Genomic DNA, 127,571 nt, shown 5'->3' on the forward strand with positions numbered 1-127,571 from the left:
GCCAGTCAGAAGCAGAGTATGAGGGCGTGGCCTGACAGTACCTAGGTAAAGACTACTAGCCAGTCAGAAGCAGAGTACGAGGGCGTGTCCTGACAGTACCTAGGTAAGGACTACTAGCCAGTCAGAAGCAGAGTACGAGGGCGTGTCCTGACAGTACCTAGGTAAGGACTACTAGCCAGTCAGAAGCAGAGTATGAGGGCGTGGCCTGACAGTACCTAGGTAAGGACTACTAGCCAGTCAGAAGCAGAGTATGAGGGCGTGGCCTGACAGTACCTAGGTAAGGACTACTAGCCAGTCAGAAGCAGAGTATGAGGGCGTGGCCCTGACAGTACCTAGGTAAGGACTACTAGCCAGTCAGAAGCAGAATATGAGGGCGTGCCCTGACATTACCTAGGTAAGGACTACTAGCCAGTCAGAAGCAGAGTATGAGGGCGTGGCCCTGACAGTACCTAGGTAAGGACTACTAGCCAGTCAGAAGCAGAGTACGAGGGCGTGTCCTGACAGTACCTAGGTAAGGTCTACTAGCCAGTCAGAAGCAGAGTATGAGGGTGTGCCCTGACAGTAGCTAGGTAAGGACTACTAGCCAGTCAGAAGCAGTATGAAGGCGTGCCCTGACAGTAGCTAGGTAAGGACTACTAGCCAGTCAGAAGCAGAGTATGAGGGCGTGCCCTGACAGTAGCTACGTAAGGACTACTAGCCAGTCAGAAGCAGTATGAGGGCGTGCCCTGACAGTAGCTAGGTAAGGACTACTAGCCAGTCAGAAGCAGTATGAGGGCGTGCCCTGACAGTACCTAGGTAAGGACTACTAGCCAGTCAGAAGCAGAGTATGAGGGTGTGCCCTGACAGTACCTAGGTAAGGACTACTAGCCAGTCAGAAGCAGTATGGGGGCGTGCCCTGACAGTACCTAGGTAAGGACTACTAGCCAGTCAGAAGCAGAGTATGAGGGTGTACCATGCTAGCAGCTAGGTGAGCATTATAACGTGTGTTACAAAGTGACCACGTTGGTCTCTGAAGTAAAGGCTGGACTACAATAGAGCTGTTTGGAGCAGTTGGTGAACAGTGTTTTCTGTTGGAGATGGTAAGTCCCTTTGGGGGGGGACTTTGGGCTTTTTCACTTTGTAAACCTACAACGTGAACAAAAAAGATATATAACACAATAAAGGAAAGGGGAAAAGCCAAAAAGCATAATATGAGCACTTTGAGAGAACATAATGTAACAGGTGTAATTTATTTTTTAAATAAAACATAGTACAATCTTTTAAAAATAGCTTAAAATTGAATATTCTAACTTCTCCAAGACATACTGTATGTAAGGCCGCAGCTGAGCTTCATCGCTTTTCAAAAAAGGAAACAATACAAGAACCTGCAGGATTAACGTCCACCATGCCAATAAATCCTTAAATAGTTCTACACATAGTATATCATGAAAGTTTATTAAAATTAGTAAATATGGCTTTGATTTTCCAGGGATCTTATTTGCCCTAACACGAAGACAACAACCGGCCTTTAACAATTCATCCAAACAAGTCACTTTGTGACAAAAACCTTTCCTTCCTTCCATTAGCCACGGTCATTCTACAGTATACAGTAGCACCTTGAATCAGTAAAGGGTTGTCCAGGTGATATCCTACAACACTGTTTTAGTACAACCTACATTCAGGCAGAAAGTTGGCAATTTAAACTGGCGCAAATGTCACCTATAGCAGTAACAGCGCCATCTCTAGCTAGCTTTTGGCAAGTGCAAAGATCGATTGCTCAAACACAAATATGGTCCTGCTGTTAACGACCTCTCTCCATGCATTTTGGATTGAAAAAAAACATACAAAAATGTATGTGGTTAGTTATGTCATTAGATTGTTTGATAGGAGACGCAATTTACTTTCGGCTGAACCGCTCTTAAGAGGCACACTCACAGGATACTTGTTCAAGACTTGCAGCATGGTGGAGTTTATCCAATCCAAACAACATCAATAATTCACAGCTGTCTGAAAGATTAGTGCCAATAACAACAACTGCAATGTTCAGTTGCAAACCAATAAGTCCCTCAACATAATATCCCAACCCAAAAAGCCTGCACGCAATCAGTGGGGGGGGCGACACATGAGGCCGGCAAGCACACGTCGGCGGTGGTCGTCAGCGTGTTGGGTCTGGTTATTAGTCTGGACGTCCTCCGCCCACGGAGCTCCCTCCACAACTACGCCATCAGGAGACAATTCAATCCTCTCAGGTCTCACTGTGGAGCTGTCTTCTGCCAGTTGCTCGTTCGGTCCCGGTCGCCTCTATAGAGGGGGGCCGTCAACATTTGACGTCAAGCGGCCGTCTCCGGCTGTGATCAAGGTGTTTCCGACAGGTTCGTTTTGGATCTGGGAACGAGAACCGGGACAAAGTCAGACCTCGCAGGGAAAAGTTTGACGTTTACAAACCACAGAGAAGGGAAGTTAATACAGAACCTGTTGTGGGCCATGTGGCTCTTGACGAGGTGTCCAGCAGCTAAGGCGGCCATCAGGGAGAGCTCCCCCGCCAGCACCGTGGCACAAACCACACGGGCCAGCTGACGGGCGTTATCGCCTGGCTGGTCGGAACTGGTACCGTGGACACCGAGCATCTACAGACATAGAGGGATACAGCTATTGGGTGAAAGTTATACATCAGCACAGCACCAAAGAACTGAGCAGTGTTTCCCATACATAGGTTCTACTTGGGCGCACCCCCCAGGTAGACTGAGACCCACCCAGGGAGATAAAATCTAAATTTAATTTCTTTCCCAAACAACGGCGTTTTTTTTTTTTTTTTTTTTACAGCGCACACAGACCAGCGGCTTTCAGCCCCTCCCCTCGTGAAGTCCTGCGCCGCGTCATGGCGTCAAAAACTAGAGCCCGACTGCTAAAGGATTTTTAAGGCCGATATCGATACAAATATTTGGTGATTTAAAAATCCGATATTCCGATATATCGGCCAATACACATTTTAAAAAGAAATCAAGAAACGCGTAAAAAAAACAGATTAGTTAGTAGTAGCTATTTATGAGTCCTCACTAAAATAATATGATAATGCAGTTTAAAAATAAACTTGTTTTATTGTCACAACACAACAGAGGAACATCAAAATATATTAAAATTCGGATAAATAAAATGTATAAAAATACAGACTTAGAATATGAATATTAAAGTCCTTTGAACAAAAACACAATAACAAAAAAAAAAAAAAAAAAAAATAGTGTTGCCAGTAGGGACGTTGTAGAGCGCCCTCTGGTGGACAAACTATGCAACGCCAACACTCATAACATAACCGTTGAAGGGTGCTTCGTCAATTTTTATTTTATTTTTTAAATATTCATTTATCGGCCATTAGAAATGCCGATACCTATAGTTTGGAAAATGCCTAATATCGGCAGGCCGATATATCGGTCGGGCTCTATCAACAACGTTGCGCTTCAGGCTCAGAGGCTCTGGTCAGTTTTAATTCATTCATTGAACAAAGGGACTTGAACACAACGATGCACAGACAGCTTACAGCTTCACTGAGACAAACCTTCAAACTGAAACTACCATGAAATGACATTTTTAGCATTTTAACTATCTTGTTCAGTTGTTAAGTATGGGTTGCATTACCTGCAGACAGGCCTGCTGTGGAGCCAGGTTGGTGCCCCCTCCCACAGTGCCCAGCTCTATGGAGGGCATAGTGCAGCTGATGTACAGGTCTTCCCCCTCTGGACCAGCAGGCTCCATCAAAGTGATACAGTTGGAGCTGCCGACTGTCTGAGCCGGGTCCTGCAGAAATATCACCCAGTCAGCGTGGTGATGCACTGATAAAACACTTGGAGCTACGTTGATGACCACTAACATTTCACAATAACCTTTCAGCATATTGTACTTAAAATGGTCTGAGAGAAAACTAGACTTCTGCATCTCCGCTGGGCTCTGTTTTCAGGCTTTAGAAAATCCAGCTTGTGACGGAGACTTTGGCCAATCACAGCTCATTTGAGAGAGAGCATTCCAATTGGGCGTTCTGCGCATGCGTTGCCCACGCAACAGAGGTGAGAGGGAGAGCTGCAGGAAAAGGTCTTACTCGTTTTCAAATTCTGGCGTATTTAATCGCTTATCAAAATAGTTAGCAATTAATTTCAGTTGACAACTAATCGATTATTCTTTGCAGCTCATACAGTATCTCACAAAAGTGAGTACACTCCTCACATTTTAGTAAATATTTCATTATATCTTTTAATGGGACAACACTGAAGAAATTACACTTTGCTACAATGTAAACTATTAAGTGTACAGCTTGTATAACAGTGTAAATGTACTGTCCCCTCAAAATAACTCAACACAGCCATTAATGTCTAAACCACTGGCAACAAAAGTCAGTACACCCCTATGTTAAATTCCCATAGAGGCAGGCAGATTTTTATTTTTAAAAGGCCAGTTATTTCATGGATCCAGGATACTATGCATCCTGATAAAGTTCCCTTGGCCTTTGGAATTAAAATAGCCCCCCCACATCATCACATACCCTTCACCATACCTAGAGAATGGCATGGTTTTATGTCAGTTAGCCTAATAGCTGGTTTGATTTGCACTGAGAGATGATTTTATGGAAAGTACCCCATGCCAATCTCTAGGTATGGTGAAGGGTATGTGATGATGTGGGGGGGGCTATTTTAATTCCAAAGGCCAAGAGAACTTTATCAGGATGCATAGTATCCTGGATCCATTAAATAACTGGCCTTTAAAAATAAAAATCTGCCTGCCTCTATGGGAATTTAACATAGGGGTGGACTGACTTTTGTTGCCAGCGGTTTAGACATTAATGGCTGTGTGTTGAGTTATTTTGAGGGGACAGCACATTTACACTGTTATACAAGCTGTACACTTAATATTGTTTTAGAACTCCAAGTCACTATGGAGTCACACCAGGAATACGTGCCATTTCACCATTTAAACAATTATCTTCATCTTGATTCTGAACCATCTGGATTTTACCACATTGTATGTGAGATGCAGAAATGAAAGGCTTAAACATGTTGAGTGATCCATTACCTGTCCACAGGCGATGTAGATGGCTGCTACAATGTTGGCGGCATGAGCATTAAAACCCCCGATACTGCCAGCCATGGCCGAGCCCACCAAGTTCTTGTTGATGTTCAGATCCACCAGAGAAGCTGCGCTGCTTTTCAACACCTACAGACACGTGAAGGGGTTGTTTTAGTAAGAAATGTATGACTTTACAAAAGGAAACAACCATCAGCACTTAACAAAAACTGTGAATTTAACTATTGAAACAATAAATAAACTGTGATTTGATTCATGTCAAGTCTGTGACGCAATTCCAGTTCCAACCTTCAACTGGGAGGTGAATTTATCACAGCATTTTAGTTTTGGGTTTTAGTGAGCAAGCAGGTCAATTCCAATTTATAATATAAAAAGAGTTTTGTTTTTAAGTTGTCTTTACCTCTCGGACCACGTTGGCAGGGATGGTGGCCTCACACACTGCAGACTTCCCCCGACCCAGGATCCAGTTTATGGCGGCAGACTTCTTGTCGGTGCAATAGTTGCCACTGACCGACAGCACCTCCACGTCTGGATACTGCTGCCGGAGTCTGTGCAGAGCCTGCTCGGTCCCCTGGGAAAACATAGCGCACGCGCACACACTTTTCAGTATTTAGAGCACTGGAGATACAAAAAAATAAAAAATAATAATAAAAAAAATTAGGGATCGACCGATAAAAATCTTTGGTCGTACCTTAGAGAGCATGTTCATGCCCATGGCGTCTCCTGTCTGAGACTGGAAGCGAATGTACAAGTTCCTCCCCGCTAAGCCCACTGTCAGCTTCTCCAGTCGAGCAAACCTAACCAGGAGCAGATATTCATGTATGATCTGTATGTCCTTCAATAACATGTTATATAGGTGGGACCAAAGGAAATGGAGAAACCTACAATCATTCTACGATTGTTTCCACTGACCTGCTGGTCTGGTCAAAAACCTCTTTGATCACGCTGAATCCATCAGAGGTCTCGAGCCAGACTTTGACCTCGGCGGCCCGGCACGCTGAGGGCAGCCTCACCACAGGACCCCTGGTCATGCTGTCCGCTAGGATCCTGCTGCGGCAACCCCCGCTCAGCTGGACAGGAAAAGACTAAAAGAGTGAGCACAGCACCTACGCACACAGTCAACAACAGCCAGCGCTAGTTATCCCTCACTTACAGAGAGAGCCCTGCATCCTCTGTTAGTGCTGGCTACCAGGCAGCCCTCTGTGGTCGCCATGGGAATGTAAAACCGCTTCTCATCCAACAGGAGGGGACCAGCCACTCCAACTGGCACCGGCATGTAGCCAATCACATTCTCACAGCAAGTGCCCATCACCTAAAACCAAAATGCAAAGTAATACTTAAACGTATGTTGAAAAATGTAAGAAAATAAATCTGCTTGTAGATTAGACAGCATAGACACCATCGAAAGTGAAAGATATGCATGTTGCCGATACCTTGGAATAGTCGTAGTCTTTATAAGGCAGAGAAGCCAAAGCAGAGAGAACAGGCAGTTTGGGTGAAAGCATTTCCCTCCTGATGGCCACGCCCCTCTCTGGAGTCTCCAGGACGGCTTCCAGTTGGTAGCTCGGGATGTTACGTGAGGTAACCAGGTTCATCACCTCTTTATTGCTGAGAAAACAGGCCCCCCTCTGAAAAAAAAGCAACAAGGGCAGACCAGTCATTTCTTAGCCATTCAAGACAAATACAGAACTAAAAGAGGTCTTCTGCAAGGATTTCCATCTCCTCTGGAAGCTTACCTGAGGATCTGAGAGGATGGCCATACATTCCTCCAGCGGCCGGGTCTGGGAATTACAGCTACTATGAGGAACGCGTGTTGTCGGAGCAAAAGAGTCCCCTAAACCTGAAACACAGAGGCCGTTCTCCCCGGATGTTGCTGGAGGCGGAGTCACCTCTGTTGTTGATGAATCACAAGAGACAAAAGTCACGCAAAGCCACAAAGCAGTGTTTTCATCTGCGAGTACACCTGAGGAAGGTATGAGACCGAAACATTGGATTTTCTAAATCAATTATTGCTTGCGTAGTAATGGTCAGTGTGCGGGACATTTTCTAAGCTTCTGATCTGCTACTTTTGATCACATCCTACGCACCACAAAAGAGGTGTGCAAAACAAACTTTCCTACATCTGTGAGTCCAGACATTATAAAGCTAGCAGAACCAATTATAAGTCTCACCCGTCTCTCCGCACGCCATGCCAGCCTCAGGGGGAAGTTTAGAGCCCGAGACAGCTGGCGAGGTAGGGTTGGTTGCTAAGGTACCGTTCATGGTCGCCTGGGGTTTCGGGGCTGGATAGCCCCTCCTGCAGCAGTCCTCTGCCAACGTGGGCTTCTGGCTCGGGGGAGAGCTGATAATGGGACTCATAAGGGACAGGGAAGACTCTGTCTCCGTTTGCTCAAAGAAGACGTACTTCACAGCCAGGAGCAGGGCAAGACCAAGAGTTATCACCTGCTCCAGGTCCATACTGGTCAGAGGAGAACAGAGACAAAGTCGTGCATCAGTAAGTTACTGCACGGGAATCAATAGCAGTCAAATGTATTCATGGAATGAGGAATCTTCCTTGTTTAATATGCTTTCAACCTGGTGAGCTTCAGAGGCCACATGGCACCACCGGAGTCCAGTCTCTTAGCTATTGGTCCCTCCATCGAGCGGTTGTGACCTGGATGCTCAGCTGCTAGTCGAGTGTGAGCGTGAACCAAGGCCAGGCTCAGAGACTGAGGAGGATATCATCAAATAGATAGGTCGGTCCTTCAGACTGATGTTTCACAACGGTGTACACAGTTGACTAATAACCTTGGTACCACGTTTTCAAATGTTATGTTGACAGAGCTGAATACAGTTTCTCACCATGATGACTTTAACTCTCTGGGTCACAGGGTTGGGCTTGTTGTCCTCTTCTTCAGCCAGCACGTGGGCAAAGTGGCTCAGTTGCCAGATTGGACGGCCCTCCCGACTTTCCCTGGACAGCTGTACACGCACATATTTGTTGTGAGAGGAAAGCAACTCATTTCAGACTATAATTCTCCCAGATGTCACATATCATCCTCACCTCCAGGACCAGGGAGACACACGCAGGGAAGAAGGTCATGAAGACAACATAATTGGCCAGGACAGACATACAGCCAAAAGAACACATGATCTCCAACTGAGGCACACCTGGAAAACAATATACATAGGATTAGTTCAATTTCCCACTCAATTCATCATCATCAGGGTGTTCAAATGAGAACATAGCTGGAAGCATTTTGGAGGAAAATAAATAAGTATTCCTCACCTGACATGGTGCCAATCCCAATGACCAGACACTCAACCAGAGCATCCAGGGTGAAGGTGGGGCCCAGGATGGCCATGCCCTGGGAGATGTTCTCCCTCACCTCCTCCTATAAACAAGACACCGGGCCATTGCACAAGTCAATAACAACTCAACGTAATACATCCTATGAATCAGGGCTGCGGCATTAATCAAATTTTGATCCTGATTTTGGCTCCTAACGATCAAACCGCCCAACTATGAATTAAGAAAATCTTTTTATAGTTGCAGTTCACACATATACCAAAACATGGGGTGGGACATTACCTGAGAGTTTGAGCTGAGGGCGAACTTGGCCAACGCACAGGCTTTGGACAGGTCAGTGAGCAGGAGGAAGAACGGCAGGGCTTCACTGCAGGGAAAAGAGACAAATGTCAATCAGGGAATGCATTGTACTATTGCACTGCAGCACTTTTCTACATTGTTAAAAAGTCAAAACGTTCCACAACTGACTAGGACTGGGCAATATGACGACACACACACACACACACACACACACACACACACACACACACACACACACACACACACACACACACACACACACACACACACACACACACACACACACACACACACACACACACACACACACACACACACACACACACACACACACAAAACTGTCTGCAGTTTTGTTGAAGTCACAGAGAGTCACGGTTGGTTTCAAGTGTGGTTACAGTTTTTCATAACTTCACGCAGACAGCGTTTGCTGCGATATGATATTAATGGCGAGCCAAAAGCGGTCGCGGTGCGGTTGACGTTACACTTCCTCTTAGACAAGCAGGCACAACGGTGGTTTCTCTGCCCTGATGACTGACTGACACTTTTAATAATGTTACTCTGAGTGAGCAGTTCTACTAGAATTTTTTAATTTTGATAACTGTTTTGATTCACAATTAAAGTGGAAAATAAAAGCTTTGTGTTTAATGTATTTTTGTTGATGTTGAAATGGATTTTAAAATATATGGTATCAAAAAAAGTATCGTTAGGAACCGGCATCGAAACTGAGGTATTGAAATTGGCACCGGATCGAAAGACTTTGAACGATACCCAGCCCTAGATATATATCATCAAAAACGATATAAAAATGTCTATCGGATATATTTTCCTATAACCTTTCTTTCGCGATGTCGGAAAACCAGCAGCAAAACAGAGTACCAGCAATATTTATGTTGTACGGACAACACTTTAGGTTCTGATGTTTGCACATTATTTTCATTTTGCACTAAAGTTCTTAATAAAATGAGAAAATATTCAGTACTTTTCATTTGTCAAGTATTTTATTCACACGGGAGTATACAAAAAATAGGCTTAACCATGTGGTTATTTCATAAAGGACGTAATTGAATTACCAAAAAACATGCAACATACATTGTTAGCGAGCTCCGAAATTACTTATATCAGGATATCAGATTTTGGTGATTTGACTGGCCCTAACACTGACATCTTATGGGTCAACTCTGCTCAGCTCTGGTTTTGGCATACTGTGTCTTATCATGTCTCTTTGATATCCACATGATGATGGATGTACTACTGTAAACTGTAAACTCTTATAATGGACACTACTGTATGTCACCCGACCAACCACCGACTGAAATGCAAGCCAACCATTTCAACAGTTTGATCTCGCCGCCGTACTAGTCGTCTTTTGTCCATCTATTGTATACACACTGTGGTTACTGAGGTAAGGTGTCAGGACAGGACTAGCAATCTTAACCATAAGCCTGAAAGACTCCAACAGATCTCATAAATTGGTGAATTATTTGTATTAATCTGCCTGCTGAACAATAAGTATTATGTTAGTGCATTTGGAACACTTACTTTAGACCCATCAGCTCTTTCCCAAAGAAGTGGATGACCACTGTACTGAAAACAAAACTGGAAAACACCGTGAACAACCCTGCAATACCTATAAGGGAATAGAATGTCGACAGTTAATATATATATACTGTACTGTGTGTGGTATTTATAGTAAAGCTGTGGCTATTACAGTTCAATGGTACAAGATCATATCATACTGACCCAGTATATATTTGGAGCCCAGTTGTCGCAGATTCTTGAACTGGAAATAGATATAAACGATGGCCATGCATCGTGTGATCGTTAGGATGATTACGTCACTGCTGTCGACTTTCTGTGAGAAAACCAGCACATAACTTCTTATTAACACTAATTGAGCAATTCCTTCTCCTTGTTTACATTTGGGATGAGCGGCTACACCCAAGCTAGCCTCCTCCTTCCCTCAGGCAGACTCACCTCCTCGGCTTTGGGACACTTATTCCAGGTGCACATCTGGCTGCTGGTTGCCAGGTTGTTCATAGACACGAGACAGACGGTGAGAGTGAGGGTGCCCACTATTACCTCCCACGGGTGGGAGGCCACCAGCAGGCCATGGAGCCTGAACAGGCGAGCCAACATGGTCTCAGGGTGCCTCCGGTTACCCAGGGTCACAGCCTCAGCTGTTAAAAAAAAAGAAGGAAAAAAAAAAGATGACAACATTACCTAATAACTCCCATTCAACGAGACAAGATGTTACGTTGCCACAAATTGTCGCCGCTGTAGATTAATTCATGGCAAACCAAAGCCTAAAGATTGTCTGTACGTTTAGCTGGACTCTGTAAGACCAGCTTCCTTTTGATGTCTAGTTAGCATTAGCTACATTTTTAGCCGTTAACTCACAGTGTCTAGCGTTAGCATTGGTTAGCATTAGCTACATTCTACAACATACACAGCCTGCCACCAAGGTCACTTCGTCCCTCCGCACTTCATAAACACGTTTTTACCTACGGTCTAGTAAAACATGAATTCGCGTACTTTTAAATGAAAACTACACCGTGGTTAGACAGTCCTTTACATGATGACAATGCCTCTTGTCCACAAATCGCTCAGCTAGCTAACATAATCCGTAACGACACCATCATGGCGATGCGGAAATCCTGAAGAACATGTCAACTTCGCTTAATAATACGTCACGGGGCGGCTCTGCCGCCATATTGGGACGGAGTAATTTGCCAAAGTAAAACCCTATGGTAAAACCTAACTTTAATGTGTTCAAGAAAAAAAATGGTGCTATATATTAAGATAATTACTTCATCAAATAACAAAAACGCAATTAAAGCTGTAAGATTGTGCACCCTATATAATGTTTTAATTTAATTTATTCTCTATTCTTTGCTGACCCCTGGCATGTTTATGTTAATTTATTTTTCTACTCGTCTGTTTTTATGTATATTTCTGTATAGTTCCTACTTGATCTACTTATTAAGTGATGTATTACCGTTTTTCCACATATTTGTAATGCATACTGAATTAAAAAAACAACAACCCTGGGACAGAGAAAGACTTTTCTGAGTTCTGACCATAAGGACTCAAAGAAAAAGTGGGAATTAACATTAGGCCTATATTTTTTTATTTGATTAATTAATTGATGCACTATTGTGTTCTTCACTAATGTTGCAGCTGGTAGAGGTGGAGCTACTTTGTATTACTTTATATAGCCTACTGCTGGGTAGCTTACAAATTAGCATAAAATGGTAATAGGTACAGTGCTTGAGTAAATGGGCAATACATTAGTTACATTCCACATTCCAAGTCAAACTGGTAATGTAAACAATAGGACTCCAACAGCATAGCTGCCCCACCCAGAGCCTTCTAACAGGTTCATCATGATCATCACCACAATACTACAGTTTTAAAAAAAAGTAAAATAAGTGAAATTTAGCGTGTGTTATTCCAATGTTTTTCTAATCCTGTTTGTGTAGTTTCATTACCGTGTAGTCCGTTTCCCTTTATTGGAGGAGCTATTCAGCCAAATTCAATATGGCTCATTCTATCTGAATGAATATCATCACTTTTTGCAGACTTTCCATATTTCAGATGCAAATGCAAACCATGTCTGTTTGTTTCACTGTGGAGAGTCGGTAAGCTGCTCTGTGCTCTTTATGGTATGTTGACACTTGAGTCCTATCTCAGTTCAGTTTAATCACAATATAAACATGTCCTGTCGTTATGACTACAGAGTGGATGACGTTGATTAAATGATGAACTGGCTCCACAGTTCAGTCTCTTTTTGTGTCGTGTTGCCCTTCAGACAAAAGAGCGTTTGGACTTTTGCATTAAACATACTTTACAGATAGATTGCTTATCGTTTTATTGAACCTCATGGCTCAAAGTATAATATTTAAAGTTACATTTAATCCGTAAGAACAACGTAGCTACGTGTGATGTAAGAGTTTCAAGAGTTCAACATTTCTTAGTACATAAAAAATGCTTCTTTCTCTCTTTTTTCAAAATTTCCCCTTTAATTCCTAAATTTGATAAGATTTGACATCAGTTTAAAAATAAATGATTATTTTGATTTTAATGAAGAATTAAAGAATCTATTCAGAATGTTTTTGTTTAGTCATATGGACTGATATATGAGAAATAAAGTTAATGTCATTCCTTTCATGTCTTACAAATAAATCTATTAAAACCCCATTTTTAAAAAACTTCATTTCAAAGCTGCATTATTCTTTCACAGACCTTTACCCATCTTGTACATGTGTCTGCAGGCTACAGAGTAGTAGATTTAGTTAATTTCAGAAAACACAGAAGATGGCATGTCCTCATTTTGATATAGGCTTATTAAGTGTTTAAAGGTTTGATACATAAATCTCTATTTCTTTTCTGTGCCAAACTCCAAATTTGCTAAATTGAGACCAAACGTTGTGTTCCAGAAAATCCTTGTCCAAAGTTGCCCTGGGAGACACATTATTGCAGTGTCTGCTTCTTTAAAAAGAAACCGCATGAAAGCTAATTTTACAATCTCTGATTGGAAGATAAATTGTTGTATAATGATCCAGAGGTAATGCTGTTAATTCCACAGTCAGTTCAGTATCACTTTGACCTTTTATGGAGCCAGTGGAACCTGTTAGAAGTCATTAGATTTCAGGTTGAACATTTGAAATATTATAAACAACTATTTGTGTTACTGATGATGCCATTCAGATGACACAACCACAGGTTTTGGTTATTTTAAGCAAAACAGATAAGGGATTAATTGTCCTCTTTATCATGAGAAAAACGGGTTCTGAAAAACAGTTTTGCAATCCCTCTAAGCCCGAGTCTCACTTGACTGACTGACTGACAGAATGCAGGGCTGGACTGGCCATCTGGCATACCGGGCATTTTCCCGGTGGGCCGACGCACTTTTGAGCCGAATTGCCGATATAAATAGGCATATTTTTAGGCATATTTTTTGGCCGGTCCGGCCCATAAAGAACTCACAGCGGCCCATTGGTTAATTGTCTCCAGGAACTCCCTTCCCCACTCCCAGCCCTGAGACACGAGCTGTAATAGTTATGCTGGAAGTTTAGCATTCACGTTAAAATTGACAAACGACCACCAAAGTGCAAGGGAGGTGCAGAGAAATTACGGGAGAAAAATATTAAGAATCTACAGGCGGATTCCTCAAAATGTGCCAACATTTCTGACATATTTGGGGCTGTAGTAGCTGCTTCAACATCAGAATTACCTGAAGAGGAAGGAGAGGTGGCAGAAACAGCATCATGACAGGGAAGAAGCCGAGGAGGAGGAGAGTGATCACGACAGGGCCATGGGAGCGAGTAAGGAAAAGATGGAAGAGAGAGTAGATGATGATGTGGTAAGGAGTAAGGAGTAAGGCAAGGCAAGGCAAGGCAGCTTTATTTGTATAGCACATTTCAGCAACAAGGCAATTCAAAGTGCTTTACATAAAACATTAAAAAACAGTTAGAACAATTTCAATGGATTAAAAGACAAAAAAAATAAAATGTAAAGAGCAATTAGAAAACAATTCAAAACAATTAAAAGACAAGAATAAAATGTACAGTGCAGTATAAGAATTTTAAAGAAAGAGCAGTTAAAAATAGTTATTTAAAGAAAAGCAATATTAAAAAGAAAGGTCTTCAGCCTGGATTTAAAAGAACTGAGAGTTGCTGAGGACCTGCAGTTTTATGGGAGTTTGTTCCAGATATGTGGAGCATAAAAACTGAATGCTGCTTCCCTCTGTTTAGTTCTGACTCTGGGGACAACAAGTAGACCTGTCCCAGACCACCTGAGAGGTCTGGGTGGGTCATAGTGTAGCAGCAGATCAGAAATGTATTTTGGCCCTAAACCGTTTAGTGATTTATAAACTAGCAAAAGCATTTTTAAATCAATTCTTTGAGGCACTGGAAGCCAGTGTAGAGACTTCAGTACTGGAGTGATGTGATCCACTTTCTTGGTTTTAGTGAGGACTCGAGCAGCAGCGTTCTGAATCAGCTGCAGCTGTCTGATTGATCTTTTAGGGAGACCTGTAAAGACACCGTTACAGTAGTCAAGTCTACTGAAGATAAAAGCATGGACAAGTTTTTCCAAATCCTGCTAAGACATAAGTCCTTTAACCCTTGATATATTTTTAAGGTGGTAATAGGCTGATTTAGTAATTGTCTTAATGTGGCTTTTAAAATTCAGGTCTGAGTCCATGACTACACCAAGATTTCTGGCTTTGTCTGTTGTTTTTAACATTGTTAAACTTTGAAGCTGAGTGCTGACCTTTAATCGTTTCCTCTTTCGCTCCAAAAACAACCACCTCAGTTTTTTCTTCATTTAATTTAAGAAAGTTCTGGTACATCCAGTCGTTAATTTGTTCAATGCACATATTAAGTTGTTGTATTGGGTTATAATTCCCTGGTGATAAGGTTATGTACATTTGTGTGTCATCCGCATAACTATGGTAACTTATTTTGTTGTTTTCCATAATCTGAGCCAGTGGAAGCATGTAGATGTTGAACAGAAGAGGCCCCAGAACTGAGCCTTGGGGAACTTTGCACGTCATATTTGTATGCTCAGATGTATAATTACCTATAGACACAAAGTAGTCCCTATTCTTTAAATAGGATTCAAACCACTTTAGTACTGAGCCAGAAAGACCAACCCAGTTTTCCAATCGGTCAATATGGTAATATGTCGTGGTCGACTGTATCAAATGCAGCACTGAGGTCAAGTAATACTAAGACTGAAATTTTGCCACCATCTGCGTTTAAGTGGATGTCATTAAAGACTTTAACGAGAGCCGTCTCAGTGCTGTGGTGTGGTTGAAAACCTGACTGGAAGGCATCAAAACTGTTGTTTAGTGATAAGAAAAGGTTGAGTTGTTGAAAAACTGCTTTTTCTATGATTTTGCTTAAAAATGGAAGGTTTGATATCGGCCTATAGTTGCTCATTAGTGACGTGTCTAGATTTTTCTTTTTTAGGAGTGGCTTGATGACTGCAGTTTTCAGGGCCTGTGGGAAGATACCTGAGAGCAGAGATGTGTTTACAATACAGAGATTGTTTACAATAGGTGTGGTGGCAAATTTTATTTTAACCATTTGTTTAATGACCATTGGTTTGATTGTTTTATAACGCCACAAGATTTAGCTTCTTCATGTGTAGATTCAAAAGGCTCCAAGTGAAATAGTTGGCAACCGTGAACTATAGCCCAGTAGAGTTATTTAGTTCTACTAGCCTGAACCTTCTCACATTGTTGTCTTTTTGCTTAGATAGAAGTGGAGAAGGCCGATGACTATTTACAACAGTGAGAACTACGTAGGTTTCTGTCTCCTGAGATAAAAGTGTTTAGGCTAATGTTAAGAACAGAGAGCAGAGGGGAAGGTGAGACAATAGTTTGACTTTTAATGATGTCCTCTTTTCAACTATGGCCAGGCTAAAAGATAAAGTGAGAGGGGTGGCTTAAGAGAGGTTTTGACTATATGATGATGTGATGTTTAGATTTTAGTTAGAAATGCTCATTCAGTTGTACTGCGTGTACCTGTGAATCTGTATTCTCATATTTTGCAAAATATAATAAATGCTCAAAGACCAGATTTTGGTTTGATTCTCTGCAATAAAATTTCTATCACATAGGCAAATTATGCAAAGTAGGCAAATTAACAGGGACTCTCAGGAAGGGAGGGAGGCCATGTGTGTGTGTGTGTGTGTGTGTGTGTGTGTGTGTGTGTGTGTGTGCGTGTGTGTGTCACATCATAATGACAACAAGCAGTTTGGCTGTAACATTAGAGTTAGTGGCTGTCAGGTAATCTAACTGTTTAAGCTTACATTGAGAAGGGTTATGGTTATGGTTATTGTATTTAGCAGACACTGGTGTCACTAGTTAAAATTAACAGTAAACTGTTTTTAAAGTTGCTAAGCCAATATTAAGCAAAATAGTGATAATAACAATAATGGCAATAGAGTATCAAATATCAATAATAAAAAATAATAAAAAATCCATAAATATACAAATCATAACTCTAAGAATGAATGAATTATTTAAGTTTAAGATCAACAGATAAGTCTTGAGAGCCCTCTTGAAGGATCCAAAACGATCACATGAACGCTGAACACTAGGCAACTCATATAATAGAACGCATATTTTAAGAGGACTGTCTGCAGGGAATGGGTCCGACCAATTACGGTGGGTGTGGGCTGCCTGGGCCAAAAATACCAGGGTCGATTTGTTTGTCCCAGTCCAGCCTTGACTGAATGTTACAGGGAAAAATATTATTTCAGTTTGAGTGCCACTTTTGCAGCTCTCTCTCTCTCTCTCTCTCTCTCTCTCTATCTCTCTCTCTCTCTCTCTCTCTCTCTCTCTCTCTCTCTCTCTCTCTTCTTTTAGTGAGTACATGTAGCCAAATATTGTTCTTTGACTTTGACTAACACTGGGGGTGACCTATGAAACGCCAAAATTACATTGTTATAGCGCTCATCTGTAATTAGTGCGGTTTTGCAACTTCCTGAGCCCCTCCCTCTTTCCGGGTTATTTTTAAGAGTGCAGCGCTATCCTCTCCTCTTATCACCGACACACAGACACTTGACGCAGGCTGACACCCAGAGCATGTTGACCCTCTTTATGCTTCGGATAACCATGTGGCAAATTGAATCTCCGACTGCGATTAATGGAGAGCTGGTTCAAGATATTCCTAATAGATGTCGCACCACTCGTGCGTAAAAAGTGGAAGTGGCACGAAAGACAAATGTCCCCTCCCCTGACTTCGGTACCTGCGTATTGAGCAAGGTGAGTTATATAAATCTACACATCTGGCTTTCAGGGGTCATGTCTGTTTTCTCACTTTAACCACAATCTCAAAATTTGTTTCCTCTCACCACAGAATGAATACAACGTGTTTAGTACTGAGACTAAAAAGGAAGAAATTCATCTCTTGCTTCCTGTCACTGCTGACTCTGTGTGCCCTGCTACTGCTCATTCTGAGGTACAGATGCATCTCTGAGTCCTTACCTCCCCGGGCGGCTTTAGATGACGTCCAGACATTCCACAGGTACAATATTAATTGTAAGGCTATATACGAAATGGACCCAGTGGAGGTGTGGAAGTCGCTGATCATCAGACAGAAACAAGTTGTGGAAGACAAGGATGAAAGTCTGCTTAACCTCACCTCAAACTGCCCATTGTTCATCAAGTCCAGAGGTTATGATAACGTGTGTGTCTCAGAGGAGGAGAAAGGCTTTCCTCTCGCTTACTCACTGGTTGTGCACAAATCTGCATGGATGATAGAGAGACTCATCCGAACGCTGTACTCGCCCAGTAACATCTACTGTATCCACTATGATCAAAAGTCCTCGGCTCAGTTCATCTCAGCCGTAGAGGGTTTGGCCCGCTGTTTGCCCAATGTCTTCATCGCCTCCAAGCGAGAGTCTGTCTATTATGCCAGCTTCAGTCGATTAAAAGCTGATCTCAACTGTCTGTCCGACCTTTTGGGGTCAGAAGTCAAGTGGAAGTATGTCATCAACCTCTGTGGCCAAGATTTCCCCCTGAGGTCTAACATCGAGCTGGTGTCAGAACTTAAGAAGTTAAAAGGAGACAACATGCTGGAGACAAGCCGACCCACTGAGCACAAGAAGGAGAGGTTCACCTTTCACCACGAGCTGAGGGATGTCAGCTTTGAATATAAGAAACTGCCGGTGAAAACAGAGCAGCTAAAGGACCCACCGCCACACAGCATCGAGGTGTTCTCTGGGAATGCCTACTTTGTCTTGTCCCGGGACTTTGTTGTGCACATGAAGTCCTCGGTTGTGGTGAAAGATTTTTTGGCCTGGTCAGAGGACACCTACTCTCCAGACGAACACTTCTGGGCAACACTTGTGCGACTGCCAGGTGTACCTGGAGAGGTGCCCAGATCGCATCCCGATGTCACCGACCTGATGAGTCAGACCCGGCTGGTGAAGTGGCAGTACCTGGAGGAGAACCTTTACCCACCCTGCTCAGGGACACACGTCCGCAGCGTTTGTATTTATGGTGCTGCAGAAATGCGTTGGTTGCTCAACTACGGCCACTGGTTCGCCAATAAGTTTGACCCCAAAGTGGACCCCATTCTCATTCAGTGCCTTGAGGAGAAGCTGGAGGAAAAACAAAAGTTATTCCAAACAGTGGCATCCCATAACTGCCATAAGGGTTAACCAAAAGCTATAATACAGTGTAGAGACACACATTCTTGTCTTTTCATAGGCATAGTTAATACTCAATAATAAGCTATTACACTGTTCAATCCCTGCACTGTTCACTTTTGCACTACCACCACTACACACACTCTACCATATACCATTTTTTTTATGTATGTGTGTATGTGTGTTTGTTGTGTTATGGTATGGGTCTAAGCTACTGAAAGCCTAACATTTTCCTTGGGATGAAGAAAGTATCTATCTATCTATCTATCTATCTATCTATCTATCTATCTATTCTATAGTTCCAGCTTCTAAAAAGTAAAAATTTGCTCCTATTTATCTTAAATTGTAGGATATTGATTTCCCTTGGATTGTGGACCAAACTATATATTTGATCTTTTGTTTTAAACAATTATGAAGAGCGTGTTTTTATAAACTAAATTATTTGAAAAAAAAATTGTTTCAACCCTAGGTACCAAAACTGTGTTTATATAAATATGGCATTACAGAGATGCTTTATTTCTTTCTGACATTAGTCTTGCTTCAGCCAGTTCAAGAGACTATAATCATTTCAGAGCATTTTCAAAGGCATTTTAAAAGCCAACATGACGTAGTGCCAGCATTTTCTATCAGACCTAAGCTATCTATCCAATTTCTACAATACACATTCTCACTTTTCTCTGGTGGTGTAGCCCCATGCAGAGTTTTGTTGAGATATTTGTTCAGTAGATGTCTGTCTCCTCACTAAAATTCAATGTAATATGTGGTGCTTACAGCAACTACGAATGTCTTATTCTTTATTGTAGCATAAAGGAAATGCTTGTACTGTAGTACAAGCATTTCATTGTGCAACCCTGTTTTGTAGAATGACAATACATGACCCTTGAAACAATGTTAATGTTACTCAGGATAATCCAGAAAGCTCAGTTTGAACAGTGAGTCATGAGAAGAACAGAGTTATGGAATGTATGTATTGTACACATGAGTGCTTTGGTATTGAGGGGAGGACAGAGAAAGAACAGGGTTGTGTTGAATGAACGTGTTTGCAGACATAATAAGTCATCTGTGATTGATGTCATTTTGGTCGAACTGCATTCTTTCTGCTAGTTGTCTCAACACACAATGTTGTCTATAGATATACGGTGGTATTTATTTTTTACATTTAGTTGGCTGTATTATATTTATTTATTTTTAAGGAATGGAAAGAGTTTAAATTCTGCACCTTCAACTGATTGTTTCCTGTTATTGTGTCAACTTTACAATGGTACTGAATGTGCTGCATTATGGAGCTTAAAGATGTAATTTTATTTCATTTGTTTGTTTATTTGATAGGGACAATTCTCATTTATCAACAGTAAAGTAACTGTAAATCAGCCAGTTAGCTCAACAGGCTAATTTACATTTGTTGTCCCTGGTCAGTTTTAAAATGGCAATATATATATACATATATATATATATATATATATATATATATATATATATATATATATATATATATATATATATATATATATATATATATATATATATATATATATATATATATATATATATATATATATATATATATAATAAGTATTACAGTCAGCATGTAAAAAGCAATCTATAGAGACAGGTACAATGCATAACATTATTTTTTTATGAGGAATATGGTTTTTATGAGGGCTATGGTTAACTGCTCCTCAGATCTCTGCAGGGTAAATCCAGACAGCTAGCTAGACTATCTGTCCAATCTGAGTTTTCTGTTGCACGACTAAAACAACTTTTGACCGTACACGTGTTCCACCAAAACAAGTTCCTTCCCGAGGCCATTTTGCAGCGGCACCGTGGCTCCATTCGGTGCTTGGCGGATTCCATCCCGGAATGCTGTGTGGACTCGCCAGACCCTCCTTTGCAGCGCTGTGGAGGAAGTATGTGGCAATGCGACACTAGTACAAAACTAACAGACAAACTGCAGGCAGCAAAAGTCAGTCTAATGTGCACATGTCACCAATAAGCCATTTCTTCAGCTGACCAGTAAAAGAACAATAAGTATGTACATCTCATATCTGCATTAGCAGCTTCTTTAGAAGCCGGTACAGAGAATCACTGACATCTTCGATCCCCTCGAGGCGCGTTTTAAGACATAGACAAATACTCTGTTTTTGAATAATAACTTGTGCCTAGTTCTTAAAATGACATCTACTCCTGCACAGTTGATGAATGCAGACAGTGAACACATAATATATAATAGAAAACAACCTATCATCAAACCTTTATGATTTTATGATTGGGAAGTAGTTTCTCAGTGGCAGGAAAGAGGAAGAAAACAGTTTGTGCTGTACATATAATCTGGATCATTTGCATAGATAAGTTAGTTTGATGTCTACACATGCACTGTTAAGAATATAATTACTACATGAGCAATTGCATTTGCAACATGCACATTAAAAGGGAAATGAAATAACTCAAACACAACATGACTAATTTATCTGTAGTTATATGTTTAAGCAACTTTCTTAACTTTTTGATCGTAGTTTTTTGAGCCCTATGTTTGTACTCGGTCAACAATGGAGAATTAAAGTACACTGCTGTTCAAAAGTGTCCCTTTCCTTCAATAATAACTTATTTAACGGAGATTTAAAAAAAAGAATTATTCAGATGCCAAATGTATTATTTAAGTTTTGGTCCCAAAAGAAGAAGAATAAGTTCATGTCCCCACAGTGTTGTAAGACAGGGGAGAATTCAGTTGGAACCTACAAAATAGTGGAGGTGACCTTCGATCATTATTGAACTGATGGTTTCCTGTTATTGTGTCAACTTGTGGTTGTAAATGAGCTGCAATATGCATTATGGAGTTTAACGATCCCCTCCAGGCCCATTTTAAGACATTCACAAATACTCTGTTTTGAATAAAAACTTGCGCCTAGTTCTTAAAATGACATCTACAGACAGTGAACACATCATATACAGTATTTGTTATTTTCTTTCCAGTCCAGAAATGCGTTAAGTGACCCTCGATTATTATTGAAGCACAACGGTGTGATGTATATGGTCATCTTATTGTATCTGCATATTCTATATGATTTGTATTTAAGCTTTGGGTAACAAAGAAACCCAGATGAAAGAAGCTGCCAGACAGGTTTTTCGCACTTACACTCCATAAAATGTTTGTTTACACTTCCTAGAAATTGTTCACACTGTATGGAAATTTGTGTTATTGCTAAGGTTAAGAAACCTGATGTAATGGAAAGTGTTATTTTGTAATGTTACTCTTTTTGTGACTTCTTTTTGACTTAATTAGTCTCGAAGGGGGGAAATATGAGGTATATGGTCATCTTATTGTATCTGCATATTCTATATGATTTGTATTTAAGCTTTGGGTAACAAAGAAACCCAGATGAACTTTAGCATACATTCGTTGGACACTTCTCTGAAGACATCTGGGATGCTTTATCAATGGCCTTCCGAGATAGAGCCACTTGGCTTGAAGCCATTGGTCAGTTATCGATCCCACCCCAATCTATGGAATATAGATATGTGATCCACACAGAAAGAACTTTAGAGTGACTTTTGAGAATTGGGAAAACAGGTCCTCTCCGAGCTCTGCAGGGCTTGTACGAGATGCTGATTTCTTCGATGTAAATAAACCTTTATAATCAAGAAACAGTGTCGGCGGATTCCTGTCCATACAGCAACGCATCATCGCTACCAATTACACTACAGGTGCAATGGGGCTCTAAATATTGAGTTAAGGCCCTCTGCAGTCAGTGGTTATTAAAGGTTTGAATTGGAATGTGTCAGTCCATAGCATGTTCAGCTGGTATTCCAACAGAGCTAACCCTAGACTAAACTGTTTTTTTTGTGAACTTTGAAGAGGAGCTTTGCTAAAGCAACACGTTGCCTGTTAATTCCAGCTTGTTCTGGGCTGCAATATTGTGCACTTGACACTGAAAGAGGAATCGGTTACTATTTAAATCTGCACATATTTTGATACTAAGCTTCCAGTTTCTTCAACCAATGACTGCTGAGTTCTCTTCTCATTCAGCTGATGCTCAGAGGGATCTTTGTCTCGTTCTTCCCTTTCAATTATCAGTCTGGGTAAACCATTGTACAGCGTTTTGCTCTCTATTAACAAAACGAAACTACATCTATTTGTAAAGAGGACTTTCTGCAACCTGAAAGCATCAAAAGAGCATTCAGACATAAAGAGAAGAGTTGTCCTCTCAGACATCTGACTGGACCCTATCAAGCTTTTGAACGGCAGTAGGCTTATATATTCAATTGCACACAATAGTTAATGGGAAACAGCTTTAAACAAATGATTGACATGTACACAAATGCTGGATGTCTGGCATTACAGATCGGCAGGGTAAGAGGAAGTACTACATATGCAACAATGGTGAGGGAGGAGTAGTTTCAAATTTCTTTGTAAATTCACAGTTCAACTTCTCTCTGTATTGTGAAGCTGCTTTTATCAAGAATGAAATAGTAGCTGTGTTGGTAAAGGGAAAGGCCGTGAAAGATAAGACCTCTTTATCACCTGAAGGTCACACTTTAAAAGGAAAATGGCCACTTCATACTTCTACTCCACTACATTTCAGAGAAATATTATACTTTTTACTCCACTACATTCATCTGACAGCTTTAGTTACTAGTTACCTTACAAATTAAGAGTTTTGCACACAAAACACATGTAGTTTATAAAATACTAGGATTTATTATAAATTAAAGTACCCAACAATAAACAGGCTGACAATGATGCAAACGATCAAACACTAAGTAGATTGCCAGAACTGTTTTAAACGTTTCTAGTTTCTAAAATGTGAGGATTTTTCTGCATTGTGTACTTTTACTTTTAATACTTTAAGTACAGGGCTGGACTGGCCATCTGGCATACCGGGCATTTTCCTGGTGGGGTGACACTTTTGGGCGGAATCGCTAATATAAATAGGCCTTTTTTATTTTTTGGCCGGGCCGGCCCATAAAGAACTCACAGCAGCCCATTGGTTAATTGTCTTTGTTGGCACTGGCCTGACCCAATCAAATCCAGGAACTCCCTTCCCCACTCCCGGCCCTGAGACACGAGCTGTAATAGTTATGCTGGAAGTTTAGCATTCACGTTAAAATAGATAAACGACCACCAAAGTGCAAGGGAGGTGCAGAGAAATTACGGGAGAAAAATATTAAGAATCTACAGGCGGATTCCTCAAACTGTAGTACTGTAGTAGCTGCTTCAACATCAGAATTACCTGAAGAGGAAGGAGAGGTGGCAGAAACAGCATCATGACAGGGAAGAAGCCGAGGAGGAGGAGAGTGATCACGACAGGGCCATGGGAGCGAGTGAGGAAAAGATGGAAGAGAGAGTAGATGACGATGTGGTAAGGTGTAGGCAAATTAACAGGGACTCTCAGGAAGGAAGGGAGGCCGTGTGTGTGTGTGTGTGTGTGTGTGTGTGTGTGTGCGTGCGTGCGTGCGTGTGCGTGCGTGTGCGTGTGTGTGTGTGTGTGCGTGTGCGTGCGGTGTCACATCATAACGACAACAAGCAGTTTGGCTGTAACATTAAAGTTAGTGGCTGTCAGGTGACCTAACTGTTTAAGCTTACATTGAGAAGGGTTATGGTTATGGTTATTGTATTTAGCAGACACATGGTGTCCAAAGCGACAAAATATGAAACAGTTTTTAAAGTTGCTAAGCCAATATTAAGCAAAATAGTGATAATAACAATAATGGCAATAGAGTATCAAATATCAATAATAAAAAATAATAAAAATTCCATAAATATACAAATCATAACTCTAAGAATTAATGAATTATTTAAGTGTAAGATCAACAGATAAGTCTTGAGAGCCCTCTTGAAGGATCCAAAACGATCACATGAAGGCTGAACACTAGGCAACTCATATAATAGAACGCATATTTTAAGAGGACTGTCTGCAGGGAATGGGTCCGACCAATCACGGTGGGTGTGGGCCGCCTGGGCCAAAAATACCAGGGTCGATTTGTTTGTCCCAGTCCAGCCCTGTTTAAGTACATGTTCCTGATGATGCTTACAGACGTTTACTTAAGTAACATTTTCAATTCAGGACTTTTACTTGTAACAGAGTATTTCTGCACTGTTGTATTAGTACTTTTACTGAAGTAAAGGATCTGAATACTTCTTCTACCACTGCCCCTGATACATACATCAGGAGAGAAGCTGTCCAATCTGTGACTAGTATCTTACACACACAGGGGTTTCTTAACACCTTCGTATCACATTCAGAATGTCATTAACTCTTTCCTCCTCACTCACTGCAGTACCGCGCCACTTATCACACTCCAAAATAGAAGTACCATTGTGTACCTAATGCTTGTCGCAGGAGAGGTTTCCCTTTTGAAAAGACAACTGTGTACCCTTCTCTTTCATTTTGTAGCCTCAAATTAGTGAAAAGGTACAGTTCTGGCCTCTTAAAAGAAAAAAAACTACTGTACTCTTACATGTTCTTGTCTCGTACCTCCATTTTTGAGTGTGTAGGAAGCCAGTAAATGACTGAGGTTCCAGTAAATTATTAATTTTGGGACATGTTCTGGCACGTGAGTGAGCTACATGACCTGGAATGAGAACGCTACACCTGTGTGCATCAGGAGGAGTGTCAGGTGTCGGGCTTCAGTTTTTCTTCAGCTGCCATTTTGTTCTACAGCCGAGCCGGACAGCAACTGAGTTCTGTGGATTGACACACTTTTGTAAAACCTCACACTTCATTAAATCAAACAGGCCTACATAAAGACTTAGGCTAGACTTTGGTGCCACCCATTGGTAATATAAATGTATCTAACCCCAGGACACTGAGAAGGGGGGAGGGGAGGGGGGCTGAAAGCGGCACATAGACTGCACCAATTTGCACCAGGATTGTCTAAATTGATGATTGTCAGAATTCTTTAAAAAAGAAAAAAAATCCCAGACACAAATTCACCATGAAATGAAAAATAAATGTTCCAAGTTCTTGCCCTGTGTCCCTGTGTTAATTATGAACTCATTGCGTGTTGCATTCTGTGCCAAAAATCTTCTTTGAGACTTTCCTGTGAAAGCATGAAAATATTTTTCATGACTTTCCTCGTTAGCTAACCTTGCCCTTTCATATAATAACAGAACAGAGAGTTGGAGAGTCTAAAATTATGCTTATTATTATTATGCGTGCGAAAGTCACCGGACGCCACAATCTTCTGAACATAGTCATATACTGAGAAATACAGAGAGAGTTGTGTGCTGATAGTCTTAATTAGCTGTGTATCAACTCATTTTACTTTTAAAAAGTTATGCACTAAAGCTTTAAATACAATACTTGAGTAAATGTACTTAGTTACATTCCACCACTGCTTTTGAAATCTTCTCAACTACTGGTATTGTAGCCAGATTAAGTTCCAGAAGCTTTCACGCACTTTGCACAGACTTTCCAAATAATCATCCTTCCATCTCTTAAAACCAGTTTTGCACATTCTTCCTGTTGAATAACATTTTTCACTCACCATCTTCATTGCTAAAAAATTTGAGGGTGTGACAACACAGCTAGATGCTTTACAACAGAGACTTTTCCATAGTCCCATAATACCACATGTTCACTGGGCTGGATTTTATTGTTGCAACTTCGCAACGAATGAAATAGTTTTAAAAATAGTGCATAAAAAGTGGTGGAAACATTTCATTTGTGGCGTGTTTTTCCCATGTCTGACGCACTGACAAACACAATCTCGACCAAACAGTGCGGTTGTTTTAGTGTAAGCTAGTGGACTTGCCAAATAAAAAAAAAATAGTATGAATTTTAGCTTATTATAGATGCTCATAAAGACTTTTTAACAGATGGGAACTAATTTACAAAAATAAAAATGTGTAGGTTTTGACAAATATTGATACAAGAGTTCTAAATGGACTCTGACTTGACTTTTTGCCGTCCTTGCTTTAAAGGGAGCACACTTGCCGAGTTGACCTTTAGCTTGACACCTCTCAAATAACCACTTAGTCCTGTCAGGGTTGCTCTTAACTACTTAAGCCAAGTGCAGTCGCAGACACAAAAAACTTATTTTTCTCTTTAAGCAACAGTATTTACCAGAAATATCACTTTTTTTTCTTAGTAAACAGCATGTAACTTACATATTGCTAAATTATGTTTTCTTAGCATATAGTTGTCCACATAGTGGAGCCTCCTCTGCATTGCAAAATGTGTTTTGTTGTTGAGCATTGGTGTCTGTCACCAAAGTGTGGACCCAGGTGAAGTGTCCTTTTCCTCTTACTGTTTGTTTCATGTCAGATTGATGTACGCCGTTGAGGTCTGGGTGTTTAAGACTGAGCTTCCTCTCTCGCTCTTCATTTCAACATATTGTCTAAGAAGCAATCAAAGTTATTTAGTTGTGTTCAAATTGCTCTCTGAACATACAGTAGTTTGGATTTTTCTTTTCCTAAAACCTCTCCAGTGATGGTGAGAGATGACACACCTGTTACAATAAAAACATTTTTAACTTGTATCCTGTGTCTGTTAGAAAGTATTTCTGGTAATGTAGTATGCTTGGTAAATTAAGCTGCGGAGGTTTTTGATGGATCATCGGTGGTGAAGAGGAAAAAGTGAGTCATGCTAAAAGCCTCAAATAGCTCCCTGTGGCCCTTTGCCAAACACGTGTCGAGTTTCTAACTGAGCTTCATTGCTCTGCTTTAGAGCTCAAGTGTATTGCTGCTGTTCAACACACAGACAGCATGACTGATAAAAGAGGGGGGGGGGCTGAAAGCAGCACATAAATCCATTCAGGATCATCTAAATTGAATATCAATCCCAGACACATAAATATAATATCTGTTCTCCTGAGCTCAATGATGGCACACCGCTCCAGTCTGGACGACTAGCCTTTTCTGCAGTACAGCTCTTTGAAGGGCTGGGATGTGCCTGTAGTCCTGTCCTTCACTTCCTTGACTTCTTATTGTAAAGCTTGAAGTCCCTTATTAGATGATAAAAAGTGTTTGAATTTAGCTCAATAATAAATACAAAATTGAATAAAGCCTTTGCACTTCAGCTTTCATAATCACAACTGGAACACTTAGTTCTGGAAAATTATCGATCACACTTTCTAGATTCCTACCTCCATGTTGACTACATGTGTAAAGTACAATATGGCTTCATGTTGAACTTACTCAAATAATCCATCTGCTTTTCCCTTAAGTAATCTGCCATGGTGGTCCAGGGCAACCAGCAGGACCCGTGCTTCATCAGCCATGCACATCACATCAAACAATAACGATCACTAAGCAAAGTATTTGTCGAGGGCTTGGTGCGTCAGTTACAGTACATAGATTGGACAGCAGTTACAATATGCATTAATTCTAAATATTGTTGAAATTTACAGTGTTAAAATATACAAAAACATGTCAGTTAACTGCCATCTTGCAGCAATACAATAAACAAAGAACCAGTGTGTACAGATGGAACATTATCTAATGTACAGTATGTGTCAACATCTAGATAGAATACATTATATTCACAGCTTCTACATTGTACAACTTAACCAATACCCTAGCTGGATAATAATTTGTTATAACATAGACCATATAGCTACGTTACTGACCTACCTGGGACAGCATTGTAGCTCTGCTCGGGTCCTGCAGGTCCCACAATGTCTCATTGTTCTACAGAGAGATGACGATAATTAATACAGCTCCATTGAGTAAAGCCTCACTAAGCCTACATGATTTCCATGGCAAATTAGCTCAGTAACGTAGCTACAGTTAGCCAAAGTTACTTGGCTTGGCTAGCATTTGTTTTAGATAATGTTAGCAGTAAGCTAACATTAAATGCTAACTTACACAGCTTTACTAGCTAGTAACTTAACACAATGAAACAACAAACGTCTAGTAACCATGCTTGCAACGTAGATCACAGACAATATTCATGATTAATACTTACACTTCATTAATCATGTAGGAATCCGCTGTGTAGCGTGGTTTGTGTGTCCTCCAAAGTCTCTAACGTTAGCTGCGCTGAAAAGTCAGGGCAGGCAGGCAGTGAGCGATCACTCAAACGTACTCCAAAAACTCATTAGCCAATGGGGATGCACCACTGTAAGACCCGCTCACGCCAGAGGTTTGTGCCAGAATTGCAACAACAAAGAGTTTGGAATCGCAAAACGAGAAAGCTGGGAGCGCAACTGCAAACGTGATGGAGAGAGCAACAGGACATATTATCCAGCGAATAAAAGACCGATAGTTTACGACTACACAAATGTTTTGTTTGCAAGTTTTAAGTTTTACCTTTGAGGTTGACAATTTCTTTTGCTTGAGTTATGAAGTTTAAATGGTTCTGGTGCCGGTTTCGGGCCTGGCCCCAGTGGCCAGTGTCCATTTAGGACCAATTGAAGTTGTTTCAGACTGCACCTTTAACCTCCGTGTTCGTTTAATGGTAGGTCAGAAATAACATTCAGGAGTCTTCTAGTTCAAGTCAATTATCTTTAGTGACAATATTGCAAGTTATTACGGCATATGCATATGGGTCAAACTTCCTTCCAGACAATCCTCTCTCGCCCTTACGCCAACATGTCTTTTCAGAGTCTGACCCAGACCTAACTTTCTGGTGGCCTCTTGTCCTCTTGAGATCCTCTTTCGCAACGGCCCCGATGCCGCTATCACTTGGACATAACCCAGACGTCTCGCTTCCCAAGCCCGGAGAAGGAAGATCACGCTAGCCATGAAATGCCCTTTTGTCCTCCCACTGTCTCGGTTTGTAATCTGTGTTCCAAATGTTTGCATTCTTGTTTCAAAGTGTATTATTGGGTGCCTAAAATGTTTTACTATGTGTTATTCTGTATGTCTTATTTTACACAGGCCTCAGAAAGGGGAGAAACAGGGTCATCTCACGGCTCAGACATTCTTACCCTGCCATATTTTGTTCCTTCAGTACCTTTTTTATACACTGCACCCACAGTCATCACTAAACCTTTTGTCTCTGTTTCCTCTGGCCGTGAGATTATTTGATTAGATTTGTTTCTATTTTAAGTATTTCCCGGGAGAATGCAGTACTCCCTAATTTTGTCTCATCATTTACAGCCCAGATGGCACTCTCACAGTCCAGAAGGAACAGAGACAGCGAGGTCAGCCATGACCTCGGGCCTTTTACTAATATTCTACAGAATATATTCTACAGTTTAAGTTTTCGCTTGGAATTAACGGCACAAAAATAATTCCCATAGCTTCACAGGGATCTCTTCAAACTGCAAATTAGTTCACAACGAGGACGAGAGGAATAATCATGTAGGTGACTGTACCGATGCCTATTCACAACACTGCAAACGTCAGTAAATCGTCGAAATGTTCATGTTGTGATTCTTATTTGTACCATGATCGTGTTTAATGTGTTTGTACTTAGGCTACATACAGCATGCGGGAGGTGTTTGTTGACTGAATGCATACAAAAACGTGGCAGTTTTCACAGCGTGTAGTCAACCTGAGTTTTAATACAAAACTATTCCTATTGCTGTGTGGCCGTTTTCTCTTCACTTCACTTTAAACTCAAACCCCAGACAGAGAGACAACTAACCACACTTCTAACCTCTGCTGCTAATAATATATGCATGTGAATGATGTAGCTTATCTTCTAACAAAGACAAATTGCAGGGACCATGGTTCTTCGGTGTTGGCCTCAACAATGTAAAAATGTTGTTATTTCCTTAAAGGTCCCATAGCATGGAAATGTCACTTTATGAGTTTTTCTAACATTAATATGAGTTCCCCCAGCCTTCCTAAGGTCCCCCAGTGGCTAGAAATGGCGATAGGTGTAAGCCGAGCCTCTACTGTTACATTTTGAATGCAGGACTTGTAACTGAGTATTTCTACCCTGTTGTATTAGTACTTTTACTAGTTACTTAGTGCAACGTAGGAAAGCTTTTTTGCACACCTCTTTTGTTGGGCAGGTGCGTAGGATATGATCAAAAGTAGCAGATCAAAAAGTTTAGAGAAAATCCCGCACACTGACCATTACGCAAGCAATCATTTATTTAGAAGAAAAATACAACGTTTCGGTCTCAGGTAAATTTACCTGATGAAGGTCTGAGATCGAAACATTGTATTTTTCTTCTAAATAAATTACTACTTGCGTAATGGCCAGTGTGCGGGATTTTCTCTAAACTAGTTACATAGTTAAAGGTTTTGACTACCAGGGAACCAACACATCATAATCTTATTGAAGACTAATTTTGATTTTAATACTGCGTTTAGTCTTCTGTTTCCTCACATTTCTATCCTTGTGTGAACATTCTGGTCCTTAACTCGTCACAGATTAGTTTTTTCCTCCATGTTTTTGTGCCAAATTCAAAGAATACCTTAACAAGAGACAGTGATAGTGTGATTTGAGTACTACATCCTGAATTATTTCTCCATTTGCTGTATGCAAATAGTAGACTCTACTCAGATCATTGGAGCATGACTACTGGTGTGTTGTTCAGTAATTCTATCTATGTGTTAAAATAATTGTTTTGGGTATGGAAAATTGTTTGGATGTAATGTTTTTTTTTATTTCATCATGTGAAATTATTTTATACCTTTATTGTGTTATTTAAATCAATAACCTGACTAACCTTCTGTAAAGAATGTTGTACCTGGTGGCGGTGTCGTAGCTGATAATAGTCCCACTCAGAAATATCCCTCCATTATGTTCCAATATGCTGTACTTTAAAGGCCATGTAACAAGAGGGGAAATCTCTTCTTTTCTCCTTTCTCCCCCAAATAATGGCTCAAAAGTTGGATTTTTTTGAAAAGATAAAACTTTGTGTTCTCTGATCGAGACAAAATACTCCATGTACCAATAACCTATTTAACAACAAAGAAAAGATCCTTCTCCCAAGAAATGTCAAATTCTCTTGAGACGCTCTTTCAAATGAACCATTCATAATGTTTTGGCACCGGGGCTCTCATGAGTGACTAAAAAAAAAAAAAGCTTGTTTTTTCTGTTCATCTTCTGGCCTTGATACAAAAATGTCCAAGTTCAGAAAAAATGATTTGGCTACGCTGGATTAAAAAAAAAAAAAAAAGCACTTCAAACATCCTTGAAGTTCAGCTTGGATCTCTTCATTGCTGCTGAATAAAGATCTTGGCTTTCATTATTGTCTGGTTAAATCAGAAGCTCCTTCTTGTTGCCAAACTTTACAGACACAGCTGGTATGTGAGGTCAGCCCTGCTGTGTTCTCTTACAGTTTTTCTCGATTGTTTACACACATTTTCTGAAAGCATGCCTCATATTCTCAGAACTCTACACACAATTCCAAAGAACACACACACACAATGGGCAAAACTCCTCAATGCTCCTGCAAAATTAAACTTTACATTCAAAATAATGTTATTTCTTCTCAAAAGGGTATTTTGTTTTCAAATGACACACACAAACCATCATATGAATAGACATTTATAAGAACCAGATGAACACAGATGTGCTCAATGTAAAACACTGAAAACACTTCTCCATTCATCATAATGACTTAGACCTTTTTTTGGTTCAGTGTTACACTTACTAAAGACAGTACATAAGTGGGTTGTAAAAGAATTTCAGAATATTGTTCTTATACTCAGAAAACACAAATACACGGTAACAAATATATTTTATTTTTCCCACAAAAACAATGTACGTGTACATCCCATTCCAAACCAACACAAAGTTTCACATACAGTGGTCTTCATACAATACAACAGAAGAATTTACTGAATACAGTTACAAAAAATAATACCGTAATAAAAAAAATAAATAAAAAAAACTATGCTGCATCCTCTCTTCTGTTTCGGTCTGGCCACAGCACCTCATCCACGTCACAAGCAATGTTTTCCCTGGCCAAGCAGCGGGGGAAATATCGCCTAGCATGGCGATTCCAGCCATGAAAAGCATCAGCTGCTATATCTCCACATGCGTCTTCCATAGCTTGGAGAAGAGGTATACGCCTTTGTGGATTTCTGTCACACACTTTCCATCGCCAGGCAGAAAAAAATTCCTCAATAGGATTGAGGAATGGAGAATATGGAGGGAGATATAGGACTAAAAAGCGTGGGTGGGCAGTGAACCAGTTATGAACCAGAGCAGCCCTGTGGAAACTTACGTTGTCCCAAATGACAACATACCTGATCTGCTCTGGGCCATCTACCTGATCTGGTGGAATGAGCGTGTTGTGTAGGGTGTCCAGGAATGTGATCAGATGGGCAGTGTTGTAGGGGCCAAGGGCAGCATGGTGATGGATGACGCCTTGGTGGGTAATCGCTGCACACATTGGGATGTTCCCTCCGCGCTGGCCAGGGACTTCCAACAATGGCACGCTGGCCGATGATATTCCTTCCCCTCCTTCGTCTTTTTGTGAGGTTGAATCCAACCTCATCAATGAAGATGAACTGGTGCTCCACTGCAGCCACCTCTAGCTCAAGGACTCTCTGAAACACACATGACAATATCAGAAATAGACATGAGTGGTCACTATTGTGGAGCACAATCATTATGATTACAATACTGAAATATGTATAATTTATACAGTGTTGAGAGTATGCATCAATTGTGGGATTGTATAGGACTCACTTGCACATAGTCACACTTTCTGAATTGCGTTCAAATGGCACCCTGTAGACCTGCTTCATCCTCCGATTATTTCTGCGCAAGACACGGTCCAGTGTTGATAAGCTTACCCTATCAATATTTTGAAACATCTCATTGTTTTCTAGTATTTTTCTTTGCATTTGCCGTAATGTTATGGCGTTATTTTCTAGGACCATGTTGATTATTTCAGTTTCCTGTTCAGGAGACAGAAGACGTTCCCGACCACCTTGTGTTGGTAATCTTTCAGTTCTGTCAAACAAATAGTAAAATACTGTAAATACAAAGTAGGAATACATTTCCCAAATACTTGAAACATACTTTATTTTTACAGTCCTACAGAACAGTCCACAGGCAATACTGTACTACTGTACTCACTGAGTACTGTATTGATATGTAGTACTGCAATTTTCTAGTGAGAGTATTTCTTACCTATTCTCATTTCGGAGAGTCCGGATGATGGATGCTACAGTGTACCTGCTCAAATTTGGCTGTACTCTTTGCCCAGCTTCCCTCATTGTTAGACCATGGTTGACCACATGATCAACCAAAGTGTCTCGGATCTCATCAGAGATTACGGTCCTTGGCCTTCCCCTTCCTCGTCCTCGTCCTCCCCGTCCTCCCCGTCCTCCCCGTCCTCCCCGTCCTCCTCCTCTTACTCTCACTCCTCTGGCTCTGCCTCTGTTTCCAATGTTGGCATCCATTGCTCCAAAACAGAAGAGCTCACCTGTTGTCCTTTTATGCTAAAACTCTGATTGCTAATTGTAAAACTGTGTGATGGGTGTTTGCCCATGTGATGAGTCAGTGTTCATATTTGAATGTCAGTGTGTTTCTTGTGAAAACAAGAGATTTTCTGCATGAAAATTGTGCCAAATGCAGAGAAATTGTGTGTAGTGTTTTGAAAAAAGTGTGTTTTACAACTGCAATTTGAGTGTAAAGCAGGGATTGTGCTTGTAGTTCAGCAGAATTGGTTAAGGGGGTTGGTGCATGAGTTACATGTTGTGCTCATTGTGTCTCAAGTACCAGTAATTGTGTGTAAACAATTGAGAAAAACTGTAACACGTCCATGGTCTCACACTGGCGGCCTGAATCCACTTGGTGGCGCTGTGGCTGTGCGCCAGTGGAAGGCTCGGCACATGATGCACTGAAACGCTGCTTTCTCTTTTGTCTTATTTCAGACAAAAACTGTCACATTTCCTGGTTTCAGGTTCCCAGGTTGTACACGCTCCACTGTGTCGACTCTGAAAAATGAAGGTAAAGTGGCGAAAGATGAAAAGAAAGTCATGCTGTGGCTGAATACTTTTTTTATACTTATTTATTAATACTTATTTTAAGCACGATTTCTTTTAAATAGATAGATTCTACCATTGACATATATGTAGTTTTCATCCTTGGGATGACCAGACATTTATCTTCATCCTGTTACTATTAAATTGTTTTATTGTGTATCCTGACACATTTTGTCTGTCATCTGCATGAAACAAGAGAGGAAGTCAAATTGAAAGTACAATTCATCAATGTAAGATGATATTTTGGATCCCATCACACTCTGTGTTCATGACGAATTTTGTATCCAGTTGATGTTTAAATATAACATACTAAAATGTGAATCATATACGTGTGTGTGTGTGTATGTGCACATGCGCATACATTTGTAGTTATCTACTGTATATGAATGGATGCATGAGTGTTAGTTCATTGTGCATTTGCTCACGTTTGAGGTGTAGGAAAGGTCATTGCTCTAATCTGTTTTTTCATTTATTTAATTATTTAATTGCAACTGAAAGACCAATTCAAATTTCCATAGGCATAAATGATGCAACTCATTGTTTAAGGATCATTAAAACCTGCATTGTAGTTCCAGCACTGAAGTGAAGCCGCTTGTTCTATTTCTTGTTCTATTTTTGCTTGGACAGCCATGACTTAATGTATCCTAAAGGTGCCCACCTGGGTGCATAAACACTCGGCCTGACAGCCTGGCTATGCATGGCTTACTCCTCCTCTGTTCATTTTATAGTGTGCATGTATCACTTTAAGGCATCCATCTATCTAGTAAACCTTGAAAAGGCTGTCGAGGCTCTGTATAAATCTGAGGGTGACACTCTGACAGTCCCTGATCTGCCTGTCCATGTTGCCTGAAATCTCTCTCGGCGATCGTAACTTTGCTTTCTCACGCATTCTGACATATTCCTCGCTGAAGCAGAGGCCTGTATGTGTGTGTGTGTGTGTGTGTGTGTGTGTGTGTGTGTGTGTGTCTGTGTGCTATCAGATAAACTAGCTCAGCTCTAATGTCACCTGTCTAGTTGCAGCTGACAGAGGAATACACAAAAATATTACAGCATGATGCAGCATAAAATAAGAGTTTTGTGTGAGAATGAGTAACTGGGATCTGTAAGTGAGTGTGTGTTGCAATTTAGCCTGGCATATAGATATGTTTGTGTGTGTAAAGGAGTATGTGAGTGTAATTAATGATGTGTTCCTCCTCTTCATAGGGTAATAGGATTTCCCCACCCCAGGCAGTAAGGAGAGTGGGAGGGGGAGAAAACGGCTACTGTGTGTGTGTGTGTGTGTGTGTGTGTGTGTGTGTGTGTGTGTGTGTGTGTGAGAGAGAGTGTGTGTTTGCAGAGTTAGTGAATGGGAGCCCCATGTAGTGATGCCAATAGAGGGCCTGTGTGTGTGTGTGTGTATATGTTTGTGTGTGTGTTAGGGGGGAGGGGGAACAAGCGAGTGATTTATAACAGCTACTGCAGGTCTCTCCTCTCTCCCACAGCAGCACCGCAAACACATCCATTACAAAAGTACTGATGTTAATGGGATTGTTGTGTGTGTGCATGTATGTGTGTGTGTGTGTGTGTGTGTGTGTGTGTGTGTGTGTGTGTGTGTGTGTGTGTGTGTTTGTGCACGCGTGATACAGAGGCCGCACAAGTGTGAGTGGGCACCTTTATATGTGTGTGTGTGTGTGACAGTGATAACCAGATGCTACTGGGTGAAAGCAAGGTGAAGGTTACTGAGGGTGTTTCGTGGAGGTTTACTGGTGCTTAAGTCCTAGCACCCAAGTTTGTGTGTGTGTGTGTGTGTGTGTGTGTGTGTGTGTGTGTGTGTGTGTGTGTCGCTCCTCTGGGAGAAGGAGGAGATGGAGAAAAAGAAACCGGAATTGAGGAAAATACTCTAGAGGGTAAACAGAGGGAGCAAAAAAGAAATAAATAAAGAGGATGTAGAGCTTCTTGGTAATGGACTGGTAGATGCTGAGGACCACACCCGCCTCAGTGTTTGTGTGTGTGTGTGTGTGTTTGTGTGTGTGTGAATATATATACACACACATAGTGTCTGCCTGTCTCCTCTCACATTACCCTTTACATTAAAACCAGTCAGGGGGAAAATTACTGCAGACCTGGGCCACCGTCTGCCCACCTGGCCCCAGAGCGAGAGGAGGGGATGTGGAGCCAGAAGAGGGGATAAAGAGGAGGATAAGGGGATGAGGAGGTGGGGGGTCAGAAGGACCCAGTGAGGGGCAGGGCTGAACCAAAGGCAATGGTCTGAAGTCTGTTTCATGCAAGGAGGGAATTTCTGTGCCTGCAGGCCTCAGAAAAGGCCCAGATTCCATTTCTGTTAGCAGCGTTAAAGGGAAAGAGAGCTTGTTATGCTGATGTTACATTTTAGATGGATACAGTAATTTAAAGGTGCTCTAATACATATTTTTATGAATCAAATGAGTGTGTGCAATGTGAACACAGTGACAAAATTATCACCCGACTCTGTCCTTCCCCTCATCTTTACAGTGTTTTAGCTCTTTTAGTTAATTGTAGGTAGGATGTTGGGCTGTTCGTGTCCCGTGTAATACTAAAAGTCAACGTTGACTAACCCTTCACATGACACTAATTTACTCACGTACGTAACTTTGTTTATGTGAAAAAAACAGACTTATTTGAACCCAAACTGAGATCTTTTCCTTAACCTAACCAAGTGGTTTTGTTTGAATTCACAACGTTAACCACGTGTTTAAACTGACGAGTTGGGAATGAGAACGGCAACCTTAAAATGCGTTGACACGACTTGCAAAATGACGTGTCAACCATGAGATCACGTTGGATCATAAAGCCGCTATCGGCTACCTGCACAGCACCAAACGGCAGACTCACAGTTAGCAGCTAGCTGGTGAATCAAATGGAGATTTAGGAGCTAAAGAGCCAGATATTTCCCTCAGGGTTGGACGGGAGTAAACAAGAGCTAAAAGCTGAGTGAATTGCATTCACTAATACGACTCCAAATGCTAATGTTGTTCTACGTCTGCTGGAAGTGTAAATAAGCAGCTGTTTGCTAGCATGTTCGCCATACAATCTTTATAAGTCAATAATATGTTAATGTTGTGTTTTTAGCTTGTTACACTGCCCCCAAGTGGCCATAAATAGCAAATAATGCAGATTTAAAGTATTATCTGTGAAAAAAAGAAAAGAAAATACAGTTGTTGTTATTATGTGGAATGTTACAAAAGGAGGCTAGCACAGTCTGGCAACAGACTGGAACAGTCAATAATTCATTCATTAAGCCATAGTAAGGGAATAAATGTGAATAAAGCCATAACGGTAATTACAACTCATCAACACCTTATTGTTGCTGTCGAGCGAAAACCTCGTATGTCCAAAACCGTTGCTTTTCAGGAAATTAAAAAAGGGCTAATTTGAATTTTATTGAGCTATTTTTCTCAAAGTCAGGTGAAATCATCTCGTCACTGTTTAAATATTTGTAAAGCGTGGCCAATTGCATTGATTTATGAAAGAAAATTTAAATAATGAAATATGGAGATGCAAGGTTTCTGCCCAACAGCGACGTTATATAATATACTTTAAAAGAGAGTGGTACCCAGCACTTAAATGTTGAGATGGAGCTTATTTAATCACGTACGGTTAGTTTATTTTGTAACAATGCATCATATATTATAAGCTTACTGTAGCCTAAAAATAAGCTATATAGCTGCCGGATAAATGTAAAGGTATAGAAAGGGCAACACTTTCCTCTTAAATGTATAGCATGGAATGGAAATCTGACGTACAGATTGGACCCGAGCACAGTACTTGTTCCAGTAAATGTACTAAGTTACTTCCCACTCCCACAAACAGAAGAAAACAGAAGACAGACTGTGTGATGAAGCTTAAGAAGAAAGCCAAATCTTCAAGTTGTAAGAGAAGGTTTTATTACCAGTGCTATTTACATAGAAATAATACAGCCTTTTAAATGCACACACACGCACGCACATGAGCACGCATACGCACATCCCCAAGCGGTCAAGCACACACACACACACACACACACACACACACACACACACACACACACACACACACACACACACACACGCTTTTGTATCCAAGAATATCTCAATACATCAGAAATAAGACACACTCTCTCTAGATCTTATACAATGTCCAAAAGGAAACGCAAATAATCTCAAAACAATATTTCAAGTAGAGAGAACTTTTGTGGACAAACAGCATTACAAGTGTTGGATGAGTTTAGCTTAAGACGTTGTTGTGTGTGACAAAACAAGAGCTGAAAGACGAGATGGATTTGACAGCGTTATGGGAGGTGTTGTTTCAAATAATAATCAGCTAACCTGGTACGTGTCCTTTCAGAAGCTTTATTATAAGGAGAGGTAAACATATTTGTGTTTCTTTTAATGTAGTTCCACAAAGGCTGACTTTTCAAATTGAGGCCCTGATGAAACTTGAAGCATCAGAATTATTCATTGTCATTATTTAGAGAAAAAAACAACATGAATTTGTCCTCTTCGGCACAAAGATGTTCCCAAACACACAGCCGGACGCTGCTGCTGCTGCTGCTTTGAGCTGATTTTTAATTCAGTGTGTCTTAAGGCCACTAGATGGCGATGAGCGCTTCAGAGCCAACAGAGGCAATGTCACAGATGTTGTCTGCCCCCTCTTTTGTTTTCTCTCTTTAGAGAAAGGAGACCTCAGCTGTTGAAGTAGATTCTCCATTATGGGTTCAATGTTCTTTTGAAAATCATTTCCATTAAAACATGTTTTTTTTAAAGGGACAGTAACAAAAGGAAGGTCAGGTGAAGCAGTCTGCTGAGCAGAACTATCAGGGCTGGCTGTGTGTGTGTGTGTGTGTGTGTGTGTGTGTGTGTGTGTGTGTGTGTGTGTGTGTGTGTGTGTGCTTGAGTGTCTGCATAATTGTGTCCGTGTTTTGAATAATAGTATAGACATCCTTCTTTTGGGCTATGGTCAAGAATGCTTTTTGTGCATTAAGGGACTCAAAATTGAGATGTGTGCTTAAAAAGTCAATGTAAGCATTGTGTGTGTGTGTGTGTGTGTGTGTGTGTGTGTGTGTGTGTGTGTGTGTGTGTGTGTGTGTGTGTGTGTGTGTGTGTGTTTGTGTGTGTACAGTTTCTATGAAGAAGCAGCCTTTGATTTGAAATGTCTTACAGAGAAGAATGTTTTTAAAGCGACGGTTTTGACTAATCGTGTCTCGATTGCCAGCTACGTATTTGTATATGAACATTAAAGCGTGTATTAAAACCTGTTCCTTTGTCTTTTTAAAGTTTGAGGGTAGAGCGGCAACTTAACAATGAACAGAATGAAAAAAGTAATGCTTTAAAGCAACGTTTTAACAAAAACAAACAAATGTGGTGAGAAATGAAGAGAACCAAAGATGTCCCCGTTGGCATTTCTCTCTAATGTGCTCGTAGAGCTTTAGAAGATACCTTTGTTAATAACAAGGGGAAGGTGAGAAGCATTTTTGCTGGGTGGAATCACAATTTTATTTTATTTTTTTAATAATTCAAGTCCAGTAATCCAGGAAGGGATATGCTTTGGAGTGTCTACTGGGCAGCAAATATTACTTTTTCCAGCAGCCTGTCCCGTTCTTGATTCCATTTCTTTCAGTTCGTCAATTATTGTGAAAATCAGTCCGTGATTTTAAAAAGTCCTCCATAAAAATGTCAGCTGTATTTTTCACTCCACAATGTGTGTTTTATTGTAATCATCTCCTGAATTAACTAGGTTGACATTCAGCCTAGGAATGGTCCCTGTGGTTTGTCCTTTACCAGGCTGTGGTTTCACCCATCTCCTGGCCTTGGTGGGACATCGGAGCGCTGTAGCTGGAGTTACTAGCCAAGGAGAAAGGAGGACTGGGTCCGCCCCCATAAGCCTCCCCCGGGACAGGCTGCAGAGAGCTTGGTAAGCCCGGCTCCGGACTGGGGGTTTCCGCGTGGGAGATCATGTCCGTGAACCTTTGGTCGTCTGAAGGGTGGTGCCCTGATCCCTCCATGGCTCCGGGTCCAGAGCCCAGGACGTAGAGAGACTCGGCTGGAGACTGAGCCTGCGAGGATGGGGGGCCGTGGGGGAAGAAGTCGTAGTTACTCCCTGGTCCATAATAGTCGCCTTGGTATTCTGAGGAGAGACAGGGGAATACACGGGGTTAGACTTTCTATCAAAAGACTTTGAATATACAAAGTTCCCCACAGCGGTGTGCGACTTTCCACACACCTCCACCCCTATACCTAAGTGGTGAAATTGATCATGTCAAATTTCTAACCAACCTGTCTCCAACAGCCTCATTTGAGTGTATAAACAACTCCACACTTCTCCACCTCAGTTCTCTCGCATTTTTACACACTGCATTCATCTCCTTCACTCATTCAGCTCGCAGCCGTGCGTGCACCTCGATGGATTCCCCTGCTGAAACTTCACGATTTGGATGAGGAACTCTAAAATGAGATTCCAGGCTCCCCGCAGCGCTGCCAGGTCCTGTCAGCTGCATCTCTCTCCGTCATGTCGGATGCAGCTTCCGGCAACATCCCTCTCCCGTATACCTCACTGGGCTGTGGCTATTTCCTGAGCTACACACATCACGCTCCAATTATTTCCAGCATGCAATTCAACTGGGGCTGCAGATAACAATTGTTTTCCTTATCAGCTAATCTGACAAAGGTTTTTCTTGATTAATTGATTAATCGTTTGGTCTTTAAAGCATCATTAAATAGTGCAAGATGCCCATCGCAATTTCCCTAAAGCCCCATGGGACAGCTTGTTTTGTCCGACCCACAGTCCAAACTAGGGCTGAACGATTTATCGTTTTCGCGATTTGTAAGAATGCGATTAGCTAATGGTGAAGACCACGATTAATCAAATGTGCAATATTTAGTTGAATTTTTGGTGAAACATTTGGTTTAAAAAATTGTATTCCTATTTTTATTATTATATTTACTGTTTTTTCCATAAAATAAATGCTGGATTAATGTTACATAATCACAGATTGCTTACAGAAATGTCCTATTTTCAGTGGATTTTTCATTTATTTATATTACTTTATTTAACATGATGGTAGAAGGTGTAATATGTAGATGCTGCCGTGGAACCGAGGCGTATCAGACATTTCAGTTTGTACTGTTAAGTACTGATATTTTTTTTTTTATTGGAATTGTTTTTTATTATTATAACTTTAACTTTTGTGATAAATGTTCTGTGTTTGACTGTTCAATGTTCCATGTTTTCTAAAAGAAAATCACTTATTTTCTGGCAATTCATATCTATGTTCTCATCCTTGCATAAGAATATAGATCAGTTTTGATGTGTCTCAAGATGTTATAATGATCCATGACATGTTTCATCTGTTACACAGTGAATATTGAACTTTAGCTAAAAAACAAATCGCAAATGGAACCGTAATCGCAATATCTGGCAGGAAAAAAAACGCAATTTGATTTTGTTTCCCCTAAATCGCTCAGCTCTAGTCCAAACCTCAAACATATTCAATTTACAGCAATATAAACTGGAAAGAAAAAAACAGCAAAGCATCCAACTAATTGTTGGCCGATTGACTAATCAGTACATTTAGTAATCGTTTCAGCTCGGAATCCAGCATTATTGCTCCTGTGGACACCGGTTTTGAATTGCCCATTCCAACCACACCTGGCTGCTTTTCTATCCTCAGGCACAGTGTTGGATCATCAATAGTTTTCCACATGAGTGGAGTCAGTCGTGGCAGTGACAGGTTTACCCTTGCTCTATTTTCATCTTTACAGTGAGAACAATTTTTCAGCATCACAATCATCGTCAGACAAAATTGTGTATCAAAAACACATTAAGTCTGTTTACATGTCAGCAAAGCATTAGGAAGTTCTCTGTTGGGGCCTACATTCAATGATGTCATGCATATATCCACACACAGGACACAACAATGACTTAAGATCTTATTGTAATTCATCCCATTTTGTACACTTTTCTAATTTACACTGCTGTTCAGTGTAACTAGTGTTATCTTTATGAGCCTTTTCTGGGCTTCTAACCTCCCTTGTACAATGTCTTACTGTGTATCAAAGCCATATCGTTAATAATGTGCGACTAAACAACATTAAACTAACCGAAACACATATGCACTAAGCAGGAGCGAGGGCTTCTTTAGTCTGTACATTTTTCCTACAGTAAATGGCGCATGAAAAGTCAGGGGATCAGCAAAGTCCGTAGGATTCATCCTCTGATGAACGTGAACGTCTGTGATATAACTCATTTAAATATTTATTATCGTTATGTATTGAAACTCCAACTTTAGGTTTGAAATATTTGAGCAAAGCTTGATTCATGACTGATGTTTTTCTTGTCTAAAATATTCCGTGGCGTTTACTTGAAAGCGCTGCAGCAGAAACTGCCACAACAATGACAGAATACAGCCCAAATTCCTTGCTTTCACAAAAGAAATCTGCAGCGCACACTCGGATTTACAATTAATCTCTCCCTAACCTCTAACAATGACTGACATGTTCCCGCCTCTGAGAGGTTGCGGCACAGTTCGGGTCCCCGACTAACGTTTGAGGTCTCTATGTATATTCATATTATTCCTCTAACATGAAGACAATATCATTTGTTGTTTATGAATTTACTGAGTCTCTAAATTGATCCTGAATGCTGTCCATTACAACCAGGATTCATAACAAAGGGTTAAAGGGTTGCAAAGTATTTATAAAAAAGTAATATATATAGTAATATCTAGCTATGCAGAAACCTTTGTATTTATGTGCCCAGGTTTTGAGATATTTGTCTCTATGATTGAGTTTGAAAACACCCTTCAGGCCATAGATTCAGAGTAACCCGGTTCAAGAGCAATAGAAATAAAAAACTCTAGTAAAAACTAGAGATTGCTGATGTAGCATTGCGTAAAATAGTGTTGTGTATATTGTATGTACAGGAAAAAAAAATTGTACTTTTTGCTTTTTGTATTGTTGTCGTTTGGTTTATTTGTGTTGTTTTTATCTTGCACTCCTGACTGCTAATCAAATTTCCCATCCGGGGTAATAAAGTGACTGAACTGAACTGAATGATTCCTGCCTCCACCCCAATCCAACGGTAGTGAAAGGAATCTCTAGTGCTCCCAGCATTGAATAATTAGACACTGAACATGTATTTTCACAAACAATGTCCCTTTTGGATAATTAAGGAGCTGTAAATAGTTTATACTGTATAGGGACTATTTCTTCGGTAGTTCCGATGACAATTGCTTACAGGTTGTACTGTGGATTCAGAATAACAGAGAAGCTGTTTGTAATGCTATCAGCACCCAAAAAATTAATTTGACTCCTTTGAATTGGACTAGAGGTAGGAATTTCCCTTTAGATGGTCTATATCTACAACGTTCCACTTCCGGGATTGCTCCGGTGCCGCAGAATTTTTTTTTGCCGATGTCCGTTTCCTTTTGCTTTCTTTGTGTTGGAATTTTAAACTCCAGTAGATTTGTGAAGACTATGGTTAACTGCTGTCTGCAGGGTAAATCCAGACAGCTAGCTAGACTATCTGTCCAATCTGACTTTTCTGTTGCACGACTAAAACAACATTTTGAACGTACACATTTTCCACGAAAACAAGTTCCTTCTCGAGGCTATTTTGCAGAGGCTCCGTGCGAGGCTTAACGCCGCCCAAGGCGATTGTGATTGGTTTACAGAAATGCCAATAAACCACAGCTCGTTTTTTCTCCCATCCCGGAATGCTGTGTGGACTAGCCAGACCCTCCCCCGCAGTGCTGTGGAGGAAGATCTGGCAAAGCGAGCCTAACCTGTATATAACGCAATAGGTAAGAAACTTGTATTTTCTTTGTTCTTTTTTTTTTGTCATTTGGGTGAACCAACCCCTTATTGTTTCCAAGCAGTGCACATATGAGTCCAATCCAGAGTGCCAAACCACTTTGAGATCCATCCAGTATAAATTTGGACAAAAGCAAAACAACCAGCAGCTGAGCTCCTCTTGCAGTCTCTCAGAGCAGCCCTGTATGCCTGTGGTATGTTCTTGTTATATCTCATATTTGTCTGTTAAATATATAGCTACAACCAGCAGCCAGTTAGCTTAGCACAAGGACTCATTCTCATTTGTTTAATCCGTACAAAAATCTGTGTAAAAAGTTGTCGTTTTTTTTTACAGGGTTTTATGCCAAGATATAGCAAGTTTGTTACCTGTGGACAGAGCTAAGCTTGGTGTTTTTGGCCGTTTCCAGTCTTTATGCTAAGCTAAGCTAACCGGCTTCTGGCTGCAGCTTCATATTCAACACAGGCCCGAGAGTGGTGTTGTTCTTCTTATCTAACTCTCTGCAAGAAAGCCAAAATATTCCTTTAATCAAAAACCAGAGACTTCTATCTCCAAACACATCGCTGCTGTATTATCAATCTGACTGCACAGTGATGCTCTGAACCCAGCCACAGTCTCAAAGGGATGACGACGTGTGATGTGAAGTGCTGATATGGCAAAAGTTACAGCGGACTGGGGGCCTGGGTAGCTCAGCTGGTAGAGCGCGCGCCCATGTATAGAGGTTTACTCCTCAACACACTGGCCGTGGGTTTGGCTCAGCTCTTTGCTGCATGTCATTCCCCCTCTCTCTCCCACTTCATATCTTCAGCTGTCCTATACAAATAAAAGCCTAAAATGCCCCCCCCAAAAAAAATCTTTAAAACAATTAAATACACATATTTAAAAAAAAGTTTAGGCAGACTGATTTTTGACGGTGATATTCCCTAAAACTATCTCTTGAGTTGTTTATGAGGAATAAAACCTGTCAGAACAGTTTATAAAGGATCCATCCCCTCCACATGTAGCCAATTACTTCGCACAGCGTTTGCATCCATTAACAATTACAAACCTCCACCTGCCTCCTGCTTCCTTCTCTCCGCTTCTGTATTCTCCGTCCAAATCTACACCCTGCCCCCTCTGCTCCACATTACCTCAGTTACATTCAATCCATTCTGTTTCCAAACCACCATGAACTGAGATCGATGCAGGCTTTATCCCGCTGCCCCAGATGTTGCACTCGCATTTCTCCACTCGCACCAGATGTTCCCCTCACTCCTATTTCAGTCTGAACGGGCACAAGCAGGAACTAACAGGTTCCATATCAAGAAATACGTTGCCTAATTAGAACAATTGCATTTATTTGCTGCTGCGTGTGGCTCTTTTTCGAAATTGTCAAGAGAAACAATAAGAGCTGACACGACTTTCGGAAACAAGCTAATTATTTGATCTCACAAACAGGCCCCTGGTAGGTTGGCCCGACCTCGAGAATAAACAACGGGCTTGTGTGGCCTGCGCGGTGTGTGTGTGCGTGTGTGATGGGGGTGGGGATTTGATGGAGGGGGGGGCGTTGGCTCTGCAAACTATAATTACACGCACGCATACAGACGCAGCACACCACTCACAGGCATTCCTCCTTCTAAGCAGCAGCAGAGGAGCAGAAGGAAGCAGCGGGCTCAGATAAAGGCGAGCAGACTGGCCTGTGCTGCTGCTGCGGCACAAAAGGGTGTGAAAAGCAGCGTGCAAAGAAAGCGAGAGAGACGCAAGTGAGGGATGAAGGTTTTGTCCTCTGTTTTTCCCCTCCCACTCTCTGCGCAGCAGCCTTGGCGGCTCCAGTTTATTGTAGACTCAATGCCTGGGCCATTCAGGTAGATGTGCAGGTGCTGTGTAGAAACCACGGCTCTCATCCCGTCCGTGAAAAACAAACTACTGATATATATGACAGGTGCATATCTGATTTATTCCTGCCGCTCAATGTGGAGCTGTGTTAGCGCGCTGTTGTTACATGCTGCCCCCCTGCTATAGTCTTCAAATGGGTTTTTTTCGCGATCCAGACGATTTTTTCTTTTAGTCAAGTGGTCTTGACAAGCGTTTGGAAGGAATATTGATTTGAAAGAGTCTTGACACCCGACTGGAGATCACATTGTGCTCAAGCACGCGTCATTAGAAAAGAAAACTACAGTGCTAAGAAAACAGCTTATCATCTTATCAGCGATTCACTTTCACATGTGGAAAACAACAAACCAGGCGCACCTCATCTCCAGCATCCAATTGAAAGAAACTTTCACAATTTAATAGCTATAGCAACTATTTGACAAACTCAAACACAAATTCTTCTGTGCAATTAAAATTCCATCCGTTTTTTAAAGGCTTTCTGTGTTCCAGGTCAGCGCTACGAATACTTGTTTTAATTTGCAATGTCCAGGTCAGTGAATGAGTTTCACCTCTACATGTTTTCACCCCATTAGAGCCAGCCAAAAGAATTTCATCTTTACTGCTAAAGAGGGTACAGCTGGGTATAGTTGACCATATAGGTTATACTCTAGTATAAGAAATACATTTTGATATGAACGTCATGTCAGTCTATTTGCTGATTGGAGTTAATATCTTCTGAATATGTATCTTTGATCTTTATCTTTAAGTCAAGATATTTTCCAAAGCCTCTGTTTTTTCCTTTAACACTTCGAAGAATTTATCAAAACTACTTTTAATGTATCGACTCCTAATGTGTTACTTTCCTTGAAAAAAAAAAAAAAAAAAGTCTTACAATAATTTGTTGCAGATTTATTTTCAAGGAGGAAATTAGCAAAGTCTTGGAAGTATAACGACGTTCAAGACGTGAGTTTTTTTTAAATCAAATGCGGTTATCTTTAATGGCTATAAGCTTTCATCTTCATTAAAATGTAAGACTCACACATTTCTTTTGCAGAATCTAATAAATACGGGTGTTGTGCTAAGGCCTGCAATTAACGATTATTTTCATTGTCGATTCATGCGTCGATTATTTTATCGATCAGTTGTTTGGTCCGTAAAATGTCAGAGAATGGTGAAAAATGTGGATCAGTGTTTCCCAAAGTCCAAGAAACTATACATTCACATTTAAGAAGCTGCAATCAGAGAAACTTTTTTTCCCCTAAAAAACGACTCAAACTGATTAATCTAAATAGTTGCTGATTAATCTAAATAGTTGCTGATTAATTGAATAGTTGACAACTAATTGATTAATCCTTCCAACTCTATGTGTTTGTGTTCTGAAAAAGTTTAGGTAAATCAAGATGAATTGTGTCTATTGAGCTTATAGGCTTGACTGAAGAGTGCCCACCATGCTGTGGTGTGATTGGATTCATCTGTTCCGCTCTCAGGTGTATACCAAGTGGCATTATGTGACAGTTGGGCAGGTTAACGCTTATTGTGAGCCTTCAAAATCTTTACGTGTATGTTTCATTTTCCAGAGTGAAATTTTCCCTGAACATACGCTGACTGACTGAACAGTCCCCAAGGTTAGAGTCAAACCAAGGGCTGATCCTACAGTATGTTGTATCTTTGAACAAAAGATGAATAGATTAAAGAAAATCATGCGGCCCTCGATGTCCAAACAAACCACCCAGAGGTGACATCTGCAGTCGATAAAGAACAACCTTTACGTATGTAATCTTCCTGCAGCCTGACACCATAACCAACAACCGCGTTGATCAAGGTTGCAATTAAGTTACACAATATCACATTTCAAGTGAGAATGAGACCAGCATAGATATTGTTGTTGTGATTACATTTGCCTGGATTGGACCAAAAAAAAGGTGCCAGCACCCCAGTTGAGCAGTTCCATGACAAGATCAACATTCCATGCAGGCACGGCGTTATGCCTGCACTTTTCAACAGGCCCACCCAAAACTTTTCTTCAAAAAACATTAATTAATTAATATATTATAATTTGGTGAAGAATTATTAAAATCGGCAAATAATCTCATAATTTGTGCTTAAATAGTCTAAATGTTTAGTTTTCAAAAACAATTTTAAAAAACTGGTCATGTCTATTTTTATGTTTCTGCGCAAGTTCAGCAGACTGTGAGGTTCGGATCGGATGTAGCTTGTAGGTATGCTAGGCTAGCTCCCAGTGATCTGAGAGTGTGAAAATCATTTCCAGTAAAGGACAATGTTGCAACAGTCGTTGTTTAGGTACCTTAAACGTGCACGAACGGTCTCAGAGTCATCGCGGCAACCAGGAGATGAAGGAGAGCTGAGATCCACAACGCCTAGCACATCTTTGTCCCGGACACCGCAGGAGGCTAGCGAGGTTAGCGCGGCTAGCGCCGGTGCTAGTGCCTCTGTCTCTGACTAGCGAGTGGATGATATGAGCCCTGTGGATCGGTCTTCTGTGGATGAGCCCGCAACTCAACCAGTGCTAAAGTATCCGGTCGCTTCTCCTGCTTTAGGGAGTTTAATTGTGTAGGACCGCCAGATGATAACTGTAAGGTATGTGAAGGCTACTCTGCCTGTATTGTATTATGTCGTTATATGAGATATATGGATTAAAATAATCGACCCGCTACAGAAGCTGCAGGCGCAGTTCTGTTTCTATAGCTTGTTACTGTTGTCAAGTTGTTGTTCCCTCATGGTTTTCTCTTGTTATGGCCAATGATGCTTTGGGGCTTGTAAATGCGATTAATTTATTGGTTTTAAACATGTTGTAACATGAATCATCACACTAATGTAAGGAAATAACTTGAGTGTTGTTTTACATGACATATGACGTTGTCAGTGAACACGTTCTGTGGCCGAGTATTGATTGAAACTGTCGGGCAGTGTTGTTGATCTGTATATTGTTGAAAACTTAAAACAATTGAACAGAATTGTGAAATTTTCGGTCTCATGTTATACGAGCAGAACTAAACTATGTTTTGGGGAAATATTAGATTCCTGACCACTTTTACAGTCGATAGGCCTTAGGTTAGGAGAGATGCGCTATAGCGCAGCCAGGTATGGTGCGTAATGGAGATTCTTTTGGTCAGAACCAAGGAGAGCGATCGCGGATAGGTCCGTCCTTTGAACCGACAATTTTTACAATGCAACAACATATTTAAAGACCATCAAGCTATTACAATGTTTATTATGTAAGCACATATAATATATATAATATAACAGTATATTAGTCAGTCATTTGTATTAGGTTAAACAGTGATTTGATAACGTTTTTAATTTAAGGCCCACCCACAATTGGTCTGGCCCATCCAAAACTGGAATCCTGGCGCCGTGCCTGATTCCATGTGATATATTTATAATCATACTAGAGTATATCTTGTAGTGGTGACCCTGAAGAGTCGACTATTCGATCTAAGGAGCCTAATTTGACTACCAATCTCAGTCGCATCAATGCAATGTCTGAAAATATACTTATGAAACAAAAGATCATTCTATTCGGGCTATATGGGGGTCCTGAATGTCTGATTTTACATAGATAGATAGATAGATAATTAGATATCAGGCAATTAAATAACAATTAGAAGTAAGGGTGCCAGCACTAAGTACTGCTGGGTACCGGCCCATTTTAGGCACTGGATACAGATAAAGCTGCAGGACAAACAGGACCGTGCACTTCATTTTTATTAGTTGCATGTATTGGCAGAAGCGAATCCTTTATTCCTTACCTCCGTAGTAGCCGTAGGCCCCAGGACCTAAAATGTCAGGATCCTCCAGCCTGCCTCCCAGGGGCCTCATCCTCCTCGGGCCCCTGAAGAAGGCGTGCCGCCGGGCCCCCAGAGCACTCAGCTGCTTCATTCGTCGCTCTTTGGATCTTCTGTTCTGGAACCAAACCTGCATCCAACAAGACAGACAGGAGCCCCGTTAGAAGGGTTTCAGCTTTTGCTTCAGATTGCCACTACTCCATTCCCCGACCACGCCATGCCAAAGTATAAACCATGTCGTTGTATAAGACTCAGACTCTAATCACAATCGCAACAAGACTCAGTCTGTTGCAATGAGGCATAACTGACAGAATTGAAAACAAATTATTATGTATCAACTCATCATTTGGATCCTGATCATTTTAGGTAATTCCCCTGATCTGTTTAATGTCATGTTACAGAGTTTGTGTTAGAGCCACAATTCAAATGCATTATTATTTTTTTTAATAATCATCCCAGTTACCTGACAGCTCTTTAACCATTATTTTGAGTATTTCAATTAGCAGTAATTGAGGTTTACATTCTTGGATCTCAGCATTAAAATGACTGTAAAAAAATCAACTAGTTAAACGTCAAAGTAAAAGCAGTTACACTTCACAGAAAAAGCTATAACTAACCAAATTTAAGAATAACAAATATCCCAGTGCAATATCACAACTACATAGGGTTTGATCATTTAACTAACACCACTTAAGTAATTTACTCTTTTATTCATATAATAGAAATGTTACAATATATCTTTGAAAAGCACAAATTACCAAAGACCAACTTAAGAAGTGAGGGAATGCATAAAAATGCTCCGTTTGAAATGCAGTGGCTTATCTATGGCTGAATATAAGACTCTTAGAAACTGGACCCAGAATTTTCATGTTCCTGTTGTAAAATGAAAAGCAAAGCAATTTAAATGTACCCCAACACAGAACCTAATGCACAAGTTAAAATAAACTGTCAAAGCCACAAATCAGAGCGTAAAAAGCCTTATCGCTAACGTTAGATAAACTGTCTTTGAAGAGGAACAAAGGAGGATTTCACTACACACCATATGGAAGAATATCTGCATTATAAGCACATAACACATCTTGTTTCACTGCTGCATAATGGTGTATGCTCACCCCAGCCAGGCTACACCAGAGGCAAAATCCCACTGTGCTGCAGATTAACAAAAAACACACACACAAAAACACCTAAAACCACTTAGGCTCTGTTCTATGTGCTCCAGCGGCAAAGGCGACACCTGCTTATTGAGAACAATCGTCTAACTGTAGGGTACATTTTTATGGAAATGCTCTCGCTCCCCTCGAGAGAGCGTTGCTTAGGGATTACATGCGCATGCTGGAGAAGCAGCGTGGCTCACAGGGCTCCCCGTGTTGAGAGCAATGGTATTTAACGCACAGTGAACGAGGAGGAGGAAGATGACGAAACAGAGCCTCCATTTTGGCTCCGAGCAACACAGGGGCGGGGATCACTGGACGGAGGGATGGACTGCCCGGCGGCCTGATTGATTTATTGACCGTTTGATTGAGCTCTGTTGATGCAGCTCTCTCTCTCACACACACAAACACACACACACACACACACACACACACACACACGCAGCAGCCTACAGTATATGATATAGATGAGGCGGTGGAGAGGCCCTGGTCTGCTCTAATAAGCGGTGGGAACAGGCTGGAAGTGAGTAAGAGCAGAGTGGTGGGAAAGGGGAGGGTGGTATGTAAATCTGTGAAATCAGCGATAATTACAGTGAGTGCACAAAAAGCCACATATCACAGTTGGCAGAGATGGTGCTAATCATCCTGACACAGTCTGCACCCAGTGTGTGTGTGTGTGTGTGTGTTAAAAGACAGACACAGAGATAGAGTCCAAAATAGTGTGTTATGCTCGCGTTATTCTGCCGAACATGTTTGCGTGTGGGGTTCCTCTCGCCTTTGGCATAAACAAGACTCCCCTTTCACTAATTTCGTGGCTGTGCAACATGTTTGATTACTGAAATAAAGCGCCGTCGGAACAAAATAAATGTATTTCTTAAAAAAAAAAAAAAAGAAAGAAAAAACATAGGATTTATTATATCCATGCATCAGTGATTTGGATTACTAGATCTTAATTTCAGAGCACAAATGAACGCCTGCAGATATGGATACAGCAGCGTGGGAACTGGATGCAAATGATAGGAATAAAAAAATAGTGGCATGAGCACCACCACATTTGAAAACCATCTCTCTCTCTCTCTCTCTCTCTCTCTCTTTTTAAGTAAAGCATTAAATAAAAGCATCAAACAGATTAAAAATTCCAAAAGTTCTAAATTAAATTAAAACTTTGAATTTGGTCTATGTTAAATATTAAAAACACAGCATTGTGGGGAAAATAAAACTCATTTTGGGGAAACACTGCTTCCACATAAGTGTTTTATACTTAAACCGTTTTTAGAAAGCTAATTTAAATGCAAAATGACAAAAAAAATCGTTTCTATTATTAGCTTATTATTTGAGAAATGTCCATCAAATGCAAAAAAAAAACAAAAAACATTCACATACAGAATGCGTGGTAGAAAATATCACTGTGGATGGATTTTGCTGTTAACGGAGCCCACGTCATGTTGGGACATTTCTCTAACAGATGACGAGGCCTTCAATTAGAATCTCGAGTGACGTCACTGATTGATATAATCCCGTCATTTCTCTCTTGATTTGTCTTTGTCTCTGCAGAGTAGACCCTCCCCCGGTTCAGCCCCACCGAGCCCACACTAAACACAAACAGCTGATCTTTACCTGGATGACTCGCATGTTTAGTCCCGTTTCCTGGGCCAGCTGTTCCCGGATGTGCCGGGTCGGTTTCGGCGTGGCGACGAACGCGGCCTTTAACGTCTCCAGTTGCTTGGCCTTGATGGTGGTCCGGGGCCCCCGACGTTTGGTCCCAGAGTTCTGCTCCTCGTTCTCAATATTGTTCGTTTCCTTATCTGAGGACGTGGAATTGTCCGTCTCCTTTATGTCGTCCTGTATTGGGTCCTGCAGATCCGGCGATAAACTCCTATCTGTACACGACGACACTGGGGGGGGAACCAACAGGACGAGGGTCACGATCCGAAATGTCAGGGGGAGAGAGGATTTAATTAGGCCTGGACATGCACAGCGGCGATACAGGGAAATATGCATTCAAAATATGTTATAGTTGACTGAAATATATATATATATATATATATATATATATATATATATATATATATATATATATATATATATATAGAAGACGAAAAAGTCACTCGGATTAGATCTGTAGCCTACGGTTTCTGCACGCATGTTTCTTTTCTTTATGTTGCCTATGCTATTTTTTTTTTATGTATTTATTTGTAATTTGCAGATTTGATGTCTGACGTGTTAATAAAATAAAACAAATTCAACGTAACTCGGACTATTTCTCATTTAAGGCAACACAACTTGCACACATCGACCTATGACATGTAAAATAGCACATCTTATGTCCATAATGTGCCTGTAAAGAAGCAGGGAGTGTGCTATCAGGATGGATGAATAGACTGCGGAGAGAGGAGCGGCAAACACGGCCGGACTAACACAGCCTACTATGCTCATCCCCAGCGGATCCTGGCGTAGGCTACAATAATAGAAAGCCATTGTCCTGTGGAGGTAAATATTGAAGCCATTCATCTGACAAGGTTGTTGTGAAATGCTCTCTACGGACTGATGCAAATGTTTAACAAAAAAAAAATCTTACAGGACATTTAAAGCCTCGACCCTCGTCGATTAGTCAGATACGCATTTAGGCTATATAATATTCAACTACAACATGGCGATAAAAAAAGATTATTTTGCTTTTGCTTATTTGTATCGAACAGGAAACAAAACACACACACACACACACACACACACACACACACACACACAACACATACAGTTTATTATCGCGTTGGTTACCTGAGTTCAAATTGACTTCATTAATGGCCCCGGAGCTCGAGTAATCTTCTTTGCACACGAACTTGTTCTCGTCTATGACATAGAGCTCCTCTCCCGTGGACAGCTGCTTGTTGCACACCATGCAGGTGAAGCAGTTGAGATGGAACACCTTGCTGCGGGCTTTGCGCACCAGGTCGCTTGGCGAGATTCCCTGCAGACAGCCCGCGCATTTAGTGCCAAAGCGCCTGCACGGAACCAAATATTCATGTGAAATGTTTTTAAACAAAAGCCCAATTAACATTCAGTTTTAGGACCAAACATAAACGATAACACAAAAGCCAGCTGGTTTGGCAAAACACAATATCATATCATTATTCTTCTTTCTTTTTTTTTCTTTTTTAAATCGACATTTTATGTCTACAATCCCGTAGACACTCACGAGCAAAGGTCCAGAATGAAATCTTTTTTTTTAAAGCAATTTGACAGCATTGTAGTAAATATTATCGATGCATTCAAAAGCTTGCTTGTAGAAGCCAATCCAGAACAAATGAGTGCATAAAAAGTCTCAAAAGGTAGAATTTCATCCTCATAAATAAACACAAAATGAGGGGAAAACTCCAAGAGGTTCTTTTTTTTGGGGGAAAAAAGACCCCCCATTCAACTAGGCTGGCTACGGGCCTGATATAAATGTGCATATCTGTGGTAATATAAATATAAATAAAATGTGTTATTAAAGCATTATAATTTGGTAAGAATACATTATTCGAGCATTTACACTAATAACAGAGATCAAATTGTAATAATGGTAAAACTATTCTACTGTCAAGCTAATAATATACCAACAAATAGCAGCACACAATAAAAATAAAAAAAAATATATATATATATATATATATATATATATATATATATATATATATATATATATATATATATATATATATATATATATATATATATATATATATATATATATAAGAAGAGGATTAATAGGGCTAAAATTCACAATAAACAAAAGGCATGTCTACTTGCCAGCAACTGGCAGTATTAGTAATAGCGGTGGAAACCATTCAAACGGAAATTAAAAATTAAATTAAAAAAAGTCAGGCTTTCTATTAAAAATAAAAAGGATGTGGAAAAAAAAAAACTCGTGCTCATTATTTTGATGGAGGTGCTCTGACAATAACCCCACGCAAAACGTATTAGTGACAATCAACACATTGTAGCCGCGTATATATAACAGGATTAAGCAGAGTAGGAGCATCTTAGCGTGGAAATCTTCTCTTAATCCATATTCACCCGCTTAAATACCGAGGGGGAAGAAGACTCATCAATTTGATACACAAATAAAACCAAAAATGAATTCAGCAGAATGCCCCTCCTGGTTGGGAAGAAGACGTGGTGACTGTTTTTTTTTTTTTTTTTGGGGGTGATTTCATGATGGAAATAGGTGAAAGAAATCACACCTGAGTGATATAAACAGTTAGTGTTTATCACCTGAGGCTTTTTATTGAGAGTTTTAGGAGATATTCGAGGCTCACTTTGGGCCTGCTGTACCTGGATTTTCAGTCGGCCTATCCGGTGGGGGGGGTGGTGGGGGGGTGCTTTAAGCCTCTGGGTGAAAGCAAGCAATCCTTTTGTGGAGCATTGTTTTTAACACTAATGTAGGCTTGTCTCTCCATTTGCAATGGTATCGCTCCACTGTTCCTCTCTTTCACATGCATGGCCAAGCCCGCCCCCCCAGCGAAAGGGCACAACTCTACTTACACAACAAATGGACATATTAGGGTGATTACTGTTTCGCCTGGCTAATGGCTGGCCATTTAAATCCCACCGCTTGATGGGACCTGCAGTAATATGATGGCCAAGGCCGCGCGAGGCCAATAATAGCCCGTCCGGACAAAAGCCTAATGTGTCTTACATGTCATTAGACAATTTGGGAGAAAATAACTGACACATATACGAATGAAAATGATGCTAAGGGACAAACAAGGCTTCACTCGTCACTCAATTACCTGAGACACTTTTTTAGGAATTGTGCACCGGTTAGTGCCTAATGGCTGCTTGAAAAAGTGTTGTCTGATCTGGAAAATAGATAATGTTCAGCACAGAGTGGGCTACACGTGGCTGCACAATGACATTACATTGCTGTTGTTTTATTGTAAAGGCCATATTCAAAGGCCACAATGTGACCAATATTTCATTTTAGAGAGGAATAAAAAATTTTTTTTTTTAAATAAATGAGTTATCAGTTGTACTTTTACATTTATTCTGCATGGTAACTTTTTTATTTTACATACCTGCAGGACAATAACATTGGCTTACACAGTTTTAACCTATGACTTGATATTTTGACCCTTGTGCACATAGGATTTAAGTTAAGGCCTGACTTTGTGGGCTACATGGTCTTCAATTTATTTCTACATTTTTATCAATATCGCATCCATGGAGAGTTTGACCTAATCTTACAGTGTGACGCTTATTGTTGTGAAGAATCAGAGCTGTGAATCCAGACTCTCGGTTACCTGAAAAAGTCCATTTTGCAATAAAGCTTCCCTTCCCTGGAGAAGCACTTCTCGGTGAGGTTGCAGTTGCACTCGCAGCACTGGACGCACTTGGCGTGCCAGGCTCTGTCCAGCACGTTGAGGAGGAACCGGTCCAAGATGGGCCGCTCGCACCCGGCACAGTGGACCATCATGTCTCCGGCCTGCAGGGCGCCGAGTGCCGACCTACGGACTGCGCTGCTCGGACTGGGGCAACCCGGGTCTACGCGGAACAACGTCTTGGCTCCGGGAGGGTGTACTGTCAGGCGAAAAGTGGAGAGAAACCTCCCGTTCGCAGGCGGCGGAGTGACAATCCCCGCTACGTGTTGTAGTCCTGGTCCTGTTTGCTTGCTGTCCTGGCACTTGTCACAATCCACAACCCAGAGGAGAGGAGAGATTTTCAGCCGCGCCAGCTGATGGACTGCGTAATGGACAAACCGGGCATGTTTTCCTCACGCGCGCAGTCGTTAAAACATGATTATTCACACGTGTTAATTTCTAATATTTTATCCCTCGCTCGTGCTTTGTTTTGGGTCCAGTCATTTCCTCCGGGCTCGTCTCACGCCGCCACTTTCGCATCACTGTGCCTGCGTTATCACGAGGTTTTGCCAGCGCCACGCGCACACCCTGCGCTCACATTGGATGACGCTCTCGTTAATTCCCGTGCCGGCAGAGCCAATCAGAAGACAGTTGTCATGGTTACACGTCTATAGCTGTAGCCTTCGAGCGAACCTGAATCACGCACACGCACACGCACACACACACACACACACACACACACAGTACAGAAATTCCAGGGCCGAGAGGATGCTGGCTGTTTCAGACAGAGGCCAGCTTGAAGGTTCCACGGTGGTTCACTGAGACAATGCTGTCTTTATGAGGAGACAGACATCACATAGTGCCACCAGAGAAGCTCCCCGCAACATTTTTGATGGGACCTTAAACTTAGAAGTCCACAGAACACGATGAAGGCCAGGCGATACCTGTACAACAGGCGAGGGGAAAGACGCGTTTAAATGGCACGGCGCTGCCACGGACATGAATGTGAATAGATGCAATGGGAGTGGGAGTAGCCGAACAAGGGGGCTAATGCTACACAGCCTTATAATGGCCTTGTGACAAAACGCTCCTGCATTACACTGTGTGGCCGTGCAGGGCTGCAGAGGCGGGGCCGCGGGCCTTTTCTCATGCAGAAAGCTATTTCCAGGGAAATGCGATGGATTAGGTGCAGCTCATCAATAGGGAGAGCCCGGCCGCCCGGTGCTTTAACAGAGCGGCCGCCAATCGAAGCGAATTTCAATATTTACCGAACGGCCTCGTTTTGTTAGTTTGCAGTTAAGCAAACATGCAATACGCTAATTCATGTTTAGTGGATGGGTGAGAAGCATTTTTTTTTCTATATTGATGATTCATGGTAATGACATTAGGTGTGAATTTTGACTCATTTTACACGATTATAGGTCATCCGAGACAACATTTAGAGAGGAACAGATAAACAACAGGCCTGTTAGAATTAAGAAGCTAAAAAGACAATATATTAACATTTAGTCTTATCTATCTATCTATCTATCTATCTATCTATCTATCTATCTATCTATCTATCTATATATCTATCTATAATTGTCAGTTAATTTTATGATCAGTTGCCAGAAAAAATCTAGATAAAAATAAACTGTTCAATTAATTGTCAACATCAAAAATCAACGTCAAAAATAGTCCATGTCTTGCTTAAGGGCACATTGTTGGACAGGAGAAGCCAGGTATCGAACCGGCAACTTTACAAATAACGGCCACCTTAGCTTTATGCATCTCTTACTTTCTTTCTTTATCCAAACTAATGCCTGTTTGTTTTCCTGACCGTAATGTGGCATCCTTAAATCTAACATTGATAGAACCATTAGAAGAAGTCTCCTCACCTCTCAGCTCCGGTATAATTAGTGTTGTCATATCAAAATTACACCCAAGTGTGGATTTATCCTCATGTATCAGTGGTTTAACCTGTGTATTCCAGGCCTTTGTAGAGACAACGCTGAATGAGTTTCCCCAATTATCCGAGCTCCTAACACAGCGCCCTTTAGCCTGTAAAACAAGGGAGACAAAAAAAGGGAGGGGGGTGGAGGGGGTTCAGGAGGAAACGGTGGGAAAAAGAGCATGTGAGGCAAATGCTCTTGTTTGAATGTAGCCACATCACATTGTGCGAAAGAAAAGAGAAGCCCTATTTGCTTTTGCTGTGCTGTGTACACCGAACATCACCCAAAGAGACACTCACCTGGAGAGAAATGCAGGAGCTGTCCGTGGTACTAAAGAAGGCCAGAAGCACCAAGGACAGCAACAGGCTTTTCTCCTTTCAATGGGAAATCCTACATTACATGACCACACATAGCTTCTATATAAACGTGTGTATATTAAAATGGATTCTGACAAACTGGTAACAAAACTGGCTACACTATGGCCTTGACCCTGGCGTGACATTTCATCCTCCTGTAGGGACAAAAATCTATTCTTCACAACCCTTTTAAGCTTTTTCCTTTAAAAAGGACTTTAAATCTCTATTTCCCTTTGAAGTTTGTCCCAATGAGGTTTTTCAGGTTCTGTAGATTTATGTCAGTCGGCAGAGGTTTGTACACCACACTTATATGCTTTTATTAAGAGCCATTCCATTGATACGACAGTAACACATTTCTTAATAAAAACATAAGGAAGGAACTGAAGGATGGATTGCTGTTATTCAGCACTTGAAATAAAGATCAGAAAGTTACGGAAGAGGATCCATAAAGGATCCCAAATCATAATTTTGTAGAACTATTTTATAAATAAAACCACATTTCTTTTCTGGAGGATAGAGGCTTTGTTTGTATAACCCTTTACTTGCGTGCATACAGGCCATCACAACACATATTTCTCAAGGACCAACATCTGAGCATCAGTCCCCTTTCTTTGCTAAGAGGCCTTCATGAAATACCTCCACAGCTGCACATCTCCGTGTCTCTGTCAATCTTTTTTAGAATGTAAAAGGAGAAATTTAAAACACTGCAAGCAATGGCCACAAACCCTGTACCCTTGGTGTCCCTTCAGTACGAGCTCCCATGGAATCTGCGCCCGAAGGATGACCGAAACAAAGGTTAGTGTTTGCAGTAATAGAATTTCAGGAAGTGTTTTTTTTAAATACAAGCAAAAAGAACCTTCTTCCTGGTGAAGTAGCTTGTTATTCGTGGTTGCTGCGGTGCATTGTGAGCTGAAATGAAGCCATAAAGGGAAAGAGAAGATAGAAAAAAAAAAAAAAAAAAAAAGCAGGTGCATAGATAAATGTGAGACATGGAAAGAAAAAAAAAAAAACTCCCACCTTCACTGCTCCACTCCCCTCCACACCTTGACGGCATGGACACCTGAGCAGACTTCTCCTCCTCCCTCCCCTGCAGCCGCCGTTCCATGCATGCAGTGTCACCCCAACCCCAAATACACGCACGCACACATGTACGCTCAAGACCACCTCCAGGGCCCCCTCTCTGGCAGGGCCAGTCTCAAGGGAGAGGTTAGTATGATGGATGTCTGACTGGTAGCCCTCCCTTAGGGCCTCCCTCTCCGTCACCTCTCTGCGCTCTGAATTAAAAGGCCGTTTGTCTCCTCGGAGTCCTCAGCTGTAGAGCGCCGGCCTGCAATTTCACAGCACTCAGAGAGAGAGAGAGGGAGACCATTACAGAGGAGGTTGTCAGGGGAGCCATCAGAGCCCGGACACGCCTGAGGGACTCTCTCTTTCCCCTCCATCTTTCTCCGCTCCCGTCTCCTTCTGCTCAGCCCACCAACACCTCTGTCCCACTGGAGGCAGCCAACCCTGCACTCACAAACATATCAATATTCAAGGCCTCTGTTACATTCGAGCATGTATTCACCTATATGCATAAACGCGTGTGCACATATCACACACACATGCACAAACACAGATCATTTGTCGTTTTTAAAATTCATCTCTCGCTGTTGCTGCTTAAATAAATAAATAAACACATTGAAAGATATAAAGGTAAAGCAACACTATAGAGCTTTTGAAAAAAGAAATAACACATTCTTACTCTTGGAAATGAAAACTCGAATTCATAAGAAATAAACCATACTCTTAAATAATTCAATACGCTCTGGGGATTTGCTGCAACAATCTTACTTTGTATGACCAGTTGCTTATGGTGGCTAATGCTAATGAACTGTACGTATTGCTGTATATCTGACATCACCGAGTCAGTTCGTCCTTTTGTTACATTATGTTTTAACATTCATTGAATCCCACAGTTAAAGTCACTTGTGGCCACAGGCCCGCTTTAAAGGAGAACACTGGAGTTATTCATTCCACGGAAAGACCAAAGCCAACAATGCATTAGGGGTCGAGTATGCTTGAAATAATTAGTTCGTACAACGTTTTGTCCAACCACTGTTTACATTTGATCCGATTGGCCACACTTGAAGGTGGGGCGAAAAGCCTGCGGTCATAGCCGCCTCCTCCTGCCTTTTGGGTTTCTTTCCAAAAACTCTGTGCCTTTTGCGGGTCTTTATAGTCTCCAGCCAATGAATTGAACACAGCGCATACTTTTGGACCAGCTCTCACGTTGTGCACTCGGTTGTGCACATGAAAAGTAATAAAAGTAGATGTGTGAAGGATAGAAACAGAGAGAGCTTGACAGAGACCCTCTGCACACCTTTGCAATTTTTGACTAAAGTAGCTTTGCTCATTGGATTGTCCGTTTCGAAATACCGATCAAGGCTGTGCAACGATATGATAGGTATTTAGTTTGAAGCATACAGACCCCTTTCTTCCCGTCTGTGGCATTTAACCCCACGCCTGTTAATTCATACTTAAGATGTAAATGTTTAAAACAGGTCATAAATATGTGTGTATTTTAAGTCAGTATTTCTTTCTAAAATAGCTAGGCACTTTAGTATTTTATCAAACATTACTCAAACAGGAGTAAATAGAGTTTTTGTTGGGGACTACTTTCAGCAGCGGATTAATCCACATTGGTGCTCTAGTGAGCATTTGTGGCAGCAGGACGGTGTGTGTGGGATGGAGTAAAAATAAGATACAGTGTGTGTGAAGGAACATGTCAGCCAGTGGAACAGTGTGGCTCATTGATGAGTTTTTTTTTTTTAAAAGATTTTTTTGTGTGCCATTTTTAGATAGGACAGCTTTAGACAAAACGACACGCAGCAAAGGGGTGCAGGTTGGAATCGAACCCACAACCGCTGCATTGAGGAATAAGCCTTACATACAGACGCTTGCTCTACCAGGTGAGCTACCCAGGAGCCCCATTGATGAGTCTTTAACAACAATGGAGCTCTATGGCACATAGAGAGAAGATATATCAGGCTGGGATGCAGAGAAATACTTGATTGATACATTGATTGTTGGTTTTGGTCTTTTAACTAGATCTTTTGACATTAAGAAAAATATAATATCACCACCTGTGTTTTTTTTTTTTAAAAAAAACAAATGATACATTAAGCCAATCTGTACAAACCGTACGTATCAAGAAGTCTTCCCTCCGTATGTGTTAAGAATATTTAACATTCATTTTCTCAGTATTTTCTTTGTTTTGTAGCTACAAAACATATTTTCTATTTTTTCCCCCCCTTTCTTTAAACTTTCAGCTTTTCTCTTTGTCCTGAATTAAAAACCACACGGAACTCATTTAAAAAAAAAATGCGCATGGAATTAATTTGATGTGAAGTATTTGTGATGTTATGTGAAGTGCTTTTGCTCCACATGTATCGGCACTGGATTTAATAAATGTGTTATGATTAGAAGGACAGGCAGTTCGGGAAGCTATCGTCAAGGAAAACAGACACGGCAGAAAGCTCAACTAGCACATGTAACCTTCTCAAATCCCCAAAATAAACAAATTCAAACAACCACGTTCACCTTTCAAACCTACGAGCACTAAATCCCACATTATTCCTCGCACAAACAGACACACACAGGCACGCAGACACACACAGGCACGCACACACGGTATCCTATGTAGCACTAGTGAATAGATAATTGAAGCATTGTTCCAGGTGTGCAGAAGTCATAAGTCGTTATGCAGGACTGGATATTCCTCCTGCAGTCAACCGCTGGGTAAAGTGGTGTGTGGCTCTATGCGGCACAGTGTAAAAAGAGACAGGTGGATGGGATCTGGGTAGTTGTGGAGAGTAAAAGCATGACTGCATAGCTCCCACTGTGTTGAGTTCAGCCCCCGTCATTGAGATATAATGAGGGAGATCACCTTTCACTGTGGGCCATCCTAATGAGGTAATGAATGGGGGGGGTGTGCATCGCACCTTTGCCCTCACCTACTCTATTAATCAGAGTAGGGTCACACACACAGCCGCCAGGACACAACCTCCCCCATCTGGCAGCACTAATGGACCAAGCGATGGATTGAAGGTGCTTTTAGTTAAAGAGCTGTGGTTAGTAACTAGGAATGGAGAGGAGAGGAGAGAAGAGGAGAGGAGAGAGGGATGATCATCGTTTCCTGGGAAGAAAAACCAGAGGAAATACAAGGGGCGGAGGCAGCTGACTGGGAGATTGTTCCACACCTCCGAGGCAGTAGGAGCGAGAAGTGTGTGCGGCGGCGACCTTTGACCTCATCTCCAGCCACCTGGAGGAAGGATCAGGAGGGTCAGCCGGCTATCTGGACCGCCCACGGCAGGATCAGCAACTGACAGACATTTACTGTATGAACCACGATGAAGGACGGCAACCCTGTGTTTCATCTCAGAGCAAACATCGCTCGCCTACAGTCATGCCAGGTGCTCATGTTAACATTAGCTCATTAGCACTAAATACTAAGCAGAGCTGAGGCTAACGGGAATGTCATTAGTATTGTATTTGTTTTTTGCTCATGAAGTACTGGACGAACACATTTTTTGATGTGATGGTGGTGCTAGATCAAAAGTCAAAAAGTCAGTAGGATTCATCCTCTTGAGGCCATCAAAAAACAACCAGAGCTACGGTGAGTTGTTCAAAACCTTTCTTTTTAGTAAACTCTAGGTACACAATCAATGTTGTCAATGCTTTCGTTAAGGTGTAGAGCCCCTGGTGATACTTCGAGCATAGATTATGTTGTGTCGAGCCTTCTTAGTGTTTTAAAAATAGCTATTTTGAGGCTAGCATAAAAGTGCCCCTATCACTCCCATTCAAAAGGCCATTTGACCAAAAAACGAAAATACGGTAAATCTTAAAAGTGGTGCTTCCGTCCTAAATATGCTTTTAAACGAAAGTTTGACTCGGGTACATTCACAAAAAGACCCTAGGTTGCATTTTGGCGAGAGTTACGCTTTAAGGCTAGCACATTCGGTTACATGTGTATGTTTGAACTCATTTTACAACTTTTGTTTTTAATCAAAGAATATTTCTGCTTTTAATTCACTGCATTTGCTCCATTGATTGGTGACTGATTCCTACTCAGTAGAGTTAACTAAATGAATGTCTGGATGAAATCGGGATTAACAGAATCATACCTATATATGTTTTGCATTGTTTACTCACATTGTTTTAATGCTAAAGTAAGTGTCACACATTACCGACAAGTTGTCCCATCAGCCAGAGAGTTACGCTAAAAGAGAGTCAGGTGAAGTTTACACCAATATAACTTGTGTTTAAATAAATTCTACAACTTAACACTGCGTGATTGGACAAACTATTATAATGTACAAAGAGCAATTTTCCAAAGACTATCCCACTTTACCTGAAGCTGTAAAATTATGAATTTACATATCATATTTAATCATTTTCAAAAGGGACAGGCAAGCTGAAATAACACAATCACATCTATGAAGAAAAAAGAAAAATAGATTTAATCAGCTATTCAGAGGTTGTTCCCTTAAACTGAATGTCAGAAATATTCAATGTTGTTGCTTTTCAAAAGAAAATATAATTGAGAAAGATTTCTTTTCCATTACTGCAGCTATTTAAATTATTTAGAAAATGTGTTTACCATGCACTCCTTTAAGGCTCACTGGGATGGAAGCCAGCTGGATTACCATTACAAAATGGTGATTGCATAACTCCCCCTACGAGATGTAAACAAACATGATAGAAATTAGTTTATGATCCTAGTCAAATTATCAGATGCATTTGTATTGTCCTTGCTGTATGCATACACCCTCCTGCATTGGTCAGCTGTGTGCAGACGAAGAGGGTGAATTGGACTGGACTCGCTAAAATGGGAAGGGTGGGCAAAAAACAGTGGATGGAGGGAGGAGGGGGGTAATCTCAGCTATGTATGTGCTCTCAGCATCCCGTCCTCCCCTGGCTAACCGCACCGGCGGCCACTTGAATTAGCAGCAGAGGATTATGGGCAGAAAGCCTCATTAATCTGGGCAACAAACAGTGGCCAGTGTGAATATTTGCACCCAGAAATTGAAAAGATTAAGTCCTATTTGACAATGACTGGCAGGCTCCGTGCTGCAAGAGGCTACTGTTAAATATTCATACCCTGGACTCCTTCTCATTCTCGGTCTGTCTCGTGTGTGTGTGTGTGTGTGTGTGTGTGTGTGTGTGTGTGTGTGTGTGTCCGCTAAATAGAAGCGATGTGCAAAGACAATAAGTTAAGTTCCATTTGTGTCGATCATTGTGAGCAATCAGACCTATAATTTGAATATGTTTTTAATAGCAAATTTGCAAAACAAGCAAAAACAATGGAATCTATTGAGTTAATCTGCACAAATGAAGTGCTATTTAAGCTAATCATTTTATATTTTTGACCAGCAGAATCTAGTTGCAGGGTTATACAGACAAAGGCCCCTCATCTTAAAACACACACACACACATAACTGACCAGAAAAGGAGTGGGGGTCTGCTGTGACATCCCATCGTTCTGCCTGCCTTGTCAGCCTTGCAGGAGATTCCCTCCTCAGCAAATACACCTGCTATTCATTTCCTACAAGGCAGAGAAGGCTCGCCAGACCTAACAAAGCTATTTACCCACCTCCAGCCCAGCCTGTGCAGACGCTATCGCTAATGTTTTCCCTTCTGCAGGAGATCAATATGTTTGGAAGCAGACAAACAACCCTGCTCTGCCAGGCAGGCTCTTCCCGTTTAGCAGGCCACCACTGGGGGCCCTGACAGCAGATGTACACACACGAATCAACAAGCAGCGCTCCTCCAGAGTCAACACTGGACACAATCAACAGGCCAGGATATACAGTGCTAAGAATTAACACCGCGGCCCATATGTGCCACGCCAAGGATCAACACTCATCCTCGCTACTGTGCCAAGTGAGGGCTGCTTCCAGAAAACAAACCGCAGAAGGAGTATTGATTTAGGCACGAGCAGGGAGAATTATCACAGAAATGTAAAGCTGCTGGAATAAACATAAAGCTTTACTGTGATAGAAAAGCTGGAGAGCGGCACAGCGTGGCGTCCTGGAGATGTTTGAGACAGGTGAAGCAAAAATGATTCAGACAGATTCAGCTTTCCACCAGATAAAAACAGTGATATAAGCTTGAGTAAACAACAGCAACCAAACCAGACAATACAAACAGCGAGAGCCAGACTAAACTAACATCCAGGTCCCTGATCTTCTCCTCTGGGTAAGCCCTCATGCTCTCTATGGCCTCGTCTCCTCTTCTCTTGTTTCCTTGCCTCTCTTCTCATTTCCTCTCCTTGTTTTCCTGTCCTCTGGTTCTTTGCCTCTGCTCTCGTTTCCTCTGCTCTCAACTATTTTCCTTGTTTTCTCTCATTTCTTATAATGGGGTCCTCTCCTTGTTACCTCACCTCTTTTTTCCTTGCAACTCTTCTTGGTTCCTCTCTTCTCATTTCCTCTGCTCTCAACTCTTACCTCATTTCCTTTCCTCAAGGAGATTTTCCTCTCCTTGTTACCTCTCCTCTTGCTTCCTTGCCTCTCTTCTTGTGTCCTCTCCTTGTTTCCTCTCCTCTGGTTCTTTGCCTCTGCTCTCATTTCCTCTCCTAATTTCCTATCCTCGTTTCCTCTCCTCTCGTTTCTTTGCCTCTCCTCTCTTGTTTCTTCTCCTCTTGCTTCCCTTCATCTCCTCTCCTCTCGAATCCACTCGTGTCCTCTCCTCTGTCCTTTCCTCTCCTCTCCTCTCAGTTCCTTTACATGTTTCCTCTCCTCTTACAATAGATCTCCTCTCCTCTCATTTCCCCTCCTCTAGTTTCCTCTCCTCTTATGTCAACACCTTACTTTGCTTTATGCTTTGAATTTGATTATTTAACACAATTTCCAATATTTTTGTGATTTTATTTGCAACATAATGCAGTACCTGGAACCTGTGTGTGTGTGTGTGTGTGTGTGTGTGTGTGTGTGTGTGTGTGTGCGCACGTGCGTGTGTGTGTGTGCATGCGCACCGTAGCTCTACAGTGATGTAGAGAAAGAACCTTGCAGTGAACGGGAGAGTCAATGCATGTGCATTTGAATGTTCCTTTGGACGTGAAGCAGCTGTGTGCAAATGTGTGTGCACATGCTGAAGGTGGTCATGGGGTTGATTTCTGGTTTTACATGCGTGCATGTGTGCGTGCAGGGGTGTGTGTGTGGGAGTGGGAGTGGCAGGGTGAGTGTGTTAAATTGTTCTGTGTTGTGGAGATAACACAGGATCCCTATCAGCTGCATCAGGGGGCTTAAGGCCCCGGTGGGCGTGAGGGGAGAATGAATTTTCCTCACTACTCTGCATATTACAGGATTACACTGCACCTTTAGATATGCTTGGGCTGAGCCTATCTCTGCCTTATGGCTATACGCATGTAGATTATTGAAATAGACTGTCACACAGTGAATGAATTGAAGCAACACCACAGGGACTGCACTGGGTCCTGAAATGAAATACGCCGAAGTGAGATAACCGTGATAGGATTTTGGTTTTCGACAATGTTCGGACAGAATACAGTAGTTCCTTATAATCCCGCCATGCAACCACAAATATGTGTGTGTGCGCTGCTTCGAAGAAGAGAAAACAGAAACATTTCTCCTATAAAAATGTTTAGGTGAGCATTAACCTGAACTGCAGCCACCGCCGCTTCAAAGAAATCAGGGGCTTTTCATTTTCGGGGCCCTCTCATTCATGCATACACCTGCAGTGAGCTCACACCAGGTGCAACAGAGTTTTTCATCCATTACAAAGTGGCGCACTAGTGCCACATGCAGAAGATGTGTATGTAGAAACAGACTGGCCTCTGGGCTTGACGGCCGACAAGCGCGGGGGGGGGACACACACAGAGAGCAAGGAGGGGCCATCTTCTTCTTCTCTTTTCCCCCCTCAACGCCTCCTTCGCTCAGCCCCGTCTCACCCCTCCCCGCAGCCTCTGGCTAATTACTCCTTTTTTCAAATGCAAAGCAGCGGCAGAAAGTGAGATGATTTCTCGGCGGCCCGCTTTAGGGAAGAAGCGAGGAGAGAGGAGAGAAAGAAAGCCACGGCAAGAAAAGAGGAGCGAGAAGAGACCAGAGAGGCTGAATGGAAGAAAGAGGTGACTTTCTTTCCCCGGCTGGCAGGGACCTTTGAAGTTGGGCAAGATGGAGAGGGGAGGGGGGGGTCTTTCTGTGAGGGGACGGAGATAAGAAAAAAAAAAAAAAAGCGAGGGAAGATCGTGTTAACGAGATGGCCTCTAAAGACGAATTAAATGGTGGGAGAAAAGAAACACGATCAGGCCTGGCCCTACTTATAGACTCCTCACAGACTCACTCTTTTCAGCGCCGCAGAGGTGTTCCAAAGCCTGAATTCCTTAGCTCAGCTCTTTAAAAGGCTTGGAGTGTGGGGTGTGTGAGTGAGGGGCTGCATTGGGGGCAATAGGGTGTGTGTATGAGTGCAAATGTGTGTGCGGGAGGGGTCACCCGTCCTTTAGTCATACATCCCAGCTCCTCAATGGGGAGGTCAGGGACTTACACACCGATGGAGGGTCAGAAGTGGCAGGGATTACACGTCTGCTCTAAGCCCCCTAGATCCTAGTGTTTTCACTCCCTCTCGCTGTTTGTTGTTTTGTGGCAGAGCAGACGAAGGAAAGAAAAGGAGACGGTCGGGGGAATTAGTGTAAAGCTCGGGAGATGAATGGGCATCTTATTCGCACCTCTTGTTGGCTGTTTTTTAGCCCCCCCAAAACAGCCCTCCCATTCCTTGTCGCAGTGAAAGCATGTTAGGGTTGCCTTTGTGCGGACAAAAGGAGACTCCCCTCCTGGCTTTCATGCTCCTGGTGGAGCAACAAGAGGATTTGGCCCGTCGCGCAGCGCCCAGAGCGGCTCCAGCTTTGATTGGACCTCGGCAGGAGAGAGCTCTGCCTCTCTTTCTTGATTAATCAAGTGATTCCAGTGCTCTCAATAACACCTTCTTTTTTTTTTTTTTACACAGTCTGTGTCTCAATAATCCTATCCCCCACAAACACCCACCCCGACAACCCACGTCTGTCTTTCTCCCCCACCAACACTTTTTCATCTGATATTTTTTCATGCGCTTCATGTGACTTTGTGCTAATCTGAAGTGTGGGTGTATTTTTTTCTCTGTGCTTATCACCACTGACACATGAAAACATTAACAGGACTAATTTAGATGATTTTTATTTTTTTAATTTTAATTTTTTTCCAACAGTTGACCAAAAGTTGACCCGATGCGTCATTCAAAAAACAAGTGCCTTCAACTGTCTGATAGGATTTCTTTTTTTTTTCTGTAAACAGAGATCCAGATTATGAGATTGTCATTTGAGTGTTTTAAACACAAATCTCTTCAGCTCATGCATTATTCCGCTCTTGTATATGATTTCTATGCGTTGAAATGTAGTCACGCTTCATGTTATTTCCGATGAATCATACTATCTAGCACATCGAGTTCAATCAAATTAAATTCATTTTAGCTCAGTTCAATTTGAAGGCTAAAGCGCACTGTCAGCTATCATCTGCTGGTGTGAATAGTGTAAAGAATAAAACAGGGAGGGCTGAGCACTTGAAGTTGCAAATTATTTTTTATCATTATTAAGTGGGTGAGCGTTCACTGAGCTTGATCCACTTCAGTTTCAGCTCCGCCACTGCAGAGAATATATGTGAATGTATATCAAGAATATGTACAAGGATGAACCGATGCGCTGCAGAAGCTTTTTTAGTGTTCCAAATATTTTAAATGTGTCCCGGTTAGCTCCTGTTGCAGCATTTCCTAATTTCAAATGATGGAAATATACTTGGACCCAATCTGTTTCCTAGCAACACAATTTCAACCACACTGTACAGTCCCTGACAAAAGTCTTGTCGCTTGTGTATAAATTGACCTGAAGTGCCGCTGAAATATATTTCTAATCAAGATGTTTTTACAAGAAATGGCTCATTTTAATCCCAACAGCTTTAGTAATAATGTTTCAGTGCAAAACGAAACTGTCAAAAAGTATTCTAATATTCACAGCTTGGTAAAGCCCATTGAGTCAATTTTTGCAAAGACATAAGTGTTGTCGCCTTGTCATATGAGCTTCACCTGTGACTAATAATGGATCAATTAGGTCTCAGGTGTGTATAAAAACAACCCCAGTACACTAGACCTTCACATCAACTGCAACTAGACCTCTGCAAACATGCCTAAGATTCACCCTGAGACTAAAGTTTTGATTACCAAGAGGCTGAAGACCAGATCCACTGCTGATGTGGCAGACACCTTCAATGTGTCTCAGCGTCAAGTACAGAGGACAAAAAAAAACATTTGAAGAAACTGGAGACGTTTTTGACAAGCCCAGGTCAGGCAGACCCCGCAAGACAACTGCTCGAGAGGACCGTTTGTTGGCTCGAAAATCCAAGGCCAGCCCATTTTCCACTGCAGCAGAGCTCCACGAGACCTGGTCACCTGAAGTCCCTGTGTCAACCAGAACAGTTTGTCGGATTCTGTCTCGAAATGGCCTCCATGGTCGAATCAGTGCCCAGAAGCCAGCACTAAACAAAAGACAATTGAAAAACCGTGTGGCATTTGCCAAGGCCCACAGCCTGCTAAAAGGATGGACGCTGGAAAAGTGGAAGAAGGTGGATTTTTCAGATGAATCTTCTGTTGAATTACACCACAGTCGCTGCAAATATTGCAGGAGACCTACTGTAGCTCACATGGATCCGAGATTCTCCCAGAAAACAGTGAAGTTTGGTGGCGGAAAAATCATGGTCTGGGGTTACATCCAGTATGGGGGTGTGCGAGAGATCTGCAGGGTGGAAGGCAACATCAATAGTCTAAAATACCAAGAAATCTTAGCCACCTCTTATATTCCCAACCATAAAAGAGGCCAAATCCTGTGGAAGTCATACAAGATATTAAATTTGGATCTCACAGCACCACTACTTAATTTGCTGACATATTTTTGTATTTGCAGTAAATTTGTTCAATTTCTGTATGGGCGACAAAACTTTTGTCTTGCCAAAATTTGACCTTTATGTCTTGATTAAATGATAAATCTTTTTTCAGTGAAACTAATTTATTTCAGTGCCTTTAACATCATATGAGCTATTTCTAACACCAATTGATTAATTAAAAGTCAGGTTAATAGCAGATGTTTCTACAAAATAGATAAGCGACAAGACTTTTGTCAGGGACTGTATATTACCTCTGTCAAGCTGTTGGAGGTTGCGAGTGCCTTGCTTAAGGGGAATAAAATGGTATTAAAGGGTCCGTTCACTCAACTTCAAACTACTTTTAACTGATGAAATAGTCCCCATAAATGCTGCAGACGCCATGTCCTGTGGATTGCTGCTGAGTAATGGGGACTCTGACACCGACTGACATCCAGACACTCCCCTCTGGCCCCGGCTCTGCTAGCTACCACGAGCCAACGCTTGAAATGTCGCCCAAAATTACAGTGGAGTGAATAAATGAATACATACACCCCCCCAACAAAAATGGTGGAGAGACTAGAAGGACTGATAAGTGTCTGAATGTACGATTCTCTATGACCTCTCTGATGAGGGTTGTAGAGATAGAAATAGAAAGGCTGCTGCGTGGAGAAAAGTTGCCCAGGACGTTGACATGTCAGGTCGGTTAAATGTGACATAGCGGAATAATGTCAATAGTTCGATGTCTGTTGCTAGCTAACTTGTCGGATAGGAACTGCCCGTAGCCCGTCACAAGAGTTAAAAAAATTTTAACGCATCCGGATGACCAACTGACACGATTTCTTTTGCACCGCACTCGTTCAGGCCCATTTGCATGCGGTCTGTGAATCTCCACAGGAAATGAATGACTTCCGGTCGTTTCGCTGCCGTATCGGAGCTGATTCCAACTGCCAGTGTCAAGGCGGCGTAAGGATTAATAGGGGCCCTGACAATTTCTTGAAAACAAGCTCTCTGTGCTAAATTAAAGCAATAAAATCAGTTTTCTTTCTACATGCATTACATTATAAATGTCTATGAAGAGACACGTGCAGATATACCTGTAATCCATTTGGGATTTTATTATTTATACATAAAAGGAATCAACTTAATATTTGTATTCCTGTGTACAAATACAATCAGGCTCCGATTCCTTTGACTTTCTTTAGAGAACAAACCAGATGAATTCAGATAGGTACATTAGTAACACATTGTTACTTCCATTTGGAATATAAATACTTAATATTGATAGTGATCGGCAAATTCAACAAAATTATTCAGCTGCCTTGTGAACACAACAGACAACAGTTTCTCCATCTTACCGGAGCTTCTGAACAACCTGTTCTGCCAGATATCACTTTCTTCTTGACTCAACATCCACATTTCGCTGCCTTATCAGCAGCTTTGTATCTTGTGGGGGGGTTTCCAGTGAGTAGATGGGTGGCTGTTATAGATGCTAAAAAGACAAGGGAAAAACACACAGAGAGAGAGAGAGAGAGAGAGAGAGAGAAGGGGGAGAGAGGTGGTGATAAACAGAGTTAGGTGGGGGGTGCCTTGCAACGATAAATCAAGTTCCAGAATAATCTATTTAGCATGCTCTCACCATTATCCTGTCAGTGAAACAGCTAATTAATTAACTGATTCCACAATGAAGAGGTTTTGAATGAGCCCATTTAGATAATTACTACAAGGAGACGATCGGGCCAGTCATTTACAACTGTCACACAGGTTCCAGCATTGGCAGCTGCCCCTCACTCCGGCTCCGGCCCGGCCTTCACCGTCACAAATGCTCTCGGCGCGGCGCGGTACGGCGATGCCAATCGACGACAACTTTACAGGTCTGAGCAGAGAGACAGAAAACATGAGCTCATTCTTTTTGTTGTTTGGATGTGTAGATAAAACATATTTATCTTAAAAATCTTTTTATTCACACGTTTAAGATGAGAGTCAGTGGTGTTGCTCTCTTCTATTAGAGAGCATATTTTTGAACACATGAACGTATTTTATTCAAACCTTACTACATACATAGATGTCAGAATGAAATTCATTCATGGTTTTTCACCGTAGCTTGTTATATTTCATGTTTACACTGTACTATCGTACACATAGGCTCTGTAACTTCTCACACCCTGAAATCTACCAAACTCAAATTAGTCAGCGCAGTTATCACTAATAATCTGGCCAGGAAAACTAATCCCACGTTTATAGCAGCAAGGTTAAGGCAGTCAAGGTAACTTTATTCTCTTAGAAGGGCCACTTTGCACCGTATCTTGACCGATGTCCCAGTCAGAGCTCCTGTCGTCTGAGCTTCGTCATTCTAATGCCCCAACTCTGCTAGTAAATGATCTTACTCATAAATGGCACAAAAATGTATTTCATCGAACCCTCCGGTATACTAAAAACCTGCTGCTCTGCACTAAACCTGAAACCCAGCTGCTGCGCCATCATACTACTGTGACAGCAAGCTAATATAGACAAATCAGTTACACTTTACTTGAAGGTATCTACATAAGAGTGACATGACACTGTCATGAACGTGTCATAAACATTATAAACCAGTCATAAATGTTTAAGACATTTCTTTTAGTAAGTGTCATTTGGTTTTTGTCATGACAAGTTATGGTTAGCGTTAGGGTTCATTTGTCATGACTGTGTCATGACAGTGTCATGTGTTCATGACAGTGTCAATGTATTCATAGTAACAGTGACACAACAGCGCCAAACATCATGAGGCCAAACGGGAAAACACATTACCCCGCGATGTAGGGCTGGGCAATATATCTATAAATCAATATAGTGATATGAGACTAGATATTGTCTTAGATTTTGGATATCTTAATACTGTAATATGACAGAAGTGTTTTAGAACTGGTTTTAAAGGTACACTGAAGTGAAGTGATGCCATTTTCTGAACTTTCCAGACTGTTCTAACTGTTTGCATGTACCCACGTAGTCATTATATCCACATGACTGATGATTATTTATCACAAATCTCATTGTGTAAATATTTTGTGAAAGCACCAATTGTCAACCCTACAATATCGTCGCAATATCGATATTGAGGTATTTGGTCAAAACAAAATTCTCCATATAGCCCAGCCCTATCAAGATGTAACACAATTACACACCTCAGGTCGCTACAACCCGTAACACTTTTTAGAGAAAAATGTGAGTAAAACAATGCTTTTGAACATTTGTGACATCAGAACAGTGTTAAAAACAACTTGTGGACATGCATTTAAAGGTTAAACGTGGCAGGAAAGATGAGATCGAGGAGAAGATATACAAGGGAAGCCAGAGTTCCTTTCATGCTGTTTTTAGGGGACACGATATCAGTAATAATAAAAAAAAAAAAAAGGTAAACATCAATTATGCTTTTTGCCGTTTCTTTGAAATTATTTTGCCAGAAATGTTGCAGATGAATAAATTGACAATTGTACATTTTGTCTGCAGACACCAGAGAAATGCACTGTGCATACACCAAGACGTTTGGGATTAGTGATGAGCAAAGATAATGAGCGAAAACACAAAAGACGCATAATGACATTTCCTCCTACAAACGATGTCTGTTGTAATTATCGGCATCATTGGCTACAGAGTTAATAAAAGCTGTTAAAATCTTGTTTTAGGTAAATTTAATTTCTTAACTTGGTGGTGGGAACATCATGTGGGTTGCCTGATTTAAAAATGGAATAAATAGAAAATAAAATCCTTGTTCAACCTAAGTGAGGCTGATATCTGGCATTTTCAAAATAAAAAACTGCTGCGGCCAGCCACTCGGAAAGTGAAAACTACTGTATGCCTGTACTGAAGCTTTTAGCCAGTTTGAGTGATACCATTCCATTCAAGGCTTTTTTTTCTATTTTTTGTTTTTGCTTTAGCAGATAAAAGCTCCATGAATACAACTCAGAGAGGCTATCATTGATCTGCAGCTACTCAGGAATATATACAAAAGGTGATGTGTGTGTACTGAAAGTCCTTGAGCGTTGGGATTGCGGTCTCATTCTGAGGAGGTGTTTATTCAATCTCTTCTTGAAGGCATGAACACTGCTTGATGGGATGTCTCCGACGACAGCAGGGGGAAGGCTGTTCCCTGTTGTTACAGCAGAGTGGAGAAAGCTCCCGTTAAGGCATATGGTGTTCACACTGGAGAGTCACAACAAAGCATGGCTTGGTGGAAACCATCGGGTGGTTGGACCTAGGACATGATCTGAGGGTAGCTGTGCACAGTTAAGGCTGATTTATGGTTCTGTCCAACTTGCGCGGTGGTGTGTGCGTCGATCTCTTTAAAGAGAATAGCAGGGGCGGCATGTGTGTGTGCATGGGGAGTGTGTAGTAGAGCGAGTGAGAGAGTTACGGTGATTAGCTTCGGGGCAAGGACTCTAGAGGTATAGTGCCTCTAGAGTCTCTAAAGCCGTGCTTTCTGACCACGGTGGGAAATCTGTAGCAGGAAAAGTTAACCCTCTCCTTGATTTATGGAGAAGGAGAATCCGGAAATGAGTAGGGGGAAATGAGTAGGGGGAAATGAGTAGGGGGAAATGAGTAGGGGGAAATGAGTCGGGGGAAATGAGTCGGGGGAAATGAGTCGGGGGAAATGAGTCGGGGGAAATGCAACGCTACCAAACCACAACCGAGCGGCATGCATCGCCACGACATGTAATTACATTTCTGGAGAGGTGCACGTCAGGCTATGGCGTAGGGTCCGGTGTAGGATCGGTATCTCCACGTACCTACATACGTACTCACGGCGTCGATTTAACGCAGAAGCATAAATCAGCCTTAAGGAGCATGCATCTTGAAAAGAACAGTTGTTGCAGCTTTCGCTCAGCTTGGTGTCGGCATAATCCTTTAGGGCAGTGGTTCCCAACCTGGGGTCCGGGCACCCCTCAGGGGGGCGGCAAAGATCACAGGGGGGCGCCAGTCTTTATCTGGTTTGAGGTTGAGGTAAAAAAAAAAATATTTGCATATGTTAAACAAATTATGATAATACACTAGAATATATAATGTATACAAAAGTCTGTATAAAAACTATATATTTTTGTTCTCGCTTAAAATTGCAGGCAGGCTACTTAGTAGGCCAAACCTCCGGGACCTCTTAACCTGGGACCCTTGCTGTCATCAGGTCAGCGGCTAGCTGCTATCATCCTCGTTTTTCCTGCCGCCACGGCATCACTATTTTATGAATGAAACATGGCGGAGAAATGTAAAAGTCCTGATACTTCCTCTGTATCATAAAAGAAAGTAAGGCTCTATCTCGAGAGTTACCTCAACGTCGGTTTCGGGGGAGCTCAGCTTTTCTTAGACATGAGTAGGGGGGGCGTCAAGGAAAAAAGGTTGGGAACCACTGCTTTAGGGAATAGTCCTTATCCTCAGCAATGATTGCTAGTGCCTTTTTCTGAGCTATATCTAGCTGCCTAGAAGTAGTTTGTGAGGCATTCATCCAGACCAGGCAGGACTACTCCATGATACTCCTGACCTGGGTTTTGTAGACGTTGGCTCTGCCTCTGGGATGAAGCTCGTTGGCCAACTTCCACGACACTCCTGGACGTTGTTCAGCACGTTTGCAGATGTCAGACAGATGGCTGGTCCTCTGGAGTTTTCTGTCAAAGCATAGTCCTAGAACTTCCACCTGCTCACTGAGCTCAATTTTAGTGCTCCCAAAAAAAAGAGATCAGGGCAAGACGGATTCTTCTATCTGGATAGGATCATTTGTAGTCTTGTCTGACACCAAAACACTGCACAGCGGTTTATTATTACTATGAGGAAGGATTTTACAACTCTGGACAATCCTTTTATCCTCTATCACGCCAATCATGAGGCAAACAGCAGAAATACACAGTTCATGTTATCATCAATGTAACAGGAATACGTGCTTTTGTGTTTGTTTGATTGGCCGGCCAACACAGTGCACTGCCGGACATTGTATTGCGTGAGGCAAAGGTTGACCCAGGTTAAACTTATTCACCAGGCCAGAGTGCGTTTTTCAGGCTGTGGTATGAATCAGGTGGCTGCAAATTTACACGCAGTGCTAATATTAGTCTAAAAATGGCCTAAACTCTGCTAAATATTTATAACTCTCAGAAGGAGTAAACATGCCTGTAACTTAATTGTTACATTTTTAAATACTAGCGCAGTGCCCATTCAACTGGCCAAACAATTCTTCTCTGGGTCCTAAGTACACCTGACATGACATAGTTGCGTCCCCTATCATTTGCTAACTTTTGGGACCAGGCTATTTCAAGGAAACAAAAGTGTTCATTCTAAAAAATGGCCATCCATGCCGATGCCTAAAATGTTTGAGTTTGCTACAATGTAACATCTCCGGTCTCTCTTTCATCTGCTCTTGAATTATATAAATTACTGTAGTGAGCGACCGAGAGCGAGCTGTACCCAGCATAGCGTTTGCCAATGTAACAGTTAATAGGGGCCTTCTTAATACACTACACAGTGTGTACATAATGCACAAATAACACATATGTTCTGTAGATCTCAAGAGCTCGCACTCAACACTGCATTTCAAATGACAGACAGACAGACAGACAGACAGACAGACAGACAGAGACTCCTTCCATTATAGTTTGACAGACAGATACGGCGCTGCACAATGTTTGCTCAGATTTCTTTTTAACCTATTAATACATTTGCAGGTAAAATGCTTTATGCACTCGCACCACAGTGTAAATAAAGTGTAACACTCTGTGTAGAAGTGTTTGACCTGAGACTTTCCACATGCTGACGTTTTGTACAGTCCACACCTTTCTAGTGCAAACATTTTACAAAACACAGAGCGAGAGTACAGTACTTGAAGTAAGAGGCTCAGTGGTAAAAAAAAAAAAAAAAAAGAAAGAAAGAAAAACGCCATGACTCTTCTAATCCAAGAGGGTTGAATCTGAAATATTCAGAGAAATTAAACAAAAACTAGCTTTAGCTTTGCAAGAAAAGATACCAATAGTTGAAGCTACTATCTTTCCAATTAAACAATAGCCTACTTGATCAATTTTGTTTGAATAAAAATAAAAAATAAAAAAGGTTTTCATAGTTCTGAGTGCAAAGCAGCTCATTACTGCTGTGGATTATATTTAGAAGCCTTTTCAGCTCATCTTCAAACAGATTTGGTGCAGTTGTAGGTGGCCCTGTATTTGACCTCTTTGTATCCTACTCCTTATAAACGACATGTCTTTCTCATTAAGAATCAGAGAATCAGAATAACACTTAAGGGTTAAGAATGACTTTATACGTGAAAAGCAAGGGGCGAAAACTACTTTGAAACAAGCTTTAACTCTTTAAATAATCAAGTGAAGAATTTAAAGTTGTATTTCTGTTTCAGGTTTCACTGCAATCTTGCATCAGTGTTTTGTGTGCATCGTTATATATATTTCTGTAATGAATTGCCACGCACTTTAGTCTTTAAGTTAGCAAACTATATGTCAGCTATGCATGTGGTTCATTGAACCTGCTGTGTGACTGAATGGACCATCAACCAGCTGTGATCATGTGAGCTGATGAGGGGCACCACGGCTCTACGCCCACAGGTCACTGTGGTCTCATCACTCACACACACACACACACACACACACACACACACACACACACACACACACACACACACACACACACACACACACACACACACACACACACACACACACACACACACACGCACGCACGCAGAGAGAGTCAGGTCCTGTTCATAGTGTGGGAAAGCCCATGTTAAATCCAGACCACCACTCTGAGCACAATGCCCCCCCGAAGGTGGTTATCTCATTGCCTGAGTCACTGATCAGGGTTTTGTCTTGTCACCTTTTTTCACTCCAACAGCAGCAGACAGCTCAATCCTCTCCATCAGATCAGAGCTCTTCTCTCCACATCTCCCCTTTTCTTTGGCTTTCTCTCAATAAAGGTCAATCCCACATCAATACGCAAGGCTCCTTTCACCGTGTCTATTGCCAGAGGTGGCCTCATTACCCCGGGGTGTTTTGTTTGTTTGTTCCTCGGTTAAAGAAGCTGAATTGAGCAGCCGGCAGGGGTGGACTGCAGCAAGAGGAGGGCTGGGGGTGAAGATGTGGCTTAAATGGGGGGGGGGGGGAGCAGAGGACACAGGGGGTCCCTGTCGCTCTGAAGGGGACATTTTCTCGATCAGAGGGTGGGAGGTCGGTGCTGATGTCTGCATCGGGGAGGACGATAACTGGAATGATTTGAATAATGGTGACGATGATGTTGATGATGATGATGATGATGATGATGATGAGGTATCTGGTGTGTTACGACACGTTAGGACAGCAGAGCTATTCATTACCACTTTGACACAAATGACTCAGCTGATCAGGCTTATTGTTGCGTCAAATCAACTCCCTTTTCCACAGGTAAACTGCCTGGCCAATCACAGGTGTTTGCTTCAGTCGCTCTGTGATTACTTCTCTCTGCACGAGAGGCCATTTTCTCTCCACATGCAACCTGCAAATATAATGCAACTGCATGTTCTATGTGGAGATATATTGTTGCCGTTTGGTTGCATGCGGTGATGATATTACTATTATTATTATATTCGGTTTTAAAGGAATAGTTCGACATTTTGGAAAATACACATATGCTTTCTTGCAGAGTTAAATATGAATCTAGACAGGAGACTGTTAGCTTAGCTGAGCATAAAGACCGGAAACAGGGAGAAACAGCTGTCTTAAGGATAATATAATCATAAGCTGCATACCAGCAGCTCTACAGCTCATTAAAGCTTCTTTTTGTATCGGTGAATTATACAGTGGATTGTGTGCCGGACTATTTCTCTGATTTTTGAACAATAAACAAAGCCAGGCTAGCCATTACACTGTTTCAAGTCTTTATGCTAAGCTAACCGCCTGCTGGCTATGGCGTTATATTTATCGGACAAATATGAGAGTGGTATTGATCTCATCTAAGGCCCATCAAGAAAGCCAATGAGCATATTTCTTAAAATGTCAAACTATTCCTTTAAGACAACACTGATTTCATGTGATGTGAGTTCATAGAAAATAAATAGGTCAATTGTGCAAAGAGAGAGTTTGCCGTCTTTTAAAAAAAGGTTAATGTGCAATAAAACACTTTGTTCCCTAAGACAGATGAATAGTACATGGTCATGCTCTTAACCATAATTCTGCAACCCTACACATTAAACTGGGAGGGAGTGTTAACACTATTGTACCTCTGAGTGCACCATGAGGTGTCTTATGTAGACACCTGCCCAGTCTACATCATGGAGAGCATCCAAGGCTTCCCTCTCATTTTGAGCTGTGGCAGCCCTTTTTTCGGCTTTGACGCAAAAGTAGTCTATATCCACGACGTTCCATTTCTGGGATTGTTCCGTTGCCGCTGGAAATTCCGCCCGGACTTCACTTTTTTCGGCCGGATGACCGTTACCTTCTGCTTTCTTTGTGTTGGAATTTTAAACTCCGGTGGATTTCTGAGGACTATGGTTAAGTGCTCCTCAGATCTCTGCAAGGTAAAAGGGGGGGAGATGTAGACTAAGACTTGATGTGAACTTTAAGAAATCATATTGCAGCGTGTTCCATCCATCCATCCATCTTCGTCCGCTTATCCGGTGTCGGGTCGCGGGGGGAGCAGCTCCAGCAGGGGACCCCAAACTTCCCTTTCCCGAGCAACATTAACCAGCTCCGACTGGGAGATCCCAGTAAACCAAAATAATTGATAATAAAAAGCCTTATAGGTCACAAAGCCTGAGGCTCATTTTAGGGCTGCAACTAATAATTATTTTCTCAATTAATCAATACATTTTTCTAAAGGTTGGTGAAAACGTACATCAAAACTTCCCAGAGCCCAAAGCAATGTCCTTAAACTGTTAAATCCTCATATATGAGAAGCTGTTGCCCACAAATATTGGACAATTTGCATAAAAAAAATGACTGAAAGAGATTAATCGATTATTTGGTAAAAGGATGTGACCATTTCCTCCCCCACTGGTGAAAACTATACGTTAATCTTTACATTGTGGTGAGTCCGCTCTGACTTCTGTATTTTTGGTGGCTGATTTGTTCATATTCTTGTGATTCTTATTAAAAAACGGACACATTCTCTCACACGCACATGCACACACACACACACACACACAGACACACACACTTTGCACCTTGTCAAGGACACGCAGGACGATTAATTACCAGGAGCACGTCGTTTTAAATCTGGTGGAAGGACAGCCTGTTGTTCCTGCAGAATGGGTTGTAATTAAAGGAAGCTGAGCTGCGGTGGTGGAAAAGGCCACACATCAGCCCCTCGTGGGCCTGGATGCCACTGATGGGAATTTATAGTCCAACATTCGCAAGTGTACGTGCTCACTGCTCGCCGTGCAGCTTCGAGGCCAGACGTGTTAACCATCACCATCACCTGTGGCAACTCGCACCATGGAGTCAGCTGTTAACCGTCTAGATGCAAAGAAATTCAAGGGTTCAGTGAGCACTCTTTATGAAAAAGTGAAACTGCTCTTATGTATAGAAAATGTCAGCTACACGTCATGCTAATCCCGTCGTATTTATTCACTAAGAAGAGGTTACTGAGAGATACAGTCAACGGGACGTAGTCAACGGAGAATAGAAGAGGCACAAATAAAAGCTCACGTACAACAAGAAGTACAATTCAGCATAGACAAATAAATACGCTCTCTTCTCAAACAAAAAGTGAATTGATTTTATATGACTACTCTTCAGCAGAGGGATTTATTTGAACAAGCCAAAAGTGTCTACTTCACTAGGCAATGAAAATTGGATACCCCCCTACCCGTATTAAACTCCCCTTCTATTTCATCCCTTTTCTCATTTTCCACTTTCTCTTCATGTTCCTTCATCATCACGTTCAGTCTCAAAAACACATCCTCTCTTTGCCTTCCCCTCCTCCCTTTCCTCCCATATCTCATGGCCTGTGTATACGTCTGCCTGTTTTTACCTCTCTGTGCATTTTTACACCTCTATCCCTCTCTTTTGCTGCTCGGTTCTTTCCCAAATCGCTCCATAAAACACTCCTTCTACCCGCTGCTTTTCTGACATCTCTCCTTCCACCTCCATCCATCTCCTCCTCACTCTCTCCCTCCCTTTCCCTCTCAATCCCCTCCCGACAGTCCCCCCCCACCCCCTAACCACCACCACCACCACCACCTCACTCGCTCTCACAGCCGTTCACTCCATTTTTCTGCACATGAGATTTGCCTAACAATAAGTGGCTCTGCCCAAGGTCAGATAAGAGAAGCACAGCCCAGGAAGCCACAGCCACTGTTTCTTTCATCCCTTTTTTTTTCTCCTCTCTCTCCTCACAGCTTTCGAATTATCTCTGCAGCACATAATAATAATTACTGAGGACGGCAACATAGAGATAAGAATGCAGGAGCTGAAATGGCGAGAGAGAGAGAGAGAGGGGGGGGGGAGAGAGAGAGAGAGGGGGGGGCAGGTTGAAAAAAACTATAGAAGCAAGAAGCAGTGTAGTGAAGGTATATTAGAGAGAAACTGAGGCATGAGAGAATAAGGACGGAAGGGAGAATGGTACAATGTGGAGAGGAAGAAAGAAGAAATAAGGAGAAAACAAGGTTAAGAGCAGCAGAGAAAATGAAAATTTCTCTCTCTCTATATATATATATATATATATATATATATATATATCTGGTCTTTATTAACAATAAGAAAAATATAGAATAACACCAGCCCTATACCAATAATGCGTTAGTCCGTCTCTCAATTCTCGATTCCTACAGAAAGACAGATTTAAAAAAAAAAAAAAAAAAAAGCTTACAAATACACAGTCGATTCTTTTTTTAAAGCCTCAGTCATTTCCTAAAACAGCTGGTCACTGTAGTTTTAAGCAGACATGAGTAAAACAGGAAAATATTGCATTTCTTGCAGCGGATGAATACATATTTGATGCTCTGGTGAGTATTTACCAGTCCAGTATCCCTCAGATTTACATTCATATTGGAAGTAATGATTTATAACATGTATTATATTAGAGTGACAGTCCAACTTTCTTGCAGGAGACCAGAGTTTGCCACCCATCACAGACATGTCATCAACAATAATCCTAACCATACCTTAACCAGAGTTTACATAACTACAATACTTCCCTAACTTTAACCGTACCGTAGTTGCACAGGAATTGCAGAAGGCGAGAATAAAAAAAATAAATCGTAATCCAGCAACCTGTTCAATAGTCGGCATCAGGACGGTTATTGTGGGAATGAGTCAGAATAAACTACAGTGTGTGTGTTTTAATGATAATGAAGGAACAGGTCAGCCAGTGCAACAGTGTGGCTCATTGATGTGTTTTTAACAACAATGGAGCTCTATGGCACAGGGGGGAAAAGATACAGTGAGGAAAGTAAGTATTTGAACACCCTGCTATTTTGCAAGTTCTTCCACTTAGAAATCATGGAGGGGTCTGAAATTGTCATTGTAGGTGCATGTCCACTGTGAGAGACATAATCTAAAAAGAAAAATCCAGAAATCACAATGTATGATTTTTTAACTATTTATTTGTATGATAGAGCTGCAAATAAGTATTTGAACACCTGTCTATCAGCTAGAATTCTGACCCTCAAAGACCTGTTAGTCTGCCTTTAAAATGTCCACCTCCAGTCCATTTATTATCCTAAATTAGATGCACCTGTTTGAGGTCGTTAGCTAAAGACACCTGTCCACCCCATACAATCAGTAAGAATTCAACTACTAACATGGTCAAGACCAAAAACACTAGAGACAAAATTGTACACCTCCACAAGGCTGGAAAGTGCTACGGGGAAATTGCCAAGCAGCTTGTTGAAAAAAGGTCCACTGTTGGAGCAATCATTAGAAAATGGAAGAAGCTAAACGTGACTGTCAATCTCCCTCGGACTGCGGCTCCATGCAAGATCTCACCTCGTGGGGTCTCAATGATCCTAAGAAAGGTGAGAAATCAGCCCAGAACTACACGGGAGGAGCTGGTCAATGACCTGAAAAGAGCTGGGACCACCGTTTCCAAGGTTACTGTTGGTAATACACTAAGACGTCATGGTTTGAAATCATGCATGGCACAGAAGGTTCCCCTGCTTAAACCAGCACATGTCAAGGCCCGTCTTAAGTTTGCCAATGACAGTTTGGATGATCCAGAGGAGTCATGGGAGAAAGTCATTTTTTGTCATAATTCCACTAACCGTGTTTGGAGGAAGAAGAATGATGAGTACCATCTCAAGAACACCATCCCTACTGTGAAGCATGGGGGTGGTAGCTTCAAGCTTTGGGGGTGTTTTTCTGCACATGGGACAGGGCGACTGCACTGTATTAAGGAGAGGATGACCGGGGCCATGTATTGCGAGATTTTGGGGAACAACCTCCTTCCCTCAGTTAGAGCGTTGAAGATGGGTTGAGGCTGGGTCTTCTAACATGACAATGACCCGAAGCACAGCCAGGATAACCAAGGAGTGGCTCTGTAAGAAGCATATCAAGGTTCTGGTGTGGCCTAGCCAGTCTCCAGACCTAAACCCAATAGAGAATCTTTGGAGGGAGCTCAAACTCTGTGTTTCTCAGCGACAGCCCAGAAACCTGACTGATCTAGAGAAGATCTGTGTGGAGGAGTGGGCCAAAATCCCTCCTGCAGTGTGTGCAAACCTGGTGAAAAACTACAGGAAACGTTTGACCTCTGTACTTGCAAACAAAGGCGACTGTACCAAATATTAACATTGATTTTCTCAGGTGTTCAAATACTTATTTGCAGCTGTATCATACAAATAAATAGTTAAAAAAATCATACATTGTGATTTCTGGATTTTTTTTTTTAGATTATGTCTCTCACCGTGGACATGCACCTACGATGACAATTTCAGACCCCTCCATGATTTCTAAGTGGGAGAACTTGCAAAATAGCAGGGTGTTCAAATACTTATTTTCCTCACTGTATATCAGGCTGTGGATACACACACACACACACACACACACACACACACACACATACTTGTTAGTAGATACATGCAATGTTGGGTTTTGTCTTTTCACAGGATTTGTAGAAAATGAGAAAGATATAATATAGCGGCTTATCCTTTAAAAAAAAAAAACATCAGGTGCCATTGTTTCCCCAACCTTAACAAAGTTGTTATTCTGCCTAAACCCAACCAAACCTTAACAGAGCAGTTAGATTTCTGCAACTGTAATTTCTAATGCTTTTGGAAGGCACTGACAAATAATGGCTTCCTGCCAACGAGGCCTCGGATCACAAAACGCTTCTGTGTTGCTCTGGAGGGAAGATACAAAATGTGTTTTGTTGCTTCATTTGGAGAACTTGTTTAAAACAAACCAGGCATCAGGAAGTAATCTTTGTCTTTGAGGCTGCTATACCCAGAAGAAGAATCACAAGACAAAATTGTCATTAATTTTTGCCAAACTTCAGCCTGGTGTCGTCAAAACCCCAGCGAGAGGGAAAAAGCTAGTGGACAGCACACAAAGGAAATTGCTTTTCGTTCTTTTTAATGCTGGCATGTGGTTCAGTAGCATTTCTGCACCTGTGACAATACACCACTCACTGTCACATCAGCCCTGCTCGCTGCAGGGGTCAAATTGCCATTTTGCTACAAGATGAAGAGTCCCCTGATTTGATTATACTTCCACAATCACTCTTGGGGGAAAAAAAAAAAAAAAGAGGACAATTTCTCTTCATGAGTTGTTACACCTGCGCACACGCTTGTCTGCTGAGCCAAATCTGTAACTACGTACGACCTGCAGAGCGTCAATCAGAAGTTTTTCAGAAGTTAGCATTATCTTACCACGCAGGACACATTTTAAACAAGGAATCAGACAGAAATACACGTACAGGCTAGAGCAGCAATGATTAATCGAATAGTTGTCAACTAGTGAATTAATCGCCAACTATTTTGATAATCAACTAGTCGGTTTGAGTCATTTTTTTTTAATGGGGAAAAAAAGCTTCTTAAATGTGAAAATGTTCTAGTTTCTTCTCTCCTCTGTGACAGTGAACTGAATATCAAGACCAATCAACTAAACGATGAATCGAGAAAATAATCAACAATGAAAACAATCGTTAGTTGCAGCCCTACTGCAGACACACAAACACACCGGTGGTGTTTCTCTGCAGCACAGTGGTCGTCCTGCCCTGACTAACCCCTGACCTCCATATCGGAGGGAGCAGGGTAAGCCTCCTATAGTCCCTGAGCTGCAGCTCCCAAACACACACGCATGCACACACACACACACACACACACACACACACACACACACACACACACACACACACACACACACACACACACACACACACACACACACATACACGCACAGCCACCTCCACCCACCCATGTCTCACCCCTCAGCACTCCAACCCCCAACCCTCAGAGGACCTGCTATCAGCTGGGCTGAGCCCTTCTGCACCAGCCTGATATCCACACTGGATTGGAGGGAGGGGCAGCAACTGGGTGGAAGTACAGAGAGCTGTGATTTACAGTGAGAGAGTAAGAATCAGGGTCTTTCGGTAAATCTGTTGGTTGCTCCTGTCTGTTTGTCTCCGTCTTTGTGCGCAGCAGCCATGTGTGAATGTGTGGGTTCTTCTTCTCTCTCTGTGTGTGGTGATGATTATCACTAATGTATTATTACTTCAAACGATGGCAGATTAGCCCCCACCTTCACCGTTCGAGCCCCCTCCCCGTTTCATCCCATCTCTCCATCCAGCTGTCGCCCCGGCGTCACCCCTTAGAGTGTTGGGGTGTAGTAATGCCATTCTGGCCTCGTCTTATCTCCCAACTCAGGCCCTGTCACCCGGCTGACCCATGAACTAACCATCGAGAGGGGAAGAGGAGGGAGAGAAGGAGGAGGAGGTTATATGGGTGACTGGAGAGCGGATGAGGGAGAAAGGAGGGGATGCTAAAAAAGTAGAGGAGGAGAAGGGTGAGACAAGTGAAAGGCAGAGTGGGTGGTTTAGAGGGAGGAGGGCATCTCTGGGAAAGCTGTCTGGTCTCAGTCTGAATGTAGTCCAAGAACAAGTTCAAGTCAAGCTGGAATTAGAATCCTCCTCACTTTTTGCGGAAGGAAGTATACACTACGTTGTGCGAGCGGTTTCACACAAAACTAAGTGGTCATGTGACAAACCTACGGCTAACTGAGACTTTCTTCGGTTGAAAAATGATCTTTTAAATTGATGAACATCATATTTGTAATCCATGGCTCAATTCAAATGGGATCAAAAAATAATTTGATTCTCCCCGTTCACTACCGTTCATATTTTTGAGGTCCACCGGAAGGGGAGGGACTTCGCCTCGCTATTGAGAGCCGAAGTGAAACTGTCTGGTTCTGTTCCAAAAGTTAAAAAAAAAAAAAAAAAACTCATGGCATCGACATTTGTAACTACGCTAATGACTAATAATCGGATGGAACGGAGCCTTTCTCAACATAATGTTGTGTGACTAAAGTAAATGTTTAAATGTTAAATGCTTGTTGAAATCACCTTATTGACATACATGTTGAAGTGGGTGCCAATTTGTCTTAGAATATGGAAAGTGGAAAAAAAATTATTTGATTTCAGTTTGACTTTAAATGTGTCCTCAGTCTGATATTTTCCTGACCGTGTGATTATATCTGTATTTGATTTGGCAGCTCCAGAGCTATCAAAGATCCAGTCGAATATGGATTATTGTGAGGTGCTTAAAATGCCTGATGCTCCCAAATTCCCATTTAAAAATAACCCATTTAAAGTAATGTGAACAGCTCTTCCAGTCTGACAAATTTACTTTACTTAAAAAAAATATATATATATATATATATAAAGCTGTAGCTGAGCAGATGTGTCAAAGATTTGTGATTTTAATCTTGGACTGGGAATGAATATGTTGTCTCAAACAGAGATTAAACGGAGAAACACATTCAGATCTGTCAACAGCATCGCAACAGCTACTTCATGAGAGATTTAAGGCAAAGCAGCTAATAGAAAAATGTCAGTGGATGTGTTTGGAAAACGCTGAGACGGAGACAATGCTTCTGAGATCGGCTAAGAATTTGACAGCGACTGTACGTACATCTGATTTGCATATTTGTCTGTGCAAAATCCAACACTATCCCGTCTGATTTGGAGGCCGACCTTATCTCTGTGTTTTTGGCCCAAAACCTGCCAATGACTGACTGTTAACCCTTCAGAAATTCATCATTTGGCCGCATTGATTAAAAGATGAGTGAACTTATTATGCATTAAAGCGTCATGTCAAAGCCCTGGCACGGCGAGATAGCGGCCTTATCTCTTCTCTACCTGATAAGAGACAACATGGGGGAGAGACGGGGCAGCGATGGCAGAGGGGTGGGGGCGGGGTGGGGGGGGCGGGGGGGGTGATGGAGAGGTAGAGGAAGAAGCAGAGCGGGAGGAGAGATACAAGACGGGAGGAAGGGGTGTAAAGGGTGGTGGGAGGTGGAGAGGTGGCGGCTGTGGAGTTGTAATAAGAAGGGAGGGAGAGGAGAGGGAGCATACAGTACATTTAGAGCACAGGGGAGGGGAAGAAGAAATTGAGAGGGATGGCAGAAGAGATGGGAGACAGTTCTGGGGCATCTAATGTTCCCTCTGTCATGGCATCAGCCTCTCTCCTTTCACTCCTCTTCCTTACATTGCCTTTTTTGCCTCCATTTGCATTTCTTGTTATTTCTTTCCTCCACCATCCAATGGTCTATCTCACTTTTTCCTTTTTTATTCTCTCCCTCTCCCCCTCTCCTCCCCCCCCTCTCTCTCTCTCTCTCTCTCTCTCTCTCTCTCTCTCTCTCTCTTCGGAAGGTCTTTGAAGGGAGGTCATGAGGGAGACAATGCAAACACAGGCCCTCTGAATAGAGAATGGGAAGAGGACAGCTGTTTCAGATGACAGCGATGGCTGTTAAAACGCAATCTGTCTCTCTTCCCACCGGCCTGTTGCAGAGAACACACACACACACACACACACACACACACACACACACACACACACGTCATTTCACAGAGGCCACAATGTCACCGCAACACTCCCAACTGTCAAACACGAGTGCGAGAGCACACACTTACGGGCATGTGTCATCACACACACATATGTAAATGCGCACACTCTGCATAATGCGCAGTGGCTGGCACATGAACAATGTGCACATGGTGAGACGTGTCTATGTGACACTGTTATAACTGGTTATAAGCAAGTGTAGAGATAGCCATACTTATTGTGCATCATGTTTAGCAGTGGGGGAGGAAACACACTGTAAAAATACTCAATTACAAGTACTGAAAATGAATAAAGGTAGTGTTATACTGTAATATCTAAGTAGAATTTTACTGTTATTCAATAGTTGCAGTCGATGTGGCGACAATTCTTACTATTTTATACACTATTTTATTGGGTAGTTTAATCTGTAACAATGCATCATATTTTATAAACACATCATGTTTGGTGTGTAGAATCTGTTTTAAGCATTTTCTTCTGGCCAGGACAACCCTGTATATAAATTTCTGAAGTAAAGTAACAAGTATTTAAAGGTGCCAAATAGATTTAGTCAAGTGAAAATCACATTTTAAAGTATAAAGTATTGTATAAAGGAAATTCTCAATTGTGATGAAAGTAATAAAAAACCTGCATTCACTGATTTTTTTTTTTTTGTCCATTCGGGGCATATGCAGCCGCAAAATTTGGAGTCAAGTTTGTCCATTTTTCACTGTCTTTTAGCTCTGTTTTTGGTCTCTACCAACTCCGAAGGAAATATCCACCTTTTTAGCTGCCAAATGCTCTGCTATGTTCACCAGCTAGTCTCGAACTGTGTCTTTGATGCTGAGCAGGTAGTGTAAAGTCTTCACAAACTTCACAAAAGATGTCAATCGACAATCAGACTAAAATTCACACATTGTCCTGCCGGGACTTTAAATTGCATGTATTATATTGTTTTTTTTAAACATGCATTGGGGTACCTAAATGTCATAAAGTTCAAAAGACATATGTTAAAAATATCTCTCCACTGACAATACACAGTGTAAGATTTTCCACTTAACACATATGGTATATTGGGAAAGATCTCATCTCCATCATTATCCAGTGTGTGCAGTCACAACGTGACCTTTGTTAAAATCATAAAAACTGAATCCTGAACACCTGCGATAGCTAGCAGCTATTACCATGTTTCCATCCAATTTCAGATTACAAACTTATCAATTTCATTTAAAAAAAAAAAAAAAAAAGCGACATTGTTTTGAGTATACTATGCATTTTAAAACAGGACTTTCAATGTGCAGACAAAATACGTGAGGGAAAGTTAAAACCAGAACTGAGAAATATGATATTTTTGCTTGTTTGTGCGTGAGAAGGAATTATATTTGACTAGAAAACTAGGAAAAGGGGGAATACAAGCAGAAGGGAGAAAGGGGGAGAGACTGGTTTAACGTCTATTAGTCAACTAGTAATCAGCACAAACAGCTGACTGATGGGATTCGGGAGGGGTCGGACAAAGCAAAAAAGGTAAAGAGGAGGCTGGCTCTACCTCCACATCCACCTAGATGGAGGAGGAGGGGGATGGAGGGAAATCTCAGGTAACAACAGTCCTCTGTCGTCCTTGTTGATGTGTGTGTGTGTGTGTGTGTGTGTGTGTGTGTGTGTGTGTGTGTGTGTGTGTGTGCTTGCGCTTGTGTTTTGAACGCGTGTTTGAATGTGTGAGCGGTATCTCAGGCCCCATACTCCACTGACAGCAGGAGATAAACACAGGCCTGTGCTACTGACCACATGATTTATCAACATGAATTTCACCCCCATCCGCTATCTCTTTCTCTCCCCCTGCTCTCACTCTCCTTCTCCCTCCTTTACTTTCTCTCTCGCGCTGTAGTCTCACACGAAAACACACACACACACACGCACACACACTCATTAACTGTCAAAACACACTAATGAGAAATAAAGAGATTGTCTGAGTGTATTGGATAGAGGTGAAAGAGCAGCATACCAGCAGACACAAAAGAAAGAAATGAAACAAGACAAAAGACAGAAGGGGAGGCAAACAAAGAGACCATTTTTTAAAAAGAAACATTTTAGCACCCAGGGCACAACAATAAGCAACAAAATGTACGGCCGGAAAGTGCAGCAAAGGTCTTAAAATGTTGTGTTTGAGTCTAAACAACGAGCTAGCTGCAATATAGTATAGTTACTAATACCATAATGAAACACCTGCATTAAAACTGCTTTCAAAAAAAAAAAAAAGAGCCACACACACACACACACACACACACACACACACACACACACACACACACACACACACACACACACACACACCTGACAATTAGACAGTTCCCTCTGCTTGGTTTGTGCGAGGGGGCTCTGGTGTTGAAAAGGGTGTTAACACCTTGTCTTCCTGCCTCCTTGCTCCTTCCTTTCTTTATTTCTCTTTCGTTACGCCCTTGGCTCAGCCCCACACTCGGAGCCAGATTTGGGCAAAAAAAGGTGCCAGACACTCAGAGCCAGACTAGGGACTCACTCTGCAGGAGATGGAGAGGAAGAAAGAAAGAAATAATGATGTAAGGAGGTGTGGGTGGGTGGGTGTGTGTGTGTGTGTGTGTGTGTGTGTGTGTGTGTGTGTGTGTGTGTGTGTGTAGGATTGGTCTTCCATGTGTCTTGCTCGTAGTGTTAGCTTGTTTACTTACTGTTTGGACTGTGTTGGTTGTCCCCCTACAACCTTGCTTTGCTTGATTAGTTTGACTTTGCAGAGGCGCTAACTAGGGCGCAGATGCTTCGGTATATAGATAGCATTTCCCTCGCCACTCTCTCACTTTATGTATCTTGCTTAGTGATGAAACAATCAGAGGGGACCCTGAACAATATTGCCAAAACATTTGATGATGATAAAAAAGGACTGATTTGCACCATCGAAACAAGCTCAACTGCGGCCCCTTCGCTGCCTGTCTTCTTCAATTTCCATTTCTAGAATCCTGATTTCATATGATATTTCCCATCCCTTATTCACTCCTGTGGACCTCCTTCCAGGGGCTTTTAAGACTCAAGTTTGACCTGCAGCCCTATCAGCTTTACATGCACAATGCATCCACATTAGAGTAAGAGAGAACTCTTTCCAACTCTTTGAACCAGGCTATGTACCTGTATTTTACTTGAGAATTTCCATTTTATTCCATTTTACTTTATACTTCTACGCCACTACATCTCAGAGGCAGTTACTAATCTTACTTTGCAGTGAAAAACATGAATTTAAATAACCTTTAAGTCCATTTTTATCATAAGTTATTGTATGTTTATTCACTACCGACTGTCATGACAGACAATAAGGTTTTCTGAATCTCAATTCTGAATCTGAATTTTGCTAATGCATAATATTACTTTAGTAAGGGTTTGAATGCAGGACTTTTCCTTTTCTGCAGAGGAGTGTTTTTACAATATAGTATAAATACTTTTATACTGTATTAGTAAAGGATCTAAATACTTCTTCCATGCATGATGTAGTTACACTCAAGTTTATGCTGGATTAAATTTATTTCTTAGCATATCACACGTTTTTGTTGTCATAACACATAAGGAATGGCGGTGCAGTGCAGAATCAGGGCTGATTAGATGGTTCTTCTGTAATTATTTCTGCCCAACAGTCACTAAAATTGACAACTCCTCACTGTTAATAAATAAAAATAAAGTCCAGTCGCTCTATTTTTGGACCTTATCCACTTTCTGCATACAGTGTGTATCGATCAGGATTGGTTTTAACAGACTGCTGTGAGGTCCATTAACCTGTGGTGATGACAAAGCATTAAGACACTAATGTGTCCCCGGAGGACGGTAGAGGGCCAGGGAGGGATGAGTAGGACAGTTCAGCAGACAACACTGCTCTGCTTCTTTTATTCAAGCACAATGACTTCAAAGTGGGGATGGCTGAAAGGCTGAAAGGCAGTGAAGATAAAGCGTTTCTGTGCCTCACATAAATGAACATTTTTATGTCCACGTTTATGTGTATTCTGTGGTTATGCACATGCTCTGACCTACATACACAACATACAATCTAATGTTCAATCTATTTTTATTTGGAGGCTACATCTACTGCACAAACACACTAATATTTCACTGGACATAAGAAGTAAATTTCACACAGCTATTAACTATCCAATCAGGGCACAATATGTTCGGTTATCCGGTAATTTCTTTACTCCATATTAATCTGAAGATGTTAAAGCTTTAGTGCGTAACTTTTTGATATTAATGAACATCCGTTAACATTCAAGCCATTGCCAAATGAGTTGTTACAAAGGTAATTAAGACTCAGAATCAGCTCCACACAACTGTCTCTGGATTTCTCAGTATGACTATGTTCAGATGTTCAGGTGCTGAGTTATCTCTGCGCCCATGTAGCAGTGCTTCGGCTGTGCTTCCACCCAATATAGTCCCAAGACAATATCTGCCTAGGAAATGGTCTAGTCTTAATCTGCATTGCTATTTGTACACGTTATATAATTAGGTTGTTTTTTGTCGTTGTTGGCTCACTTTTAAATCACGACAAAAATGCGTTTGCCCACCTATATAAATATAGAGGAGACGGTGAATAACCCTATTTCAACAAACGGTGGCGTATTCCTTTAAAAGTTTTGACCATAATTCTTATCTGTTAAAGCAACGCTAGAGAACTTTTTTCTAACTTAAAATAATGTTTCCAAAATCGTTTCAGTGGTTCATCAACTTGTAACAGGCTGAACGGCACTTCTGCATTCGCTTTGCGGCTCTCTACCGGCTATAACCGCACTATGCAAGTTTGCCAGATCGGGTAGCGGAGCTGTAGTTCGAATGAGACGTAATGGGACAATTCCGCTTCCAACCTGTAGGGAGACTGAAGAGGGAAAAGTTCTCTAGTATTGCTTTAATATAAAACTTTACTCAGGAAGTGCTTTGGTAGCCGAACAATTACAGCGCATGTGTATAACAGTGTTGGTTTCCTGCCTCGGGAACTTTCTTGCATGTCATACCACTCTCTCTCTCTCTCTCTCTCTCTCTCCCACGTTTCCAGTCTGCCTCTACGCTGTCATCTGTCTAATAACGGAGAAAAAAATGGCAAAACTAAAAATCATCTTTAATTAAAAAAAACACACATTGCTATAGTGAAGTGTGACAGGGCATGTACTGCATGCTGGATAATTACTGAGATCACATTTCTAAATGGAAAACCACAGTAAGTCAGCCGATCAGACAGGTTGTAAACAAACCGACAGTCTATCCAGATTATCTAAATCACTATAATTAGAGGTCAAACTGAAAGTGAGGGTGTAACGCCAGTAATAATCCCCCATTGTAGTGAAAGACTGTAGGTGCAAAGCTACAGGAAATCCTTTTCAGATATTAATACTGGGCCTGCGGCGAGCATCGCACCGATACAAGGTATCTGTCCTCCTGTCATCCACCCACTTTTCTGATTTCATGCACAGCTGGGAAGCCATGTTGTCTCTGTGACTGTAAAAATCAGGCATTCAACATAATTCTTTCTATCCTTTTACACTTTTTATTCATCTTTTTTTCCCTAGCAGTGGACTCCTTTTTCAGCCTCCCTTATTTCCTCATCAGATTCCCTCCCTCCATAATTACCGCTTATTAATCTTAAATGAGAGCCCTAACACGTTGCATAGTTTTAATACAGCCTGTTAATATGAGAGTTAATTTATGGGGTGTGGGTGGGATGGAGGGATGATGGAATGAGTGTCGTCCATCACAGAAATCATTAGAGACGGGAAGCTCTCTTTCACTCTCACTCTATCAAAGAAAGACCCCTTTACCATCTCCTTCTGGAGACGAGCTGATGACACACAGGTGAGCGTCAGACAAACGCTAAGCCCGGACCGTAAGGATATAAGAAGGAAAATATACACATTTGAAACTTTTATAAGTCCAGTAGGAGCATGTTCAAGTGTAAATAGGAAACCGGAGAAAATATATTCCTCCTCCTCTTACAATCGTTCTCTCCTTCTCTTCTCCAATTTCCTTTCTTCTCCTCTCCAATCCTGTCTTTGTGTTGTGTGCCCCATTTCAGAGGCTTTTCAGGGGCTGAAGTGGCGCTTGGCTATGCTGAAGTGTCTGAGCCTGCAATTCAACAACTGTATATGTATGTGTGTGTGTGTGTGTGTGTGTGTGTGTGTGTGTGTGTGTGTGTGTGTGTGTGTGTGTGTGTGTGTGTGTGTATGTATGTGTGTGTGTGTAGGTGTATGTGTGCCCGAGCCTGCAATTCACCAATTTTACCGCTAATTAGCCCACAAAGGCTACCGGCAGGGAGGAGGAGAGTAGGAGGAGGGAGAATAGGGTGGAGAGGGGTGGCATACGCGGGAGGTCCAAGCCTGAGGGGGGGGGTTGGCGATGCTGGCACAGCTGAGACACATATCCCTGGACCAGACAGACGCCTGTGTGTGTGTGTGTGTGTGTGTGTGTGTGTGTGTGTGTGTGTGTGTGTGTGTGTGTGTGTGTGTGTGTGTGTGTGTGTGTGTGTGTGTGTGTGTGTGTATGTAGAGCGTATGTTTTTCTGTAGCAGTGTCTTGGAACATGTATCCAATGGCCACTCTCTCTTTCTCTGGCAATGGCTGGGTTGGTTGCAGCTGTAGTTCAGCGAGTCTTAACTCCTGAGGCTGGTCCCAGCATGCCCAGTAGTCCCACTACGCTACTGGCATAGGCTGCTAGTCCTCTGCCATCATGTGTGTGTGTGTGTGTGTGTGTGTGTGTGTGTGTGTGTGTGTGAGAGGAAGAGAGAGAGAAATTCACATCCCTCTTGCCAATTGTTTTACAATGCATCCGACAGGGCCTTCCAGGGAGGCAGGCTGCCTGGCAGTCAGCCCCCAGAGCTGTGGAGTTGGTCCAAAGGGTTTGTTTTGGTTTTTTTATTTGTTTGTTTCAGCGTGGTCTGTTTGTTCTGGTTATTCACACACACACACACACACACACACACACACACACACACACACACACACACACACACACACACACACACACGTGAAGGTGTATACAGTATGGGTATATGTACATACTATATACGGTATACATATACACCTTCACATGCATATACAAACATGCATATACTGTATGTATGTACGTATCCACATATATGTATCAACAATATAATTGCACATATATTTAAATAAAAAAAATTGCACATATATACTGTGTAGTGTACAAGTCTTCCATATAATTCCCATGTATACAATTTCGTAAGCATAATCAAATTAACACTAAAAGTAGTTACTGTGCATAAGATATAGTACATACACATCTAGAAACGTAAATATACATGCGCATGCAAACAGGAACGTATTTTCAGCAGGTACGTGGACACGTAAGCTGCATGCTGCATGCAACTTGCATGGATATAATGCCAGCAGGATAAACAATATGATCCAAATGATGTGCAACATGCAATCAGCTGCAGCTGACTCATCAAAACTTCCAAAACTTCAAATACAGATTTAACTCATACGCGCTGATTAACGCTGACTTTGTAGGGTTTTATTCACGTTATTAATAATGCCTCATGTTTTAGATGTCCATCCTCTGTCCTCAGAATAAGAAGCCGTCCTTCTACTTAGTACTACTTCCTCTGCACAGAGGGTTTGTTTTAATCTCTTATAATCTCTCTCTGTGTGTAAAGAGGACATCGCGAGAGGACACACTATTTCGTGAACCCAGCGACGCGGCCAGTTTGCAGTCAAGTGGGCCCTGTCAAGTGCGTCGGGAGCGTGCCAAATGCACTTTTGGTGATTTCCTGGCCAGGCTCCGTTGGCGCACCTGTGGCAGTGGTACACTTGGGCACGGGGTAGTATCAGAAATAACGCATTATCATACATTATGGGTTCGTTAGAGGCTGTGACAACCATGGGCAACCATATTCACTACTTTTACTCCCTTTAATCAATCACAGGGCTCTCCCCGTCATGACGCACTGACAGTTTGGGAATCCTGGAGAGAGTTTCCCTTAGGAGGGCCTGGGGGTTATTATTGCTGACAAACTGGGAACAAAATTGTTGCCCATTTAATCTTTATATTGTCCAGTCCCGCCAGGATTTCGCGATTTCACAATCGCAACAATTCCCGCTAATTCAATCAGTGTGAATTTGGTGCGACTCGCAATTTTGAGCAATCAACGCAACTTTTCCGCAAATTTGACCAATAACCAGACTTTCCCGCGACTTCAACCAATCACAGCAGTCCAGACTTTGTGTCAGTGTGTGACTCTGAGAGCCACTGACCAAACGGGAGTGAGAACGGGTTGACTTAACACACGTACATCAACCCGTCAAATTCATTTCCTTGTTTGTGACATGAAGACGAGACGTGTGTGACTCGAATATCTCACATTTACCAACAAAACGTAGAGCGAAAACATTTCAGACCGACCTGCCAACCTGTATACATTTTAACATCAATGTACGCTGTAATGTTTTTTCACTCTAAAGTCGCTGAAAGCTGCTGTTGTTTCAATCCTGTCGGCTCTGCAGCAGGCGGGGCTGCTGCTCAGTTCCCTCCCCCGCGACTGACGCCACGCACACACACACGCACACGCACACACACACACACACACACACACACACACACGCAGGAAAAACCGGAGATGAGACGTACAGGATGACCTAAATTGAGGACACCTACGCTCGTTATTGTAAAGTCCAATAAGTCCTTTATCAAACCGTATGAATGTGTGTCCCAGGCCAGGAAATTAACTAACAATGTAGAGATCAACAAGCCACTGACAAATTTGATTCATTCAATAATAATAATTTTTTTTTTTTTCTTAAATCCACCAGCCATTTTTATATTATTCCAACATTTGCAGCATCCTGAGCCTTTTTGGTAAGGTTACTAGAAAAACTCAGCCCGGATTAGTTTTATTCTCCCCGAAACAAGTTTCCTTTTTATTTTTAAACAAGTACTGTATAGCAAAAGACATCGCAACTTTTTACAAAAGCTCCTGCAAAAATCAGGCATTTTGGGCCGGAACAATCTCAAAAAGAGGCCGCGAAATCCCGAAGGGACTGATTGTCACATAAATGCGATCCTCATAATGATCCACAAATAAATTGGGATTCTAAATAGTACTACACAGTGTTTTGTTTCTGGGAGCACAGCTATAAAACTGATCTCTAATCACATCATGTTGCCTTTTTGGTGACATACAGAGCTGTATTTATTATTATAAAATCCGCATTTTCATGTTCTAGAGTAAAGTTGTTGCTGCCACAACAATTCAAGTTGTTAAAAACATGTTTCACTGTACAATAAAATTATTCCTTTGCCACTTCCACTCTGAATGCTGTTTACAAGGAAACACGCGGTTTAAAGAAATAAATACAAGAAAATAAATATATATAATATAATAATTCACTAAGTTGCACATATTACCAAACTAATTCATGTTTATAAATTCATCTGCTTTGCAGATATAACAGCATGTGCCATCTCAGGAATCCATTTAATCAAAATGGAAAATGCCAAATAGGAATACCCACCAAACAGAATCCAGTTAGCATCCAGACACATTAGTGTGAAAAAAAGGAACTTTGCTGAGTGACAAGTTTCTCCATGCGGCCATTTAGCAGGCTGAAGTAGAAAGGGGCTCGGGTCTGTGTGAGTGATGGCTTCCTTGCCCTGTCTCTTCTCCCGGCTCACCACTGATGGATTAAAGCTCTGGACAGGTTTCAGCCCTATTGATCTCACCTGCCATGGCTGCTCACATCAGTTGGTGTGAGGGGGGGATAAGATGGGATAGAGAGCATGAGGAGGCGATGTGCGCGTTTTAGGGATGTTTTCGCACTCGGCCGGTTTCAACTTTTTAGGTGAACTCTAAAAACAGATTAATCAGCACGTGTTGTCAGCATTAACTGTCCGACTCGAAACCCTGAACTCTGAAAACAATAAAAAATAAAAAATCTGGAAATTAAATTCAAAAAAGGAGAACTTGAAGCAAATTAGCACTAGGTTTGTAGAGGGAGAGGGTGTAAGCTGTTTACTAATTAAATGAGCCAACCTATTTTCACACTAAATGAAAGTCATCTTGTTTACGACTGTAGGACGACTCAATTCTGACTTAATTAAACTGTTTATCAGCACGGTTATACGCTGTATATTGTCATTTAAATTCCAATATACAAATACAGACACAAAAAGAACTGAGAATCTACAGCCATGGTAGCAGCTCTGTGAGACTGTACTTATGCTCATTCAGCTTAGAGCTGGGCAATATATATCGATATTATATCGATATCGTGATATGAGACTAGATATCGTCTTAGATTTTGTATATCGTAATATGGCATAAGTGTTGTCTTTTCCTGGTTTTAAAGGCTGCATTACAGTAAAGTGTTATATTATTTACTATTATTTGCCTTTATCCACTCAGTCATTATATCCACATTACTGATGATTATTCATAAAAAATCTCATTGTGTAAATATTTTGTGAAAGCACCAATAGTCAACACTACAATATCGTTGCAGCATCGATATCGAGGTATTTGGTCAAAATTATCGTGATATTTGATTTTCTCCATATTGCCCAGCCCTGATTCAGCTCACAGGTAACGTCCGCATGCTAACATGCTGATGTTTACATGGTATAATGTTTACCTTGTTCACCATCTTAGTTCTGCCACTGGCGCCAAAATAGGGGGGACAACAAGAGTTCCTAGGATGCTCCTTTTGAGTCGCCACGCCCTTATCCTTTATTCTTATTTAAGTATGTGCATGAAGCCTTCTCAGAAGAGCGCCGCGCACTGCAGAAAGACTTGCACGCTCACCGCTTGTTGGTGAAAAACAAATATGGTACCATTTTGATCTGTAAGTACCCTGATGAGAAGAGGGATGCATTTCTTAACATATTTTAAATTGAACAAAAACAGTAGGCTAGGCTGAGATGGAAAGGAAGTTGACCAGCCTATTACATTATCTCGTCTTCATGTCACAAACAAGGAAATGAATTTGACGGGTTGATGTACGTGTGTTAAGTCAACCCGTTCTCACTCCCGTTTGGTCAGTGGCTCTCAGAGTCACACACTGACGCAAAGTCTGGACTGCTGCTGAGTTCAGCATATTGGCATGCTAACATTTGCTAATAAAAAAAAAGAAAACACAGAGGCTGATGGGAATGTCATTAGTTTTGCAGGTATTTGGTCATCAGCAAGAGCATTCGACAAATTAATACTTTTGACCTGATGATGGCGCTGCATAGAAAGTTAAAGGATCACCAAAGTAAGTGAGAGTGAAAGACTATTAATTAGTGGTGCACGATATATCGGCCGCCGATATAATATCGGCCGATATGGTCATTTTTTTTACACATCGGTATTGTTCCGATGTCAAAATAGGGCCGATGAATAGGGCCGATGTGAATCATTCCTGTGTATTTGACGTGTGTAGGCTTAGATGTGAGTGTGTGAGAATTTAGATTTAAATCTGACCTGTGGAGGGCAGTAATACGCTTAACAGCGTCTATACTGCTGAAATCAGAAGAAGAAGAAGAAAAAGTGTGGGCGGGGATGTTGGTTTTTGCAGACGGAATCTGCCGCGAAGTGGGACCGAGTGGGACACTGGAAACTTTAGTAGACCACCGGCTTTCGGTGGGTCGGGGGAGAGATGAATGTTCGGAAATAAGAGGTTGCTGTTCGGTTGCTGTTCGGTTGCTGCGGCCCGCCGTACAGCTTAGTTTGACCAGCGGGCAGCAGTGGCGGCCGGAGTGGGCAGCAGCGGCGATCATGGGGGGGACATTCTAAGCAGTGAAACGCAAACGGGGGCTGGAGTATAGCTAACCTAGCTAGGTGGAAAGCTAACGCTAGCCAGCCACCTGTTCCATCAATCCTGGTTGCAAGTGTCTGCTCATTAGACAACAAACTGGAGTACATCCAACTTAAACAAAACTCCCATCGCGAGTTCAGAGACTACTGTGTTTTTCTTGTTGTGGAAACATGTCGCCGGGTAAGAGTGGAGATTTTGTTAACACGGACTTGTGCAGAAATTAGCTGCTTGTATCCAACTAAATGCTAACTGCTGGGGAAGTTTGTGACTAGTAAATGCCGACCGTTCTACATTTCACGCAAATTTACAACTGTGTTTATAATCTGCTACATTTAGCTATTGCACACACACATAAAGTTCAGCTAATGCATACTAGCATTAGCGCTTGGTTGACTGTAAACACCTGTTTCGTATGTCGTTTTTATATATTTTAAATGTGTAACCATTACAGCCATGGTGAAATGTTGTTTCGTGTTGAAATGACAATAAAACACATTTGGGTTGAGTTGAATGCTGCCTCACTGTCGGTCTGTAGGTGGATGTGGCTTGGGAGTATAGTCTAAGCAGCGAAGCAAGTGCATTCTGGGATTTGGTGTCTTTCATCCATATGAGCAAAAAACACATTTTCTGGCTTATCTCGGCCTAGAAGGCACCAATTTCTATAATTTCAAGGGTTAGGCCTAAACTTTAAGTACTTGGCAGTTACTGTACTTCCAGTTCAGACTGCAAAAGCCAGTGTCTGTTCAGTCCAGTTTGTTCTGGCTCCATTTTCACATTTTACCTCTTTCAATACTTTTGAAAAAAGGGGGGACCAGAGGGTGTGTGCCAATTACAGGGGTATCACACTTCTCAGCCTCCCTGGTAAAGTCTACTCCAAGGTGCTGGAAAGGAGGGTTCGGCCGATAGTCGAACCTCAGATTGAAGAGGAACAATGCGGATTCCGTCCTGGTCGTGGAACAACGGACCAGATCTTCACTCTCGCAAGGACCCTGGAGGGAGCCTGGGAGTATGCCCAACCGGTCTACATGTGTTTTGTGGATCTGGAAAAGGCGTATGACCGGGTCCCCCGGGAGATACTGTGGGAGGTGCTGCGGGAGTATAGGGTGAGGGGGTCTCTTCTCAGGGCCATTATTTTATTATTTTATTTTTATATTACCTTTATTTAACCAGGAAAAGACCCATTGAGATTAAAAATCTCTTTTTCAAGAGTGTCCTGGCCAAGCAGTACAACCACACATACAAACACAAAAACATTAAAAACATAAAACAACTGAATCAGCACATCCCTCGAAGTCAACCACAATCCTAAAAATATGCCAGGCAAAACATCTGCAGCCAGATGTGGCTGCCTCCAAGTCATTCAACACCCTGTTAAAAGCGACCAATGAGAGCAGCTCATTACGTTTCATGGATTTGTTCCAGGTAGAGGGAGCAGCAAACTTAAATGCCGTTTTCCCCCAGTTCAGTTCTAACCCTTTGGAACAGACAGAAGGAAAAGATCCTGGGAACAAAGATTGTTAAGGCCTGAATATTAAACTCTCTTCTGCTTCTGGGGCAATTTCTGATTTTCAAAGTCGGCAAATTTGCCAAATTCTGCGTTGAGTGTGGCGTAATTGCAAGTTGAAAAAACAGTTTCCCATGTTGTTGGTTTGGCGCACCAAAACTAGGTGGGCCAAAATCTATTGTGAACCTAAATTGATATGCGGGCCGGATCAGAATGCGCGAGGGGCCGGATTTGGCCCGCGGGCCGCGAGTTTGACACATGTGATTTACACTGATATAGGTCAGAAGGTAGGATGGAAGCAGAACTAAAATGGCCTTGTAGTTGAGGGGAACTGAAAAATATTTTCCGTCCTCCTCAAAGAGACAACTCGTTTGTTTTTTTTCTTGCCTCACTTTTTCGGCTCACTTAAAGATAACTGAGCATGTGTGAAAACAGCCCTGGGGCCGTGTTTGTCACTGCAGATTCACTATCGAGAGTCATTTTCGTGTGGTAGACTATCACCATCCTGCATGCCGGCTTATCTAACTAACTGATAAATAACAGTCTGTCACAGTGATAACAAGGTCAATTCAATAGGCTGACCAACAGCAATGTTTTCCCTAAAGCGTTGAGCAGTCACATCTGATGCCTGCACTGACCTCCGTGCTAATGAACAAAACACAGAGACAGAGAGGGAGGTAGAGAAAGAGGGAGCAAATGAATATGAATGAAAAGCAAATCTGTCAGAAACACGCCTCCTTTAAATAACCCCCTCCCTCATTCCCCTCCTCCACTCCTTCCCTCGTGCTCCCACCCCCCTTTTCCACCCTGTTATATTTTATTCTCCAACGCGTGGTGAATTTAATAAATATATGCAAATGTGTGCTGTGGAACATGACGAGTGTAAATCAGGCGAGGATGTTCTTTGAGCGCTGCCGAGATTGAGGCTGAGAGCTGACCCCGGGTTAATCATTTTTCACTTCCCTATCGCATTCAATTCTGCTGCTGCTCTGTGTGTGTGTGTGTGTGTGTGTGTGTGTGTGTGTGTGTGTGTGTGTGTGTGCAATCTGTGCTGGAGGAAGCAATACAGAATTTCACTACAAACTTTGTACACATGATTAGGAAAATATTTGCTTTAAAATTTATGCAAAATGTGATGTCAATACTTTCAAAAAAATTCATGTTCAATCTGGATTTTGGTATTTCACAAGTTTGCTTTAGATTTATTTCTTTAGCGGATTATTTGCACATTTGAATTGAAAGCAGGTCTCCTTTAACTGCTTTGATTGTGATTTTGAGGAGTTTTCCTTTGTTCCCCCTGTTGTTAGATTGTTGATTGTGAAGTAAACAGCACGATGCTAACGCACCTCGGTAAATGGACTGGTGCATAATTACTTGTATTACAGTGCAAGCCTGCAAAATGTTCACACATCGTTTGCCAGATTGACAGTGCAGCTATTAATACTGTTACATGTAGAGATGTATATCACACTACTGTTTGTTCCAACTCCATGTGTAGGTTACCATTTTTAAAGAACACAAGTAGTCGGCTGTATCATTCATCTTTTCTAAATGTAACAACGCAGGATATAAGCAGAGCTGCAGCTGAAATAACATGACTGTAAAATCTTAGGAGACATATTTAACTCTGACTGTGGATGTCAGGTATGGTATTTTAGCACTGGTACAGTATAGCATGCTTTAGCTGCAGTGTGTCACAGTGCACCACGCGGATCAGATGATTCTGATTCTTTAATTACGTAGCGAAGTTAGCATTCATTTGGAGTCATGTTTGGCCATCTGATGAATTTCAGTGCAGTGTTCACTCTCCTTTTAGCTCGGTTGTGTTCTCTAAATTTGTTTGTCTGCCGTTTGGTGCAGACAGAAAATGTACAGTGGGTTTTTAGAAAACAGCTTCCTGCGGCCACAACAGTAAGGTTATTGCCCAGAAAACCGAAACAATGAGCTGAAAGATGATAAAACGCTCCAAAGCTGAAGGGAACCACAGAGTTTGGTGCTAATGCTCGGTTGGTTCATCACGACACACAAACAGTATGCAAAGTCATTTCATCCAGCTTAAATATAAAAACATTGGTTCTAGCGGCTTTACATTTCCCCTTATGTAATGTAGCTAAAAAGTAGAACATACTGCCAATGCTAAGTCAGGTTTTGAGTATTGATGCTGGTGTCTTGGACTTTGCGTGTATTGAACTTCTCTGCTGCTATTGTCTTCAATCACCTCGTTTACTTCAGAGAAAACACACTACAAACATTTGCTACACATTAGGGGTGTGACGAGACGCTTACTCCACGAGACGAGACACATCACGAGATTGGGTTCACGAGAACGAGACGAGATTTTAAATTTTTTTTTAAAGAAATCCTCAATGATGAAATATATGAATGGAAAATAGTTTTTTTATTCAACTGAAAAATCACAAAATGCAAAACAATTTGTGTGCATTTTGAAATCAACTATTAATGATGAATGTTATTTAACTTTTTTTTACTATTTTAATGAATCATATGCAGTAAAGGACGTGCAAACACTGCAAAATGTTTTGTATAAACTCTACCAACTGGCTTCTGCCTTGTACAATTTCACATGAGAAATCTAACTCCTTTCCACAAATCGAACATAAAAAAATAAACAGTATGTGTAAATAAAATAAATATGTAAATAACAGAAAAACTTTAAATGCAAACAGTAAGTGTATCAATAACCAAAGTACTGCTCTCTCAAAACTACAAGTGCAAACAGAAACAATTTTTTTCTATAAGATAAACTACACAGAACAGCCTAAGATATGGTCATGTTCTTTTTCAAGAATATAAGCATGTCGACTATTTCTGGCAGCAGTTGAGACCTTTGGGCAGTAACTATGTCTCCTGCAGTAGAAAAAACACACTCACTTGGAACTGAGGTAGCAGGGATGGAAAGGTATGCTTTGGCAAGTGGAGACAGCAAAGGATATTTAGGAGTTGCCGAAATCCGACATTTTCCACCACAGAAAATGGCCTCGTATCAGCTGCAATGAAAACGCCTATGTCCCTCGTTATTGCCGTGGCTCTTGCACGGCAATTATTTGCAGAGATGCAAAGGCTTTTAGAGTTGTTTGGCCTTTTAATGTTTTCGTCGCGGGTGCTGTAGTTGGTAGAGAGCTGTGGTGGTGCTGTAAGTGTTTTTGCATAGTGCTCGTGTTAGCCGCGGTATACAGCATTTTTTTCTTACAATGTTTACATATTGTGTTCGTCTTGTCTGTCACTCTTTCGCCGTTTATTATTTCCGCAGGAAAACCAAAATGTTTGCACACAAATGATTTAAAAGTGGCAGGGGGATCTTCAATAGTAATTTCACGCTCCATCACGCTGACATCACATCGCCTCACGAGACAACTTTTCACCTCGACGAGAAATCTCGTCACGTTTTAATCTCGCGAGATCTCGTAAAACGAGATCTCGTCACACCCTTACTACACATACAGTACATATATATATTATACATATATATTATTCTAGTTTATATATACACAGTATATATATATATATATAAACTAAAAGTGTGAATCTTCACTGATCTCCCGATTTGATTACGATTATCATGTCAGCGATTCAATTCGATATCTCGATGCATCACGATGCGTCAAATACATTTTTCTATTAAATTCACGTAGGATATTTAATTCATAGCTTTTCAAGCTTCAAAAACAAAACATTCTGCAGTGCTCTAATACTAAATAAATTGGATACATAAAACTATACAGCACTGAGCACATGGCACTTCCTGAATGTGCAAAACATAACAGAATATGTAAACAGAAATGTTGTTAGGCCTACATTAAATTGTAAACCGAAATAACCGATTATGAGCGTGCCGATTATCGATGCAGCATCGTCCACGATTCGATGCATCAACTATTTGATTCATTTCAACACCTCTAATATAAATTAGAATAACATTAAATATTCTAGATTAAGCTTCACTTATTTGTGATTGTAAATAATTGATGCAACATAATAAACTCACTGGTGGCTCTGGTGGCTTCAGAGTCTACAACTTTTAAGATAAGTCATCTTAACACTTTATGTATCACGGACCCAAGTGATGCCCGAGCTACGGTTGCAGTTTGCATTCTTCCGATTTGATTATAACATTGAATATGTGTACAGTCTGCCGCTATATGGCTTCCTATTATATCTTCAATAAACATTTTACAAAATAGTATACAGTCACGACTGTGAATCCTTATTCTGCATTGAAGGCAGCTGGCATGACAGGACAGTAAAGTACACTAAGCTGTTTCTATTCATCTTCTACGAGAGATTAGAGAACTAAATCGACTGGCTGCTCATTTTAGTTGACTCTTGTTAAATAATAAAGCTGAAAAACGATGACAACAGCATCATTGCGACGCTTCACAAGTAGCAAGTACTGTCTAGATTAAAAATGTTCGACACTCACACCACATATCATTTGTGCAGCATCGTGTGGCTGTTTAAAATGAACATATTTAACATTGTCTAATACCATTACGGGTTGCTGGCATGCAGAAAGGAGTCTGTGGTGCAGCTCATTCGATAACATTTCGCTGTGGTCTCTCGTTTGTGGTTTGCAACTCAACTATAACCGTTCTCAACATTTCATCACGATTATTGAAGGACTGGAGAAGAGCCCGTTTAGAGGATATGCTGGGGTTTTCTTATGGCCATCAAATCAAATGAAAAGTCCAAAACCAACAATGAACTGATCCAAAGCTGATAAATCTTAGTCCTCTGTGCCTCTGAGCTCTGTTGTTGTCCAAAAACTATTAAAAACACATCAGTGAGGCACACTGTTGCACTGGCTGACATGTTCCTTCATCACCATGAACACACACACACACACACACACACACACACACACACACACACACACACACACACACACACACACACACACACACACACACACACACACACACACACACACACACACACACACACACACACACACACACACACACACACACACACACACACACAGTAGTTTACTTTGAGTCAATCCCACACACACTGTCCTGCTGCCACAAATACTCACTAATGCAACAAATCCCAGGCTGAAAAAAGTCCCCAAAAAGCACTAATTACTCCTGTTTGAATACATTTACAATAGAACACAATTTTCCTTTAACCCCTTTATTACCATTTGTCAACTAAATATAAACATTTAACACGTGTTTACAACACTCTCTCTTCTAAAAGAAGTGTTAACAGTGTAAACATATTACTAGTATTCTTATTTTCTATTACCTATTATATTTTATTTAGATTTTTTTTTTTAAATGTATTTTTCTTCTTTGTTTGGTAGCATTTGAGCTACTGTAACAATTGAATTTCCCCAGTGTGGGATCAATAAAGTCTATCTTTTCTCATCTATAAGGTTACAGATAATAATATAGTCAAACACAATAATAATAATAATAATAATAATAATAATAATAATAATAATTCTGTGTAATAATATAAGATATGTCTTTATAGGAGTTAGTTATAATTGTATTGAACATTAATAAACACTTAAACATGTCCTTATAGCTGCTTAAAAACTAGACTACAGCGTGTTAGAAAGCATAAATTAAATGTGTCTGTGCTGCTTATAAATACTAAATAGGGAGGTTCTAAACTGAATACTATGTTATATTCTTCATAGAGGTGTAAATCGATATGACGATACAATATATTGATTCTTTGGACATTTATATGATATTTGCTAGGGGTGTTGAAATTAATCATTGCATCGCGATGCAGACGTGGATGATTCTGCATCACCGCGGTGACAGACCATACTCGATTATTGCCTACTGATGCCTACTGATTTTTATTTATTTTTTGCCTTTTGTCTGCTGTGTTCAGACTCCGCTATATCCAGGAAGTTTCTTTTTCTTAAAGTGCTCATATTATGCTCTTTGGCTTTTTCCCTTTCCTTTATTGTGTTATATATCTTTTTTATACAAGTTATAGGTTTACAAAGTGAAAAAGCCCAAAGTCCTTACCATATCCACCAGAAACCACTGTTCACCAACTGCTCCAAACAGCTCTATTGTAGTCCAGCCTTTACTTCAGAGACCAACGTGGTCACTTTGTAACACACGTTATAATGCTCGCCTAGCTGCTAGCGTGGCACGCCCTCATACTCTGCTTCTGACTGGCTAGTAGTCCTTACCTAGGTACTGCGCATGTGTGACTCCCAACAAAGATGGAATAGAAGTGAGTGCCTCACTCTGTAGCTCAAGGCCCGGACACATAGAGCCGATAATCGGCCGCTGGACAGTCTGGCGAGGTCAGTGACTCGAGTCTGTTCGGTGTGTTCCGTGCCGTCATCCGTCCGAGGGGCCGTCGTCCTTCATTTTGGCCGATTTGACTTGTATAATCGGCGGGGCGTGCACTGCCGGCAGTCGGACTCAAATGACCCATCTGATTGGTGGAGTGCTATCCCGGAAACGGGGAGCGGAATAAGAGTGACTGAAGACTCTCAAAATCTGACGAAAATCTTTTAAACTGACCTTTGTCGATCTGAAATGAAGACAGATTCAGCGACTGCACGGCCTATTTCTCGCTTAAAATGTTTTCAGAAACACGTTTCGGTGAACTATCTTCGTAAAATATGAGCTAGTATTCTGAACAAGCCACCAGTCTGTCTTTGAATTTCTGGAGAAAACAGACCCACGTGATTTTATCAAACCATATAAACCTATTCTGGTACAACCTCTAAATACAATTATGAACCTGAAAATGAGCATTACCACCACTGAGGTGCCCTTGAGCAAGGCCCTTAACCCCAACCGCTCCAGTGGAGCTGCTCAGTGGCCAGCAGATCAGACTGAGGTTGTACTGGACAGCTTCCAGGTATGAATGTGGAACTGTGTGAATGTGATCAGGGCGTTCCTGCAAAAGAGAGGCTGCCTCTCAGTGAACCTCCCCTGAATAAATAAAAGTAATAATAATAATAATAATAATAATATGAGCACTTTAAGAGCAAATGCAATAAAAAGGGGAGTTCATGTGACTGCTTGAATTTGTTGATGAAAACCACGTGTAGCAATATATAATACATTTGAGGAGGTGGGGCATCGCAATGCATCGGGATATCGAATCGTCTGAAATTTGAAATAAGGGCGCATCTTAAAGATATGTATAGATATTTTCACTTTGCATCGTTGATCATTAAATCGATAACTCGATCCAGATCGATATATTGTTATACTCCTCATACTTCCTGCATACATTTTGTTCATCCTGTATACAAAGTACTTTGTCATCTGAGCTAATAAGAAGAAAGAATAAAGTAAATACAGAGCAGCGCAGTAATGCCTTACCGCAAACACAGAGCACACAGACTATTCGTTCTCTGCGGCCTGAATCAAGCTGTAGTGCTTCTTCAGGTAAACAACAGCAGAGAAAACCCTGGAGAGGCTTCCTATAGAGCAGCATTCCTGCCATCTCCACATACAGTCCAGCACATTTCTGTCCTCTCACCACCACAGGCTTATCTCGGCTCGCTTTCAAATGATTGCGCTTCTAATCAAACGTAATTTAACTCCCTATCTCAGCCCTCCTCACCCGCACTCGCTCACCTTCACCCATCCTCACCCAGTAGCCCCTAGCCCAGGGCCTGTTGCCAAGGCAACCGGCATCTCATTTCTAAAGTGTCAGTTTGCATTATTGTCTTCACGCTTTGCAGCAATAACCTCTCTCTCTCTCTCTTCTCTATCTTTTTTCTCTCCCTCTGTCTGTCTGTCCCTCTATCACACATACACACAAATACTTATAAACCAACCCTCTCTCTCTCTCTCTCTCTCTCTCTCTCTCTCTCTCTCTCTCTCTCTCTCTCTCTCTCTCTCTCTCTCTCTCTCATATTTTCAGTGCTATCCACTTGAATTTCCCGTCTTTCTCTCTCACATACATAATGCAAAGCAATAGAGTATGTAACTGTGTGAAATACAGTGCCTGTCCTGCTGAAGACATTTGGATGTTTTCAAAACATTGGCTTCTTTGTGCCATACTTCATATTTTACCGGTAAAAAAAAGAAAAAAAAGCAATAACACCGTGGATAACGGATAATTGAAGCGGTTTTGTTGGCAGATGTGGAAGAAACATAACCACATGGTCAACGGAAGTAAAGACAAATATCAGAAAAAATACAAAAGGCATGTCCAATCTACAAGAGGCCATGGAATAAAAGACCCTTGGAAGCAGAGATTATGGCTGCACAATATATATCGTTTTCTTCGCCGATATCAACTGCCGCACTACACACATCACAAAAGGCTGTGACATATCGCAAAAGACACTTAAGAGATTTTTTGTGTTAGTTCAAGGAAAATATCAGTAGAAAACTGCACTTTAAAATGTAACTGGCATTCTTCTTTTAAAGGTGTCAATTCAATGTTGGAAATCATTTAATTTAATTTGTTTTAAATCCAACAAGCAATTTGATTGGTTGTATTTTAGCAGAATACTGAAAGCAGCAGAAATGGGTACACTTTTACATCTGTTTATTTATCGCAAGTAATATTGTTATCGAGATATTCAACAATGTTATCCCATAACGCATATTTTCCTCATATCGTGCAGCCCTAGCAGAGATTTAAGAATATCGTGATATATGATTTTCTCTAAATCACCCAGCCCTAAGCTCAATACAGTAGGCCTATACTGTATCTTGGAGTTCTACAACAAAAGTGCCTTTAATTGATTAAACCCAAGTAAAAGTAGTGTTATCTGTGTAGAAGTGTACTTAGATAATAGTTCAAAGTAGGTCAGTTAGAATGTCTCTCTCTCTGAGTAAACATTACTGTGTTACTGGGATTTAGGCACCAAAATAAAATAAAAATTGCATTGAATGTCAATGCACAAACTAGTGAAACAACAATTATTATTATTATTATTATTATTATTATTATTATTATTATTATTATTATAGTATATATATATATATATATATATATATATAATTATTATTATTATACAGCGCCCAAACCAACAATAAATTCCATTTCTATGGATGGTACTATGCAGCCTGTAGGCTACATACACCTGATTATCAATTATAATACACAATGCATTCCTCACAAGTATTAACAAGAGAAGACACACATCTCAGACAACTAGCAACGCTAGCTACATAAATTAAACAGCCAGAAACTTAAAGACTCAACAGCAGAATAAAACATCCGGAGCAACAACTCAGAGATGTAGCTATATAACGTTAACCAATACAAACTTCAGCTGCAGCCACAAACACACATATTACAGCAAAAAAAGAGAGACTGCACCGTTTTTACATCACAACATTGAATGTGTTGTTGTCCTCACCTGTCTGAACTAGGGTTGGGTACCGAACGAGACGGATTGCACTCAGGCTTTAACTGACGTTACAAGCAACAGAAACTTTACTGCACGTTAGCCTAACGTTAGCCCATAGCCTTATTAAAGGCTAGTAGCTAGCTTATTAAAACACGGTTAAAATACATAGCTAAAGCTAAACGGTCTGAAGTGCGACTAGGAGGCACCAGGGGGGTGGATACTAGCAAACTTTGGGCCTCTGTGCTATATATTATTATAACTGTAAATAATGTATTAAAGTTTCTTTCTTTCTTTACCTGCAAAATGATCTTTTTCATAGCAGACATGTTGACCTGTCGACATGTCATAGCAGGAAAAGCACAGGTGTATTCAAAACCATTACTGATGGCTGCATTCCACTTAGGAGAGGCCCTGGTATTGGGCATGCTGACTCACTGAAATAGCTTACTGGGACACTTGATGGAATGGAGCCATCGTTAAGGTTATTAATTTCACCTGTGCTTTTCCTACTATGACAGGTCGACATGTTAACATGTCTGCCGTGAAAAAGATCATTTTGCAGGTAAAGAAAGAAAGAAACTTTAATACATTATTACATTATTATACATTACCTTGGCACAAAAACGTTTGAGAAAGGCTGAAGTAGGCTAGGATACCCATTTACCATCAAGCGGTTCTTGTTTTTCTTGTTTAAGCTAAGATAAGATAAAATAAACTTTGTTGATCCCAGACTGGGAAAAGTGCATTTTACAGCAGCAATTGACCGGTAAAATAAGTTATATTACATTTTAAATAAATTATTTAAATTTCACCACATGGCCTTAGTGTGATACATTCCAAAAAAAAATACTTGACACTTGATACCATTTACTATCGTTTTAAAGAAATCCCCATAGTCTGGATTTGGAGAATCGTGACACTACTTTTAACAGTAGGCCTATATATATTGTTCAATTTCAATTTCAAGTTCAACTTTGCCTTAGCAACAAACAAGCAAATCGTAGTAGCCTACATTGTTTCTTTTTTAAGTTTTTATCGTTTCATGGTCCGGTACAGTTTTAAAAGTATTGTTTTAGCACCAGTATAGAAAAAAAATCCCGATACCCAGCCCTAGTCTGAACGTCATTCTGTGAGTCTTGTGCACCCAAAGTCCTCCACAATCTGCATTGTTTACACCACGTAGTGAGTTTTAAGTCACAGCATCGCCTCAATGGCACTTGTTTTTTTTATATATTGCTGTAAACACACACATTAGAAGTGAAAATGGTGCTCCCACTGACCTTAATACTGTGTGTCTGTGGTCAGTGCTTATGGAATCAGCATCTAGTGAGGAACCCTGAGAGCGGCATTGGGAACCTCAACACTAACTGGTATTCACTACCTGATGCATTAAAGAGAGAGAACGAAAACTATAAATAAACTGGAATTTCCAGTACATGTATCAAATGGTTTACACACAAAACATGCCTTTTTTCACATGTTCACATGGAAATCCTGGCTGTCGCAAAGTTGTCTATATTTTCTGATAAAGACCAGTTCATTCCTCCCATTAAAATCTTGTGTAAGTAAATTGTGATTTTATCTCCCAAACGATGGAGATCTTAATCCTGCATAATTCCTGAGGGAAATAATTTGCTGTAGGCTTATTACAGATTGCTTCTTCAGCTGCAATTTACCCAAAGTTTATCTCGCAAACACTTAAATGTAAACTACAAACATCCACAAACAAATGGACATGCCCAAACTCCCTTAGCACTTTCATGTATTTACGATGTTGAGGCCATTAAAATACATACATGCTAGAAAAAAAAGGGAGGAAAAACTGTTCTTTCAATGCTCCATCTTACTATCATTCCTCTCTGGTGATAAAATGTTGTCAATTTCACTCATGGCAGAACAATGGCAAAAATGTAATGTAAAACAAAAAGGTAATGCAGGCATTATGTGTAAGTATCACCAAAACGTAATGAACAAACGCTCCCCGGGTTGGTGCTTGAACGTAGTGAGGTGCTTCCACAAAGTGAGCACCGGTTTTATAAAAACAGTTGTGTAAAGTGGAGTGTTTTTGAAGGCCTTAAGTGAACATTACCTGTGATCTCAGTCTCATTAGAAACTGAGAACACTGTGAAGAGTCTATAGTCGCCGCGGTCTGAAGATGTGTGTGAGAATATGTGAGAACGCGTCTGATGTCAGAGGAGGAGAAGAAGAAGAAGAAGAAGAAGAAAGAAGAAGCAGACACCCGCTTGACGTCAGATGTCCGAACATCAGCTGAAGAGAGGCAGACAGGAGACGAGGGACGCAGGAACAGAGGAACACAGGTTTGTGTTGGATGTGTGAACCGTGAAGCCACACAGTGAGAACACAGAGGAGATGCTTGTTGAATACCACGCTGTGTGACATGTTTATAAAAGGCCTTGGGGAAATTAGCTATATTTATACCTTTGAGTGATCTTTCTATTGTTTGAGTATTTACCAGCTAAGTCTTTGTAAGCTGAGGTGGTGGCTGAATATAAGACGTATGTTGTAATTGTTGTAGAAGAAATATAACCAACAAACAAAAAGGTACACAAAAGGTTGTGTTACTTTGGAGGAAAGTAACTGAGTACATTTACTGAAGTACTGTACTTAAGGTAATACTTCACCCCCAAAATGATCATTTGTACATCAATTACTCACCCGGTATTGCCTTGAATACTTTTCTTTTTTTGGGGGGGGGGGATTTTAGGCCTTTTATTTTTGACAGGACAGCTTAGACACGAAAGGGGAGAGAGAGGGGGAATGAGATGCAGCAAAGGGCCGCAACATTTTTTTTTTAAATTTACAAAAGTGTGAAATAAGTCCTTCTGCACAATGCATACTTTAAATTTTTGATACTTCAAGCCTAATTTAAAGGGATATTTCACTGCTGGAAAGATGAATATGTATTAAATTGGGTAATTTCTGTAGTAGAAATGTGAATTTTTTTTAGAAGTTGGGTGCTTGAAAAGCCAGAAAATGTATTTTTGGCTCATGTGGATGAAAGACAACAACTCCCAGAATGCACTTGCTTCGCTTCCCTACTACTCCACTCCCAAGCCACGCTTACCGTTTACAGACATAACAGACAGTGAGACAGTCAAGTCAACTCAAATGTGTCTTTTTATATTTGACAGGACAGCTTAGACATGAAAGGGGAGACAGAGGGCCAATGACATGCAGCAAAGGGCCGCAGGTCGGAACCGAACCCACGGCCGCTGCGTCAAGGACTTAGCCTCTGTACATGGGCACAAGCTCTACAAGTTGAGCTAACCAAGCGCCCGTTGCCTTGAATTCTTAAAGAAAACTTTGTTTTTCTCGCATGCCTTTACAGTGAACGAAGAAGCCAAAAACCAAAAGATTGTTGATGAATGGAAGTAAACGGGGGCCCGCGTTTAACAACAGCAAAACAATCGATGAGTAGCGCGCCGTGTTGTAAATAGTAAAGGTTTAGCCAAAATGTATAGTGTTTGGGAGGCACTGAGCACACGACTGGAAAAATGCGACTTGGATTATACCGCATGAGTTTAGTGAGAGTTTGGAAACTGATGTTCCGATATAGTTTTGCTGTCGTTAAACGCTGTAACCCTAATACTTTATCGCATCCAAAATTATCTCCATTTTTGGATTCTTCGTTCACTGTGGAAGCACACGAGAAAATGTTTCTTCAAGAATTCAAAGCAACACCAATGATCATTTTGGAGGTGAAGTATTCCTTGAAGTTGGATTTCAAATTGGAAACAGTTCAATTTAGTCATATTCATATTATAGTTGCTGAATTTAATTATTTAAACGGGCTCTCCACCAATTTAACACATAAAAGTCAGTTTACAGTACATAAAGTCATTGAAATAACCTACACCTGGACTGGCTGCAGCAGGGGCGTCGGACTGGGGGGGAAAAGGGGACTGAGTACCCAGGGCCCTCATGTGAGGAGGGCCCAAAAAGATGCTAGAATGAATAGCTGTGGGTGCAGGGAGGGGCCCATAAAAAATGCCTTTCTACAGGACCCAGAATGTTGTGCTACGCCCCTGTACAGCAGTAAAAATCACACACACACTGTCTCTTTTGTGACAAATGATTGATACACATGGAAATCTGAGACTATGAGACTGTTTAATGTCTTGATGTGAGTGGCATACTGTATTTCCTCTCCGAGCTCAGCTGCCTTGCCCCGTTCCAGGCCTTCTAGCCCACAGTGAGTGCAGGGCTGAGTCGTCCGAGGCCTCCCAGGACCTGGAAGGTTAATATTTGAAGGAAGGATGGCCCATAAATATGAGCAAAGGGACTTTTAATTAAATAAGCACTTCTTAAATATTCTCCTGGGCCTGCTGCTTTTGTTTAAAGATGATTGATTGACTACTATCTCTCCAGGCAGGACCATTAGTTTCGCCACTCCCCGCCATACTCCAATCCCTCCCCATCTTCCCTCTATTTTTCCAGCTCTGCCAACATCTCGCCTCCCTTTCTCTCTCAATTACCCTCCTTCTCTTTCCTCCCTCCTTTTTTTCTCATTCATCCCGCCTCCTGCGTCTCTCTTTTTTTCTTTTGCACTCTCCGTGCGTCCGCTGTCACCTCTCCCCTTGCTTTTCTCTTTTCATCAGTCCACGTCCCTGAGCCTCTCTCAGGAGGCCCATATTTCTCCAAACTCATGACAAGGTAATGAGGCCATGCTAAATCCTACCACGCCCCGGAGCAACATCAGAAGGTGGAGGGGCAGGTCGGCCCCTGCCTGGCCTGGGCTGCCTCTGCGTCGGTTTCAGCCACTCTGTGAGGCATCTGTCATCGCCCCGGACTCAAAATAAAAACTTTTGGATCTGCACAACAAACCAAAGACAAAAAAAACATAGAAGAATTCTACCATCCTGCATTCTCTCTTTCTATTTGTCTTTATCTCCTTCCACTCTTCTTTCTGTCTGTCCCCTTCCCTCCTTCCTCTGGAACGGTGCTGGAGCAGCAGTCTGCCATGCTCTGCTGATTTCTAGCTGGAAGATGGGGATCGGCGGGGGAGCTCAGTCTGGCTGAGCCAAAACACAGACACACACACACAGACACACACACACACACAGGTAGAATCTCGATGTGGGACCCAGGTATGAGAGGAATTGTGGGTGTTGTGCGTCTGAGGACTTTTGCACTTCACGTCATGCTGCAATCACCACAGCTCAGTGGAGGTTTCTCCGTGTGTTTGCTCTGCGTAAATTAAAACCTTGATCTATGTCTGTGGGTGACACTGCGTGCCCGTCGGAGGAAATGAAGTTCATCGTAGAATAGAGTGTTGAATACTTCTTTGTGATCTTCCTTTTCACAACTTTATGCATTTTTCTCGACAAAGAGTCCACGAAGATGTCGTGCCTTCCTTATGTTCGTCAGCTTGAGGTTAAATAATGGCTTGCGTTGGCGTTCTGTGCAATTTGTATTCAACAGATTTTCACATCTATTATATATATATGAAAAGAAAATACAGTTATTAGCACTGCAAACAGACATAAATTATGCCCAAACAGAAACTGTACACTGTTCCGAAAGTTATTAGGATGAAATACAGTACTTTGTGATTTCCTGCCATAGTTGCATTTGCAAAGAAAGCATACAGAACAGTAGAGAAACGCTGCTTGAGATGTTTCGCACTGCACATTCAAATATTGAACTACAGCTCACTAAATTATATACACAGGCAACTTGATAAGACGAGAAAATGCGAATAAAGGCGGAAGGCAATAAAAATGTTTCAGATCTGCTGTCCTGTAACAGCCTCTGAAGCACCGCGCGTTCATTAGCTCGTATCGATCACGGGAACTGAACAACATGTTTACCAAACCCTTTAATGATACTACTGAAAACTGGAACGCAAACAGAGCGATTGACACGGAGCGGTCCGTGTGTGGGATGGAGTGACACTCCACGGAGAGGAGGAGAGCGGAGAGAGGAGGCAGGAGAGGCGATGGTGTGATAATGGAGGCGGTGGAGAGAAAACACTCGGAGGGTGGCGCGGTAGGATAGAGAGAGAGAGAGAGAGACGATGGTTACACTCCAAGGGTTGGACAGAGAAGCAGGTAAAGTAGGCTGCAGGTGAATGGAAGAGGGGGGTGTGTGGGTGTGTGTGTGTGTGTGTGTGTGTGTGTGTGTGAGAGAGAGAGAGAGAGAGAGAGAGAGAGAGAGAGAGAGAGAGAGGGGGGGTAGGCAGGCATATTAAAAATGCAGCAGTGGGGAGCAGGCCGGGGATTCACAGTAATTAGATGACAAAACGGAGATGAGAGAGAGGGGTCACACACAATGCCACTGCCGCCGGGTAATTTGTAAGTGTCAATCACTAGCCTGCCAGGGGAAAAGCGAGAGGGAGAGGGAGAGGGAGTGGGAGGGAGAGGAGAGGAGGGGGGGGGGGTTAGTGTATAGAGAGAGGAGGAGGGGAGGGGCAGAGATAGAGGGAGTGAGACCGAATATGAGGGTGCTAGCGGGCTGCAAGAGACAGGAGGGAAGGAGGTTTGAAAAAAAGAAAGAAAAGGAAAGTCAGAGGAGACAGGAAGTGAAAGTGAAAATTTAAAGATTGAGAGAACAGCGTGAGGTGACAGAGTTTTTTTTATCTAAGATTTGTCAAAAAGAAATAATAAAGTCTTGAAACGTGGTCTGTTGTTTCTGTCATTACAGAGCAAAATCAAATATACACTTTAGCATCAACAGTGTTACACCGTGTCATCGTGTCAGCCTCATTATTCTACACACTGATACGCACAAAAACAATCACACTAAGTTTTTCACACTTCTAAAAGGGGCAGTTCACCCAAATAAAAAAAAAAAAAAAAAAAAAACACATTTCCTCTTTTACCTTGAGTGATATCTTGCCATGCAGATATAGTTTACATTTCATTTATTCAGTTTTCAACATTTCTGCAATACAAAACAATACTATAGAGGCATTGAAAACCATTTTCAACGGGGGAATGTAAAATTCCACATGTTTTTACAGAAAAGTCTTGACAATCCACTATCAACAATTTTCTTATAGGGACTAGTTTTTTGGGTAACACTTTACTTGAAGGTATCTACATAAGAGTGACATGACACTGTCATGAACACATGACACAGTCATGACACAGTCATGACACATGAACCCTAACCCTAAGTCTAACCTTAACTCTAAACCTAACCATAACTTGTCATGACAAAAATCGAATGACACTTACTAAAAGAAGCGTTATGTCATAAACATTTATGACTTGTTTATAATGTTTATGCCACGTTCATGACAGTGTCATGTCACTCTTATGTAGATACCTTCAAGTAAAGTGTAACCCACCGTTTCTGGAAACATGCAGGGTTCTTTTTTCTTTTCTTTTCTTTTTTAGAATTTTTAAATTAAAATGTTCACCCCTTTGACCTGCAAAACTCCACTGTGCATGGGAGTAGAAGCAGACATATCAAAGACAGATACCTCAAAACATGGACAAATGAAAGGATCCGTTTAGTCTTTTAGAGCTCGGAGAGATGAGAGGATGACTTGCATCCACAGTCCCCATCAGGGCCCCGATTCCAAACCACAAAACTGCAGTTACATTGTTCATCCAACGGCCTACTGAGACGTGAGGAAGCCCCTACCTTCATTAATAAACTGTCAAGCCGCAAATTAATTGCAAACTTCTAAATTCAGGTGCAATGGCATGGACGTGTTCAAATCAATGAGGCACAAAAGGAGCCCGAATGAAAATGGCATTAACCTTAACAGGCTCAGCAGTGTATGTAAATATTCATCGTGTTATAGGGTAATTGTATGGCTTTTGCCATGTGGTTTGACAGACAGGTGAATGTGCGTGTGTGTGTTTGTGTGTGTGTGTGTGTGTGTGTGTGTGTGTGTGTGTGTGTGTCTGAGAGAGAGCTCTTTCAGTCTTTTCAGAGTGGGTACAAAAGGGGTAGTTGTTGGCATTATTCCAGCAAACCAGTATGTGAGGAGCCAACACAATGGGCAAGCAGCACAGCAGTCTGTTGGAGTGCACGGCCAACACATGCACAGGACGCCATTACAGGATAACCATGTTGTTGTGCACACACACACACACACACACACACACACACACACACACACACACACACACACATGTATGCACACATGTATGTATGCACGCGTAGACAAACCAGGGTAAAAGGCATGTGGCAAGAAATGTACATAATCTGCCTTTACACATGCAAAATACTATGCTGGTATTGTGTCCACGAGTCAAGGCAGTGACAGGACATGACATAACACCACTGACATTTAAGGGATTCCTCAGGGGGGATTCTGTCCTGCACCACAGCTGGTTTCTTTTATTCTTTTCTTTGTTAAAGATAGTTTTTTTGGGGCACTTTAGGCCTTTATGTGTATAGGACAGTTGAAGACATGAAGGGGGAGAGGGGGGGGGGAATGACTTGCAGCAAAGGGCTGCAGGTCGGAGTCGAACCCGTGGCCGCTGCAGTGAGAAGTAAACCTCTATATATTAGGCGCGTGCTCTACCAGGAGAGCTACCCAGGCGCCCCAGCTGGTTTCTTTAACTGCAGCCACACACACACACACACACACACACACACACACACACACACACACACACACACACACACACACACACACACACACACACACACACACACACACACACCTGGAGAAGCCTATACATGCAAACACACACCAGTGCAAGCTCATACACACGCACAGAAACACACGCACAGAAACACACACACACACACACACACACACACACACACACACACACACACACACCTGGAGAAGCCTATACATGCAAACACACACCAGTGCAAGCTCATACACACGCACAGAAACACACACACACATATACACACACACACACACACACACACACACACACACACAGAAACACACGTAGTGAAATATAGTACTAGAAAAACAAAGAACAAATCTTTTAGAGATAGTTCTCAGTCAACAAACAATTACACAACACAAAAGAAAACTAATATATTTAAAAGAAAACGTATACAGCCCTTAATTGCAGTCTGTTTTTCTGCCCCAATTGATTTGCATTTCTCAGCAAACAAGTGTGCTACACACAATAAAGAAAGCCTGAAAACGATTCCAACTCAACAGGTTTAAAAGTTCCTAAACTGTAAACTGAAGGTGTATTCATTAAATACGCATAATTAAAGGCAATTAAAACCTTCACAGTTTAAACACAAAGAATAGAAAATGTATGAAGTACAACTGAGACAAAGACAGACTAGTAACCTCTGTCTCTGCCTTAATTAAAAGGAATTTGGAGCAGTGTCACACACACATGCACACAAAACACCATTGGAAGCGTCTTAATTGGGGAATGATTAAACTCTTTCCTTCCCTGTTTATTCTTCAGTCGACAATTAGCAGCTCATAACCCACAGCACGGTTACTGTTACCTCGCCTTCTTTTAACAGCTCTAACACAGTAACATTGCACTTTAAATGGACTTCATTACATATGTAGCAGATAAACAGCATCCCTTAGCCAGGATTTTGGAAAAACTGAGGTCATGAGGCCGCCAGCGCACCCCTTAACACTCACAACATTTTGACAAGAAATTTAAAAAAAAGGTGTAACTTTGAAATGTCCTTCACTGCCAGCTACGCCTACACTTAATGTGACAATTACTCACTTAATTAAATGACTATTTTAGTCTACAACATGTCAGGAAATAGTGGAAAACAAGTTCCAGGAGCAAAGGAGGATGTCAGTGCAGGAAGTATTGAGATATAGAAGTAAAAGCCTACACCACGCACTGTAAAACTCCTGCAGCAAAAATGTTACATAAGCAGAAATGTGTACACAGTAAAAAGTACCAAAAGTAAAAATCCGCAATGCAGAAAAATGGCCGCTATACATGGTATACTATTATATTATTTGATGAAGTAGCATTTTAGTTGGAGTTGGTCAAGGTAGAGCTATTGTGTAAACTGTATTTTAATCTATAAAAATGCGTATTTTAAGCTGCTTCCTCGGCTTGGAATCGCCTGAATCTTGGAGAGCTGGTGTCATTAGATGCATTTAAAGTGACTCTAAATGACTTGGAAGCCGACACATCTATGGCTGTAAATGTTTTGAATGTTGAAGTATGTTTTTGATATCTTATAATTCTGTGTTTTGTTCTTTGTGTACATTTTACATTTGTATACGTTTGTTTTACGTCTCAAACCGTTATTTGCGCTGCTGCCTGTCTTGGCCTAACCTGACCCACTAGATGGTTTGTAAACATTTTTATGACATGTAATGAACCAGTGATTTTTTTTTTCTCCCATGTTGGACCTGCACAACTTAAATTTCATTCAGCTCTAGTGTTTTTAGGGTAGAGACAGAAACCTCAAAGATAGATATTTCTAAATGTGGTGCACATATTTTATGTTATTTTGGTGAACTGACCCTTGATTCTCTTAAGAAGTACTAGAAAGAGCCAGCAGACTTGCTACAAAAGTCACATTGTGTGTTGGAATGGCTAAAAACTTTTTTATGATATGTAAATGAACCAGTGGTTCTCGTGTGAACTTGTGATATAGCGAGAAAAAGAAGAAATAATCAAGGTGTATGGGGAACAAACATTAATGAAACAAGATCTGATAGGTTGCTGTAGAGTCACCAAGAACTATGTTTTCAGTAGAAAGTAGTTCCAGTGAAAACTGTTGCTAGAAATGTTGCCACTGATTTCATGAAATGTCTTCTTCTTCTTTTTTACCATGTTGGACCTGCACAAATTAAATTTTATTCACCTCTAGTGTTTTTAGGGTAGAGACAGAAACCTCAAAGACAGATATTTCAAAATATGGGCACATATTTTATGTTATTTCAGTGAACTGACCCTTGATTCTCTTAAGAAGTACTAGAAAGAGCCAGCAGACTTGCTACAAAAGTCACATTGTGTGCTGGAATTAGGGCTGTGTATTGGCAAGAATCTGGCGATACGATACGTATCGCGATACATGGGTCATGATTCAATATATTGCAATATATTTCGAGACTGTGCGTAAGGCGATAGATTGGGATTTTTTTTTTAAGTATAATTTTAGAAAAACTAATATTTAAAAAAAAAAGACATGATGTTCATAAAAGTCAAAGAAGATTACTTTAGGTAAACAATTCAGTACACAGAAAAATCAAACTGCCAGTTTGGGATTGTGGTTCACAGGTTCTTAGTAAGCTAATGTTGATATGCTAAAGTAGGCCAAAGTTCAGCCATAGCTACGTTGTTAGCTTCTTGCAAAACGTCAGGCACTGCTAGGCACTGTTAGGCAAGGACACTAGTGGTGCGTCTCCGCATAGCCATCTAGCGGTAGGGGGTTTAAACACAACATAAACGTGAATCACTGTTACATGAATTTTTTTGTTTTAAAAAAAATTTAACTTTAACAAACAAAAAAAAACGATTTTGCCTTTTTGAAAATCGATATAGTATTGCAAAATAAAATATTGCAATACTCAAGTGTATCGATTTTTTCTTACAACCCTAGCTGGAATGGCTACAAGTCGCACACTTTGAAGGTATGTTGAACACAGTGGTAGAAGAAGTATTCCTACCCTTTACCAAAGGAAAGGTTATATTACCACACTGTAAAAATACTCTGTTACAAGTAAAAGTTCTGTATTGAAAATGTTGCTTAAGTAAATGTATGTAAGTATTAGCATGAAAAAAGTACTTAAAGTATTAAAAGTACTCGATGCAGATAAATCCTCCCATTTTAGAAACTGGAAACGATCCAAACGGTTGTGTGTTTAATGGTCTCATCATCTCAGCTGGACTTGTAGGCCGTTGTTACCTTGTTGTGTAGTTTAATTTATAATGAAACATTGTATTTTATAAACTCCACGTGTGTTTTATGTGCAAACATCTTCATCTGTGAAGTAACTAGTAACTAAAGCTGTCTAACTAAAGTCAGATGAATGTAGTGGAGTAAAAAAGTACAATATTTCTCTCTGAAATGTAGCGCAGTAGAAGTAGAAAGCGGCATGAAAAGAAAAGACTCAAGTAAAGTACAAGTACCTCAAATTTGTACTTAAGTACAGTACTGGAGTAAATGTACTTAGTTACATTCCACCACTGGTTGAACATAAATGAATGAAACAAAATCTGAAAGTTCCTCGTGTCACACCTTATATAGTAAAAATAGCACAATAGCACAGCTTTGGAGCATTTCTATACAGTAATACTCAGCTCCAGTGATTTCAGAAAACAATTAATGTAAGACGCACCTCGCAGGCAGCTGTGCGGAGTGTCTCGCCTTTTGTGCATGAGTGTTCAGCTGTGTGTGTGTGTGTGTGTGTGTGTGTGTGTGTGTGTGTGTGTGTGTAACCTGACAGCCTGCCACACAATAGGGGTCCAAGTGAGTGTGAACTCTATTCGTTCCCACAGCTGCTATTAACAGAAGGAGTGAACAGCCTCTTGCTAATAAAGTGAATAAATAAATAACGCTTAAGAGGCCATGTTTACCTCCTCAGTCTCTGTCGATTAGTGCTGCTTAAGAAAAAAAATAAAAAAGCAGGAAGAGCTTTGGGTTTGGTGGATTAACTCTTGTCAATACAGTTCATACGTTTACCTCGGTAATTACAGTCAATCTGAGGATTGCTATTCAGATTATTGCTAAAAGGTCATGGCTGCTGTTTCCTCTGTATTTTCCTGTTTATATGTTCAGCTTTGTTGTATGTGTTTACATCTACTTGGTGGGCCTGCACGATTCGGGGAAAAATATGAATCAAATTTTTTTGCTTCAAATTGATATCACGATTCTCTGCCAGGATTTTTTTCTCACGAAGTGTAATGTTTATTGCACACATGAACCATGACAAAACAAATTGGCAGTACCAAACAGTTTTTTTTTTTGCACCTATAGCACATTGCGCATCACCACAAGCCTGTAAACATAGAGGCTTCAATGAATAAAGAAAATAAAGTACATACTGGCCATTTAAGTACAGTAATAATAATAATAATAATAATAATACATAAGTTTTATATAGCGCTTTACATGGAACTCAAAGACGCTTTACAAAGAAAGAAAGAAAGAAACAAACAAACAAACAAACAAGATAAGTAAATTATGAATAGGCCAATTGAAACAAGTGAGTTTTGAGCAGTTTTTTATAGGTGTCCAGTGAGTCAGAGTTTCTGATGTGGATGGGGAGTGAGTTCCAGAGGGTGGGGGCAGCTATTGCAAAGGCTCGGTCCCCCAGAGTTCGGTGGGTTGATTTGGTGATGGGTTTGAGGAGGTTTAAGTCTGCTGAGCGAAGGCATCTGGAGGGGCGATGGTGCTGTAAGAGGTCTGTGAGGTATGGAGAGGCATTTTGTGATGGTTGATACTGTGGCAGGAGTGATGGATCTAGTGCTGAGGTATAGTTGTGTGTCGTCTGCGAAACTGTGGAATTTGAGTAGGCTACCAAAAATAGTGACATATAACACGTTGAACTAAATATGGCCCTGATACAGGCTCTATCTGAACTCCTTGAACATGTCTTTACATAATTAAAACATGTCAATGAACATGCTGCAGCTACAGCTTCAGTCTCTAGAGAAATGGAGTTTGTCAATTGCCAATTTAAGTACAGTATCAAAAACAGAATGATTTCTTGGCACACTCTTTAACTGCTTGCCTTTCATGTCTTCAGCTGTCCTATCAAAAATAAAGGCTGAAAATGCAACAATAAAAAAAAATAATTTAAAAATGTAATCGCGACCAAGAGAGAATCGAATAATTGTGCAGGGCTACTACTTGGCCATTAAAATTGACTTCCGATTGTTTCTTATGGTCAACAAATCCCACGAAAACATCAAAACCAGCAATGTGTTAGTCTGTCTCTCTATACCATAGACAGTAAAAGAATGGACACAGTCACTTTTCCGGTGATGGCTGAGCGTTACTGCGCAGCCTCAAACTGAGCTTGACGACGTAGATGTGACGCGAGCAACATGTCTGAAAGTTGGAAGTCTTCTGGTAGCTGTGCCAAGAGAAATCTCAATCTTACAGAGACAGAGAGCGTAGGTATATTTAAGGAGATAACATGGGCACAGACTAAATATTGCTAACTAAAATGCTAATTAACATTAGTAATTAAACTTAAACAGCTAATCTAAGTCGAAACTGCCTGCGAGCTTCTCCTGTACTGTACGGTAATTCCTCTACTGTGCGACAGAAAGTCGCTTGGTTATGACACAATCGTTAGCCTATTTTTATAAAAACGCCTGTTTTTACGGGGCCATAACGTGAGATACAAGGTAATGGAGCATTTTATACATTGTTGTGTTTCTTTAAAAATAAACAATGGACAAATAGAGTCTTTAAACGCTTCAGATGTAAAGTTATTGGCTGTCGAAGTGACGCCAAAATGAATGGCAGTCAATGGAACGCTAACGGCAGGTGATGGCTTGTTAGCCTACAATCTCCCCATTAGTAGGTACGCGTTACAGAATGCTCGCTTACCACCTTGCTCTATACTTTCTGACTTCCTGTCTTTTGCACTCAATCAATTTCCTTTAAAAAGCTTGTTTTTTTATGAAACAGGATGAAATTGTGCATTTGTTGGGGACTAATTTCAGCGGCGAATTAATCCACATTTGCTGCTCTATAGTGAGTATTTGGGGCAGCAGGACGGTGTGTGGGGGATTGATTCAGAATAAACTACAGTGTGTGTGTGTGTGTGTGTGTGTGTGTGTGTGTGTGTGTGTGTGTGTGTGTGTGTGTGTGTGTGTGTGTGTGTGTGTGTGTGTGTGTTCATGGTAATGAAGGAACAATGAAGGCCAGTCAGTGCAACAGTGTGGCTCATTGATGAGTCTTTAAAAACAATGGGAGTTCTACGACACAGAGGAAGAAGATACATCAGATAATACTTGTTAGTAGGTACATCACTGTTGGTTTTAGTCTTTTCATGGGATTTATTGACAATAAGAAAAATATAGAATATCACCAGACTTCACTTTAAGTGTTTTTTAAGCAAATATTTTATTAAAGTTCTATCAGTCAACGCAGGTGATTCCAAGACGACTGTTTAGAGACATAATAGTTATGTATTAATGATATGTTTATGTTATGTTTAGGGTACATTGTGCTATTGTTTATATTTTCGTGATGTAAAAAGTAATATGTAATATTAGGCTTTTTAAAGAACATATTTTGTGTGAAATCACCGCTGTAACTGTGATCTAATTTCTTTAATGTAGCTTCTTAATTTGTGTCCACCACTGTAAAGACAGCTGTACAAGAGAGTCCTTAAAAGGGACAGTTCAGCCGTAATACAGCGCCTTATAAAACGCTTTATGTGTGACAAAGTATTCTCAACTCAAGGTCCACTTACTACCTTTTTCGGAACTTAAATGCACATTCTATTCTACCTTTTTTCTCTCCGCATCTCACGCTTACCTTGCAGGTATGTAAATTGCTAATCATTTCCAAGGAAGTTTCCTGGATGTAGTAAGATTGAAGTATGTAATCTACTAACTACACTATTTACAGGGAAAAGAAAGACGATTGGTTATTTAGTCAGAGTCAGGCTAGTTGTGTTGATGATTTCCAGAGGAATTACCTTGAAAAGACCTGCTCCATTTAAATAAAACCTGGCAAAAATATAATTGAACACTTTACTCATTAAATCAAATGTGAAAAATTCAATTAACTAAAACATTAGAGACTTTTCTTTGTAGGAATCATGACCTTAGTATATCTAGAAATGCTGGCTATGTCCCTGCTTTCAAAGATACATTTTGAAAATGAAACAGCAACATTTATTTTTTGTGCGGTGAGGTCTGTGGATTCTCCAGTGTAACAGAGACATTGTTTCTGGAAACAACTGTGAATTCTTCAAATGTCATTCGTCAATGCTTGGACGAGCAAAAATGCAACTCAATTCACCTCCATTGTATTGAATTGGCAGCAAAAATTACAGACACAAAACCAAAAATATAAAACAGTAAATAGGGGGTCTTTTTTTGTAATTTGGCTGAACTGGCCCGCGAGGAATGCTTTTGGAAGAAATAACAAGCGAGAAATAAAGTGACGATTATGGTGCTGAAGGTGCTGATCCAGCTACAAGAGGGAGAATGATGGAAGAGGAGGATCAGCGTGAAAGTGTTTAGCTGGTGGTTGAAAGACTATAGTGCGTAGCAGAGAGTATAGAGTGAATGGAGACAGA

The 127,571-nt window shown here is 41.3% G+C and overlaps 3 protein-coding genes and 1 long non-coding RNA gene across 8 annotated transcripts; 1 reads left to right on the plus strand and 3 right to left on the minus strand.

Moving 5' to 3' along the window:
* Positions 1-1,210: 1,210 nt before the first annotated feature.
* LOC114571423 (3-hydroxy-3-methylglutaryl-coenzyme A reductase) lies at positions 1,211-11,310 on the minus strand. Its single transcript, XM_028602352.1, has 20 exons — positions 11,171-11,310; positions 10,613-10,815; positions 10,379-10,490; positions 10,178-10,265; positions 8,621-8,705; positions 8,318-8,423; positions 8,093-8,199; positions 7,891-8,010; positions 7,624-7,757; positions 7,221-7,507; positions 6,786-6,940; positions 6,483-6,677; positions 6,203-6,361; positions 5,962-6,119; positions 5,741-5,846; positions 5,450-5,620; positions 5,038-5,178; positions 3,613-3,771; positions 2,452-2,606; positions 1,211-2,364 (listed from the first exon to the last, which is right to left on the minus strand). The coding sequence occupies exons 2-20, from the start codon at positions 10,772-10,774 to the stop codon at positions 2,334-2,336; spliced, it is 2,631 nt and encodes an 876-aa protein (XP_028458153.1). The 5' UTR covers positions 10,775-10,815; positions 11,171-11,310; the 3' UTR covers positions 1,211-2,333.
* Positions 11,311-17,387: 6,077 nt separating this feature from the next.
* Positions 17,388-19,065, plus strand: LOC114571224 (beta-1,3-galactosyl-O-glycosyl-glycoprotein beta-1,6-N-acetylglucosaminyltransferase 4-like). Its single transcript, XM_028602082.1, has 2 exons — positions 17,388-17,414; positions 17,509-19,065. Exon 2 carries the CDS (start codon positions 17,510-17,512, stop codon positions 18,812-18,814), a length of 1,305 nt encoding a protein of 434 aa, XP_028457883.1. The 5' UTR covers positions 17,388-17,414; position 17,509; the 3' UTR covers positions 18,815-19,065.
* Positions 19,066-38,680: 19,615 nt separating this feature from the next.
* On the minus strand, positions 38,681-72,269 carry lhx5 (LIM homeobox 5). Of its 5 annotated transcripts, XM_028602340.1 has the most exons (10): positions 72,176-72,269; positions 64,520-64,595; positions 59,899-60,387; positions 58,825-59,790; positions 58,472-58,634; positions 56,538-57,287; positions 54,034-54,257; positions 52,873-53,150; positions 50,069-50,234; positions 38,681-40,766 (listed from the first exon to the last, which is right to left on the minus strand). In XM_028602340.1, exons 6-10 carry the CDS (start codon positions 56,708-56,710, stop codon positions 40,417-40,419), a joined length of 1,191 nt encoding a protein of 396 aa, XP_028458141.1. In that variant the 5' UTR covers positions 56,711-57,287; positions 58,472-58,634; positions 58,825-59,790; positions 59,899-60,387; positions 64,520-64,595; positions 72,176-72,269; the 3' UTR covers positions 38,681-40,416. The 5 variants fall into 5 exon arrangements, with proteins under 5 accessions (XP_028458141.1, XP_028458143.1, XP_028458140.1 ...); XM_028602342.1 differs by lacking the exon at positions 64,520-64,595 and having other exon boundaries at positions 59,738-59,790; XM_028602339.1 differs by lacking the exon at positions 64,520-64,595.
* Position 72,270: 1 nt separating this feature from the next.
* LOC114571418 (uncharacterized) lies at positions 72,271-111,799 on the minus strand. The gene is made up of 3 exons (XR_003694639.1): positions 111,709-111,799; positions 72,457-72,693; positions 72,271-72,309 (listed from the first exon to the last, which is right to left on the minus strand). It is a non-coding gene; the product is annotated as an uncharacterized LOC114571418 (long non-coding RNA).
* Positions 111,800-127,571: the final 15,772 nt, after the last annotated feature.

This window comes from Perca flavescens, chromosome 16 (genome assembly GCF_004354835.1).
Source record: "Perca flavescens isolate YP-PL-M2 chromosome 16, PFLA_1.0, whole genome shotgun sequence".
Classification (NCBI taxonomy): domain Eukaryota; kingdom Metazoa; phylum Chordata; class Actinopteri; order Perciformes; family Percidae; genus Perca; species Perca flavescens.

Coding starts and splice junctions, on each gene's coding strand:
- LOC114571423 (XM_028602352.1), bottom strand. CDS start 10,774: ATGTTGGCTCGCCTGTTCAGGCTCCATGGCCTGCTGGTGGCCTCCCAC. Junction 10,491..10,612: donor AGTGTCCCAAAGCCGAGGAG/GTGAGTCTGCCT, acceptor GTTTTCTCACAG/AAAGTCGACAGCAGTGACGT. Junction 6,678..6,785: donor CCATCCTCTCAGATCCTCAG/GTAAGCTTCCAG, acceptor CTTTTTTTTCAG/AGGGGGGCCTGTTTTCTCAG.
- LOC114571224 (XM_028602082.1), top strand. CDS start 17,510: ATGAATACAACGTGTTTAGTACTGAGACTAAAAAGGAAGAAATTCATC.
- lhx5 (XM_028602344.1), bottom strand. CDS start 56,710: ATGATGGTCCACTGTGCCGGGTGCGAGCGGCCCATCTTGGACCGGTTC. Junction 53,151..54,033: donor TGAAGTCAATTTGAACTCAG/GTAACCAACGCG, acceptor TTCCCCCCCCAG/TGTCGTCGTGTACAGATAGG. Junction 40,767..50,068: donor GGCCTACGGCTACTACGGAG/GTAAGGAATAAA, acceptor GTCTCTCCTCAG/AATACCAAGGCGACTATTAT.